This window comes from Oncorhynchus nerka, linkage group LG2 (genome assembly GCF_034236695.1).
Source record: "Oncorhynchus nerka isolate Pitt River linkage group LG2, Oner_Uvic_2.0, whole genome shotgun sequence".
Lineage (NCBI taxonomy): Eukaryota > Metazoa > Chordata > Actinopteri > Salmoniformes > Salmonidae > Oncorhynchus > Oncorhynchus nerka.
This window is the reverse complement of record NC_088397.1, coordinates 10,875,191-11,019,369: the sequence shown is the minus strand read 5'-3', so window position 1 is coordinate 11,019,369 and position 144,179 is coordinate 10,875,191. Positions and strand designations below refer to the sequence as shown.

The following is a 144,179-nucleotide window of genomic DNA, read 5'->3' as shown; positions in this document are numbered from 1 at the left end:
ACTTTCAGCTGCCAAAACAGGGGGAAAGATTCAACAATTTCCTGTCCTGTATTGTTGGGTTTAATTAAATGTTCTGCTCTAATTACAATTAGGCCACGTATTATGTATAGATAGGATCAGGGAGCAGCAGAGATGTATTATGTATAGTAAGGATCAGGGAGCAGTAGAGATGTATTATGTATAGATAGGATCAGGGAGCAGTAGAGATGTATTATGTATAGTAAGGATCAGGGAGCAGCAGAGATGTATTATGTATAGATAGGATCAGGGAGCAGTAGAGATGTATTATGTATAGTAAGGATCAGGGAGCAGCAGAGATGTATTATGTATAGATAGGATCAGGGAGCAGCAGAGATGTAATATGTATAGTTAGGATCAGGGAGCAGTAGAGATGTATTATGTATAGTTAGGATCAGGGAGCAGCAGAGATGTATTATGTATAGATAGGATCAGGGAGCAGCAGAGATGTATTATGTATAGTTAGGATCAGGGAGCAGCAGAGATGTATTATGTATAGATAGGATCAGGGAGCAGCAGAGATGTATTATGTATAGTTAGGATCAGGGAGCAGCAGAGATGTATTATGTATAGTAAGGATCAGGGAGCAGCAGAGATGTATTATGTATAGTTAGGATCAGGGAGCAGCAGAGACGTATTATGTATAGTAAGGATCAGGGAGCAGCAGAGATGTATTATGTATAGTAAGGATCAGGGAGCAGTAGAGATGTATTATGTATAGATAGGATCAGGGAGCAGCAGAGATGTATTATGTATAGTTAGGATCAGGGAGCAGCAGAGATGTATTATGTATAGATAGGATCAGGGAGCAGCAGAGATGTATTATGTATAGTTAGGATCAGGGAGCAGCAGAGATGTATTATGTATAGTAAGGATCAGGGAGCAGCAGAGATGTATTATGTATAGTTAGGATCAGGGAGCAGCAGAGATGTATTATGTATAGTAAGGATCAGGGAGCAGCAGAGATGTATTATGTATAGTAAGGATCAGGGAGCAGCAGAGATGTATTATGTATAGTAAGGATCAGGGAGCAGTAGAGATGTATTATGTATAGTAAGGATCAGGGAGCAGCAGAGATGTATTATGTATAGATAGGATCAGGGAGCAGTAGAGATGTATTATGTATAGTAAGGATCAGGGAGCAGCAGAGATGTATTATGTATAGTAAGGATCAGGGAGCAGCAGAGATGTATTATGTATAGTTAGGATCAGGGAGCAGCAGAGATGTATTATGTATAGATAGGATCAGGGAGCAGCAGAGATGTATTATGTATAGATAGGATCAGGGAGCAGCAGAGATGTATTATGTATAGTAAGGATCAGGGAGCAGCAGAGATGTATTATGTATAGATAGGATCAGGGAGCAGCAGAGATGTATTATGTATAGATAGGATCAGGGAGCAGTAGAGATGTATTATGTATAGTAAGGATCAGGGAGCAGCAGAGATGTATTATGTATAGTAAGGATCAGGGAGCAGCAGAGATGTATTATGTATAGTTAGGATCAGGGAGCAGCAGAGATGTATTATGTATAGTTAGGATCAGGGAGCAGTAGAGATGTATTATGTATAGTAAGGATCAGGGAGCAGCAGAGATGTATTATGTATAGTAAGGATCAGGGAGCAGCAGAGATGTATTATGTATAGTAAGGATCAGGGAGCAGCAGAGATGTATTATGTATAGTAAGGATCAGGGAGCAGCAGAGATGTATTATGTATAGTTAGGATCAGGGAGCAGCAGATATGTATTATGTATAGATAGGATCAGGGAGCAGTAGAGATGTATTATGTATAGTAAGGATCAGGGAGCAGTAGAGATGTATTATGTATAGTAAGGATCAGGGAGCAGTAGAGATGTATTATGTATAGTAAGGATCAGGGAGCAGCAGAGATGTATTATGTATAGTAAGGATCAGGGAGCAGTAGAGATGTATTATGTATAGTAAGGATCAGGGAGCAGCAGAGATGTATTATGTATAGATAGGATCAGGGAGCAGTAGAGATGTATTATGTATAGTAAGGATCAGGGAGCAGCAGAGATGTATTATGTATAGTAAGGATCAGGGAGCAGCAGAGATGTATTATGTATAGTTAGGATCAGGGAGCAGCAGAGATGTATTATGTATAGATAGGATCAGGGAGCAGCAGAGATGTATTATGTATAGTAAGGATCAGGGAGCAGTAGAGATGTATTATGTATAGTAAGGATCAGGGAGCAGCAGAGATGTATTATGTATAGTAAGGATCAGGGAGCAGCAGAGATGTATTATGTATAGTAAGGATCAGGGAGCAGCAGAGATGTATTATGTATAGTTAGGATCAGGGAGCAGCAGATATGTATTATGTATAGATAGGATCAGGGAGCAGTAGAGATGTATTATGTATAGTAAGGATCAGGGAGCAGTAGAGATGTATTATGTATAGTAAGGATCAGGGAGCAGTAGAGATGTATTATGTATAGTAAGGATCAGGGAGCAGCAGAGATGTATTATGTATAGTAAGGATCAGGGAGCAGTAGAGATGTATTATGTATAGTAAGGATCAGGGAGCAGCAGAGATGTATTATGTATAGATAGGATCAGGGAGCAGCAGAGATGTATTATGTATAGTAAGGATCAGGGAGCAGCAGAGATGTATTATGTATAGTAAGGATCAGGGAGCAGCAGAGATGTATTATGTATAGTAAGGATCAGGGAGCAGCAGAGATGTATTATGTATAGTATAGGATCAGGGAGCAGCAGAGATGTATTATGTATAGATAGGATCAGGGAGCAGCAGAGATGTATTATGTATAGTTAGGATCAGGGAGCAGTAGAGATGTATTATGTATAGTAAGGATCAGGGAGCAGTAGAGATGTATTATGTATAGTTAGGATCAGGGAGCAGCAGAGATGTATTATGTATAGTTAGGATCAGGGAGCAGTAGAGATGTATTATGTATAGTAAGGATCAGGGAGCAGTAGAGATGTATTATGTATAGTAAGGATCAGGGAGCAGCAGAGATGTATTATGTATAGTAAGGATCAGGGAGCAGCAGAGATACAGTTCATCAGCTAATTGAAATGTTCAACTTGGTGAGCGTTGTATTAAGAGAAGTGTGTCACACACTGTCCTGCTACTATATGTGTGTCATGAGAATTTTGTTCTCAATGTTCATAATCCAATTTAATTATATTACTCTCAGCCTCAAACCCAGAATTTGTAGGAAACTGGTTGAAATGAATCAGGCGGAGGCCCAGCAACAATAGTCAAATGTTTATTCACGGGAACGTTCCCCTTATCATTTCCTGTACATTGGTCTATATACCTCACATTTCATCATAAACGTCCCTCCTCCTCTCAGATACAATGGCAATATAGTTCACAAGTCTTCTCACATTGTCTGCCACCTGTTAAACAATCGACTACAAGCCCAAGGTCTCTCCCCTCCCTGGGTGGGGACAGAATGTCCTGCAAGGAACACAGTATTCCAGCCGGTCTGACGATAGCTCCATTCGTTTCTAACAAGGAACAGAAAGTCCTTGTTCTATTCTTGACTAAAACTACACACATCAGATTTACTGTTATGATTCTAATTAGATTCATACAATCATACAGTGACAGGGTAGTATTCTGTTTAGTTATAGTTCTTCGTTAAATGTATACATAATTTAGTCATTATTCATAAAAAATCCCATAACAACGTGTTTCACACACACACACACACACACACAAATCATTCCGCACACCCACCACACACACGCATAACGTGCCGAGGACCCACCACACACACACACACACACACACACACACACACACACACACACACACACACACACACACACACACACACACACACACACACACACACGTATATTGACCTATATTCACCACAACACACACTCTCATCAGAAAGCGCCAGGAGAGTTCATTAACAACAAGAGGGGGAGTGAATGGCAGAGTCTCCTGTTATAATGGACAGAATGTCTTGTTTACTTCACTCTCCTGTTATAATGGACAGAATGTCTTATTCTCCTCACTCTCCTGTTATAATGGACAGAATGTCTTATTCTCTGTTATAATGGACAGAATGTCACTCTCCTGTTATAATGGACAGAATGTCTTGTTTACTTCACTCTCCTGTTATAATGGACAGAATGTCTTATAATGGACAGAATGTCCTCACTCTCCTGTTATAATGGACAGAATGTCTTATTCTCCTTCACTCTCCTGTTATAATGGACAGAATGTCTTATTCTTCACTCCTGTTATAATGGACAGAACTCTCCTGTTATAATGGACAGAATGTCTTATTCTCCTCACTCTCCTGTTATAATGGACAGAATGTCTCCTGTTATAATGGACAGAATGTCTTGTTTACTTCACTCTCCTGTTATAATGGACAGAATGTCTTATTCTCCTGTTATAATCACTCTCCTGTTATAATGGACAGAATGTCTGTTATTGGACAGAATGTCTTATTCTTCACTCTCCTGTTATAATGGACAGAATGTCTTATTCTCCTCACTCTCCTGTTATAATGGACAGAATGTCTTATTCTCCTCACTCTCCTGTTATAATGGACAGAATGTCTTATTCTCCTCACTCTCCTGTTATAATGGACAGAATGTCTTATTCTCCTCACTCTCCTGTTATAATGGACAGAATGTCTTATTCTCCTCACTCTCCTGTTATAATGGACAGAATGTCTTATTTCCTCACTCTCCTGTTATAATGGACAGAATGTCTTATTCTCCTCACTCTCCTGTTATAATGGACAGAATGTCTTATTCTCCTCACTCTCCTGTTATAATGGACAGAATGTCTTGTTTACTTCACTCTCCTGTTATAATGGACAGAATGTCTTATTTACTTCACTCTCCTGTTATAATGGACAGAATGTCTTGTTTACTTCACTCTCCTGTTATAATGGACAGAATGTCTTATTCTCCTCACTCTCCTGTTATAATGGACAGAATGTCTTATTCTCCTCACTCTCCTGTTATAATGGACAGAATGTCTTGTTTACTTCACTCTCCTGTTATAATGGACAGAATGTCTTTCTCCTGTTATAATGGACAGAATGTCACTCTCCTGTTATAATGGACAGAATGTCTTATTCTCCTCACTCTCCTGTTATAATGGACAGAATGTCTTATTCTCCTCACTCTCCTGTTATAATGGACAGAATGTCTTATTCTCCTCACTCTCCTGTTATAATGGACAGAATGTCTTGTTCTCCTCACTCTCCTGTTATAATGGACAGAATGTCTTGTTTACTTCACTCTCCTGTTATAATGGACAGAATGTCTTGTTTACTTCACTCTCCTGTTATAATGGACAGAATGTCTTATTCTCCTCACTCTCCTGTTATAATGGACAGAATGTCTTATTCTCCTCACTCTCCTGTTATAATGGACAGAATGTCTTGTTTGTCTTGTTTCCTTCACTCACTCTCCTGTTATAATGGACAGAATGTCTTATTCTCCTCACTCTCCTGTTATAATGGACAGAATGTCTTATTCTCCTCACTCTCCTGTTATAATGGACAGAATGTCTTATTCTCCTCACTCTCCTGTTATAATGGACAGAATGTCTTATTCTCCTCACTCTCCTGTTATAATGGACAGAATGTCTTGTTTACTTCACTCTCCTGTTATAATGGACAGAATGTCTTGTTTACTTCACTCTCCTGTTATAATGGACAGAATGTCTTGTTTGGACAGAATGTCACTCTCCTGTTATAATGGACAGAATGTCTTATTCTCCTCACTCTCCTGTTATAATGGACAGAATGTCTTGTTTACTTCACTCTCCTGTTATAATGGACAGAATGTCTTATTTACTTCACTCTCCTGTTATAATGGACAGAATGTCTTATTCTCCTCACTCTCCTGTTATAATGGACAGAATGTCTTGTCTGTTATAATGGACAGAATGTCTTGTTTCTTCACTCTCCTGTTATAATGGACAGAATGTCTGTTATAATGGACAGAATGTTTACTTCACTCTCCTGTTATAATGGACAGAATGTCTTATTCTCCTCACTCTCCGGTTATAATGGACAGAATGTCTTATTCTCCTCACTCTCCTGTTATAATGGACAGAATGTCTTGTTCTCCTCACTCTCCTGTTATAATGGACAGAATGTCTTGTTTCTTCACTCTCCTGTTATAATGGACAGAATGTCTTGTTTCTTCACTCTCCTGTTATAATGGACAGAATGTCTTGTTTACTTCACTCTCCTGTTATAATGGACAGAATGTCTTCTTGTTTCCTGTTATAATCACTCTCCTGTTATAATGGACAGAATGTCTTATTCTCCTCACTCTCCTGTTATAATGGACAGAATGTCTTATTCTCCTCACTCTCTGTTATAATGGACTCTCCTGTTATAATGGACAGAATGTCTTATTCTCTCACTCTCCTGTTATAATGGACAGAATGTCTTATTCTCCTCACTCTCCTGTTATAATGGACAGAATGTCTTATTCTCCTCACTCTCCTGTTATAATGGACAGGACAGAATGTCTTGTTTACTTCACTCTCCTGTTATAATGGACAGAATGTCTTGTTTACTTCACTCTCCTGTTATAATGGACAGAATGACACTCTCCTGTTATAATGGACAGAATGTCTTATTCTCCTCACTCTCCTGTTATAATGGACAGAATGTCTTATTCTCCTCACTCTCACTGTTATAATGGACAGAATGTCTTGTTTCTTCACTCTCCTGTTATAATGGACAGAATGTCTTGTTTACTGGACAGAATGTCACTCTCCTGTTATAATGGACAGAATGTCTTATTTTCCTTCACTCTCCTGTTATAATGGACAGAATGTCTTGTCTGTTATAATGGACAGAATGTCCTCACTCTCCTGTTATAATGGACAGAATGTCTTATTTACTTCACTCTCCTGTTATAATGGACAGAATGTCTTATTCTCCTCACTCTCCTGTTATAATGGACAGAATGTCTTATTCTCCTCACTCTCCTGTTATAATGGACAGAATGTCTTATTCTCCTCACTCTCCTGTTATAATGGACAGAATGAATGTTATAATCAGAATGTCTTATTCTTCACTCTCCTGTTATAATGGACAGAATGTCTTGTTATTGGACAGAATGTCACTCTCCTGTTATAATGGACAGAATGTCTTATTCTCCTCACTCTCCTGTTATAATGGACAGAATGTCTTGTTTCTTCACTCTCCTGTTATAATGGACAGAATGTCTTGTCTGTTATAATGGACAGAATGTCTTATTCTCCTCACTCTCCTGTTATAATGGACAGAATGTCTTATTCTCCTCACTCTCCTGTTATAATGGACAGAATGTCTGTTATTGGACAGAATTCTCCTCACTCTCCTGTTATAATGGACAGAATGTCTGTTATAATGGACAGAATTCTCCTCACTCTCCTGTTATAATGGACAGAATGTCTTGTTTATTCTTCACTCTCCTGTTATAATGGACAGAATGTCTTGTTTACTTCACTCTCCTGTTATAATGGACAGAATGTCTTATTCTCCTCACTCTCCTGTTATAATGGACAGAATGTCTTGTTTCCTCACTCTCCTGTTATAATGGACAGAATGTCTTTATAATTTACTTCACTCTCCTGTTATAATGGACAGAATGTCTTATTCTCCTCACTCTCCTGTTATAATGGACAGAATGTCTTATTCTCCTCACTCTCCTGTTATAATGGACAGAATGTCTTGTTTACACTCTCCTGTTATAATGGACAGAATGTCTCACTCTCCTGTTATAATGGACAGAATGTCTTATTCTCCTCACTCTCCTGTTATAATGGACAGAATGTCTTATTCTTCACTCTCTGGACAGAATGTCTTATTCTCCTCACTCTCCTGTTATAATCACTCTCCTGTTATAATGGACAGAATGTCTTATTCTCCTCACTCTCCTGTTATAATGGACAGAATGTCTTATTCTCCTCACTCTCCTGTTATAATGGACAGAATGTCTTATTCTCCTCACTCTCCTGTTATAATGGACAGAATGTCTTATTCTCCTCACTCTCCTGTTATAATGGACAGAATGTCTTGTTTACTTCACTCTCCTGTTATAATGGACAGAATGTCTTGTTTTTCACTCTCCTGTTATAATGGACAGAATGTCTTGTTTACTTCACTCTCCTGTTATAATGGACAGAATGTCTTGTTTACTTCACTCTCCTGTTATAATGGACAGAATGTCTTCCTGTTATTTACTTCACTCTCCTGTTATAATGGACAGAATGTCTTGTTATAATGGACAGAATGTCACTCTCCTGTTATAATGGACAGAATGTCTTATTCTCCTCACTCTCCTGTTATAATGGACAGAATGTCTTATTCTCCTCACTCTCCTGTTATAATGGACAGAATGTCTTATTCTCCTCACTCTCCTGTTATAATGGACAGAATGTCTTGTTTACTTCACTCTCCTGTTATAATGGACAGAATGTCTCACTCTCCTGTTATAATGGACAGAATGTCTTATTCTCCTCACTCTCCTGTTATAATGGACAGAATGTCTTATTGGACAGAATGTCTTCACTCTCCTGTTATAATGGACAGAATGTCTTTGTCTTATTCTTCACTCTCCTGTTATAATGGACAGAATGTCTTGTTTCTCCTCACTCTCCTGTTATAATGGACAGAATGTCACTCTCCTGTTATAATGGACAGAATGTCTTGTTTACTTCACTCTCCTGTTATAATGGACAGAATGTCTTATTCTCCTCACTCTCCTGTTATAATGGACAGAATGTCTTGTTTACTTCACTCTCCTGTTATAATGGACAGAATGTCTTGTTTACTTCACTCTCCTGTTATAATGGACAGAATGTCTTATTCTCCTCACTCTCCTGTTATAATGGACAGAATGTCTTATTCTCCTCACTCTCCTGTTATAATGGACAGAATGTCTTATTCTCCTCACTCTCCTGTTATAATGGACAGAATGTCTTATTCTCCTCACTCTCCTGTTATAATGGACAGAATGTCTTATTCTCCTCACTCTCCTGTTATAATGGACAGAATGTCTTATTCTCCTGTTATCACTCTCCTGTTATAATGGACAGAATGTCTTGTTTCTTCACTCTCCTGTTATAATGGACAGAATGTCTTATTCACTCTCCTGTTATAATGGACAGAATGTCTTCACTCTCCTGTTATAATGGACAGAATGTCTTATTCTCCTCACTCTCCTGTTATAATGGACAGAATGTCTTGTTTACTTCACTCTCCTGTTATAATGGACAGAATGTCTTGTTTACTTCACTCTCCTGTTATAATGGACAGAATGTCTTGTTTACTTCACTCTCCTGTTATAATGGACAGAATGTCTTGTTTACTTCACTCTCCTGTTATAATGGACAGAATGTCTTATTCTCCTCACTCTCCTGTTATAATGGACAGAATGTCTTATTCTCCTCACTCTCCTGTTATAATGGACAGAATGTCTTGTTTCTTCACTCTCCTGTTATAATGGACAGAATGTCTTATTCTCCTCACTCTCCTGTTATAATGGACAGAATGTCTTATTCTACTTCACTCTCCTGTTATAATGGACAGAATGTCTTATTTATTCTCCTGTTATAATGGACAGAATGTCCTCACTCTCCTGTTATAATGGACAGAATGTCTTATTCTCCTCACTCTCCTGTTATAATGGACAGAATGTCTTATTCTCCTCACTCTCCTGTTATAATGGACAGAATGTCTTATTCTCCTCACTCTCCTGTTATAATGGACAGAATGTCTTACTCTCCTCACTCTCCTGTTATAATGGACAGAATGTCTTGTTTACTTCACTCTCCTGTTATAATGGACAGAATGTCTTATTTTACCTCACTCTCCTGTTATAATGGACAGAATGTCTTATTCTCCTCACTCTCCTGTTATAACTCTCCTGTTATAATGGACAGAATGTCTTATTCTCCTCACTCTCTGTTATAATGGACAGAATGTCTTATTCTCCTCACTCTCCTGTTATAATGGACAGAATGTCTTATTCTCCTCACTCTCCTGTTATAATGGACAGAATGTCTTGTTTACTTCACTCTCCTGTTATAATGGACAGAATGTCTTGTTTACTTCACTCTCCTGTTATAATGGACAGAATGTCTTATTCTCCTGTTATAATCACTCTCCTGTTATAATGGACAGAATGTCTTATTCTCCTCACTCTCCTGTTATAATGGACAGAATGTCTTATTCTCCTCACTCTCCTGTTATAATGGACAGAATGTCTTGTTTACTTCACTCTCCTGTTATAATGGACTGTTATAATGGACAGAATGTCTGTTATAATGGACAGAATGTCTTCTTCACTCTCCTGTTATAATGGACAGAATGTCTTGTTTACCTCACTCTCCTGTTATAATGGACAGAATGTCTTATTCTCCTCACTCTCCTGTTATAATGGACAGAATGTCTTGTTTACTTCACTCTCCTGTTATAATGGACAGAATGTCTTGTTTACTCAGAACTCTCCTGTTATAATGGACAGAATGTCTTATTCTCCTCACTCTCCTGTTATAATGGACAGAATGTCTTGTTTCTCCTCACTCTCCTGTTATAATGGACAGAATGTCACTCTCCTGTTATAATGGACAGAATGTCTTATTCTCCTCACTCTCCTGTTATAATGGACAGAATGTCTTATTCTCCTCACTCTCCTGTTATAATGGACAGAATGTCTTATTTCCTCACTCTCCTGTTATAATGGACAGAATGTCTTGTCTTCACTCTCCTGTTATAATTCTGTTATAATGGACAGAATGTCTTATTCTTCACTCTCCTGTTATAATGGACAGAATGTCTTGGACAGAATTTCTTCACTCTCCTGTTATAATGGACAGAATGTCTTATTCTCCTCACTCTCCTGTTATAATGGACAGAATGTCTTGTTTACTTCACTCTCCTGTTATAATGGACAGAATGTCTTGTTTACTTCACTCTCCTGTTATAATGGACAGAATGTCTTATTCTCCTCACTCTCCTGTTATAATGGACAGAATGTCTTATTCTCCTCACTCTCCTGTTATAATGGACAGAATGTCTTGTTATTGGACTGTCACTCTCCTGTTATAATGGACAGAATGTCTTATTCTCCTCACTCTCCTGTTATAATGGACAGAATGTCTTATTCTCCTCACTCTCCTGTTATAATGGACAGAATGTCTTATTCTCCTCACTCTCCTGTTATAATGGACAGAATGTCTTGTTCTCCTCACTCTCCTGTTATAATGGACAGAATGTCTTATTCTCCTCACTCTCCTGTTATAATGGACAGAATGTCTTATTCTCCTCACTCTCCTGTTATAATGGACAGAATGTCTTATTCTCCTCACTCTCCTGTTATAATGGACAGAATGTCTTGTTTACTTCACTCTCCTGTTATAATGGACAGAATGTCTTGTTTACTTCACTCTCCTGTTATAATGGACAGAATGTCTTGTTTACTTCACTCTCCTGTTATAATGGACAGAATGTCTTATTCTCCTCACTCTCCTGTTATAATGGACAGAATGTCTTATTCTCCTCACTCTCCTGTTATAATGGACAGAATGTCTTATTCTCCTCACTCTCCTGTTATAATGGACAGAATGTCTTATTCTCCTCACTCTCCTGTTATAATGGACAGAATGTCTTATTCTCCTGTTATAATGGACAGAATGTCACTCTCCTGTTATAATGGACAGAATGTCTTATTCTCCTCACTCTCCTGTTATAATGGACAGAATGTCTTATTCTCCTCACTCTCCTGTTATAATGGACAGAATGTCTTATTCTCCTCACTCTCCTGTTATAATGGACAGAATGTCTTGTTTACTTCACTCTCCTGTTATAATGGACAGAATGTCTTATTCTCCTCACTCTCCTGTTATAATGGACAGAATGTCTTGTTTAATGGACAGAACTTCACTCTCCTGTTATAATGGACAGAATGTCTTATTCTCCTCACTCTCCTGTTATAATGGACAGAATGTCTTATTCTCCTCACTCTCCTGTTATAATGGACAGAATGTCTTATTCTCCTCACTCTCCTGTTATAATGGACAGAATGTCTTATTCTGGACCTCACTCTCCTGTTATAATGGACAGAATGTCTTATTCTCCTCACTCTCCTGTTATAATGGACAGAATGTCTTATTTCTTCACTCTCCTGTTATAATGGACAGAATGACAGTTAATGGACAGAATGTCTTGTTTACTTCACTCTCCTGTTATAATGGACAGAATGTCTTATTCTCCTCACTCTCCTGTTATAATGGACAGAATGTCTTATTCTCCTCACTCTCCTGTTATAATGGACAGAATGTCTTATTCTCCTCACTCTCCTGTTATAATGGACAGAATGTCTTGTTTATTCTCCTCACTCTCCTGTTATAATGGACAGAATGTCTTGTTTACTTCACTCTCCTGTTATAATGGACAGAATGTCTTATTTACTTCACTCTCCTGTTATAATGGACAGAATGTCTTATTCTCCTCACTCTCCTGTTATAATGGACAGAATGTCTTGTTTACTTCACTCTCCTGTTATAATGGACAGAATGTCTTGTTTACTTCACTCTCCTGTTATAATGGACAGAATGTCTTATTCTCCTCACTCTCCTGTTATAATGGACAGAATGTCTTATTCTCCTCACTCTCCTGTTATAATGGACAGAATGTCTTATTCTCCTCACTCTCCTGTTATAATGGACAGAATGTCTTTTCTTCACTCTCCTGTTATAATGGACAGAATGTCTTATTCTCCTCACTCTCCTGTTATAATGGACAGAATGTCTTATTCTCCTCACTCTCCTGTTATAATGGACAGAATGTCTTATTTCCTCACTCTCACTCTCCTGTTATAATGGACAGAATGTCTTATTCTCCTCACTCTCCTGTTATAATGGACAGAATGTCTTATTCTCCTGTTATAATGGACAGAATGTCTTATTCTCTCCTGTTATAATGGACAGAATGTCTGTTATAATGGACAGAATGTTTTTCTTCACTCTCCTGTTATAATGGACAGAATGTCTTGTTTACTTCACTCTCCTGTTATAATGGACAGAATGTCTTATTTCTTCACTCTCCTGTTATAATGGACAGAATATGGACAGAATGTCTTCACTCTCCTGTTATAATGGACAGAATGTCTCCTGTTATAATTTACTTCACTCTCCTGTTATAATGGACAGAATGTCTTGTTTACTTCACTCTCCTGTTATAATGGACAGAATGTCTTATTCTCCTCACTCTCCTGTTATAATGGACAGAATGTCTTATTCTCCTCACTCTCCTGTTATAATGGACAGAATGTCTTATTCTCCTCACTCTCCTGTTATAATGGACAGAATGTCTTATTCTCCTCACTCTCCTGTTATAATGGACAGAATGTCTTATTCTCCTCACTCTCCTGTTATAATGGACAGAATGTCTTATTCTCCTCACTCTCCTGTTATAATGGACAGAATGTCTTGTTTACTTCACTCTCCTGTTATAATGGACAGAATGTCTTGTTTACTTCACTCTCCTGTTATAATGGACAGAATGTCTTGTTTACTTCACTCTCCTGTTATAATGGACAGAATGTCTTATTCTCCTCACTCTCCTGTTATAATGGACAGAATGTCTCCTGTTATAATGGACAGAATGTCTTATTCTCCTCACTCTCCTGTTATAATGGACAGAATGTCTTATTCTCCTCACTCTCCTGTTATAATGGACAGAATGTCTTATTTCCTCACTCTCCTGTTATAATGGACAGAATGTCTTATCACTCTCCTGTTATAATGGACAGAATGTCATTCTCCTCACTCTCCTGTTATAATGGACAGAATGTCTCCTGTTATAATGGACAGAATGTCCTCACTCTCCTGTTATAATGGACAGAATGTCTTATTTCCTCACTCTCTGTTATAATGGACAGAATGTCTCACTCTCCTGTTATAATGGACAGAATGTCTTATTCTCCTCACTCTCCTGTTATAATGGACAGAATGTCTTATTCTCCTCACTCTCCTGTTATAATGGACAGAATGTCTTGTTTACTTCACTCTCCTGTTATAATGGACAGAATGTCTTGTTTACTTCACTCTCCTGTTATAATGGACAGAATGTCTTGTTATAATGGACAGAATGTCTTGTTTCTTCACTCTCCTGTTATAATGGACAGAATGTCTTATTCTCCTCACTCTCCTGTTATAATGGACAGAATGTCTTGTTATAATGGACAGAATGTCTCACTCTCCTGTTATAATGGACAGAATGTCTTGTTTACTTCACTCTCCTGTTATAATGGACAGAATGTCTTATTCTCCTCACTCTCCTGTTATAATGGACAGAATGTCTTATTCTCCTCACTCTCCTGTTATAATGGACAGAATGTCTTATTCTCCTCACTCTCCTGTTATAATGGACAGAATGTCTTTTTCCTCACTCTCCTGTTATAATGGACAGAATGTCTTGTTTACTTCACTCTCCTGTTATAATGGACAGAATGTCTTATTCTCCTCACTCTCCTGTTATAATGGACAGAATGTCTTGTTCTCCTCACTCTCCTGTTATAATGGACAGAATGTCTTATTCTCCTCACTCTCCTGTTATAATGGACAGAATGTCTTATTCTCCTCACTCTCCTGTTATAATGGACAGAATGTCTTGTTCTTCACTCTCCTGTTCCTGATGGACAGAATGTCTTATTCTCCTCACTCTCCTGTTATAATGGACAGAATGTCTTATTCTCCTCACTCTCCTGTTATAATGGACAGAATGTCTTATTCTCCTCACTCTCCTGTTATAATGGACAGAATGTCTTATTTCTTCACTCTCCTGTTATAATGGACAGAATGTCTTATTCTCTCTCACTCTCCTGTTATAATGGACAGAATGTCTTATTCTCCTCACTCTCCTGTTATAATGGACAGAATGTCTTATTTCCTCACTCTCCTGTTATAATGGACAGAATGTCTTGTTTAATGGACTTCACTCTCCTGTTATAATGGACAGAATGTCTTATTCTCTCACTCTCCTGTTATAATGGACAGAATGTCTCTCCTGTTATAATGGACAGAATGTCTTATTTACTTCACTCTCCTGTTATAATGGACAGAATGTCTTCACTCTCCTGTTATAATGGACAGAATGTCTTGTTTACTCACTCTCCTGTTATAATGGACAGAATGTCTTGTTTACTTCACTCTCCTGTTATAATGGACAGAATGTCTTATTCTCCTCACTCTCCTGTTATAATGGACAGAATGTCTTATTCTCCTCACTCTCCTGTTATAATGGACAGAATGTCTTATTCTCTTCACTCTCCTGTTATAATGGACAGAATGTCTTATTCTCCTCACTCTCCTGTTATAATGGACAGAATGTCTTATTCTCCTCACTCTCCTGTTATAATGGACAGAATGTCTTATTCTCCTCACTCTCCTGTTATAATGGACAGAATGTCTTATTCCTGTTATAATGGACAGAATGTCTTATTTCACTCTCCTGTTATAATGGACAGAATGTCTTGTTTACTTCACTCTCCTGTTATAATGGACAGAATGTCTTGTTTACTTCACTCTCCTGTTATAATGGACAGAATGTCTTATTCTCCTCACTCTCCTGTTATAATGGACAGAATGTCTTGTTTACTTCACTCTCCTGTTATAATGGACAGAATGTCTTGTTTACTTCACTCTCCTGTTATAATGGACAGAATGTCTTATTCTCCTCACTCTCCTGTTATAATGGACAGAATGTCTTATTCTCCTCACTCTCCTGTTATAATGGACAGAATGTCTTGTTTACTTCACTCTCCTGTTATAATGGACAGAATGTCTTATTCTCCTCACTCTCCTGTTATAATGGACAGAATGTCTTATTCTCCTGTTATAATGGACTCTCCTGTTATAATGGACAGAATGTCTTATTCTCCTCACTCTCCTGTTATAATGGACAGAATGTCTTATTTCTTCACTCTCCTGTTATAATGGACAGAATGTCTTATTCTCCTCACTCTCCTGTTATAATGGACAGAAGAATGTCTCTCCTCACTCTCCTGTTATAATGGACAGAATGTCTTGTTTACTTCACTCTCCTGTTATAATGGACAGAATGTCTTGTTTACTTCACTCTCCTGTTATAATGGACAGAATGTCTTGTTTACTTCACTCTCCTGTTATAATGGACAGAATGTCTTGTTTACTTCACTCTCCTGTTATAATGGACAGAATGTCTTATTCTCCTCACTCTCCTGTTATAATGGACAGAATGTCTTATTCTGTTATAATGGACAGAATGTCCTCACTCTCCTGTTATAATGGACAGAATGTCTTGTTTACTTCACTCTCCTGTTATAATGGACAGAATGTCTTATTCTCCTCACTCTCCTGTTATAATGGACAGAATGTCTTGTTTACTTCACTCTCCTGTTATAATGGACAGAATGTCTTATTCTCCTCACTCTCCTGTTATAATGGACAGAATGTCTGTTATAATGGACAGAATGTCTTCTTCACTCTCCTGTTATAATGGACAGAATGTCTTATTCTCCTCACTCTCCTGTTATAATGGACAGAATGTCTTGTCACTCTCCTGTTATAATGGACAGAATGTCTTATTCTTCACTCTCCTGTTATAATGGACAGAATGTCTTGTTTACTTCACTCTCCTGTTATAATGGACAGAATGTCTTGTTTACTTCACTCTCCTGTTATAATGGACAGAATGTCTTATTCTCCTCACTCTCCTGTTATAATGGACAGAATGTCTTGTTCTCCTCACTCTCCTGTTATAATGGACAGAATGTCTTATTCTCCTCACTCTCCTGTTATAATGGACAGAATGTCTTATTCTCCTCACTCTCCTGTTATAATGGACAGAATGTCTTATTCTCCTCACTCTCCTGTTATAATGGACAGAATGTCTTGTTTACTTCACTCTCCTGTTATAATGGACAGAATGTCTCTCACTCTCCTGTTATAATGGACAGAATGTCTTATTTTCACTCTCCTGTTATAATGGACAGAATGTCTTATTCTCCTCACTCTCCTGTTATAATGGACAGAATGTCTTATTCTCCTCACTCTCCTGTTATAATGGACAGAATGTCTTGTCTTACTTCACTCTCCTGTTATAATGGACAGAATGTCTTATTCTTACTTCACTCTCCTGTTATAATGGACAGAATGTCTTATTTCTTCACTCTCCTGTTATAATGGACAGAATGTCTTATTTCCTCACTCTCCTGTTATAATGGACAGAATGTCTTATTCTCTTCACTCTCCTGTTATAATGGACAGAATGTCTTGAATGTCTTATTCTCCTCACTCTCCTGTTATAATGGACAGAATGTCTTATTCTCCTCACTCTCCTGTTATAATGGACAGAATGTCTTATTCTCCTCACTCTCCTGTTATAATGGACAGAATGTCTTGTTCTCCTCACTCTCCTGTTATAATGGACAGAATGTCTTATTCTCCTCACTCTCCTGTTATAATGGACAGAATGTCTTATTCTCCTCACTCTCCTGTTATAATGGACAGAATGTCTTATTCTCCTCACTCTCCTGTTATAATGGACAGAATGTCTTGTTTACTTCACTCTCCTGTTATAATGGACAGAATGTCTTATTCTCCTCACTCTCCTGTTATAATGGACAGAATGTCTTATTCTCCTCACTCTCCTGTTATAATGGACAGAATGTCTTGTTTACTTCACTCTCCTGTTATAATCAGAATGTCTTGTTTCTCCTGTTATAATGGACAGAATGTCTTGTTTCTTCACTCTCCTGTTATAATGGACAGAATGTCTTGGACAGAATGTTCTTCACTCTCCTGTTATAATGGACAGAATGTCTTGTTTACTTCACTCTCCTGTTATAATGGACAGAATGTCTCTCCTGTTATAATGGACAGAATGTCTTATTTTACTCACTCTCCTGTTATAATGGACAGAATGTCTTATTCTCCTCACTCTCCTGTTATAATGGACAGAATGTCTTATTCTCCTCACTCTCCTGTTATAATGGACAGAATGTCTTGGACAGAATGTCTTATTCTCTTCACTCTCCTGTTATAATGGACAGAATGTCTTATTCTCCTCACTCTCCTGTTATAATGGACAGAATGTCTTATTCTCCTCACTCTCCTGTTATAATGGACAGAATGTCTTATTCTCCTCACTCTCCTGTTATAATGGACAGAATGTCTTGTTTACTTCACTCTCCTGTTATAATGGACAGAATGTCTTGTTTACTTCACTCTCCTGTTATAATGGACAGAATGTCTTGTTCTTCACTCTCCTGTTATAATCACTCTCCTGTTATAATGGACAGAATGTCTTATTCTCCTCACTCTCCTGTTATAATGGACAGAATGTCTTGTTTCTCACTCTCCTGTTATAATGGACAGAATGTTTGTTTAATGGACAGAATGTCTTGTTTATTCACTCTCCTGTTATAATGGACAGAATGTCTTATTCTCTCCTGTTATAATGGACAGAATGTCTTATTCACTCTCCTGTTATAATGGACAGAATGTCTTATTCTCCTCACTCTCCTGTTATAATGGACAGAATGTCTTATTCTCCTCACTCTCCTGTTATAATGGACAGAATGTCTTATTCTCCTGTTATAATCACTCTCCTGTTATAATGGACAGAATGTCTTATTCTCCTCACTCTCCTGTTATAATGGACAGAATGTCTTATTCTCCTCACTCTCCTGTTATAATGGACAGAATGTCTTGTTATTGGACTCCTCACTCTCCTGTTATAATGGACAGAATGTCTTATTCTCTTCACTCTCCTGTTATAATGGACAGAATGTCTTATTCTCCTCACTCTCCTGTTATAATGGACAGAAGACTTCACTCTCCTGTTATAATGGACAGAATGTCTTGTTTACTTCACTCTCCTGTTATAATGGACAGAATGTCTGGACAGAATGTCTTATTCTTCACTCTCCTGTTATAATGGACAGAATGTCTTATTTACTTCACTCTCCTGTTATAATGGACAGAATGTCTTGTTTACTTCACTCTCCTGTTATAATGGACAGAATGTCTTGTTTCTTCACTCTCCTGTTATAATGGACAGAATGTCTTATTCTCCTCACTCTCCTGTTATAATGGACAGAATGTCTTATTCTCCTCACTCTCCTGTTATAATGGACAGAAATGTCTCCTGTTATAATGGACAGAATGTCACTCACTCTCCTGTTATAATGGACAGAATGTCAGAATGTCTTATTCTCCTCTCCTGTTATAATCAGAACTCTCCTGTTATAATGGACAGAATGTCTTATTCTCCTCACTCTCCTGTTATAATGGACAGAATGTCTTGTTTACTTCACTCTCCTGTTATAATGGACAGAATGTCTTGTTTACCTCACTCTCCTGTTATAATGGACAGAATGTCTTGTTTCTTCACTCTCCTGTTATAATGGACAGAATGTCTTTATTCTCCTCACTCTCCTGTTATAATGGACAGAATGTCTTGTTTACTCACTCTTGTTATAATGGACAGAATGTCACTCTCCTGTTATAATGGACAGAATGTCTTGTTTCCTTCACTCTCCTGTTATAATGGACAGAATGTCTTATTCTCCTCACTCTCCTGTTATAATGGACAGAATGTCTTATTCTCCTCACTCTCCTGTTATAATGGACAGAATGTCAGAATGTCTTATTCTCCTCACTCTCCTGTTATAATGGACAGAATGTCTTATTCTCCTCACTCTCCTGTTATAATGGACAGAATGTCTTATTCTCCTCACTCTCCTGTTATAATGGACAGAATGTCTTATTTCTTCACTCTCCTGTTATAATGGACAGAATGTCTTGTTTCTTCACTCTCCTGTTATAATCACTCTCCTGTTATAATGGACAGAATGTCTTATTCTCCTCACTCTCCTGTTATAATGGACAGAATGTCTTGTTTGGACAGAATGTCACTCTCCTGTTATAATGGACAGAATGTCTTGTTTACTTCACTCTCCTGTTATAATGGACAGAATGTCTTGTTTACTTCACTCTCCTGTTATAATGGACAGAATGTCTTGTTTCTTCACTCTCTCCAGAATGTCTTATAACTCTCCTGTTATAATGGACAGAATGTCTTGTTTATTCTCACTCTCCTGTTATAATGGACAGAATGTCTTATTCTCCTCACTCTCCTGTTATAATGGACAGAATGTCTTATTCTCCTCACTCTCCTGTTATAATGGACAGAATGTCTTGTTTATTCTCCTGTTATAATCAGAACTCTCCTGTTATAATGGACAGAATCACTCTCCTGTTATAATGGACAGAATGTCTTATTCTCCTCACTCTCCTGTTATAATGGACAGAATGTCTTATTCTCCTCACTCTCCTGTTATAATGGACAGAATGTCTTATTCTCCTCACTCTCCTGTTATAATGGACAGAATGTCTTGTTTACTTCACTCTCCTGTTATAATGGACAGAATGTCTTATTCTCCTCACTCTCCTGTTATAATGGACAGAATGTCTTGTTTACTTCACTCTCCTGTTATAATGGACAGAATGTCTTATTCTCCTCACTCTCCTGTTATAATGGACAGAATGTCTTATTCTCCTCACTCTCCTGTTATAATGGACAGAATGTCTTGTTTACTTCACTCTCCTGTTATAATGGACAGAATGTCTTCACTCTCCTGTTATAATCAGAACTCTCCTGTTATAATGGACAGAATGTCTTATTCTCCTCACTCTCCTGTTATAATGGACAGAATGTCTTATTCTCCTCACTCTCCTGTTATAATGGACAGAATGTCTTATTCTCCTCACTCTCCTGTTATAATGGACAGAATGTCTTATTCTCCTCACTCTCCTGTTTCACTCTCCTGTTATAATGGACAGAATGTCTTATTCTCCTCACTCTCCTGTTATAATGGACAGAATGTCTGTTATAATGGACAGAATGTCTTATTCTCCTCACTCTCCTGTTATAATGGACAGAATGTCTTGTTTCTTATTCTCTTCACTCTCCTGTTATAATGGACAGAATGTCTTATTCTCCTGGACAGAATGTCTTATTCTCCTCACTCTCCTGTTATAATGGACAGAATGTCTTATTTCTCACTCTCCTGTTATAATGGACAGAATGTCTTGTTTACTTCACTCTCCTGTTATAATGGACAGAATGTCACTCACTCTCCTGTTATAATGGACAGAATGGTTTACTTCACTCTCCTGTTATAATGGACAGAATGTCTTGTTTACTTCACTCTCCTGTTATAATGGACAGAATGTCTTCCTGTTATAATGGACAGAATGTCTTGTTTACTTCACTCTCCTGTTATAATGGACAGAATGTCTTATTCTCCTCACTCTCCTGTTATAATGGACAGAATGTCTTATTCTCCTCACTCTCCTGTTATAATGGACAGAATGTCTTGTTTACTTCACTCTCCTGTTATAATGGACAGAATGTCTTATTCTCCTCACTCTCCTGTTATAATGGACAGAATGTCTTATTCTCCTCACTCTCCTGTTATAATGGACAGAATGTCTTATTCTCCTCACTCTCCTGTTATAATGGACAGAATGTCTTGGACAGAATTCTTATTCTTCACTCTCCTGTTATAATGGACAGAATGTCTTGTTTACTTCACTCTCCTGTTATAATGGACAGAATGTTTACTTCACTCTTGACAGAATGTCTTGTTACTTCACTCTCCTGTTATAATGGACAGAATGTCTTGTTTCTTCACTCTCCTGTTATAATGGACAGAATGTCTTATTCTCCTCACTCTCCTGTTATAATGGACAGAATGTCTTTTTCTTCACTCTCCTGTTATAATGGACAGAATGTCTTGTTTCTTCACTCTCCTGTTATAATGGACAGAATGTCTTATTCTCCTCACTCTCCTGTTATAATGGACAGAATGTCTTGTTTCTCCTCACTCTCCTGTTATAATGGACAGAATGTCTTATTCTCCTCACTCTCCTGTTATAATGGACAGAATGTCTTATTCTCCTTCACTCTCCTGTTATAATGGACAGAATCCTGTTCTTATTCTCCTGTTATAATGGACAGAATGTCACTCACTCCTGTTATAATGGACAGAATGTCTTATTCTCCTCACTCTCCTGTTATAATGGACAGAATGTCTTGTTTCTCTCACTCTCCTGTTATAATGGACAGAATGTCTCCTCTCCTGTTATAATGGACAGAATGTCTTGTTTACTCCTCACTCTCCTGTTATAATGGACAGAATGTCTTACTCTCCTTTCACTCTCCTGTTATAATGGACAGAATGTCTCTCACTCCTGTTATAATGGACAGAATGTCTTATTCTCCTCAGAACTCTCCTGTTATAATGGACAGAATGTCTTATTTACTTCACTCTCCTGTTATAATGGACAGAATTATTCTACTCACTCTCCTGTTATAATGGACAGAATTCTTACTTCACTCTCCTGTTATAATGGACAGAATGTCTTGTTTCTTCACTCTCCTGTTATAATGGACAGAATGTCTTGTTTACTTCACTCTCCTGTTATAATGGACAGAATGTCTTATTCTCCTCACTCTCCTGTTATAATGGACAGAATGTCTTATTCTCCTCACTCTCCTGTTATAATGGACAGAATGTCTTATTCTCCTCACTCTCCTGTTATAATCAGAACTCTCCTGTTATAATGGGAATGTCAGAATGTCTTATTCTCCTCACTCTCCTGTTATAATGGACAGAATGTCTTATTCTCCTCACTCTCCTGTTATAATGGACAGAATGTCTTATTTCTTCACTCTCCTGTTATAATGGACAGAATGTCTTATTCTCCTGTTATAATCTTATTTCACTCTCCTGTTATAATGGACAGAATGTCTTATTCTCTCCTGTTATAATGGACAGAATGTCACTCACTCTCCTGTTATAATGGACAGAATGTCTTATTCTCCTCACTCTCCTGTTATAATGGACAGAATGTCTTGTTTGGACAGAATTCACTCTCCTGTTATAATGGACAGAATGTCTTGTTTACTTCACTCTCCTGTTATAATGGACAGAATGTCTTGTTTACTTCACTCTCCTGTTATAATGGACAGAATGTCTGGCTCAATACTTTATCAAGGGAGAGAACAAACAGGGTGGAGGGACACAAAGGAGGGAGGTGCTCTGTGTCTAGGGTCCTAACACACAGGGTGGAGGGACACAAAGGAGGGAGGTGCTCTGTGTCTAGGGTCCTAACACACAGGGTGGAGGGACACAAAGGAGGGAGGTGCTCTGTGTCTAGGGTCCTAACACACAGGGTGGAGGGACACAAAGGAGGGAGGGGCTCTGTGTCTAGGGTCCTAACACACAGGGACACAAAGGAGGGAGGTGCTCTATGTCTAGGGTCCTAACACACAGGGACACAAAGGAGGGAGGTGCTCTGTGTCTAGGGTCCTAACACACAGGGTGGAGGGACACAAAGGAGGGAGGGGCTCTGTGTCTAGGGTCCTAACACACAGGGTGGAGGGACACAAAGGAGGGAAGGACTCTGTGTCTAGGGTCCTAACACACAGGGACTCAAAGGAGGGAGGTGCTCTGTGTCTGGGGTCCTAACAGACAGGGAGACAAAGGAGGGAGGTGCTCTGTGTCTAGGGTCCTAACACACAGGGACACAAAGGAGGGAGGTGCTCTGTGTCTAGGGTCCTAACACACAGGGTCACAAAGGAGGGAGGTGCTCTGTGTCTAGGGTCCTAACACACAGGGACACAAAGGAGGGAGGTGCTCTGTGTCTAGGGTCCTAACACACAGGGACTCAAAGGAGGGAGGTGCTCTGTGTCTGGGGTCCTAACAGACAGGGAGACAAAGGAGGGAGGTGCTCTGTGTCTAGGGTCCTAACACACAGGGACACAAAGGAGGGAGGTGCTCTGTGTCTAGGGTCCTAACACACAGGGTCACAAAGGAGGGAGGTGCTCTGTGTCTAGGGTCCTAACACACAGGGACACAAAGGAGGGAGGTGCTCTGTGTCTAGGGTCCTAACACACAGGGTCACAAAGGAGGGAGGTGCTCTGTGTCTAGGGTCCTAACACACAGGGACACAAAGGAGGGAGGTGCTCTGTGTCTGGCGTCCTAACACACAGGGACACAAAGGAGGGAGGAGGTGTCTGGTATCCTAACCCACAGGGGAGACAAAGGAGGACGGAGGTGTCTGGGGTCCTAACCCACAGGGAGACAAAGGAGGGTGGTGTCTGGGGTCCTAACCCACAGGGAGACAATGGAGGAGGGAGGTGCTGTGTGTCTGGGGTCCTAACCCACATGGAGACAAAGGAGGGTGGTGTCTGGGGTCCTAACCCACAGGGAGACAATGGAGGAGGGAGGTGCTGTGTGTCTGGGGTCCTAACCCACATGGAGACAAAGGAGGGAGGTACTGTGAGTCTGGGGTCCTAACCCACAGGGGAGACAAAGGAGGATGAAGGTTTCTGGGGTCCTAACCCACAAGGGAGACAAAGGAGGAGGGAGTTTTCTGGTATCCCTAATCCACAGGTAGAAAAAGGAGGAGGGAGGTGTCTTTGGTTCTAACCCACAGGGAGACAAAGGAGAAGGGAGGTATTGTGTGTCTGGAGGCGCTCCGCACTGCTAAAGCTAACTCTCTCTCCCTCTGCTCTCATCCTTCTAGACCAGGGGTGTCAAACTCATTTCGCATCTGGGCCACATACGGCCTAGGGAGATGTCAAGTGGGCGCACACTGCTCCACGAAGCATTTTAAAATTAGTTAGTCTCCTAACCCACAGTGGAGACAAAGAAGGAGGGAGGTGTCTTGGATCCTAACCCACAGGGATACGAAGGAGGGAGGTGCTGTGTGTCTGGTGACGACTCATTGTGTCTGGTGACTAACATTAAACTCATTGCGAGCTCACAGAACAGGGCTCCGGGTAGTCTGGACGATTTGTTCCGGAAATGGAGGAAAACTCGCCTCCCTGCGGACCTGGCATCCTTTCACTCCCTCCTCTCTACATTTTCCTCTTCTGATAAAATCTGTCCTGCTGCTAAAGCCACTTTCTACCACTCTAAATTCCAAGCATCTGCCTCTAACCCTAGGAAGCTCTTTGCCACCTTCTCCTCCCTCCTGAATCCCCCTCCCCCTCCCCCTCCTCCTCAGGGGAAATCTGCAGATGACTCCCACAAAGTCAGCTTCAACCATTTTGTCAGAAAAGAAGGTTCAGATTGTTCGACATCCGATCCTCGTTTGCTAAGTCAAACGACACCGCTGGTTCTGCTCACACTGCCCTACCCTGTGCTCTGACCTCTTTCTCCCCTCTCTCTCCAGATGAAATCTCTTTCCGACCATGGATGCCGAAGCTGTCACTTTCAGAATGGTCTTGTGACGGCCGGCCGCCCAACAACCTGCCCGCTTGACCCTATCCCCTCCTCTCTTCTCCAGACCATTTGGCCGTTGAGACCTTCTCCCTTATGCCTTCACCTCGCTCATCAACTCATCCCTGACCGCTAATATTGGCAAAAGCTACGCTTCTCCCTTCCGTCTTCAAGAGTCAGCGAAGAGTTGCATGCCCCTTCTGAAAAAACCTACACTCACTGATCCCTCCGATGTCAACAACTACAGACCAGTATCCCTTCTTTCTTTTCTCTCCAAAACTCTTGAACGTGCCGTCCTTGGCCAGCTCTCCCGCTATCTCTCTCAGAATGACCTTCGTTTGATCCAAATCAGTCAGGTTTCAAGACTAGTCATTCAACTGAGACTGCTCTTCTCTGTATCATGGGAGGCGCTCCGCGGATAACTGCTAAAGCTAACTCTCTCTCCTCTGCTCTCATCCTTCTAGACCTATCGGCTGCCTTCGATACTGTGAACCATCAGATCCTCCTCTCCACCCTCTCCGAGTTGGGCATCTCCGGCGCGCCCACGCTTGGATTGCGTCCTACCTGACAGGTCGCTCCTACCAGGTGGCGTGGCGAGAATCCGTCTCCTCACCACGTGCTCTCACCACTGGTGTCCCCCAGGGCTCTGTTCTGGGCCCTCTCCTATTCTCGCTATACACCAAGTCACTTGGCTCTGTCATAACCTCACATGGTCTCTCCTATCATTGCTATGCAGACGACACACAATTAATCTTCTCCTTTCCCCTTCTGATGACCAGGTGGCGAATCGCATCTCTGCATGTCTGGCAGACATATCAGTGTGGATGACGGATCACCACCTCAAGCTGAACCTCGGCAAGACGGAGCTGCTCTTCCTCCCGGGAAGGACTGCCCGTTCCATGATCTCGCCATCACGGTTGACAACTCCACTGTGTCCTCCTCCCAGAGCGCTAAGAACCTTGGCGTGATCCTGGACAACACCCTGTCGTTCTCAACTAACATCAAGGCGGTGGCCCGTTCCTGTAGGTTCATGCTCTACAACATCCGCAGAATACGACCCTGCCTCACACAGGAAGCGGCGCAGGTCCTAATCCAGGCACTTGTCATCTCCCGTCTGGATTACTGCAACTCGCTGTTGGCTGGGCTCCCTGCCTGTGCCATTAAACCCCTACAACTCATCCAGAACGCCGCAGCCCGTCTGGTGTTCAACCTTCCCAAGTTCTCTCACGTCACCCCGCTCCTCCGCTCTCTCCACTGGCTTCCAGTTGAAGCTCGCATCCGCTACAAGACCATGGTGCTTGCCTACGGAGCTGTGAGGGGAACGGCACCTCAGTACCTCCAGGCTCTGATCAGGCCCTACACCCAAACAAGGGCACTGCGTTCATCCACCTCTGGCCTGCTCGCCTCCCTACCACTGAGGAAGTACAGTTCCCGCTCAGCCCAGTCAAAACTGTTCGCTGCTCTGGCCCCCCAATGGTGGAACAAACTCCCTCACGACGCCAGGACAGCGGAGTCAATCACCACCTTCCGGAGACACCTGAAACCCCACCTCTTTAAGGAATACCTAGGATAGGATAAAGTAATCCTTCTCACCCCCCTTAAAAGATTTAGATGCACTATTGTAAAGTGGCTGCTCCACTGGATGTCATAAGGTGAATGCACCAATTTGTAAGTCGCTCTGGATAAGAGCGTCTGCTAAATGACTTAAATGTAAATGTAAATGTGGTGTCCTAATACACAGGGGAGACAAAGGAGGGAGTTACTGTGAGTCTGAAGTCCTAACCCACAGGGGAGACAAAGGGGGAGGTAGGTGTCTGGGTTCCTAACCCACAGGTTGACAAAGGAGGAGGGAGGTGTCTGGTATCCTAACACACAGGGGAGACAAAGGAGCGAGGTGTCTGGGGTCCTAACCCACAGGGAGACAAAGGAGGGTGGTTTCTGGGGTCCCAACCCACAGGGAGACAAAAGAGGAGGGAGGTGTCTTGGTTCCTAACCCACAGGGAGAAAAAGGAGGAGGGAGGTGCTCTGTGTCTGGGGTCCTAACCCACAGGGGAGACAAAGGAGGGAGGTCCTGTGTTTCTGGGGTCCTAACCCACAGGGAGACAAAGGAGGAGGGAGGTGTCTGGGGTCCTAACACACAGGGGAGACAAATGAGGAGGGTGGTTTCTGGGGTCCTAACCCACAGGGAGACAAAGGAGGAGAGAGGTGTCTTGGGTCCTAACCCACGGGGAGACAAATGAGGAGGGAGTTGTCTTGGGTCCTAACCCACAGGGAGACAAAGGAGGAGGGAGGTGTCTTGGGTCCTAACACACAGTGAGACAAAGGAGGAGGGAGGTGTTGTGTGTCTGGTGTCCTAACCCACAGGGGAGGCAAAGGAGGGAGGCGCTGTGTGTCTGGGGTCCTAACCCACAGGTTGACAAAGGAGGAGGGAGGTGTCTGGTATCCTAACCCACAGGGAGACAAAGGAGCGACGTGTCTGGGGTCCTAACCCACAGGGAGACAAAGGAGGGTGGTTTCTGGGGTCCCAACCCACAGGGAGACAAAAGAGGAGGGAGGTGTCTTGGTTCCTAACCCACAGGGAGGCAAAGGAGGAGGGAGGTGTCTGGGGTCCTAACCCACAGGGGGGAAAAGGAGGAGGGAGGTGCTCTGTGTCTGGGGTCCTAACCCACAGGGGAGACAAAGGAGGGAAGTCCTGTGTTTCTGGGGTCCTAACCCACAGGGAGACAAAGGAGGATGGAGGTGTCTGGGGTCCTAACACACAGGGGAGACAAATGAGGAGGGTGGTTTCTGGGGTCCTAACCCACAGGGAGACAAAGGAGGAGGGAGTTGCCTTGGGTCCTAACCCACAGGGAGACAAAGGAGGAGGGAGGTGTCTTGGGTCCTAACACACAGGGAGACAAAGGAGGAGGGAGGTGTTGTGTGTCTGGTGTCCTAACCCACAGGGGAGGCAAAGGAGGGAGGTGCTGTGTGTCTGGGGTCCTAACCCACAGGGGAGGCAAAGGAGGGAGGTGCTGTGTGTCTGGGGTCCTAACCCACAGGGGAGGCAAAGTTCAAACAATGGGACCAGTTCTTCCTAAACATCTTTACCACATCCAAGACTCTAAACATCTTTACCACATCCAAGACTCTAAACATCTTTACCACATCCAAGACTCTAAACATCTTTACCACATCCAAGACTCTAAACATCTTTACCACATCCAAGACTCTAAACAGCTTTACCACATCCAAGACTCTAAACATCTTTACCACATCCAAGACTCTAAACATCTTTACCACACCCAAGACTCTAAACATCTTTACCACATCCAAGACTCTAAACATCTTTACCACGTCCAAGACTCAAGACTCAGATTAATCAACACTGTGTAGACACACACACACACACACCCAGTCACACACTAAGACACAGACACAGACACAGACACAGACACAGACACAGACACAGACACCGACACAGACACAGACACAGACACAGACACCGACACCGACACAGACACAGACACCGACACAGACACACGTGAACTGTCACCTCTTTCTGGCCTCCACCAGAGAACAGTTGATTACAGAGAGACAGTAAAACCTAGTAGAAACAATGCTGAAGAGAATAAAAGTTTACAGGGAAATCATTTCCCATAGTACCTTAACGGTTCCTCCTTAGACAATAACTACAGGTCATGGTCAAGGCCAGTCATGTGCTGACATATCACTTCAACATGGAGATGAATGATGGTCATTTACTGTACATTTACATTACACTTAAAAGCCTATGATTAAACAAGACAGACAGACAGACAGACAGACAGACAGACAGACAGACAGACAGACAGACAGACAGACAGACAGACAGACAGACAGACAGACAGACAGACAGACAGACAGACAGGTCGTTAGACTGGTCGTTAAACTGGTCTTTAGAGAAACCAGTAAATGAACTGATAGAAAGTGGTCATGTGATTCTGCAGAGGTGAAGGGTGAAGGCGTATGTTTTGTGAGTTGACGTTAAGCTGACGGTGTCAGAAGACACTTTATATTGTCATTGCTTTATCTGAGTAGATTAGAACAGGAATATATGAGGGGCCACAGTAGTAAAGCACAGGGGCCCTCCCAGTGGCATCAATATGTTGCTGGGGGTTTAACCATCTATACTTAAAGCTACAATCTGCAGCTTGTGTTTCAGCCAACAGCTGCTTCCCTGCCACTACTGAGATGAGGAACCGGGCTGGGACAATTCATAGAAGTAGCTAGATAAGGGGTGTCAAATTCATTTTGCCCCGCAGGCCTCATTCAGTCTTCACCGAAGTCCGTCTGGCCTCACTTTAAATAGATTATATTATAAACGGATTATATTTCCTCGCCGTCAAAATGTATTAAAAAATGGTCCTTTATACATCCCTCCCTGACTTTCCTTCTTTCGTTTGGATGACTGTTAAAAAAAGAAATAGCTGCTAGATGCAAAGACTGACAGTCCATGAGTTCGTCAGTGTTCAGGAAGGAGACCTACTTCCATAATGACAAGCATCTAGTGGAGTCACAAACCACACTGTCCTGTACAGATCAATGGTGTTCAGTAGAAAGAAGCCAAGACTCCGTCCATTGTTCATCATGTGATCAGAGGAGCTGCAAACATCAAGGCACCACAGATGCCACTTTCCCAGGATCACATCAGCAACAAGTCCTTGGATGAAGAGCACGGCTATTTCACTTCCATGGGATTTTTATGTGATGTACAAAGGATAGTAATAGACTGAGCAGTAAGCCTTATGTGGTTTTATTATGGTTTATTGGTAATCAAAGGGGAACAGATCTTTTTTGTCACCCTGCTTGTAAATAGTGAGGTCTTTTCATGTTAGTAAAAGAGAGTTGTTGTTGGTGGGGACAGAAATGGTTGTGTTCTCTCTTAATGAGCAAACCGACCACTATGCTACTGGATGATGCTTCAACAGGAAACTGTGATTCCACCCCCCTCCCAAACTTCTGACCTAGCCTCTTAGCTGACATGCCCCCTATTTGACACGTAGTGCCAGATGGACGGGGCTTACACTTTTGGGACTACTCCATTGACCCCAGTGTGCTAAATTCTTTGAAAGAAAAAAGGGTAGGCCTACTATTTTGAACCCAGGACTGCTATGCACTTAACACTGTCGCCAGTCTCTACACACTCCGTCCTTTAGAGGTTGGTACACTGGCCGGCAGACTGACGGTCTGAGCAGGGGGCAGTACTGGCCGGCAGACTGACGGTCTGAGCAGGGGGCTGTAGACAGACTGGCGGTCTGAGCAGGGGGCAGTACTGGCCGGCAGACTGACGGTCTGAGCAGGGGGCTGTAGACAGACTGACGGTCTGAGCAGGGGGCAAAACTGGCCAGCAGACTGACAGCCTGAGCAGAGGGCAGGACTGGCAGAGAGACTGACGGTCTGAGCAGGGGGCAGTAGACAGACTGACAGTCTAAGCAGGGGGCAGTAGACATACTGACAGTCTGAGCAGAGGGCAGTACTGGCAGGGAGACTGATGGTCTGAGCAGGAGGCAGTAGACAGACTGACAGTCTGAGCAGGGGGCAGTAGACAGACTGACAGTCTGAGCAGAGGGCAGCAGACAGACTGACAGTCTGAGCAGGGGGCAGTAGACAGACTGACAGTCTGAGCAGAGGGCAGTAGACAGACTGACAGTCTGAGCAGGGGGCAGCAGACAGACTGACAGTCTGAGCAGGGGGCAGTACTAGCAGACCTGTTGACAGAATCCTTAAAGCACTCCTCAGGCCTGATTCCTGAGAAATACTTCTCCCTCCTCTCCACACTCTCTCCTCCCTCTCCTCCCTCTCTCCTTCCTCTCCAAACTCTCTCCTCCCTGTCCTCCCTCTCTCCTTCCTCTCCAGACTCTCTCCTCCCTGTCCTCCCTCTCTCCTTCCTCTCCAAACTCTCTCCTCCCTGTCCTCCCTCTCTCCTTCCTCTCCAGACTCTCTTCACCCTGTCCTCCCTCTCTCCTTCCTCTCCACACTCTCTCCTCCCTCTCTCCTTCCTCTCCACACTCTCCTTCCTTTCCTCCCTCTCTCCTTCCTCTCCACACTCTTCTCCCTTTCCTCCCTCTCTCCTTCCTCTCCACACTCTCTCCTCCCTCTCCTCCCTCTACTCCCTCTCTCCTTCCTCTCCACACTCTCTCCTCCCTCTCCTCCCTCTCTCCTTCCTCTCCAGACTCTCTCCTCCCTGTCCTCCCTCACTCCTTCCTCTCCACACTCTCTCCTCCCTCTCTCCTTCCTCTCCACACTCTCTCCTTCCTCTCCACACTCTCTCCTCCCTTTCCCCTTCCTATCTCCTTCCTCTCCACACTCTCTCCTTCCTCTCCTCCTTCTCCTCCCTCTCCTCCCTCTCTGTATCCATAACCATATACCAAACCTCACATGTTCAGGTAGTATGGTGTAGATTGTAGAAGGGTGACACATTCAGGTAGTATGGTGTAGATTGTAGAAGGGTGACACATTCAGTTACTATGGTGTAGATTGTAGAAGGGTGACACATTCAGTTAGTATGGTGTAGATTGGAAAAAGGATGACACATTCAGGTAGTATGGTGTAGATTGTATAAGGATGACACATTCAGGTAGTATGGTGTAGATTGTAGAAGGGTGACACATTCAATTAGTATGGTGTAGATTGTAGAAGGGTGACACATTCAGTTAGTATGGTATAGATTGTAGAAGGGTGACACATTCAGTTAGTATGGTATAGATTGTAGAAGGGTGACACATTCAGTTAGTATGGTGTAGATTGTAGAAGGATGACACATTCAGGTAGTATGGTGTAGATTGTAGAAGGGTAACACATTCAGTTAGTATGGTGTAGATTGTAGGAGGGTGACACATTCAGTTAGTATGGTGTAGATTGTAGAAGGATGACACATTCAGTTAGTATGGTGTAGATTGTAGAAGGGTGACACATTCAAGTAGTATGGTGTAGATTGTAGAAGGGTGACACATTCAGTTAGTATGGTGTAGATTGTAGAAGGGTAACACATTCAGTTAGTATGGTGTAGATTGTAGAAGGGTGACACATTCAGGTAGTATGGTGTAGATTGTAGAAGGGTGACACATTCAGTTAGTATGGAGTAGATTGTAGAAGGGTGACACATTCAGGTAGTATGTTGTAGAAGGGTGACACATTCAGTTAGTATGGTGTAGATTGTAGAAGGGTGACACATTCAGTTAGTATGGTGTAGATTGTAGAAGGGTGACACATTCAGTTAGTATGGTGTAGATTGTAGAAGGGTGACACATTCAGGTAGTATGGTGTAGATTGTAGAAGGGTAACACATTCAGGTAGTATGGTGTAGAATGTAGAAGGGTGACACATTCAGGTAGTATGGTGTAGATTGTAGAAGGGTGACACATTCAGGTAGTATGGTGTAGATTGTAGAAGGGTGACACATTCAGTTAGTATGGTGTAGAATGTAGAAGGGTGACACATTCAGGTAGTATGGTATAGATTGTAGAAGGGTGACACATTCAATTAGTATGGTGTAGATTGTAGAAGGGTGACACATTCAGTTAGTATGGTGTAGATTGTAGAAGGATGACACATTCAGTTAGTATGGTGTAGATTGTAGAAGGGTGACACATTCAGTTAGTATGGTGTAGATTGTAGAAGGGTGACACATTCAGTTAGTATGGTGTAGATTGTAGAAGGGTGACACATTCAGGTAGTATGGTGTAGATTGTAGAAGGGTGACACATTCAGTTAGTATGGTGTAGATTGTAGAAGGGTGACACATTCAGGTAGTATGGTGTAGATTGTAGAAGGGTGACACATTCAGTTAGTATGGTGTAGATTGTAGAAGGGTGACACATTCAGTTAGTATGGTGTAGATTGTAGAAGGGTGACACATTCAGTTAGTATGGTGTAGATTGTAGAAGGGTGACACATTCAGGCAGTATGGTGTAAATTGTAGAAGGGTAACACATTCAGTTAGTATGGTGTAGATTGTAGAAGGGTGACACATTCAGTTACTATGATGTAGATTGTAGAAGGGTACAGAAGTGTTCACTCACAGTGAGTATGTAGTTCTGGTTGAGGAGAATCCAGTGCATGAAGCCTGTAGGGGGCCGCTGGCTCTGTCCTTATCCAGACTCTACTGCTCCCTGTTGGGAGACTATAGAATGGCTACTGGTTAGTGACAGTGAATACTTTAGTGACAGTTAGTGACAGTTGAATACTCCTGACCAGGGTTCAAATACTATTTGAACATTAAAGTGAAACTGACAATAATGGAAGACCTTGGCCTGTATTCACAAAGAGTCTCAGGGTAGGACGGCTGATCTAGGATCAGATGTCCTTTTAGGATCATCATTACAGAATAAGATGATATAAACAAAGGGGACCTGATCCTAGATCAGCACTGCTACTCTGAGACTCTGATCTGTGAATAAGGTCCATTGAATGTATCTGCAGAGTACACAGAGGTCACTAGATTAACTAGGAGTACTATTCACATTGACTTTGTTAAACACACAGTTCTCTGTAAGGATATGTTTGACACAGGAATATGCCTTCAACTGAAATGTCTCTTCCACATTTAACCCAACTCCTCTGAATCAGAGAGGTGCAGGGGGCTGCCTTAATCAACATCCACAGTGCCCAGGGAACAGTGGGTTAACTGCCTTGTTCAGGGGAAGAACAACTGATTTTTAACTTGTCAGCTCAGGGATTTGATCCAGCAACCTTTCAGTTACTGGCCCAAAACTCTAACCACTAGGCTAACTGTCATTTAGCCAGTATGCTGTTGAATATCTCTACTCTGTGAATATCTCTACTCTGTGAATATCTCTACTCTGTGAATATCTCTACTCTGTGAATATCTCTACTCTGTGAATATCTCTACTCTGTGAATATCTCTACTCTGTGAATATCTCTACTCTGTGAATATCTCTACTCTCTCTTTGTGGTTTGGAGTATAAACATTAAGTATACAAACTATTTCCGTTTGCATCTGGCATCCATTGGTTTAAGATAAGACATTTCTTCATAGGTCTTAAGAGAGTTTTGTTGTATAGACTCACAGGGAGAACTACTCCCCCTGTACCAGCCAGGACATTTATAACAGGAATGTCTGATGCTGCATTACAACACATTAGAAACAGGGTGGTTCGAGCCCTGAATGCTGATTTGATGACAGCCGTGGTAAATAAGACGTATACCACGGGTATGACAAAACATGTATTTTTACTGCTCTAATTACGTTCGTAACCAGTATATAATAGCAATAAGGCACCTCTGGGGTTTGTGGTATATGGCCAATATACCATGGCTAAGGGCTGTGTCCAGGCACGCGTTGCGTCTTGCCTAAGAACAGCCCCTAGCTGTGGTTTATTGGCCATATACCCCCTCCACCCCCCTCATGCCTTATTGCTTAATTATAGGACACACACACAGTCACACACACACAAACACAGTCACGCTCACACACAGTCACACACACACACACACAGTCACGCACACACACACAAACACAGTCACACCCACACACAAACATATGTACACGCACACAAACACAGTCACGCTCACACACAGTCACACACACACACACACACACAGTCACGCACACACACACAAACACAGTCACGCCCACACACAAACATATGTACACGCACACACATACTGTCACGCTCACACACAGCAAAAACTCATCCAGGTAGCCTAGCAGTTAATTAAGAACGTTGGAACAGTAACGGAAAGGTTCAAATTCCCGAGCCGACTAGGTAAAAAATCTGTAGATGTGCCCTTGAGCAAGGCACTTTTACCTAATTGTTGGTGTAAATCCCTCTGGATCAGAGTCGGCTAAATGACTAACACGTAACTGTAGGTCATCAAAGAGAGTAGGAGACCTGGTATGATAAAAGAATGGAACGATTGTGGGAAGCAGATGGAATGAGTGGTAGAGAGGATAAGAAGGACACGTGTTCTTTATTTCCTCTGTAAACATAGTGGAGGGCAGACACAATCAATGAGGAACTCCTCCTTGTAAATATGGTCCTCTGATAACCTAAACACTGTGGAAGCTTGAGGTTCTCCACACATATCAGAGGTGGTTAGTCTCAACGGGAGAAGAGGGCTGGGCAGATCTACCAATAAAGACCTGTGATTATAACATAAACACACCGGGACGGGACTAGGGAGGTCTGAAGGACTATCGTTACCTGAGCTTCCACAGACACAACAGTGTGTGTGTGTGTGTGTGTGTGTGTGTGTGTGTGTGTGTGTGTGTGCGTGCGTGCGTGCGTGCGTGCGTGCGTGCGTGCGTGCGTGTGTGTGTGTGTGTAAGGAGGGTATGCATTTTTGCAGGATGTGTTTGCCTTTGACCGTATTCTTTGAGTAAGCAGGAAAACAGGTTGCGGTAAAGGAAGACTGTAAAATACACTGAACCTTCTTTAACTTTCTAGACCAACCATCAACACTACACATTCAGCCAACAAACAATACAGGCCTATTTTTGTTTCAACTATCTTTGGCTCTAACATTCAAAAACAACCTACTGTGCCATGGAGAAAAATAACCACATGAGGACCAGAACCACACGCAAGGCCAGTAGTGGTCAATGTGCTCAACCACGCCTCTGCAAATGTTTGTCTAAACCATTCATTTCTGGTATTGTACTTTGTGAAGGAGCATATTTATTTTCCAAAGGAATGCCCCTGTCTAAAAATAGCCCAATGTGAAAGAAAGGGGAATCAGAGATTTGTAAAGTAATGACATAGTTGAGCCAAACCACTGTTTTATGGTAACTGCATGAAACATAGAATGTATGACTTTTTTTTACCTTGTCAAAAGGCTAACCTACGTGGCAATGCAGAGAGGACAGTGTTCGTTGTGATTTAGCAAGAACAGCATTTGTCAATCTGAGGACATCCTCTGAGGACCATTCAATCCATGCAGTGTCCCATCCCACTCTGTCAATCAAAACCTGTTTCTTTTTACAGACACTCGTTTTCTTCCACTCCATAAAAACACTTAATCAGGTGAAGAGTCAACATTTGGACAAACAGCACTCTCAAGATTGGCCAATCACAGATAGCGCATAGGGAACCTGTCTGACGTCTTCAGCTTTAAAGAGTTCCACAATGATACATCTGCCTCACTCCTATCCTTTTCCGTAAAAGTGTATGTCTCTGTGTGTATCAACTATCTTCCTTTCAGTGCCTGTGTTTAAGGCTCATCTTCATCTTCGTCTTTTGTCTGGCCTATCAGGAGGCTCGGTGGCACTGGGTTTGATAGGGAGGAAATGGATCTAAAGCCTCACGGGGTGAAAATCAGTCTGAGCAATCTAGCATAGCAGGACCGTGTTCAGAAATACAGACTGTGTGTGTGTGTGCGTGTGCGTGTGTGTGCGTGTGCGTGTGCGTGTGCGTGTGTGTGCGTGTGTGTGCAAGAGAGAGAGAGAGAGACAGAGAGATGTGGTTGCCGATAATGTAATTTTTTTTATACCAAGCATATAGGCCTATAAGCCTTATACATATGCAAAGTAACTAGCGCAAACTACATGTGTGACCATTCATCCAAAATGTGCACCTCTTCAGTACACTGCAATGGGGACAAAACAGAGCCTGAACAAACAAACCCCTACACAAGTCTGGCATCTGGGTAGCAACAACAACCTGGTTTCTACGTAATCCAGGCGCCCAGCTCAGTGACAGAAATGAATTGCTGTTTGTATTTGCGCCTTGGTTGAATTGATTTGCTGGGTACCCCGTCTCATAGACCAGACACCCACCATGACCTGCCACTGGAGACCGGCCAGAGACACTGGGATTGGCCTGACTGACTGACTCCTTGGGGACACCCCACACCCCCGGTCATTTGGGGCAGGGCGCCTGGTGTTGTCTTTAGGAGCATGGTCCATTCTCCTTGCTTGGCCCCCTCTTACTTACAGGAGCATTAGTCAAGACCTGGTCTTTGTTGTAAACAACCAGCTGAATGAGTAAGCTACACTTACAGAACACTGGACTCTGTTAACAACCAGCTGAATGAGTAAGCTACACTTACAGAACACTGGACTCTGTTAACAACCAGCTGAATGAGTAAGCTACACTTACAGAACACTGGACTCTGTTAACAACCAGCTGAATGAGTAAGCTACACTTACAGAACACTGGACTCTGTTAACAACCAGCTGAATGAGTAAGCTACACTTACAGAACACTGGACTCTGTTAACAACCAGCTGAATGAGTAAGCTACACTTACAGAACACTGGACTCTGTTAACAACCAGCTGATCTACCTGGTACTGTAGGATATACCCTGATCTACCTAGTACTGTAGGATATACCCTGATCTACCTAGTACTGTAGGATATACCCTGATCTACCTAGTACTGTAGGATATACCCTGATCTACCTAGTACTGTAGGATATACCCTGATCTACCTAGTACTGTAGGATATACCCTGATCTACCTAGTACTGTAGGATATACCCTGATATACCTAGTACTGTAGGATATACCCTGATCTACCTAGTACTGTAGGATATGATCTACCTAGTACCTGATCTACCTAGTACTGTAGGATATACCCTGATATACCTAGTACTGTAGGATATACCCTGATATACCTAGTACTGTAGGATATACCCTGAACTACCTAGTACTGTAGGATATACCCTGATATACCTAGTACTGTAGGATATACCCTGATATACCTAGTACTGTAGGTTATACCCTGATCTACCTAGTACTGTAGGTTATACCCTGATCTACCTAGCTATACCCTTTCCCTTGGGTGTGACAGTGACAGTGGCAGGACAGTTGGCAGGAGGGTTGTCATGTCATGTTGCATCATATCAGATTTCAGGCCTGCCAGCCTGCCAGAGTGAGGGGACAGGCAGATATATAGGATACAGACATAGGTTTAAACCAGTGTAACGGGATTCTTCCTGGGAAGGAGAGGCGGACCAAAATGCAGCGTGGTTGAAGTTCATGTTTTTTAATAAAAAAACTAAACATGAACATAATACAAAACAATAAACTTGGAAACCCCGAAACAGCCCTATCTGGTGCAACAAACACAAAGACAGGAAACAACCACCCACAAAACCCAACACAAAACAGGCTACCCAAGTATGGTTCCCAATCAGAGACAATGACTAACACCTGCCTCTGATTGAGAACCATATCAGGCCAAACATAGAAATAGACAAACTAGACACACAACATAGAATGCCCACTCAGATCACACCCTGACCAAACAAAACATAGAAACATACAAAGCAAACTATGGTCAGGGTGTGACAACCAGAGAATAACAACATGCCAAAATACAGGGAGTTCTACTGTAGAAACTAAAGTTCCCCATATAACTGAATACTGTGTAAAAACATACGCTCAGCCATGCATGTATGGATACAGGTAGTTTTCCACAGTAGATCAAAAGAATGGGCCCCTTCATATTCCGTTTCTGTTTAAAGCAAGAGATGTTCTCAGAGAAGCCTTCTGTCTAAAACCGTCTTTGTGGGATGTAAATGGGAGGGGTGCTAGATTGCTGTAATTATCAAGCAAAGCCATGTTCATTTAGCACAGTAAGACTTCGTTGGCAAATTTAAAGCGCCAATTAACTTCCAGTGGCTGTGGACAACAAGTGACTTCAGCCCCAGTTGAGAGGTCCATATTGCAGAGTAGGGAGGGCAGACAATGGGGGGATGGGGGGTTGAAATAATGAAGAAGGAACAAGGAAGAAGGGGATTCATCATGGGGCTAATTTTATGAGGCTTTCAGTGAACAGTGGGGAGCTGGTAAGTGCTGTATGACCAAGAGTGTTGATGTATGGAGGGACAAGACAAGTCTGTGAGAGAGAGAGAGAGAGAGAGAGAGAGAGAGAGAGAGAGAGAGAGAGAGAGAGAGAGAGAGAGAGAGAGAGAGGTCTTTTGAAAATCTAAATTGTACAGAGGTAGGATGTAAATGGAATGACGTTTGAACCCAACCAGCTCATCCTTAGGCAATGTCTTCTTTGTCCTCAGCTCTAGAGCATAGGCCTAGTTCAGTAGTCCAGTATAAAACACTCATTTGCCAATTCAATCCAGGAAAAAAGCAGAGACATAAAAACGGAAATTTGTCCAACCAGCATATGCGTAACAATAAAAGCCCACACAGGAGGGGAAAGTTTGGACGTGAACACTTTTCAGTATGCCGCCCCCCTCTGAGTGGTCGATGCATTACAGGTAATGGAGCAGGCGATTTGCTGCCTTGTGCTCTCTTGGTACAACTGATGCTGTATCCCTTTGTTGTGGTAAGAGAGGTTGGGGAAAAAATAAAATGCAATTTACAGACTGTCAAGACTAGAGTGATCTGACTTCAATCTGAGAGAAATTATAGCTGCACGAGGCCTATAATCAGAGACAAAGTGGCTCTTTGAGGATCAGCACAGCGTCAAGTGGCGTAGTGTGGGGCAGAGCGTCCAAATTACATGTACTAGCTTTATTAACAAAGTGCTCCGACTGCACCACCTGAATCAGCCCTGTCTTTAACGAGGCTCTTGCTACCTGCGCCGCTAATTGGCCGCCCACCCATTCTCCCCTCCACTGTCTCTCTCCGGCTAACACTACCTGGCCCAATTTGACTTAAGGACAGAAACTTTTAGTTTAGTTTGTTGATTCAACCATTAAAAAAAAACAAGCACCAATATAACTGGAAAATACACATATAACTAGAAAATCGTCAGCATTACTCCTGAACCTGTATAAGCACACATTAACAACACCTGATCTGGTGCTGTGATTATGTGCACCCCTAACACGAGGAAAGTAATCAGTTAGATATCTGGGCGCAGAACCAGAAATACTCCTGTAAATCAAACATAGCTCAATGGGACTCAGGGAGAGGCACTACAACGTCTAGGGTGGTGACTTGCTGTTATAAGTTCAGCAGGTCGGTGTTCTGTTGTTGTCACAGCTTGTTAATAGTCTAAAATACTGAAGGAGGTGCAGGGGAACTTGAAGAGTGGAACCTTTTTCTCACTCTAAAGCACACACCTGAGTTAAAAGAGGCTACATCTCAACCCTGACTGAGTTAAAAGAAGCTACATGGCTACATGTCAATCCTGACTGAGTTAAAAGAAGCTACATGGCTACATGTCAACCCTGACTGAGTTAAAAGAAGCTACATGGCTACATGTCAATCCTGACTGAGTTAAAAGAGGCTACTTGTCAACCCTGACTGAGTTAAAAGAGGCTACATGTCAACCCTGACTGAGTTAAAAGAGGCTACATGTCAAACCTGACTGAGTTAAAAGAAGCTACATGGCTACATGTCAATCCTGACTGAGTTAAAAGAGGCTACATGGCTACATGTCAAACCTGACTGAGTTAAAAGAGGCTACATGTCAACCCTGACTGATTTAAAAGAGGCTACATGTCAACCCTGACTGAGTTAAAAGAGGCTACATGTCAAACCTGACTGAGTTAAAAGAGGCTACATGTCTACATGCCAAACCTGACTGAGTTTAAAGAGGCTACTTGTCAACCCTGACTGAGTTAAAAGAGGCTACATGTTAATCCTGACTGAGTTAAAAGAGGCTACATGTCAAACCTGACTGAGTTAAAAGAGGCTACATGTTAATCCTGACTGAGTTAAAAGAGGCTACATATCAAACCTGACTGAGTTAAAAGAGGCTACATGTCAAACCTGACTGAGTAAAAGAGGCTACATGTTAAACCTGACTGAGTTTAAAGAGGCTACTTGTCATCCTGACTGAGTAAAAGAGGCTACATGTCAACCCTGACTGAGTAAAAGAGGCTACATGTCAACCCTGACTAAGTTAAAAGGGGTCTACATGGCTGACTGTAACCTGACTGTACCCCTGCACATCGACCCAGTACTGGTACCCCGTGTATACAGCCAAGTTATCATCGACCCAGTACTGGTACCCCGTGTAAACAGCGAAGTTATCATCGACCCAGTACTGGTACCCCGTGTAAACAGCCAAGTTATTGGTACTCATTGTGTATTTATTCCTTGCGTTATTATTTTTCTATTATTTTTCTCTCTGCATTGTTCGGAAATGCCCGTAAGTTAAATATTGTATTATTAGTCTACACCTGTTGTTTACAAAGCATGTGACATATACAACTGTATTTGATGGAGACTCCTTTCCGCATGCAGCCCTGTCAGGCTGAGGAGGCCATGTTTTTGCCCCAGTACTACACGCCTGATTCCACTAATCAACTCATCATCACACCTTTAAATCAGGTGTGTAAGGCTCGGGAAATACTGCCCCAGATGTACATCTGCATTAGAAGCTGAGTCTGTCAGGTACTTTGTCCCCCTGCCTAGGAGTCAGACAGACACATCCTATAGGCCTAACCCTCCCAGCGATAGGCCTGAACCTATCCTGGTGGTGGATGAAGCTGTTATGAGTCATATTGCCTGACAGAACACAGTTATCAAATCTAAACATCTCATTACATACTAGACCTACAACATGCTTTACCATTCTCTGGATTAGAAATGTCAAGCAAACCCAGTTCATGACATGTTGTAGTAGACAGGCAGGCTGTGTTTTGGCCTAACCAGCACAAATTCAGAGGGAAACATTGCCCTCTTGTGACTTGAATATTGCATAAATATTTATTCAGGCCTATATTATTCTGGAGACATATAGCCAGTATATTGCATACTGGCCATAAGACTGACCAAACCAGGAAGAATATACACTGAGTATTACCAAACATTACGAACACCTTCCTAAAATTGAGTTTGCACTCAGAACAGCCCCAATTTGTCAGGGCATGGACAAGGTGCAAGGTGTCAAAAGCGTTCCCCAGGGATGCTGGCCCATGTTGACTCCAATGCTTCCCACAGTTGTGTCACATTGGCTGGTGGACCATTCTTGATACAGACAGGAAACTGTTGAGCATGAAAAACTCAGCAGCGTTGCAGTTCTTGACACAAACCAGTGCGCCTGGCACCTACTACTATAGTCTGTTCAAGGGCACTTCAATCTTTTGTCTTGCCCATTCACCCTCTGAATGGCACACATACACAATCCATGTCTTAAAATCTTTATTTAACCTGTCTCCTCCCCTTCATCTAAACTGATTGAAGTGGATTAAACAAGTGACATCAATAAGGGATCATAGCTTTCACCAGGATTCACCTGGTCAGCCTGTGTCATGGAAACAGCAGGTGTTCCTAATGTTTTGTATACTTCGTGTTTAGCCAAGACAGAGTGTATATACTATAACTCTTTCATTGGTCTGGGCTAGAGAAGGATAAAGTAAAAGGAGGGACTGCAATAAGCAAAGCAACCCCGAGTGAGAGATATGGGGCAGGAGAGGGTGGATGGCGGTGCTCATGGCCCACAGTTCACGGTTAAACGATACCGTCCTGGTAAGTGCAGCACAGACAAGCCTGGCGACAGAGTTCTCACAGTGTCTCTTTCTTTCATGGCACTAAACCCTGTCTCTCCCAGGACCGTGGAGAAATGCACGGTTCACCCTCCAGCCTCCCTGGACCTCAATGCTCCCAGGTAGGTAAGCCGAGCACCAGCAGCGTGAACGGGTGTGACATTCTGATAGGCCAGGGAACAGGACAAAACAAGGCCGTGTTCCTCTGCTCTGACGTAGCTGACACTTAGCCAGATTTTATAACGCCGGATAGGTATTTTATGTATCAACTAACCACATCTTGTGTTTTAGCATTTTGATGCAAAACTGCACAGTTGATGACAGGGAAGGCAACCATTGGTTTATGCATGCAGCGTTTGAGCAGGGGAAAGCAACCAGTAATAGCACCTGTACGATTGTACCTTACTGCACAACAACTGCAACATATTAGGCACTAATAGCAATATTGGATGCTTGCACACAAAATCAATTCAATGCTTTCAATAGGCCTATGTAATGTAAAGACCTAGCAAAAGAATGCTGGTTGCCACAGTCTGTTTAGCTAACATTCCAGTCCTTGTACTCCAAGTCATGTGAATATGAAGTACAAGGAGTTGAACATGAGCTTTAAAAAAAAAAATGGCAACCAGGCAAGACAGAACCCGGTTGGTACAGAACCCGGTACCAACCATACAGACTCGGGCGATAGTTTTCTTTGTAGAATATTTGTGCCAAAATGTTAATAATACGATAATTACCATGTTCATTCATGTACACTTATTGTAAATTAATGTAGGAATGAACTGAAATTGTTCAATAAAAACGTTTTTCATAAAAAGGGCTTTTCTCCCGCCATCAACGTGGTCATCGGGGACTGGGAAAGTGCCATCTGGACAAGTTGAGGGCGGCAGAGCCTGGAAGAGCGGGAAATAAAACGCAATTAAACTAGCTAGCTAACCTGCGACTGCTCTAAAGTTTCCTACCTTTGGCACATGGAAACAAACTAACAATAATCTATAGATACATGTTTCTCTGGTTAAATACAACTATAACAATAGAAATGTAACCCATGTAGCCCACCTATGAATATGAGTGGTTTAGGACGAGCTCAATCTGGTAAACGCCAGATATTTTCCCTTCGTTCATACTGCAGATAGACTGGTGTTGATGACTCTGATACAGGCTCGGCTGTTCCTGGCTGTGTGCACCTCCTTGCAAGGTGTTTTAACTTGAGCTGCCATTGTCTTGCTGAATTATTTGTTTCCACTTTACTTGTTCACGACATCTAGTTAAGCACGGTGTCTACGATGGAGAACGAAATAACCGTAAGTTACCTTTCACCAGCGTACTAACTTTACTTGCCATCTTGCAAGCTAGCTAAGATGAATATGTTGTAAAAATATATATATGTATATATATTTTTTTACAACATATTTATCTTAGCTAGCTAGCTTTTTTATATATATATGTTTAGCGAAGTAGCTAAACAGATAAGTGTTGCGTTTGTGTGTCGGTATATTTGATTCATGTAACAATGGGTTGCCAATACTACAATTATATAAATTAATGTAATATAACCAGCAAGTTAAAATGTCACTCTTGAATGCTAACGATATTGTCTAGCTATCACTAATGTTAGCTTCCAGTGCATAAAGTTAGCAAGGTCTTTAGTTTAGATAGATAGCTAGATAAGTTATGTTAACTAGCGTTATTTATGTTCAGTTATATGTCGCTTGATATAGATAATGTATTCCAAACCAGATTAAGTTATGTTGTAACTCGTTTATTGGTAAATGGTGATTGATCTTGCATGTTTCTCCTGATCGAAAATGTGTTGGCTGACTCTTGTTAGCTTTTAGCTAGCTAACTAGCTAAGTTCTCTCTCCTAAACCTTAGCCTAGCATTGTGCAGTTTCTCATGCATTTCAGTGAGCCATATTATAGGCTTTAAAAAGCAAAAGGTCACTCAGGGTTGGCTAGTTATTCCCAGCTCTAGACAAAACAAAAGTGCATCTACAAAGACAACCTCTTTTCAAGCCGCAGTTGTCCCCAAGAATACAGTTGTAGAGACAGTTTGTTTTGAAAGATCAAAGGCTTACAACATACCCTTTGTCTTAAAGATATCAAACGATATTGCTTTGTAAAATAGATAATTTTTGCTACATTATCAGAATTTTTCAGCATTGGTGAGGATGGCCAATCCAGTGATGCTCTTGTTCTGTTTCAAGCTAATCTCAATCTGCACGCAGACCAGTACTCCCTCTCCTCCTCCTGACCCCAGCAACGACACCTCTCCCTCTCACCATGCCCCCCGCTTTGGCACCATCATCCCTAACCGCATCTTTGTGGGAGGCATTGATTTCAAGGTGACTTTTGTCTCTTTCTTTACTTTCATAGGGCCTCCTGGTTTTGTGTTTTGCGACCTAACTTGACCTTTTTGCTGCTGCTGCATGTTACTGGACCATGAAAAGGGTGTGTTCTTTTTGTGTGTAGACCAATGAGAGCGACCTGAGACGCTTCTTCTCCCAGCATGGAGCAGTGAAGGAGGTGAAGATAGTGATTGACCGTGCTGGGGTGTCAAAAGGGTGAGTTCAGTTAAACTGTAGATGTTCTGCCTCGCAGACTGGATGACACCTGCAATGATGTTTATTAACTAAAGTATGACAATGGAAATGTAATCCAGGGACACTGTATCATTGCCTTGTGTTTGTGTCCATCCCACAGATATGGCTTTGTTACCTTTGAGACCCAGGAGGATACAGAGAGAATCCTTCATGATGTGAGTAACTAAAAGTACATTCTTTGACAAAAGGGTTCCAAATGGGTTCTTTGGCAGTCCCCATAGGAGAACCCTTTTTGGTTCCAGGTATAATTATTTTTGGTTACATGTAGAACCCTCTGTGGAAAGGGTTCCACATGGAATCCAAAACGGTTCCCCTATGAGGATAGCCGAAGAACCCTTTTAGGTGCTAGACGGCACCTTTTTTTCTAAGAGTGTAGAGCCAATATACAGATATATATATACATATGTACAGATTAGAGGTCGACCTCTAGTACAGATATGAGATAGAGACGATACGATACAAACCTTATATCTCCTACTAGAGGACAGCAGCTCAAATACACATTAGATCTAGCTCAGTCCATCACCAGTAAAGACATGGTCATAGGTAGTAAATGTTCAGTGTAAAGTGATCTGTCTCAATCTGTACCGGATACCCCCTGTCCCTCTGCCACCACCACATCCCCAGGCTGACAGACTGTGCTTCCGGGACAAGAGGCTCAACATCGGCCAGGCCGTCCGCAAGCAGCAAGTGGGAGGTCACCGTAAGTAACAGAGCCCCTTAGAGCCGGGGTAGGCCACCCTGGTCCTGAAGCGCTTTAACCGACCTGGAAGACCAGGTGTGTTGAATTTAGGCAGTCACTGAACTGATCAATTAGCTCATTTGGTCAGGTGGTGAATTTAGGCAGTCACTGAACTGATCAATTAGCTCATTTGGTCAGGTGTGGTGCCTAGATTGAACAGAATCCTGCAGCACCTCAGGAACAGGGTTGCCTTCCCATGCTGTAGATGAGTGACAGCTGAAGCAGTAGCATTACATAGTGGTGGAAATTACTTTTTCAACACGTTTGTAATGCATCATTGAACATTTGAACTATCATACCATATATTGTCTTATCTTGATCGTGGTGGGTGGGGACTAATGTGCTCTTGCACTTGTTGGCTTTAAAATTCTGAATCATCACCTGGGATTGAGTGTCGACAACGTTTGCCTTTGTACATAACCTGGTGGTTGACTTGTGCCTCCTTCCTCCTCCACTCAGCAAACAGCTTCTCTGTGTCCAGCCATACTCCTGCCATGATACCCACCCCCTGTGGAACCATGTACCTCACCACCCCTACGGGGTACCCCTACACCTACCACAACGGAGTGGCTTACTTCCACACCCCAGAGATGAGCCCCTCCGCCCCCTACCACTGGCCTGTGAGTCCTATCCTTCACTCAGCCATGTGCTCATGCCACATCTTCCCTGGTGGTGAATGAAATGTGCATTCTACATGAAGATTTGATTTGAACACACAGCAACATGTGAGAATCATAGAGAGACTACTGATCATGTTTCATCCAGGAAACAGACACGACATACTACAGTGTTTTAGTCATTTTATACAATTAATTGCATTTGATAAAATCTTAAGTTATTGTACATTTGCTTTTTTTGGCGTAAAGATAAATGTTATTTCGTACATGGCTGGTGTCCCACATGTTACATGTGTCCTTGTAGCCCCGCTCAGTGCCTGGCTCTCCAGTCATGCTGACCCACCAGCCTCCACCCATCTACCAGCAGCCAGCCTACCATCACTACCAGGTCAGAGCAGACTGTCCTGGATCGTCTCACCAACACTATTACAGCTCAGCTGACCAGCCTGATCCCCGATCTGTTTGTATTCTATAGGCAATGTTGTCCATGACCATAGGAGTTGGCAAGACAGCACAAACAGATCTGGGACCAGGCTAACCGTAGTCACCAGTACAGCATCATAAGACATCCATTGTAAATACTGGTACCTCAGCCAATGACAGCCAAGTCAGCTGTTCAGATGTAATGGTATTGAGGTGTTATCCCAGGAGAAAGCTGGTGTACTCCTGGGTACTGATCTGTTTCCTATACTCTGTGTCCTTCAGGCCCCTACACAGTGTCACCCTAGTCACCTGCAATGGAACGTTCCTCAGGTAAGAGAAGGAGATGGGCTTCTGTGCTCTTCACCTCTATGTTTGTGAGTGGGTTTTTATCAGAGGCAAGGTGGATCCTAAATCTCAACTAATTGTGTGTGTGTTTGTCAGTCTCCAGTGCCCTCCAGCCCAGTGTTGTACATGCAGCCCTCTGAGCTCCTGTACCAGCCCATGGAGCAGCCCAGCGACGGGGGATGTGTCCAGCCTGCCATGCCCCTCATAGAGGCCCCCATCCCAGAGGTTGATAACATCCTGACCTGGGTTCTGTTCATTACGCTCAAAACTGAGAAAAAACTACCTTGGTCCAATAAGAAAGGCACATTGACTGTTTCAAAATGTTTTGCCACAGTACGACCTACTGAACACAACCATTTTGTAGTTCCCTCGGTCAGTGTACTATTTCCCATATGCTACTTCATAGCTTCAGCATTAGGTGACAGTTGATGTATAAAACCGTACTCAGTGCTTACTTGTTCTACCATAGCAGCAGTTCATCGACCACATGGTGCAACCAGCCTACAATCACACGTTATCATACTACCCACAAAGTCCAGGGGGGATGACACCTGTGATGATACAGCAAGAACCAGGAAAGGTACCAGTATAAACTTATTATGACATCATATGATAATGCATGCTAGAGAATCATCTTTATTGGTCTGTTGTGATGAAGGATTGTCATGTGTTGTGTCTGTTACGTTCCCCATCTAGGAACAGAAGTTCCACGCCATGAGGCGAGGTTACCCCTCCTCGCCGGTCAGCCTGAAGCCCAGGTACGGCCGCAACCCGCACTACGCCCACCTGCGCAAGGAGTACCGCCCAGAAATCACCACTGACCCCTCCCCTCCGCCCGCCACCGAACCACTCAAGTAGAGTATATCCACGTTTCCTTTCAGCCAATGAAACGCCCATCTCCTCAGGCAGAAAGACCCACTTCTCTATCTCTCCACCCGCTTCTCAATCTCTCCATGACCCTGTCTCCTCCAACCCTTCACACGCATCATATTATTCAGTCCAGACAACTATGTGCTCGCTGAATGTTCATCTGTTTACTATAATTTAATAGAATATTGAGAATATGAATCATTTTAGCTACTAAAAAGTACTGTAAGCACTATGATGTAAGTGCTCGTTCTATCACTTCTGGACTGAAAAGGTGCATAGCTTCCTCTGGTGTTTTCCCCACGACTCAGGGAGGGATAACTAGCTCCTGGTACTGCATTGTACTGTTGAACTGTTTCATAACTAACCCAATGCACGATTCAGCTTAAAGTTAAGCTAAACGATCTTTTGTAACAAGAATGTTCCTCCTTTGGCATTTGTGTCAAATTTTTGCCATGTAATCGTTCAGAGTATAGAAGCAAAGGGAGCTATTTCCTGATACTGCTTTATATTGGCCTATTGGCCAATCACACATTTTCTTTTTCAAATTAGCTCTTAACGCAAAGCAAAAAAAAGTATTAACGAAGATTACTGCCAATATTAGTTCTAAATAAAAGCTCTCTATCTGCCATTGGGCATGTTTTATCTCATTGGTATTAGAATAGTCAAGATTACTGTCTTTATAATGTGACTGCAATACATGTTGGGAAATGTATTTTAAAATAATTAGGCTGCTGTCACAGAGGAGTGCAAATAGATCCCTAGAGAGTTAATCGTTACATAATTCTCCAACTGGATGAAAAAATACATAACCAGGAGATTTTATACATTTTTTTTTTATACATTTAGCATTTTTATGTATCTCATGTTTTCAAGAGCTGTTTCATATAGATTTTGCTGTGATTGTGAGTCTCTAAAAACAATGTGCCCTCCAGATGAAGGGTAACATCAAAATAACTCTGTCCACTGGACTGGGACCACAAATAAAGTACAATGAACATCAGTCAAACAGATTCACATGGTCTTTCGTCGGCTTTGTGTGACGGCTGGGACATTTCAAGATTGGAAGGTCAACAAGGCAAGCTCTTTTTGCCGCTCTTTCCTGCCTGTAAATTATTCGCCTCATCTTCATCAACTTCAATCACCCTGGGTTCAGTCATGAGTCACCCTGGGTTCAGTCATGAGTCACCCTGGGTTCAGTCATGAGTCACCCTGGGTTCCCTCAGGTCTACACGGTTTGGTTACTTTTTCTCCTGCATCCTGTCTTGGTCTGCTCCCTCATTGGTTATGCATGTATTCTGTTAAAATTGTATTCTATAACTGATAAGCTATGGGTGTCAGAGTTGAGATTTAACTAAAGAATTTATGACATCACATATTTCATTGAGGCCTATTTTTTTGAATAATTATTTGAATAGCTGGATTGCATGTACTATGAGGTGTCTGGTTTTGTTTTGTGTGAACTGCGATTCACTTTCATTTCATGATCGTCCCTGTAAAAAAATATATATAATCAGGGTAGAAACATCTTGAATTTTCCACAACGGTTCATAATTGAAAAGTTATGCCGTTTTGCTCTGAAACATACTTGTTTTCTTGTTGAGAATTGATCATAGTGAAAGTCAATGCCAGAAGAAAAGAAATGACAGAATCATTTCTTAAATAAGTGCTCCCATGTTCTGTTAATTTATCATTAAAATAACTGTTTAGGTCAATTTGATTTGGACAGTTATTAATAAAACAGAATTAAAGTTTGATTTGAAATGACAATTTTAGGAAGAGTATTTTGTTGTATTCCAAGCATGCCTGTAATTTCTCAATGTTCCATTTGAATAAACAGGTTTTACTCTACATATTGTCATAGCACCACATTGTCAAGTCAATGTGTCTTGCTTTTTAAAACATACATAAATGTTGAACTATTTATTACAATGTTAGACGTTTGAAGTTCAGTTTGGGGATATTCCACCTCTACCTCCTGTAATCCCATTACTCAACCTGAGGAGCAGATCAACTATGCTTTGCTCCAAAGTACAGTCTTTTAAAAAATGTCATATTGTTTTGGAGTTAAGATATGCTCTGTTCGTCTACCCTTTTTATAAATGAGGCGAAGTTGTCTTGACCTCACAGTTAAGATTTTGTTTTAACATCAGTGCATGTATGTTTTGTATATAGTTCTGAACACTAGCTAACATTTGGATGTTTACTTTGATGTTCTTCTGCACATTACATTGTGCCTTGTTCTTTCTGAATATTGGGGGGGGAATGTTTAAGACTTGTTGTGTTCAGAAGTGGGTCGTCTTGTTGGTACGAATAAAGTTTGAACCCTTGAGAAGGATGGATACGTCCGTGTGTCATTGAGCCCAGGGAAACAACCCTTACTGATGAAATGGAAGCCCGTTTAAAAACGTGAAGACTACAGGTCACACATGTACAATAGGAACACATGGCACTTGATTGTAAATATCAGATATTTTAATAAGAAACAGTGACTGGATATCCACCAGGGACAAAATGGCAACACCGTCAAACACATCGTTGTGTTGCCTGAGTAATAGTTCATCATTTGACAAGAATATAGAAAGTGAATGAGACATAATTGTGCTTTGAAAACCTAAGGCATTTCTGAGTAGCTGTCATTAATTTTAACCAATAATGAAAACATCAAATTCCTTTATTTTAAATAAATACAGTGAGAGATTGTTGCCCTAAATGACATGAACGTAAAACACCCCCATCCCCTTCTATAGAAACCAGTTATTAGGAAAGCAGTCCTTGTGCCATGTCAAAGATGTAGGAACTCTGGCCCAGTAAACAGGATATCCTGCGGCAATGTTGCCTTTTTTTGGCTCTGGGTTGAAGCTTCCCCTAGGTATAGATCAGCTTCCCAGCCCCTAATCTTAACCTCAGCCGATCTAGGATCATCTTCCCCTCCCCTAATCTTAACCTCAGCCGATCTAGGATCAGCTTCCCCTCCCCTAATCTTAACCTCAGCCGATCTAGGATCAGCCTGCCCTCCCCTAATCTTAACCTCAGCCGATCTAGGATCAGCCTGCCCTCCCCTAATCTTAACCTCAGCCGATCTAGGATCAGCTTCCCCTCCCCTAATCTTAACCTCAGCCGATCTAGGATCATCTTCCCCTAATCTTAACCTCAGCCGATCTAGGATCATCTTCCCCTCCACTAATCCTAAACTCAGCCATTAGTGGAATAAAACCCTAAAAACCATTTTTGTTATAGTCTGCAATTAATCATGTCCTTCCACTTCCTTAATCTAGGATGGAAGACTGACATGGTTTTATATACAGTAGTCAGAAATATCAGGACTATTAAATACCTGTTATATCAACCTGTATAATGTAGCCTGTTTATTAAATACCTGTTATATTAACTTGTAGCTCTACATTAGACCAGAGTTCCTGACACCTAGAACACAACAAAGGCTGCATTTACACAGACAGCCCAATTATGATCTTTTGCCACCAATTAGTCTTTTGACCAACCAGAGCAATTATTTTGCCCATAAGAATTTGGTTGCCTGTGTAAATGCTGCCTGAGGACCAAACAGAAACACATGATAAAGTAACTAGCAAAGGGTGTCACAGTTTATCAGGTACACCACCCTGTTCACCAAAATGATTCGCTCCTACAGTGAGTCACGTGGCTGTGGCTTGCTCTATAAAGCAGGCAGACAGGCATCGAGCCATTCAGTAACTGTTTGATTGAATGCTAGAATGTGTCAAACTAGCGGCCTAAGTGACTTTGAGCGTGGTGATCGTCTGCTAGGCGCACCGGATCCAATATCTCTGAAAGAGCCGGCCTCCTGGGATTTTCACGCACGAGTGTCTAGAGTTTACTGTGAATGGTGCGACAAACAAAAACCATCCAGTCAGCGGCAGTTCTGTGGGTGAAAACAGCTCGTTGATGAGAGGTCCAAGGAGAATGGCAAGAATCGTGCAAGCTAACAGGCTGGCCACTAACGGCACAGTACAACAGTGGTGTGCAGAACAGCATTTCGAAACGCACAACTCGTTGATCCTTGTCACGGATGGGCTATTGTAGCAGACGACCACACGGGGTTCCAGTCCTATCAGCTAAAACTAAGAAGAAGCACTAGTGGGAACGCAACTACCAACACTGGACAATTGAGGAGTGGAAAAACCTTGCCTGGTCTGATGAATCCCGTTTCCAGGTTCATGCTGATGACAGTCAGGTTTTGGCGTAAGCAGCATGAGTACGTTTACCCATCCTACCTGGTGTCAACGGTACAGGCTGGTGGCGGTGGTGTACTGGTGTGGGGAACGTTTTCCTGGCACACGTTAGGTCCCTTGATACCAATTTAGCAACGATCGAACGTCACAGCGTATCTGAACATTGTTGCTGACCAAACCCACTAGAGAGAGCATCTTTGGGATGAGGTAGACCGGGCTGTTTGCAGCATCAATGTTCCTGCCGTCCAATCTGCAGCTACGGCGTGATGCCATCCCGTCTGCATGGACCCACATCCATGTGGAACGTTTCCGACACCTTGTAGAATCCATGCCCTGAAAATTTCAGGCTGTTTTGGTGGCAAAGCGGGGTTTGACCCGGTACTAGATGGGTGTACCTAATTAACTGGCCACAGTGTATATTGGTTAGTCATTTAACCACAAAATTGTCTTGTTCTCTGAAACATACAAGCTAAATTAGGATGTTCATACAATATTGAAAATATTCTACTTAAAAACTGGTGATTTTAGTGTACTTTAGTGTATTGTGTGGTTGTGGGTGGGTGTGTGAGACAGCCAGTTTGGCAGGGTGTAGCAGATCCTCTTCAGATCCCAGTCCTCAGGCGTCGCTCTCGCCCTCTGCTTCGTTAGGGTTAGTCTCATCCTCCATGATGGGTACGATCAGGTTGTCCTTGGACATCAGGTTGTACTTCATCACGAAGCGCGTGAACCGATGGCACAGGAACGTCTCGTTCTGGAGAGGGCAAGAGCATTCGCTTGAGTTTTCCTATAGAAAATCACAACGTTTCTAAACCCAATGCTAGTTAAAAGCTGTAGTCACTGATAACCAATACACCAGAGTCAAATTATATTAAGTACAATGCAACAAGTATCATCACAATCACAGCTGAATCTATGTGAAACCTGTTGGGGTAAGAGTTAGGATGGGATTCAATCTGATCAGGCATTGTAGCACAATGTAAAGGTCATTTCCCATTGTGCCGACATATTCAGCGTTAACCGGGAATGTGACCTCTACAGCCACTGGAACGTTCAACAACGCGGGATCAGATTGGATCCCAGCCTCAGGGCTTTGGGTTAGTGCTTTACAGTATGTACAGCCTTAGGGCTTTGGGTTAGTGCTTTACAGTATGTACAGCCTCAGGGCTTTGGGTTAGTGCTTTACAGTATGTACAGCCTCAGGGCTTTGGGTTAGTGCTTTACAGTATGTACAGCCTCAGGGCTTTGGGTTAGTGCTTTAAGTACAGTATGTACAGCCTCAGGGCTTTGGGTTAGTGCTTTAAGTACAGTATGTACAGCCTCAGGGCAGGGCTTTACAGCCTCAGGGCTTTAGTGCTTTTTACAGTATGTACAGCCTCAGGGCTTTGGGTTAGTGCTTTAAGTACAGTATGTACAGCCTCAGGGCTTTGGGTTAGTGCTTTAAGTACAGTATGTACAGCCTCAGGGCTTTGGGTTAGTGCTTTAAGTACAGTATGTACAGCCTCAGGGCTTTGGGTTAGTGCTTTAAGTACAGTATGTACAGCCTCAGGGCTTTGGGTTAGTGCTTTACAGTATGTACAGCCTCAGGTTAGTGCTTTACAGCCTCAGGGCTTTGGGTTAGTGCTTTAAGTACAGTATGTACAGCCTCAGGGCTTTGGGTTAGTGCTTTAAGTACAGTATGTACAGCCTCAGGGCTTTGGGTTAGTGCTTTAAGTACAGTATGTACAGCCTCAGGGCTTTGGGTTAGTGCTTTAAGTACAGTATGTACAGCCTCAGGGCTAGGTTTAGGGTTAGTGCTTTAAGTACAGTATGTACAGCCTCAGGGCTAGGTTTAGGGTTAGTGCTTTAAGTACAGTATGTACAGCCTCAGGGCTAGGTTTAGGGTTAGTGCTTTAAGTAAAGTATGTACAGCCTCAGGGCTTTGGGTTAGTGCTTTAAGTACAGTATGTACAGCCTCAGGGCTTTGGGTTAGTGCTTTACAGTATGTACATGTGTAATTACAATTCACTATTCACAGGAATAAAGACAGTCATAGAAAATGCTTACCTCATACTTGTCAAAGATCTGACGATGGTGGAAGTAAGCGTGGGAGAATATCCTGTAGATCCGCCGGCAAACTGAACCCAGTTTCCCTACTGAGGACTCTTTAATGCTCACTCTACCATAGGACAGAGACCAAATCAGGTCACTATCTATAGACAGCAACTTTATTACAACGCTTACAGCAAATGTAGGTAGCTGCATATATCAGTACAATGCGAATGATCACTTGGATAAAATGGTGTTCAATTTTTAAAAACGATTGATTTCTGTGTGAAGGGTGCTGGGGGTTAATGAGAAAGTTAAAGTCACAGGAGACATAGGAACACGGTAAACAGTTGTTACCTGCTAGGGAAGTACTTGTTACTGTTGAGGAGGCAGGCGGCTCCGTCCAGAGTGTGTCTGGTGTAGTCGATGGCTGGACACTGTGCAGGAGACAGCAAACACAACAACAGGCTTGAGTACCAGCCATGATACAATAATGACTATAATGCTGTTATTAGTTCTGGCATGGTGAATGTTCGGTGCCAGAGGACAACTATCTTGTGTGGCTCAGTTGGTAGAGCATGGTGCTTGCAACGCCAAGTGTCATGGGATCGATTCCCACTGAGGCCACCCAAGTTACAAGTTTGTCTATAAGTCGTATGTAGAGGATACAGTCCAACAAAATGCTTCAAAACAGAAAATGTATGCAAGCATGACTAAGTCACTAAGACTAAGTGGCTTTGGATAAAAGTCTAACTGGTTTATATTAGTATTCTATTCTTATACCAGGGAAAGAGGGTAGGAACTGGATGAGGGATCCACCTCTACAAATGCTGTGGGCAGAGAGGACCTTACCTCTTTGGGAGTCTTGTGTGCAGCACAGAGGAAGATCCACTGCTCTGTTGCCGTCATCTGGGTGCATGTGTCTGGGTGGCATTCTCCCTGTGAACAGACAGAGTACATGTTAGTAACAGACTTACTGGACGTTACCACTCCAACAAACACAGTGTGAGAAGAATGGATGTTCAACATGATCTTCCTGAAGAGCTATGTCACAGGCCTGGGCAACTCCAGTCCTCCAGGGCCTGATTGGTGTCACCCCTTTTCTCCTTCCCTATTAAACATAGCTGATTCATTAAATGTCATTCTAAACTGAAGATCACAATTAGGTGATTATTAGAGTCAGGTGTGTTAGCTGGGACTGGGGCAAAACTGTGACACCAATCAGGACCCGAGGACTGGAGTTGCCCAGGCCTGCTGATCCATCGTAAGTGCATACCTGTAGTTTCACAGCAAGTCCGTTCAGCTCCAAACAGAACTGCCTAAAAACAGAGGACACGAGACAAGACCAAATGTTAAAAGGAGGATGTGTTTTCAGCACCAGTAGACATTTTGGATGTCCACATGACTTTCTTCTAAGTGGTAAACGGCAGCCACTACCTGAGGTGTTCGTACTTCCAGACCCCCTCATCCTGACCCTCTGGGGGCTCCAGGATCTTGTCCATGTTGGAGCAGTCTGTACGGATGTTCTGTTGGATGTACTGAGAAGAACCACAAACAGACTTTAGAAGCAGAACAGAACTGCATTAAATACATCACCTGACTAAGCCATTCTACCTCAGCAACTCAAATGGCAGAGTAGCAGTCTGATTGTTGTCTACATTTGAAAGATGACAGTTTCTCTGATATTTTGTCTATATGCAACTGCTCATCCATACTGGAGAATGTTACAGAGAACTGCCCACACAGATCATCCCTAGCTACATAGCTAGTAGAATGCCTGATTAAACTTCTTCAATTAACCACGGTGTCATCATATGCAAATGACTCAAACAGTAAGATATTTCAAACATTAAAACAGAGACATCTGACTCCCACCTGCTGCACAGCCAGTGTGCTGTCCATCTCCTCGAACGACTCATCGGGCCAGTTGTAGAAGTCCTGTGGGCATACACAAGAAACTCAGCAGGGCAAACTAACTGCACAAAAAGACCTCGCCAGCTAGCTTATCTCTGTCTGGTAAATGAATAGGTAGCTACTAGCCCAATATTGGACTAAAGGAGCCTAACATTACTCCTTATAGTCCAAGGACCTTACATGTTCTGTTTAAAGGGTGAATTGGCTCTGGAAGCCAAATACTCCATCTAAATCCATTCTCAATTGTGGTACAGTTCTAGAACCATAAATCCCTCTACGTTCATGTCACATCCAAATGATTTCACAAATGCAAAATACAGCTTACTGTACACCAGTGAAGGCTGTTGGGAGGAGCTATAGGAGGAAGGGCTCATTGTAATGGCATTCCAATGAGGTCCTCATATAGCTCCTCCCACCAGCCTCCACTGGTTTAACCTGTTAACACAGTTGCAGTGGACAGTGTTTTTCAGTGACAACATGTTTGTGGCCTGTCTTCAGTTTACACACAGTTGTTCTGAGACGCAGAGATAGCTAATTAGCACAGGTACCTTAACAGGCGTTGTAAAATGGAAATATGCTCATGTGGTCCCCTAACTGTTTAAAGGTGTGTATCAATTTAACATGTTTGTTGTTGTTTTTACATTATTTCTCGCCGATATGAAAGGTCGTTATGTTCCAAAATCGTACTGCAAACTATCCGTGTTAATGTTCAGAACGAGTGTCGCGGCTCTTATCAAAACTCCCACATTCATCCAGTGATTTATGTGTAATCTAATGGCACTAAGAGTCATGATTAAGGGCGAGGTAGTTCGCTACTAGATAGCTACCTGTAGATTCTATTTTCAGATAACTTCAGACAATTGACAATACAAACAGGCATCGTTTGATAGCTGTGACCAACCCATATCTTATAGCTCCTGACTTTGACTGGCTAGCCAGCTGGCTGTATGTAGCCTCGCTAACTAGCAACATTAGCTAGTTAAGTAAGCTAACGTTAGCAGCTGACAAACGGGCCGTCTAGGAAAGGATACAAAATGTGCCCAAGTAAAAAAATGCAAGACATGAGTATTGAACACACTAAAATTAAACCATGTTGCTAAAATCTGGTACCTTTTCTTTAGTCCCTGGTCGATTCCTCCTCATAACAGCTGCACCCTCCGCCATGACCATCTCGACTGGAATCCGGATGTTGCCAAAGCTGGAGGAAGTGTCAGCTCGCCGTGCAAGTAGCCTATCTTCTGACAGTAAAACATTTTTTTGCGGATTTGATTGAACTTCATTGGTGTATTCATTAGTCGGATTCTGTTGGAAAAACCTTTTAGAAAAAGAAACCGTTTAAATCAAATAATATAACATCTAATTGTATTTGTCACATGGGCCGAATTACAACTGGTGTAGACTTTACCATGGAATGCTTGCTTACGAAGCCTTCCCAACGACACAGAGTTTAAAAATAAAGTAGTACAAGAGGAATAAAATAAAATACACAAGATGGAACTACAGTATATACACAGGGAGTACCAGTACCAGATCAACATGAAGAGGTACGGGGAATCTGAGGTAGATATGTACACGAAGGCAGGGTAAAGTGACTAGACATCAGGATCGATAATAAGAATAAAATAAAGAACAGAGCACCCGCAGCAAATTATGAGTGTAAAAGTTTGTGTTGTGTCGGTCTTTGTGTGTGTGTGTTAGCCTATATGTGTTAGCGTATGTAGTGTATGTGAATGTGCGTGGGAGTGTCAATGTAGTGTGTGCGTGTATATATAGTTTATCGTTTACTCTTGGAACCAAACGGAACGAAACAGGGAGGAACCTACTTGAATTTCTCCAATAGAAACTCTCGTTTTCGTTGCAAAACGTTTTCCGTTTGGAGTGAACGGTTTCCGTTGCAAAACGTTTTGCAACCGAATCCGACTAATTCATAAATCATAAATCCTCTCTTATACACATACCAGGTATATACCAGGAATGGTGTGTGTGTGTAAGAAAGGATGTATTAATGTATACTTGATTTAATTCCAGATCTCAGATCCACACGGGTGGGAGAACTGGGTGTATTCATTATTTGGATCAGTGAAAATATAAAATAAGAATAATATTTGTTTAGTTGTAGAAAGCTATTAAATTGTTTTCAACATAAATATTTTGAGGGAAAAGAGGGGGTCATTTTGACTTCAATGTATTTATATATAAGAAAACAAATGTGGTTTTCTCTGTTTATTGTATCCTTTCATTTGATTGATTAATACTGTTGAGTCTTTTTAATTTCACAGGCCACACTGCTGACCACCAGTCCTGTGACAGTATCTGATGCAGTAGAGGCTATATTATTATCATGATGTGTTGTTCCATAACAGATACTCCTATCCCCCATAGTATATTGTTCCCCTGTCAGACACTCTTGCCCCAATAATACCATAAGCCCCATAAGCCTTTTTGTGGCTGCAGTAGCCCACTGTAGGATCAGGCATTTCCACAGGATACCCTGTTTGTAAATATTCACTGATTCTCCATTAGCTTACTCTCAATGGCAATGTTCCATGTTCTATAGTCCATTCTATCATCACAATGCATTATATGTTATGATCAAGCTGTTTATACTCTGTTATAATACTGTTCTACCCTAAAACAATAACGTTGTGGTTGGACGGAATCTGAGAGTGTCTGCTCCTTCCTATGTTCCATATTCTACTCCATATAGAGAAGCTTCTCTAACAGGCCTCCATGTTATTTCTAGAATGAGTGTGTACCTGCAGATTGTCCTATACTGTAGTGTTGTGATGGTCCTATACCGTAGTGTTGTGATGGTCCTATACCGTAGTGTTGTGATGGTCCTATACCGTAGTGTTGTGATGGTTCTATACTGTAGTGTTGTGATGGTCCTATACCGTAGTGTTGTGATGGTCCTATACCGTAGTGTTGTGATGGTCCTATACTGTAGTGTTGTGATGGTCCTATACCGTAGTGTTGTGATGGTCCTATACTGTAGTGTTGTGATGGTCCTATACTGTAGTGTTGTGATGGTCCTATACCGTAGTGTTGTGATGGTCCTATACCGTAGTGTTGTGATGGTTCTATACCGTAGTGTTGTGATGGTCCTATACCGTAGTGTTGTGATGGTCCTATACTGTAGTGTTGTGATGGTCCTATACCGTAGTGTTGTGATGGTTCTATACTGTAGTGTTGTGATGGTCCTATACTGTAGTGTTGTGATGGTCCTATACTGTAGTGTTGTGATGGTCCTATACTGTAGTGTTGTGATGGTCCTATACCGTAGTGTTGTGATGGTTCTATACCGTAGTGTTGTGATGGTCCTATACCGTAGTGTTGTGATGGTTCTATACTGTAGTGTTGTGATGGTCCTATACTGTAGTGTTGTGATGGTCCTATACTGTAGTGTTGTGATGGTCCTATACTGTAGTGTTGTGATGGTCCTATACCGTAGTGTTGTGATGGTTCTATACCGTAGTGTTGTGATGGTCCTATACCGTAGTGTTGTGATGGTTCTATACCGTAGTGTTGTGATGGTCCTATACTGTAGTGTTGTGATGGTTCTATACCGTAGTGTTGTGATGGTCCTATACCGTAGTGTTGTGATGGTTCTATACCGTAGTGTTGTGATGGTCCTATACTGTAGTGTTGTGATGGTCCTATACCGTAGTGTTGTGAGTGTTGTGATGGTCCTATACCGTAGTGTTGTGATGGTCCTATACCGTAGTGTTGTGATGGTCCTATACTGTAGTGTTGTGATGGTTCTATACCGTAGTGTTGTGATGGTCCTATACGCAGTGTTGTGAGTGTGTTGTGATGGTCCTATACTGTAGTGTTGTGATGGTCCTATACCGTAGTGTTGTGATGGTCCTATACCGTAGTGTTGTGATGGTCCTATACCGTAGTGTTGTGATGGTTCTATACCGTAGTGTTGTGATGGTCCTATACCGTAGTGTTGTGATGGTCCTATACCGTAGTGTTGTGATGGTCCTATACTGTAGTGTTGTGATGGTTCTATACCGTAGTGTTGTGATGGTCCTATACCGTAGTGTTGTGATGGTCCTATACCGTAGTGTTGTGATGGTCCTATACTGTAGTGTTGTGATGGTCCTATACCGTAGTGTTGTGATGGTCCTATACTGTGGTTATACCGTAGTGTTGTGATGGTTCTATACTGTAGTGTTGTGATGGTCCTATACCGTAGTGTTGTGATGGTCCTATACCGTAGTGTTGTGATGGTTCTATACCGTAGTGTTGTGATGGTCCTATACTGTAGTGTTGTGATGGTCCTATACCGTAGTGTTGTGATGGTCCTATACCGTAGTGTTGTGAGGGTCCTATACCGTAGTGTTGTGATGGTCCTATACCGTAGTGTTGTGATGGTCCTATACTGTAGTGTTGTGATGGTCCTATACCGTAGTGTTGTGATGGTCCTATACCGTAGTGTTGTGATGGTTCTATACCGTAGTGTTGTGATGGTCCTATACTGTGGTTATACCGTAGTGTTGTGATGGTCCTATACTGTAGTGTTGTGATGGTTCTATACCGTAGTGTTGAATGAGGGCCTGCAGATACTGTAGCACTGTCCTATGACTTTAAGAGAATGAATGAGGGCCTGCTATACTGTAGCACTGGATGACTTTAAGAGAATGAATGATGGCCTGCAGATACTGTAGCACTGTTATGACTTTAAGAGAATGAATGAGGGCCTGCAGATACTGTAGCACTGTGATGACTTTAAGAGAATGAATGAGGGCCTGCAGATACTGTAGCACTGGGATGACTTTAAGAGAATGAATGAGGGCCTGCAGATACTGTAGCACTGTTATGACTTTAAGAGAATGAATGAGGGCCTGCAGATACTGTAGCACTGGGATGACTTTAAGAGAATGAATGAGGGCCTGCAGATACTGTAGCACTGTTATGACTTTAAGAGAATGAATGAGGGCCTGCATATACTGTAGCACTGGGATGACTTTAAGAGAATGAATGAGGGCCTGCAGATACTGTAGCACTGGGATGACTTTAAGAGAATGAATGAGGGCCTGCAGATACTGTAGCACTGTTATGACTTTAAGAGAATGAATGAGGGCCTGCATATACTGTAGCACTGGGATGACTTTAAGAGAATGAATGAGGGCCTGCAGATACTGTAGCACTGTTATGACTTTAAGAGAATGAATGAGGGCCTGCAGATACTGTAGCACTGGGATGACTTTAAGAGAATGAATGAGGGCCTGCAGATACTGTAGCACTGTGATGACTTTAAGAGAATGAATGAGGGCCTGCAGATACTGTAGCACTGTTATGACTTTAAGAGAATGAATGAGGGCCTGCAGATACTGTAGCACTGTGATGATGCATTCCAAACAGTAAACGTGTCCCTTTATTGTGGATTACTGGATAATAAAATGTATTTTGGTCGACGTACAGTATCAAGAGGGCCGTGGTCCACGGCACGTGGGTCAATAATGTGCAGGGCTAGGACATCTGCATTGATGAATCAGGGGTTTTATCTGTATGGACAGGATCAAGGCCTTGGCAGCATCTCAATGCCACCAAATCCCTGCTCATTAAAATAACAAAACCTCTGATCCGGCAACCTTTGATTGAGTTTTATAAAAGAGGCTCGTGGCCCTCTGTCCTGGATATTACATTGAGGAAGAGTGCTCTAACAACAGCCCAGACATGAGTAAGGTAAGGCAGACCAGTTTTTCTCTAGCTAGTTGGCACTACTGTATACAGCTCTCTGGGTCTGTGCTTGTTTTTATGGACTTTAAAGCTGATTTGGAAAGAAACTGGTTGATTGATCAACACAGTAATGTCATAGTGCTGCCATGAAAAATAATCCAGAGGTAAGTTTTATAGTGTTTGGTAATGAAAATGATCATTGATCTCTGTTTTACTGGTAGACAAGCTGTAGAATACCAACAGTGTAGTAGCCTATAACAGGAGACCTATAAACAGGAGACAAACTTACTTGTACCTAATTGTTGGTCCAGAGAAGGCAGTATATTTTGCCATTATAGAAATCATAGAAAATGTGTTTTTATATTAGGAAGTGTACTTTTATTTGAAATGCAGTAAAATGAAAGAAAAAAACCTGATGTTAACATTTCCCTCCGACCTTCGACCCTGGCTGTGTAGATCACTTTCTACGAGGATAAAAACTTCCAGGGTCGCTCCTATGAGTGCGACACGGACTGCCCCGATGTGCACCCCCATTTCAGCCGCTGCAACTCCATCAAGGTAGATAGCGGCTGCTGGGTGCTGTACGAGAGGCCCAACTATGCAGGCTACCAGTATGTACTGACCAGGGGAGAGTTCCCAGAATATCAGCGCTGGATGGGCTACAGCGACACCATTCGCTCCTGCCGTACCTTTTCTTATGTGAGTAGCCGGGAGGTGAGAGAAGATGGGTTTTGATGTGTGGTTTGTTCATGGCTCAATCTGTATTGTAGTAATGCATTGTGGTGATTTATCAGTGTATACTTGTTCACTCAACTGGTGGTTTTAGGGCAGGTTGCCTTAATACAGACGAAGCCTAGTCCTGGACTAAAAAGCACTTTCAGTGGAGATTTTCCATTGATTTTTGTCCACGACTTGGCCTCATCTGTGTCCGGGAATCCGGCCCGTAGTTTTATAAGCACAACACATGAGTCTGTGAATGGTTGGGAGATAACCAGACCACGTAAAGGTCTGAAGGTACATGTCAAATAATGTCAAATAAAGCAAAGTGACTCTACGACTCGCCTAGAGGAGGAGAGTCGATGGTTGGATGGATGGAAGCCCATAATCTTGGGTTCCTTCAAGAGACATTTCTGAGACATTCTGGACATGTCCTATACTACCTTTGTGACTGTCGTGACCCTGGCCTATGTTAGCACACTGCGACCTCCCCAATTGTGATATCCCACTTCTGACACCAAATGTGGTGTTTGACTACTTTAGCATTTTGACTTCCCTGTGTTAACCTAAGGCCCGCTGAAACATGTCACTGGTTACCTGTGATTCCCCATGTCCCCCAAGTGACCTGTGTTTTGCCAGTGTTACCTCTCCTGTACCTCTCTGTCCGAGCAGGCCAGCGGCAGTCCCTACCGCATGAGAATCTACGAGAGGCCAGACTTCCAGGGACAGATGATGGAGTTCGGCGAGGACTGTGACTCCGTCCAGGACCGTTTCCGTAGCCGTGACATCTACTCCGCCAACGTCATGGATGGCTACTGGACCCTCTACGAGCATCCCAACTACAGGGGGCGCCAGTACTTTATGAGGCCCGGCGAGTACAGGAAGTTCAGCGAATGGGGAGCTACCTGTGCCACCACAGGCTCCTTCCGTAGGATCACCGACTTTTAGGCCCAACGTCCTCTCCACTCTGACCAGTCAATAAAACAATTGTTTAAATAAGCTTGCTGTTGATATTTCCATTTCACTGTTTCTGATTAAGTGATTGATATTAATTGGTGACATTTATGATATTTGGGGTCTGTGTTTGTGCCTTTAGCTTAAATGGAGGACAAACCTCAATATATTGAGCAAGAGGCACGTTGTACATTTAGGTCTAAATTGAATGGAATATACTGCAAACAGGTCTACATAAGAGGATGTAAATATATAGTTGAAATGTTGCACATTTAACATTAAAGTGTTGAATCATATGACATTAAGCAGACCATGTTCAGGTTCAAGTTTCTATCTCACTCACTCTACATGCTTCTTTGACACAGAGTCACTGGGACACAAAGGGCCACACAGTTGAAACTTACCTCCATGTTGGCAAAGTTCCCAACCAGAGAAAGGTCCCAAAACAGAGATCCTGAAGATCTTTTCATACCTGCTAGTGTAAGCTTCCAGAAATCCTATTGGTTACTAGGCCCTGTCAGTCAAAGTATATAGAAGCAAATATTAATGTCAGTAACGTAGTAATAATATTCCAGGGACTTCAGGGTGTATAGACGAGCCTACATTGTCACTGTGGCTTTTTGTCAATAAAATTACACTTTTATTAGTCATGTTTAAGGACCACCTTAAAGTGCTATCAAAACTAGATTAAAGTGCTGTCAGAGGTTAAAATATTTTAATTATGGTGTGAATCACATTGTTACAAATAAGATTGTTCTATAATAAATGTAATATTTTCTATGTCTGGTTAGATCAGTTATGTTACAGTTATGTATACTGAAGAAAAATATAAACGCAACATCCAACAATTTTACTAAGTTACAGTTCATGTAAGGAAATTACTAAATGTAAATAAATTCATTAGGCCCTAATCTATGGATTTCACATGACTGGGCAGGGGTGCATAGGAGGGCATAGGCCCACCCACTTGGGAGCCAGGCCCACCCACTTGGCAGCCAGGCCCACCCACTTGAGAGCCAGGACCAGCCAATCAGAATAAGTTTTTCCACACAAAAGTCCTTTATTACAGACATAAATACTCCTCAGCATCTGTGGCATTGTGTTGTGTGACAAAACTGCACATTTTAAAGTGTCATTTTATTGTCTCCAGCATAAGGTGCACCTGTGTAATGATCGTGCTGTTTAATCAGCTTCTTGATGTCACACCTGGATTTTCTTGGCAAATGAGAAATGCTCACTAACAGAGATGTAAACAAATTGGTGCACAAAATTTGAGAGAAATAAAGTTTTGTGCATAAGAAACATTTCTGGGATTTTTTATTTCAGCTCATGAAACATGGGACCAACACTTTTACATGAAGCGTTTATATTTTTGTTCAGTGTATATGCATTTCTGAGTAGAAAAATATTGTACAAGCAAAACCTGTAACAATATCTGTTTGACATGACCAATCCTGATCACTCCTGGGTTTGCAGGTAGCCTAGTGGTTAGAGGATTGGGCCAGTAACTGAAAGGTTGCTGGATCAAATCCCTGAGCTGACAAGTTAAAAATCTGTTGTTCTTCCCCTGAACAAGGCAGTTAACCCACTGTTCCTAAGCTGTCATTGTAAATACGAATTTGTTCTTAACTGGCTTGGCTAGTTCAATAAAAAAAGGGTCTCCTGATTGCCTTTTTTCACACAATTAATGAATTGGTTAAATAAAATAATACATGATTTATTATTCATTTATAGGGGACAATGCACATGAATCAACATCAATGTTACAATAATGCAACATCCATGTAAATGTGCCGTGGTTAGCCAAAAGATCAATGTGCACCCGTAGTCCCAGGACAGCCAAGGACAATTACACAGTCACAATACACATACTCACTAAAACAATACAACATTCCAAAACATCACATCCAATAATATATCATTCTAACAACAACAACACTATCATCAACTGTCGTCTTACATATGAGGAACCACAGATAACTCATGTGTCGAGCTTTGGGTAGATTTGAACCATCAGTTATCCTGATGTTCCTGATGGTTTTTCCTAGATGCTTGGCTACTGCTACTGCTGTTACACAACACTGACATGATGCTGCCTCTGTGACTGACTGGCATTCGAATCCGGGTCCCCCTGCGCACCACAAAGACTCTATTAGCCCACTGAGCTAACGCCTTTAGTTTGGGGAGCTAACGCAAGTCTTCAGGTCTCCGACAAGGTTACTCATCACGTAACCGTTCACTGACCATCGGTATCACATTGATGTTTATTTTCAAATCCGGATCAGTATGAAAATGTTTTTAAAAGTATTTCCTCTCAAAGTGAATTACCATTTTTTTTACTTGCTAATGACACCATGGCAACATTGTTGTCCATTATGTATGCAAACATGATATATGATTACATACATGCATATTCATATAGTCAGATATTTTGTTCGCCCACAAAACACAGACCTTTAAGTATAGAACAGAACAATGAATGTATGGGGCCAAACAACAGTTCATCACATCATTTACAGTAACGTCAGCGTTTTCAGAGTGCATGCCTACATCTAGAAATAAGAAACATATTCTGTGGCTCATTCTCACGGATTCAATCCCAGAAAGGCATTTTATAAGCTGTTACATTTGCATAATTGTGCATAAAAGGACACAATTGAAATTGACGGTGTTTGTGAATTACAATGATATGCTAAATGTCTGGTTGAGTTGTTTTGCTGATGCTAAGCCCAGCCACGCACCGGATCTCCAGTATACACTAGTGTTTTCTGACAATAGTGATGAACGTGTGAAAACTGGCCAACAACAATAACTCATCACACAATAAGGCATGGCTATACATAAACAGATGTGTGTGCTAACTCCAGATCATTGATTTAAATGACAATACTTTATGCTGCGCAATCACACAGCTGCTTTTTATAAAAGGACAGAGGCACAGAAAGAGTGACCATTGACTGTCTATCTGCCCCTCACGCAACCATGACAATGGGAAAGGTAAGTCAGGCACCCACCTGCATTCATACTACTAGTTTTATAGTAGAACTGGAAAAATACATCAAAGTTTTGTCCACCATATAATGACCACAACATTGAAAAAAATACATCAGTTCAGTAGATGTAAGATACATTTTTTTCAGCTTCAAAATGTTTACACTCCCCTTTGCAGATCATCTTCTATGAGGACAGGAATTTCCAGGGTCGGCACCATGAGTGCATGAGCGACTGTGCCGACCTGCATTCCTACTTCAACCGCTGCAACTCCATCAAGGTGGAGAGCGGCATGTTCATGGTCTACGAGAGGCCCAGCTACACTGGCCACCAGTACTTCCTGAGGAGGGGAGAGTACAATGACAACCAGCGCATGATTGGCATCAACGACTGTATCAGGTCCTGCCGCATGATCCCCATGGTAAACCCAGTGTAGATGCCTCAAACACAGGGCTACGCTCATCACTAGACCCCATCTCACATTGCAATGTGGTTTTATAGAAGAGCACCAATTAAAACTTATTGATGTTCCTCAAGGCTCCGTTTCGGCCCCATCTATTTTGCTGTATTGTCTTGTTAATAATTGACCTCTAATTTGTAGTAATGTAAAAACCCAATATGACCTCTATTTCATCGTCCTGTAGCACCGCGGCTCCTACAGGATGAGGCTGTACGATCGCCCCGACATGAGTGGCCAGATGCAGGAGCTGAACGACGACTGTCCCAATGTCCAGGATCGCTTCCGCATGTCCGACATCAACTCCTGCAACGTGATGGACGGCCATTGGCTCATGTACGACCAGCCCAACTACAAGGGCAGACAGTACTACCTGAAGCCTGGCGAGTATCGCAGACCCAGCGACTGGGGTGGCCTGAGCCCCAGGATCGGATCCCTCAGACGGATCTCTGACTCCAACAACTAAAAGTTCTATGTTCCATGTCTGTTCTCAATAAAGCTGCATGTTCAACCAAACAGTATGTGTCTCCATACAGTATGTGTCTACAAACAGTGTGTGTCTTCAAACAGTGTGTGTCTTCAAACAGTATGTGTCTCCAAACAGTGTGTGTCTCCAAACAGTGTGTGTCTTCAAACAGTATGTGTCTCCAAACAGTATGTGTCTCCAAACAGTGTGTGCCTCCAAACAGTATGTGTCTCCAAACAGTGAACACTTGTGCAGGTGCTTCTAGAACCATCCACAGAACACAGAGGGATTTGTATTCAATATTTAGTGTTACAGTATCATGCACTTTAACTGCATTATATAACAATAAATGTACGCATATGCATGGTAGAGTATGCTGGTGGGAGGAACTATAGGAGGACGGGCTACGCTGGTGGGAGGAACTATAGGAGGACGGGCTACGCTGGTGGGAGGAACTATAGGAGGACGGGCTACGCTGGTGGGAGGAACTATAGGAGGACGGGCTACGCTGGTGGGAGGAACTATAGGAGGACGGGCTCATCATAATGGCTGGAATGGAACCAATGGAACAGCTTGAAACGCACTGTTTTCATGTGTTTGATACTATTCCAATGATTCCATTCGAGCCATTACAACATGGAAGACGGTTCAAAAATACAACGTTAACATCATCAGATGCACTTTTTCATGTTACAATGTTGCAATCAATTCATTTGCCTTTCTGTAACTCAAGTTCTTCAATCAACAGTGCTGACTATGAGTTGCCCAGACATTTCCCTATTGTATCATGAATGAAAATATTAGCAGATTCTGCTGAGTACAGATGTAGGATCTTAATTTGAGCCAGTTTGCTACAGCAGGAAAATAATCCTGCAGCAACAGGCAATGTGAATTATTATGTGGATTATAATTAATGGGATTGATACATTTTTCGTAAGGGATAACCACGTCTGAAATGTCAAAGTGGTAATGACAAACTTCAGAAGCCTTTTTTAATGCATTGCAGGAAAGTTCACCAGAAACAGGGTGATCAAATTAGGATCCTACATCTGTAACACATTACACAAATGTGAGTGCAAAGCAAAATATGTAAGGTATTCATTTCATATAATTCTCAAATTGTCATGAACAGTCTGTTCATGACAATAACCAATAAATACAAATATTTGATGTGATATTTAGGGTACACACATGGTCTATTCTAGGTCGATTCACTCCACAGTTTCACTCAGTAAACCACGGTAATATGGGAGTTAATTCATGGTAAAACCTTTTAAAAGTTCAACCAACCTAACAGATACGTTTGCATATTCATTCTTTCTCCGTGGTTTAAAATACAAAAGGCAGGAAAAAAGGCTCTGTGTGGATGGATTTATTTCAACATGATTTCCCATTGGTCATTGATTCAAGAGTCATACATTCAGCTTCTTACATATCAATACGTCTGATGGAACCCACTCTGGCGCTCATGCTTCCCCACTCGTTGTATCTCCTGTACTCTCCCGGGGTCAGCAGGTACTGGCGCCCCCTGTAGTTGGGGTGCTCATACAAAAGCCAGGAGCCCTCCATCACATTGCAAGAGTAGATGTCATTGTAATGGAAACGCTCGTAGAGGTTGGGGCAGTCGTCCGTCAACTCCGTCATCTGTCCTCCGAACTCGGAGCGCTCGAAGATTCTCATACGGTGAGATCCCTGGTGCTGTGGATACAGAGATGAATGTTATTGGGATGATACTCATGTGTAGCCAGCTCAGAAAAAGATGTGGTAGACTACGTCCAACCTCAGAGTCAGTGGAGGCTGGTGGAGGGAGAAATGGGAAGGATAATGAGCCTGTCCTCCCCATTTCTTTCTCCACCAGCCTCCACTGCTCAGAATCCAGCAGTTGATTTCCTGTAGTTTTGGGATCAAACTACAAAGGTCCAGAAGTCCCTGTAATACTTTAGAATCCCTCCAATACTTCAGAGTTAACAGGATCTCTTTAACCTCTTCCTTAATCCATCTCTTACCTGGGGGATCATGCGGCAGGACCTGACGCAGTCATTGAAGCCCATCCAACGCTGGTAGTCGGAGAACTCGCCTTCCTTCAGGAAGTACTGATAGCCCATGTAGCTGGGCCTCTCGTACACCATCCAGTTGCCGCTCTCCACCTTGATGGAGTTGCAGCGGCGGAAGTGGGCATGTAGGTCAGAGCATTCTCCACCGCACTCATAAGAGTGACCTTGGAAGTTTCTGTCTTCGTAGAAAATGATCTAAAAAACAGATCAATTGAGGTGTTTTATTGTGTAAGACCAGATCTCTTCCCCAGCAGTAAGCCCCAAGATTTAGAATTCCTTTGAAATATTGTACAGACTAAAATTCCTGATCAGAGGCACACATTACCTTTAATGAATCTCATCCCCTTTTATTAATTTCAGTAGAATAATCTATGGAGGAATGCAGAGGCACAACATATGCATAGCATAAACACCAGCCTTACCTTTCCCATTGTGAAGGTTAACTTTGGTCTCACTGGGTTGGGAGGTGCGTCCTCTCTTTATAATCCATGGATCAACGGCAGTATTGTCATGTAAATAGTTGGACTTTTAACATGTCAGCGGTTTTCCCGCCAGAATGCTGTGAACACTGCAATGTATTTTTGTTTTAGGTGGTCAACAAAGTAAGCATTTTTACTTTTCAACAAAGGCTTATTTGATTTAGGATGATTGTAATTTTAAAATGTCTTGTAGATGAGTGATCATCTCTTGACGATTACAACTATGTTGTTTTAGACTAGATTGTGTTTTGATATGAAGAAATTAAACTGGTGTAGAAATGGCAGACCAATCTGAGTAATACAAGTGTCCAGTTTTGTGTACCAACCCAGGTTAAAACATTATAGTAGTGATAATGATGTTTTCCTGTATGTACCCCATCACATTTTATAGAAAACAAAGTACACAGTACATTTGGAGGGGGTTTATTTATTTTAAAAAATTGAAACATCTCCATGTCACCAATCTTCCTCTTGGCTCTCTGAAGGGAAAACTTGATGGCATGGATTTAACATAAAAACACTGTAAAACATATAATTGAATAATTCATCCAATGTCAAGTCATTACATTTGTTTATATATTCAATGTGCCTTGAGATACTTACTCAGTTCCTCTACATTGTGATGTTTTGATAAAACCAAGAAAACGTAATACTCTAATTTAATGCTATAATTCAAGGCTGTTCAATTCTGGTCCTGGAGGGCCAAAACACTTCTGGGTTTCATCCTCTACTTCTAATCAGGGACTGATTTAGACCTGGGACACCAGGTGAGTATTAACTACCAGGTAGAAACAAAAACCAGAAGTGGTTTGGCCACACTAATTTAATATGTACAATAAGTCTGTTTCTGTAATCATCTTTTGTAATGAATCACCTGGCAATGCCCATACTATTGTCATGACGTTGGCCTGGGGGTAGGTTTATGACAGTCATAAATACCTCTTCCCCCCCTTTTCCCTCTCTCTACCCTACTGATGCTACATTTGCAAAACCCTTGGTTAACATAGAGATTCTGGGAACATCAGAAGGTGGGGGGAAATGAACTATATTCTGGTAATCCGACTAATTGAACATATGCGGTGGTACTTAATGAATATGATGTCAGTTCGGTTGTCATCTGAGACATTCTCATCAATGATAAGATGACAAACTCTACAGTGGAAAGTCTACACATCAGAGTTATCGGATTCACATGGAATTGTTGTTCAATATAAATGTTTGAATATGAAATTATTTGTGATGGGATGAAATGTGATTTTAGCTTCTAAAATGTGAGATTTGGGTTTTCATAAGGTTAGGGCCCTGCTCAATCAGTGGCCCGCCCCTGTGAAGGAACATGGGCTATAAAACTTTTCAAACACGCCCTCCTCTCCCTTCCTATATAAAGCCTTGACGACAATGTAACCTCCTGTTCCGAGGATGTGAGGACGACGGTCCGATGTCAGAATGGTTCAGATAATAACTACAGAACGAAGCCAACATCAGCGTGAGCTTTGGTTGCGAATGGTATGAACTTTGAACTCTTATTCACCACAGAAGTGATACCTCCTAGCCTTTGACTTAGCAACAGCAGCTGCAAATGCAGGTTAGGAAGGAACAGAAAGAGTATCCCGTCTACCACACAACGACGTTACTACAACGTATCCATTTTACCAGCAGAGACATTCTTCAAAGGAGAAAGGACTCGGTTGGGCAACACGGCCTTCCATCTACCACCAACCCACCGAAGCGCAGCTCAGAGTAAATATTTATTGCATTTTCCTTTTCCAAATGGGCGGTAACTTAGAATGCATAGGATACTGTATTTACGATAGCACAGCTTCGCCCTTTGTTCCTCAGTCTTCCCGCTCTTTCACTCAAACCCAGCCCCTTTTATTTTGTGTAACCAGCTGTCATATCTGCTCCGCCAGCTAGGGATCTTTTCCTTTATGACGTCATTTGTAATCAAGTTATGATTAATTATGTGTATGTGTAATTCTGTGTGATTAGTTAGGTATTTAACAAATAAATAATTAAACCCAATTTTGTATTGCTGATTCAACTTGTTAGCCAGGGTTCGTGCAGATAACCAAGAATTTACAACTTTCAGATGAGACTGAATTAAGGTGAGGATTAATATTGACTGCTATTGATGTAAAATATTACTAGGTTTTTAAGAGGTTTTTCAGAAGACAGTATAAATATAAATATTCTTTTGTGGTGCCCCGACTCTCTAGTTAATTAAATTTACATGATTAGCTCAATCAGGTGATATTAATTACGGATAAATTATTTTATAGAACAGCATGTCATATCACTTAATCCGACATAGCCAAAGACACGACACTACCCACAATTCTGCTTTAAATAGTGTCCCTGCTACGTAAAATGTTAATCTCAGCAAAATGGAGGTATCAAAATAGTTGAAGAATTTGTACATACGTGAGGAATGCCACTGCAAGGCCGGCTAGGGTAAACAGTAGCTGGTGTTGGCCAAACAACAGCCCTTGCAGATCTGGGTCAGAGAGGTAAAGTAAACAACAGCCCTTGCAGATCTGGGTCAGAGAGGTAAAGTAAACAACAGCCCTTGCAGATCTGGGTCAGAGAGGAAAAGTAAACAACAGCCCTTGCAGATCTGGGTCAGAGAGGTAAAGTAAACAACAGCCCTTGCAGATCTGGGTCAGAGAGGAAAAGTAAACAACAGCCCTTGCAGATCTGGGTCAGAGAGGAAAAGTAAACAACAGTCTTTGCAGATCTGGGTCAGAGGTCAAGTAAACATTGACCAAAACATCTTCTCTATCACTGTTTTCCCTGCAGAGATGACAACTTTGTCAGGTAAGATCAAGCTGTATGCAGAGCCAATACTTCTCTAACTATTACAATTGAACTGTTGTCTGTATCCATTATCTATCTAATCTACATGTTGTATTTAGAGTCATTACAAACCCGCTCCCGTGGGGATGTTTGTGTTCATTTAGTGTTGCAGTCGACCTTTTATACATTGCGTATTTACAGTTGATCCACCCTTCATTTCTATGGGGTCAGCATAATAAACTCTGTCTCTTTTAGCTTTTGTTGGCTTCAAATCCTCCTACTGTGAGATGTTCTATAGGCTTAATCCCTCCAAGGTTTTAATACTAGTACGTGTCTAAACAAAGACAATCAAGTGAAGCTACTAAACGATGGGGAGATACTAGTACGTGTCGAAACAAAGACAATAAAGTGAAGCTACTAAACGATGGGGAGATACTAGTACGTGTCGAAACAAAGACAGTAAAGTGAAGCTACTAAACGATGGGGAGATACTAGTCGGTGTCTAAACAAAGACAATAAAGTGAAGCTACTAAACGATGGGGAGATACTAGTACGTGTCGAAACAAAGACAATAAAGTGAAGCTACTAAACGATGGGGAGATACTGAAGCTACTAAACGATGGGGAGTGTCGGTGTCTAAACAAAGACAATAAAGTGAAGCTACTAAACGATGGGAGATACTATGGGGAGATACTAGTCGGTGTCTAAACAAAGACAATAAAGTGAAGCTACTAAACGATGGGGAGATACTAGTACGTGTCTAAACAAAGACAATAAAGTGAAGCTACTAAACGATGTGTCTAAACAAAGACAATAAAGTGAAGCTACTAAACGATGGGGAGATACTAGTCGGTGTCTAAACAAAGACAATAAAGTGAAGCTACTAAACGATGGGGAGATACTAGTACGTGTCGAAACAAAGACAATAAAGTGAAGCTACTAAACGATGGGGAGATACTAGTACGTGTCTAAACAAAGACAATAAAGTGAAGCTACTAAACGATGGGGAGATACTAGTACGTGACGAAACAAAGACAATAAAGTGAAGCTACTAAACGATGGGGAGATACTAGTCGGTGTCTAAACAAAGACAATAAAGTGAAGCTACTAAACGATGGGGAGATACTAGTACGTGTCGAAACAAAGACAGTAAAGTGAAGCTACTAAACGATGGGGAGATACTAGTACGTGTTGAAACAAAGACAGTAAAGTGAAGCTACTAAACGATGGGGAGATACTAGTCGGTGTCTAAACAAAGACAATAAAGTGAAGCTACTAAACAATGGGGAGATACTAGTACGTGTCGAAACAAAGACAGTAAAGTGAAGCTACTAAACGATGGGGAGATACTAGTCGGTGTCTAAACAAAGACAATAAAGTGAAGCTACTAAACGATGGAGAGTTACTAGTACGTGTCGAAACAAAGAAAATATAAGTAACAAACAAGTTGATGTGTTTATAGTCACAAGCAACATTCTTTATAACAAAAGGGTGGCTTTGAAGCTTTATTAGGTTCTTTAACCACTTTGTAACCTCATATAGTATAACCTCTTCAGCACCATACCGATCAGTGGATGCTCCTCAGAGGAGGAAGGGGAGGACCATCTTCCTCAGTGAATTTCATAAAAAAATATATTTTTAAACATTTAAAAAGTTATCCTTTTTAGATAAAACTATAATAAATATAATCACGTCACCAAATACTTGATTAAAACACACTCTGTCGAGGCGCAGCGGTCTAAGGCACTGCAGTGCTTGAGGAGTCACTACAGATCTGGGTTCGTTCTTGAACTGTGTCGCAGCCGGCCATGACCGGGAGACTCATGAGGCAACGCACAATTGGCCCAGCATCGTCCGGGTTAAGGGAGGGATTGGCCCGCTGGGATGGCCTTGTCCCATCGCGCATGCACGCTGACACGGTTGCACGTTGTACAGTGTTTCCTCTGACACATAGGTGTGGCTGGCTTCCGGGTTAAGCGAGCAGTGTGTCAAGAAGCAGTGGAGCTTGGCAGGGTCATGTTCGAGAGGATGGCTCTCAACCTTTGCTTCTCCCATGTCCGTACGGGAGTTGCAGCGATGGGACAAGACTATAACTATGAATTGGATCACAAAATTGGGGAGAAAAAGGGTTAAAAAATAAAATAATACAAATAAAGTAAATCAACTCAACACACTCTGTAGGGAAGCACCACGGTGTAGCCGGAGGACAGCTAGCTTCTGTCCTCCTCTGAGTACATTGACATCAATACAAAACCTATGAGTCTCATGGTCCTCACCACCTTCCATAGACTTACACAGTAATTATGACAACTTCCCGGGGGACGTCCTCCAACCTATCAACGCTCTTGCAGCATGAAATAACATGTTGTCCACCCAATCAAACGATCAGAGAATGAATCTAGTACTGAAAGCATAAGCTAGACAGCTAGATAGCACTGTAGTGCATAAAATGTGGTCCGTAGTTGACTCAAAGAGAGAGAAAGACAGTTGAACAGTTATGAACAAATTATTTTTTCCAAAATGAAGGAGAAGCAAGAGAGAGAGAAAGATGATAATTTTCTTCACTTTTAGTTCCACTTACTTAGCTAGCAAATGCAGCTAGCTACTTTATTCTACTCAAACACCCTGCTCAAACAGAAGTATGCTATGTCACTGTAGCTAGTCAAGGCAAGCTTTTGCTTTTAAGTGCTAAACTGCTTACACTGTAACGTTACTGCATGATTGTAGCGGTTTTCCCAGCATGTTACTTCTATTAGCTATGTTGAATATGATGTTACTTTAGCTAATATAGTGACAATGATGTAGGCTGTGTGTAGCGGTTATGATATGGTTTGGCTTGGAAAGTTTTTTTCACCTGGTCACATACAGCTGATGTGTTGCGCATTATAGTCCATAAGCGAAGGGAAAAGGTGAGAGGAGGAGAGCGCATAGATGCGAGAAGGAATAGAATGTGGCTGCTATGAAAGCGAACTGTGTTTACGCGTGATCAGGGGTGTATAAATTCCACCGATTCTGTTGAAAAACGGGGATAAACATACCTGAATTTGTCCAATAGAAACTCTTGTTTGCAACTGTGGGACTAATGATTACACCATATATCAGCTAGATGCAGGCGAGAGTGATGGCTTCAAAGTATGTTCGGTGTGAACATACAAAAGACATTGACTGCCAAAACTCTATTCATAGGTGCTCTTGGCAAGCAAACGTCTGACAATCTTACTGGTGTGTGGGATCAACTGGGAACTCATTTAGTTTTAATTATGACTCCTTATGACATCATAGAGTCATTTTCTTAGGACATTTTTTCCTCCATATTTTTGACTACAGAACATGTAGATATTGGTATCAGTGGCGGTCAGTGCAGTTTAAGAGGAGGCCGATATTCTTTTTCATGAGCATGGCCTTATTTCTATTACGGCATATTGGATGACTGTCATTCATATTCCGTTCTGCCAGTTCAATGTAACAGTGATAGGTTTAGGCTACTACATGATACTTACATTTTCCCTATACCCATCATGAGGTTGCTACAACGTAGCCTATGAATGAAAGTTTACAGTCTTGTTAAAATACTCCAAACTAGAAGGTAGCAGTAGTGTTGCATTCTTCAGCTTAGTTTGACAATGGTTGTCCCTATGTATTTTGTTTTGTAGGTTTCCAATGTTAGCTAACTAGCTAGCTGTGCTAATGTTGCTATTGTTGTAGAATACCCTTGGTGATCCTTGCCAGATGGCCAAAGCTAGATAACTAGCTAGCAAGATGACAAAGAAACTATTTCATTCACTCTCCATAATCCCATGCTGCCAGTGCCATTTTTTTGTTAGCTAAACCTTTAGCATGTAATTCGCTAGCCAGCACAATATATTTTTTCCTTTTTGTTGTTACTCCTCTCGGTTCCCCCACTTTGTGCTCTCTGATTGACTCAAAGTCAAGTTGTCGGCCACTGAGGAGCGTTGTGATTCTACAAGTAGAAATGGCATGTTCGTCGGTATGCAGCAGGAACGTTTTTGTTCTAGAAAGAGAAGGGACAGCCTCCTACCTATCAGCAGTCTATCAACAGTCAAATTCTCAATGTGTTTCATTCTTTAGGGGGAAGGTGTTTGCCTTCGCTCAGCGTCATCGCAAAACTCATATTTTTTCAAAATACATCTCTTGATGGACAAGTTTAATGATTTCTAAATAACAAAAGTACAAAATTAACTAACAACTGTTTATTTTGGTTGGAATATTATGGGACATTGGAGCTAACAACCACTGGCCATTTGAAAACATGCACGGCTGGAATTTAGGCCTTGGGCCAATTCAATATGAAACTGGCCTGGCTCTATGGAGGCTATTTGGGACCTGCAGACCACCGTACACTTCCATGCCAAACTATTCATGAAGAAGGGACCAACTAGTGGCGTCAACTAGTAGAGTTTTGGTTAACTCAGAAAAAGGCCCACAGACCTAGTACAAATAATTTCTAATTGTAAATAAAAAAATAAAAATAGATATGTTTTGTTGTCACATACACCAGATAGGTGCAGGAAAATTAGGTATTTTATAGGGACAGCCATAGTAGTACAGCGCCCCTGGAGCAAATTAGGGTTAAAAGCCTTACTTGTTGGCTCAGGTACTCAAACCAGCAACCATTTGGTTACCAGCCCAACGCTCTAACCACTAGGATACCAATGACCTCTGTGTAGAAGAGTTTTCAGTGTTATGAGAGGAAGATGATTTTAGAGTAACTTGAAGTATTGAATATTAAACATGTAATCTGGTTATGATTGGTATGGGCTTGTAAGTATACAGATGGTTTGAAGATACATCAATAATTTCACTCTGCTGCTGGTGATTCTCTGATCCCTCTCTACGCAGACGACACCATTCTGTATACATCTGGCCCTTCTTTGGACACTGTTAACTAACCTCCAGACGAGCTTCAATGCCATACAACTCTTCTTCCGTGGCCTCCCAACTGCTCTTAAATGCTAGTAAAACTAAATGCATGCTCTTCAACCGATCGTTGCCCGCACCAACCCACCCTTCTAGCATCACTACTCTGGATGGTTCTGACTTAGACTATGTGGACAACTACAAATACCTAGGTGTCTGGTTAGACTGTAAACTCTCCTTCCAGACTCACATTAATCATCTCCAATCCAAAATTAAATCTAGAATCGGCTTCTTATTTCACAACAAAGCATCCTTCACTCATGCTGTTAAAACCAACCCTTGTAAAACTGACTATCCTACTGATCTTTGACTTCGATGTCATTTACAAAATAGCCTCCAACACTCTACTCAACAAATTGGATGCAGTCTATCACAGTGCCATCCGTTTTGTCACCAAAGCTCCATATACTACCCACCACTGCGACCTGTATGCTCTCGTTGGCTGGCCCTCGCTTCATATCCGTAGCCAAACCCACTGGCTCCAGTTCATCGATAAGTTGTTGCTAGGTAAAGCCCGGCAGCACCCACCTGCAGCACGAGCTCCAGCAGGTATATCTCACTGGTCACCCCCAAAGCCAATTCCTCCTTCGGCCACCTTTCCTTCCAGTTATCTGCTGCCAATGACTCGAACAAACTGCAAAAATCCATGAAGCTGGAGACTCATATCTCCCTCACTAGCTTTAAGCACCAGCTGTCAGAGCAGCTCACAGATCACTGCACCTGTACATAGCCCATCTGTAAATAGCCCATCCAACTACCTCATCACTATATTGTTATTTATTTGATTTATTTTGCTCCTTTGCACCCCAGTACCGCTGCTTGCACACTCATCTTCTGCACATCTATCACTTCAGTGTTTAATTTGACATACTGTAATAATTTCGCCACTATGGCCTATTTATTGCCTCACCCCCCTTATCCTACCTCATTTGCACACACTGTATATAGACTTTCTCTATTGTATTATTGACTGTATGTTTGTTTAATCCATGTGTAACTCTGTGTTGTTGTTTGTGTCGCACTGCTTTGTTTTACCTTGGCCTGGTCACAGTTGTAAATGAGAACTTGTTCTCAACTGGCCTACCTGGTTAAATAATGTTAAATATATATATTTTTTTTTTTGTTTTTTTAAATATGAATATATAAATTATGTGTTGGAGAAAAATATACCATTACTGCTGTTTTGGAACCACAAGAAGAATCAATGATCATTTTTTTGTTATAGATTGCAAGCATATTTTCTTGGGAATAGATTGTATGTAACATTATTTTGTATTCAAATATTAAATTACCTGAAACATTGAATCAATTGAATTTGAGATGGATGTGTCATGACTGGCCTGTTCGGATCAGGACCAACTCCTACAAGAGACATCTCTCACACCCACCAGAGGGGGAGAGATCGAGAGGTATGGAGGTAGGGGGGTTTTTTTACAATGCCCATTGTAAATCTTAAGGCAGCAAACAAAGTCCCTTTGTCCTCTCAATATGGAGGAAGAGAATGTATGATGGGCCTATGGAGAACCTACCTCAGAACAGTAACTGTCACGATCGTCGTATTGAGGAGACCAAAGCGCTGCATGGTGTGAATGCATGATTTAATGAAAGACGGAAAAACACGACGTACACTAAAACAACCGTCATCACTAAATTAACTCTGTTCCAACATGCAACATCACATAGACAATAACAACCCCCCCCCCCGAAATACCCAAAGAGGGGATAAAAACTGACCTAACCAAAATATATAAAGAAAACAAAGAATACTCAGGTCAGGGTGTGACAGTAACATGCAATAAACAGACTTTTGAACAATGTGTTTCGTCAGCCAAAATGGTAGTAAGGACTATAGATGGAATATGAAAATGAATGTTGTTTTTTAAAATGTTATTATTACATTGTGTGGAAAATGCCCAGATCAAGTAAAATGTTTTTGTAAAGAGGAAATGTGAAGTTAGTTGTCTAAATTGTATTTGAGTAAAATCCAGAGCTTGCCTCGTAACTAGTTACACCCTAAAGGCGGAAAGACGATTAGTTGTAACCCCAAAACTCAACACGAGGTTGAAGAAGACAAAGGAACGTCTTAATCTACGGATGAGTAGCTGTGTCTAAGAGGGTGAATTCAAGCAGGACCACCTGGTTACCACTCTCCAAGGAATTGTGTGTCTACACTGCTTTCATTCCTACACTGGAGCCCTGAGCTACACAGCTGACCGTACTCAGAAGACCCCCTTTCAGAACAAGGGTGAGGAAACAGACCATGAAGAGAAAGGACACTGACATTGTGTGGACAATCAGAGAGTTACGCCCGGTAACAACAGAAGTGTCACCATCAGAGGAGAATTCAGAACTCGGACCCCATCGGAGACCTTCGACACATAATTACATTATTATATTCTGACCCATGAGAGCAGCAGTTTGGGTTACGATTAGAGTTAAACTAAACATAGTTTACAAATGTACCCAAGTGTGCTTTTCTCTCGTACCCTCTCTCTTTCTCTCTCTTTTGAAATCCCCATTTTGTGTAACATGTGTGATATTGTGTTGGCCCGCTAGGGACCTGTTTCATTGTACTAAGTTCTAATCAATGGCCTAGACTGTGTGTATGTGTATCTTATATTATAATTTTAGCTTGTTAGTAAATAAATGATCAACTCAATTGGTGTGGTACAGACTTATTTAGGGGGTTTGTGCAGATTCCCGGGTTATGCGACATTCAGGATGAGACTGTAGAGGAAATGAATTCATTAGCGACGGTTGTAAAAATCGATATTCTGATATTCTTTGAGTTAATTTGGGAAATAGAAACTCAATAAAACTTCAAACTTAACTGACTTAAATAATGACCTGATTCATTTAATCACGTAATTATAAACAATGAATAATTCGATGAGCAGTAGTCGTCACATTAATCAATACAACGTCACGTCACGACAGATGCTTTTATAGTAGACTTTATTGTAAACCTAATATTCACATCAAACAGTGAATTAACAAGAATCCATGACACGCCTCATAGACTGCCATCTCATGTTGCCCATGCTTCCCTCCATGTTGCTGAGGTTCCTGTACTCTCCAGGCTTCAGGTACATCTGCTTGCCTCTGTAGTTGGGCTGCTCGTACATGAGCCAGTGGCCGTCCATCACGTTGCAGGACTGGCAGTCGGACATACGGTAACGATCCATCATGTTCTCACAGTCGTCCATCATCTCGTGCATCTGGCCTCCAAAGTTTTCCCTCTCGTAGATCCTCATCCTGAACTGGCCACTGTGCTGTAATGGAAAACCACAACAACCAAAGCCATTAGAAAAATTGCTAAATGTTAACACATTTTTTATTATAAAATGTTATTCCAATTATAACTATTTTATTCAATCCAAACTACTATCAGTGATAACAGAAACATATGAATGAGTTGTTTATTTACCATGGGGATGTTACGGCAGGACCTAATGCAGTCAGACATGCCCATACGCTGGTAGTCACCATACTCTCCTCTCCTCACAAAGTACTGGTTTCCCTGGAAGTTGGAGCGGTCGTACACCATGAAGCAGCCGCTCTCCACCTTGCAGGAGTTGCACCTGCTCAGGTAGGAGGTCAACTCAGGGCAGTCTGAGCTGGTCTCATAGGAACGACCCTGGAAGTTCCTGTCCTCGTAGAAGATGATCTGGAGGTTAAAAGAAACAACAATATTGACTCCAAACAGTAATACAACAAGTTCAAAATGCAAGTTCAACTGCAATTGTGAAAGTTTCTTCAGTGGCGAGAGGCTGTAGGTTGGCCTACCTTTCCCATGCTCATGGTGACTCTTGCTTTTTAGCCTACAGATATATGGTGATACTTGGCCTGAAGATGTACAGCTTATTCTCCGTCCTTGGGTACTTTTATACCTGGCTTAACGTCAAAAGAACCCCCAGCTCCATTGTGAAAAGTCCTGAGTTGGCATAATGGCATAGGGGCCCCTTTACACAATGGTTTCCAGCTAAATCCTTTATTACTCCCCATTGTGTGCATTTGTGAGGTGGGGTCCATTTTAGGATTGTTGCTGTTTGAATGACAGAGAGAAAAAAAGAAAATTCTCTGGTCCAATTATGATCATTTACCTCAAAGGGCACCCCATCTACTGTATAATATTATTATAATAACATAACATTATGCACATCATAATGAGTGAGTGATATGAGAGAGCAAACTTCTTGTTATGAGAGGCTGGTAATGTATACTGTACATTGCCTCTCAATTTAACGCACTGACATGTCCTGTCAGAGAAATCACTGAAAACAATATTTGATCTAGATGATGTAGATGTTCAGTGATAAGTGATTGATTGACTGGGATTATGTTTTTCATTTCAAAGTGAAAAATAGGCTAAATGAACATATTTCCTGTAAATTATTACACGAGTAATGTACAGGTAGACAACGTTATGGCTGGCTTTTGTTTTCAGTGAATCTCTAGTTCCCTGAGAATCTCTAGTTCCCTGAGAATCTCTAGTTCCCTGAGTGAAATGGAAAACCAATTTGCAGTCTTGAACTTTGATTGGAAATCAGTTCAGTTGATACTTTAATTCTGAACAGAAATGTATTTATAAATACAAATTGGTCAAAAATGACCAATAGTCAAACAAAACTGAATTTGTTGCAAGAAATGAAGCTATTATATATCAGTACTTGGTGTAGTGGTCTATATAGACTTCATGCCTATTTCTGCATCAGCCCACTTCATCCTTGTTGCCAAACAGTCTGGAGTTAGTCCATTATCCATTGTCTGTTGTCATACCAATGATCAGTGTGGGTGGCCTCCTCCTGACTTAACCTCAAAACCCCTCGCAGCCATGGTCCATTCCCATTTCACATACTCTGATTTGGACTCACACGCCAACTGTTCTGTGCTCCAATTTGCATGCTCAGAGCACGGTAGTATACATATTGAGAAATACCCATTGTTGTCACTGTCACATACTGTAGTTAATCCATTTGAATCATTTGATGCTATATAAAATATAGTAAAAGGGTTATGCTACATTTGTCAAAATACCAGATGGAATGTCCTTTAACCTTACCCTTTATTTAGTGCCACATTTTTTAAAATTGTATTTAACTGGGCAAGTCATTTAAGAAGCAATTCTTATTTACAATGACGGCCTACCCCGTCCAGACCCTAACAACGCTGGGCCAATTGTGCGCCGCCCTATGGGACTCTCAATCACGACCGGTTGTGAAACAGCCTGGAATCAAACCAGGGTCTGTAGTGATTCCTCTAGCACTGAGATGCAGTGCCTTAGACTGCTGCACCACTCGGGAGTTTATGGATTACTTGTGAAGCACTTGTGTAGTGCTTATAAAGGCTATGAATGCCCTATAGAGCCTTTAGAAATTGTAGTTTGTTTAAAGTGTGTATTTCTTTTATCCAAATTTGATGTCAAGCAACAGTAAGTTAGTGTTTTAGGCAAGGTGAGCTCGTTATTCCCCTCAGGATCTACTTTCCTTCTTCCTGGACATGCCTCACTTCCTGATTATGCCAGATATGTACTACTCCTTTAGTCACAGCATTCCAGTCACCCCCATTGGTTGAAATAATTTAGATTTGATTGAGTGATCTGACTGACATTTGAAAATGTGTTTATTAAATTTTAAAAAATAGGTTATTGTTTTGGTAGCCGTCATCTGTGTAAAAACATATTTGTTCATATTTTAAATGAGGCATACATAAAAGTGCATATATAATGTCTTATAATACAAAGAGTTGTATCATACTTACTAATTGTTCATTATTAATTATCCATCCTGATAATACATATAATGCGGTATAAGCCCAGAGAGCATAAAATGCATTATATCATTGCAAGAATGTGAAAATCTAGCAAAGAACACATTACGTGCTAGCTACATATTAGCGTTATATTTAGGTCAAAGCTTAATTTGACTCAGCTAGCTTGATAATTATATGTTTAGCATCAGTCATGTCTTCAGCCTCTACCAACTTATTAGCAATCTTCACAGTTAGTGTAAGGGATTTCTTCCATTGACGGAGAGGCGGACCAAAGCGCAGCGTGGTTGTTTTGATTCATGTTTTAATAAATCACTTCACATGAACAAACTAACAAAAACAAGAAACGTGAAAACCCAAAACAGCACTATCTGGTGCAAAACACAGAGACAGGAACAATCACCCACAAACACACAGTGAAACCCAGGCTACCTAAGTATGATTCTCAATCAGAGACAACTAATGACACCTGCCTCTGATTGAGAACCATACTAGGCCGAAACATAGAAATACCCCAAAACATAGAAAAACAAACATAGAATGCCCACCCAACACACGCCCTGACCATACTAAATAATGACAAAACAAAGGAAATAAAGGTCAGAACGTGACAGTACCCCCCCCCCCCAAAGGTGCGGACTCCGGCCGCAAAACCTTAACCTATAGGGGAGGGTCTGGGTGGGCGTCTGTCCGCGGTGGCGGCTCTGGCGCGGGACGCGGACCTCACTTCACCATTGTCTTAGTCCGCTTTATTGTCCGCCTCCGTGGCTTTCTAACCATGGCCCCCCTTCTCAATGACCCCACTGGACAGAGGGGCGGAAGCTCTGGACAGAGGGGCAGAAGCTCTGGACAGAGGGGCAGAAGCTCTGGACAGAGGGGCAGAAGCTCTGGACAGAGGGGCAGAAGCTCTGGACAGAGGGGCAGGGGCTCTAGCGCCTCTGGGCTGAGGGGCTCTGGCGCCTCTGGGCTGAGGGGCTCTGGCGCCTCAGACTCCGGCAGCAGCGCCGGACAGGCGGGAGACTCCGGCAGCAGCGCCGGACAGACAGGACCACCTGCAGGGAGGAGACAGAGAGACAGCCTGGTGCATGGGGCTGCCACAGGAACCACCAGGCTGGGGAGACCTTCAGGAGGCTTGGTGTTAGGAGGAGGCACCTGAAGGACCGGGCTGTGGGGGAGCACTGGAGCTCTGGTGCGCAACCTTGGCACCACTTCCCCAGGCTGGACAACTACTCTAGCCCGGACCCTCCAGAGTGCAGGCACAGGTTGAACCGGGCTGTGGGTAAGCACGGGAGATCTAGGGAGATCTAGTGCTTACTACACGCACCTCTCCCTTAGGCTCCACTCCCACATTTGCCCGGCACGAGCGGAGCGCAGGCAGAGGACGCACTGCACCCTCCCAGCGCCCCGGAGACACAGCACGCAGAGCCGGCGCAGGATACCCTGGACCAAAACTGTGTAACGGCGATCAGACCCGCTGAGCAGGCACCATATGCCCTGGCTCGATGCCCACACTCGCATGGCACTTTCGGGGGGCTGCCCTATAGCGCACCGGGCTATGGGCACGTACTGGCGACACCGTGCGCTTAACCGCATAACACGGTGCCTGACCAGTAATGCGCTGCTTATAATAAGCACGAGGAGTGAGCTCAGGTCTGCTACCTAGCTTAGTACCACACCTTGTCTGCCCCCCCCCAAAAAAATTGGGGGGCTGCCTCTCGTACCTGTCGCACTGCCGTGCTGGCTTCGCCAACCTCATTCTCCTGTAACCTTCCTTGCACTGCTCCATCGAATCCCAGGCGGGCTCCGGCACTCTCCCTGGGTCGACCGCCCACCTGTCTATCTCCTCCCAAGTTGTGTAGTCCAGATTCTGCTCCCATGTCCCGAAATCCTGACCTCGCTGTTGCTGTTCCTTCTCCTGCTGCTGCTTTTGCTGCAGCTGCTGTTTACCACGCCGCTTGGTCCTGTTGTGGTGGGTGATTCTGTAAGGGATTTCTTCCATTGACGGAGAGGCGGACCAAAGCGCAGCGTGATTGTTTTGATTCATGTTTTAATAAATCACTTCACATGAACAAACTAACAAAAACAAGAAACGTGAAAACCCAAAACAGCCCTATCTGGTGCAAAACACAGAGACAGGAACAATCACCCACAAACACACAGTGAAACCCAGGCTACCTAAGTATGATTCTCAATCAGAGACAACTAATGACACCTGCCTCTGATTGAGAACCATACTAGGCCGAAACATAGAAATACCCCAAAACATAGATAAACAAACATAGACTGCCCACCCAACACACGCCCATACTAAATAATGACAAAACAAAGGAAATAAAGGTCAGAACGTGACAGTTAGCTGTGTTCCTAGCAAACAGTTAGCTAGCTAGCTAGGTAAGTGTCCGCATGTGCCTAGCTTTTCCAAATATTTGTTGCTAGCTAACGTTAGCTACCCAGTCCTGCTAACTTGGGTAAATACAACACAAATACAATACAAATACAACACGCTTGCAGCTCAGACATTTCTACCTTAGCCAGCTTGTTTGCTAGCTAGCTCTTAGATAATCACACAATGTTGTGCTGTTTGCAAATACCTCGTGCCACTAGAAATTTTAGCTAGCCAACATTAGCTAGCGACTCACTGTCACGGTCTGACCATCGTTCGTATGTGTTTTCCTTGTTTTAGTGTTGGTCAGGACTTGAGCTGGGTGGGCATTCTATGTTGTGTGTCTGGTTTGTCTATTTCTGTGTTTGGCCTGATATGGTTCTCAATCAGAGGCAGGTGTTAGTCATTGTCTCTGATTGGGAACCATATTTAGGTAGCCTGTTTTGTGTTGGGTTTTGTGGGTGATTGTCCTTAGTGTCCTTGTTCCTGTCTCTGTGTTAGTTTACACAAGTATAGGCTGTTTCGGTTTTCGTTACGTTCATTACGTTCTTTGTTTTTGTAGTATTTGTATTGATTCGTGTTTTACGTTTGTTTATTAAACATGGATCGCAATCTACACTCTGCATTTTGGTCCGACTCTCCTTCACCACAAGAGAACCGCTACAGAATCACCCACCACAAACGGACCAAGCAGCGTGTCAACAGGCAGGAGCAGCCCAAAGAGGAGATGCGTAAGAAGGATTTCTGGACATGGGAGGAAATCCTCGACGGGAGAGGACCCTGGGCTAAACCAGGGGAGTGTAGCCGCCCAAAGGTGCAGCAGGAGAAGAGGCAACAGGAGCAGCCCAAAGAGGAGTACAATATGGACTATACTTCTTGGGAGGAGATAGACAGGTGGGCGATCGACCCAGGGAGAGTGCCGGAGCCCGCCTGGGATTCGATGGAGCAGTGCGCGGAAGGTTACAGGAGAATGAGGTTGGCGAAGCAAGCACGGCGGCGCGGACGGAAGCCCGAGAGTCAGCCCCAAAAATGTATTGGGGGGTGGCTCACAGGGAGTAGGGCTACGCCAGGTAGGAGACCTGCGCAAACTCCCTGTGCTTACCGGGGGGCTAGAGAGACCGGGTTATGCAGTGGTGCGCACGGTGTCCCCAGTGCGGGTGCAGTATATTCCAGCTCCTCGTATCGGCCGGGCTAGAATGGGCATCGAGCCAGGTAAGGTTGGGCAGGCTCGGTGCTCAAGAGCTCCAGTGCGCCTGCACGGTCCGGTCTATTCAGTACCACCTCCACACCCCAGCCCTCCGGTGGCAGCTCCCCGCACCAGGCTTCCTGTGCGTGTCCTCGGTCCAGTACCACCAGTACCAGCACCACGCATCAGGCCTACAGTGCGCCTCGCCTCTCCAGCGCTGTCGGAGCCTTTCTCCTCTCCTGCGCTGCCGGAGTGTCCCGCCTGTTCAGCGCAGCCAGAGCCTTTCTCCTCTCCTGCGCTGCCGGAGTCTCCCGCCTGTTCAGCGCAGCCTGAGCTGCCAGCCTGCATGGAGCAGCCAGAGCTGCCAGCCTACATGGAGCAGCCAGAGCTGTCAGCCTGCATGGAGCAGCCAGAGCTGTCAGTCTGCATGAAGCAGCCAGAGCTGCCAGTCTGCATGGAGCAGCCAGAGCTGTCAGTCTGCATGAAGCAGCCAGAGCTGTCAGTCTGCATGAAGCAGCCAGAGCTGTCAGTCTGCATGGAGCAGCCAGAGCTGTCAGTCTGCAAGGAGCTGTCAGTCTGCAAGGAGTTGCCAGTCTGCAAGGAGCTGCCAGTCTGTAAGGAGCTGCCAGTCTGCAAGGAGCTGCCAGTCTGCAAGGAGCTGCCAGTCTGTAAGGAGCTGCCAGTCTGCAAGGAGCTGCCAGTCTGCACGGAGCCGCCAGAGCAGCCAGTCTGTAAGAAGCCGCCAGAGCTGTCAGCCTATATGGAGCAGCCAGAGCCGCCAGTCAGTGTGGAGCAGCCAGAGCCGCCAGTCAGCATGGAGCAGCCAGATCCGTCAGTCTGCCAGGATCCGCCAGTCAGCCAGACTCTTCCAGATCTGCCAGTCAGCCAGACTCTTCCAGATCTGCCAGTCAACCAGACCCTTCCAGATCTGCTAGTCAACCAGACTCTTCCAGATCTGCCAGTCAACCAGACTCTTCCAGATCCGCCAGTCAACCAGACTCTTCCAGATCCGCCAGTCAACCAGACTCTTCCAGATCCGCCAGTCAGCCGGGATCTGCCAGAACTGCCAGTCGGCCAGGATCTGCCAGTCAGCCAAGATCCGCCAGTCAGCCAGGATCCGCCAGTCAGCCAGGATCTGCCAGTCAGCCAGGATCTGCCAGTCAGCCAAGATCCGCCAGTCAGCCAGGATCCGCCAGTCAGCCAGGATCTGCCAGTCAACCAGACTTTTCCAGATTTGCTAGTCAACCAGTCTCTTCCAGATCTGCCAGTCAACCAGACTCTTCCAGATCCACCAGTCAACCAGACTCTTCCAGATCTGCCAGTCAACCAGACTCTTCCAGATCTGCCAGTCAACCAGACTCTTCCAGATCCGCCAGTCAACCAGACTCTTCCAGATCCGCCAGTCAACCAGACTCTTCCAGATCCGCCAGTCAGCCGGGATCTGCCAGAACTGCCAGTCGGCCAGGATCCGCCAGTCGGCCAGGATCCTCCAGTCGGCCAGGATCCGCCAGTCGGCCAGGATCCACCAGTCGGCCAGGATCTGCCAGATCCGCCAGTCAGCCAGGATCCGCCAGTCAGCCAGGATCTGCCGAAACCACCAGCCAGCCAGGATCTGGTAGATCCATCAACCTGCCTGAGCTTCCTCTCACTCCTGAGCTTCCTCTCACTCCTGAGCTTCCTCTCACTCCTGAACTTCCCCTCAGTCCCGAGCTTCCCCTCAGTCCCGAGCTACCCCTCAGTCCCGAGCTACCCCTCAGTCCCGAGCTACCCCTCAGTCCTGAGCTACCTCAGTCCGGAGCTGCCCCTCAGTCCAGTGGGGCCCGTTGTTAGTTTTCCTAGGCCAAGGTTAGCGGCGAGGGTCGCCACTCAAGGGACGCTAAGGAGGTGGACTAAGACAACTATGGAGTGGGGTCCACGTCCAGCGCCAGAGCCGCCACCGCGGACAGATGCCCACCCAGACCCTCCCCTATAGGTTTAGGTTGTGCGTTCGGAGTCCGCACCTTGGGGGGGGTTCTGTCACGGTCTGACCATCGTTCGTATGTGTTTTCCTTGTTTTAGTGTTGGTCAGGACTTGAGCTGGGTGGGCATTCTATGTTGTGTGTCTGGTTTGTCTATTTCTATGTTTGGCCTGATATGGTTCTCAATCAGAGGCAGGTGTTAGTCATTGTCTCTGATTGGGAACCATATTTAGGTAGCCTGTTTTGTGTTGGGTTTTGTGAGTGATTGTCCTTAGTGTCCTTGTTCCTGTCTCTGTGTGTCACGAATCCCGTTTCCTGAGTCTGTTTTTTGCCTGTGTTCTGTCCTGGAGTGTTTTTTCCGGTGTCCTGGAACGCACCCTGTCTAGTTGCCGGGCAATGTAGCCAGTTGGGAGTTCTGATTACCCGCACCTGTATCCCATCAGCTATCTGCACACCTGGTCCTGATCATCATCTCTCCTCTTCATAAGCCCGGACCTGACATCCATTCCCTGCCGGATCGTTAGCCATGAACATTACTCACCCGGATCATTTACCCCATTCCCGCCTGGTCGTCGGAGGATTCCGCTACCCCATTGGATCCACCTATTTACTCCCATCAACTCACCACCGCTGCCCGCTACGCCACCTGGATATATCTACCCATTCACATTCACTTGTAAATAAATACTCACCTTCTTCCTACTCTCCTTGTCCTGGTCTGCTTCTGGGTTCGATTTTGAAAGAACGTGACACTGTGTTAGTTTACACAAGTATAGGTTGTTTCGGTTTTCGTTACGTTCATTACGTTCTTTGTTTTTGTAGTATTTGTATTGATTCGTGTTTTACGTTTGTTTATTAAACATGGATCGCAATCTACACGCTGCATTTTGGTCCGACTCTCCTTCACCACAAGAGAACCGTTACACTCACTCAAATAGTCTAATCAAAGTGAATCAAAATCAAATCCAATTTTTGGTGTAGACTAACAGTGAAATGCTTACGGGTCAATTTACAACAATGCAGAGTTAAAGATGATATAAGCTGTAGCTAGATAAACTGTAGCTACTCTACTCTAGCTGCACCTTCCAAAATCCAGGGATCGAGCTAGCTAGCTAGTTTTCTTAGAGCAGCGGTAATGGCCGGTTTTAAATACCAAAAGGCTGATGCTATAAATCACGCTCAATTCAAATTATTGCTGTTAAGTATCAATCAATCAATCACACTTAACTTCTTACATCAGCTGATGTCACAACGTGCTGTACAGAAAATCAGCCAAAAACCCCAAACAGCAAGCAATGCAGGTGTAGAAGCACGGTAGCTAGGAAAAACTCCCTAGAAAGGCCAGAACCTAGGAAGAAACCTAGAGAGGAACCAGGCTATAAGGGGTGGCCAGCCCTCTTCTGGCTGTGCCGGGTGGAGATTATAACGTAACATGGCCAAGATGTTCAAGTGTTCATAGATGACCAGCAGGGTCAAATAATAATATTCACAGTGTTGTCGAGGGTGCAACAGGTCAGTGCTGGAGTAAATGTCATTAAGGCCTTTCATAGCACTGTCATAGTATCTCTACCTCTCCTGCTGTCTCTAGAGAGTTGAAAACAGCAGGTCTGTGACAGAGCATTTTAGGTAGGTCTATAATGCATGATGCTTTTTAGGCTGATAATGCATTATAGTAATGTATTGTAAGAAAGCTATAACTACTTATAATGTATCATATCTTATAGTGTGTATTATAAGGCATTATTAAGGCACTTATAAGGAGTTATGTATGCTTCCATAGAAATTATTACCACATATTCTATTTGATGAGTTTGTGTTTGTATTATGGTAATGTTACAGTTTTGGAGGATGGAAGTGGGAAGTGGTTTGATAAATATGGCCTGCCACTGTGTAGTGTGAAGGGTTGTGACAAGTTAGTCACTAGTTCTTAAGAGTTTAATTTGTGAGTGATTGATTATGTCTGAGTAAGGACACTATGATCTGTTGAGCTGAGCTTTCAAAGCTGAAGTTCCTCAAAGCTGAAGTTCCTTCCTCAAAGCTGAAGTTCATCAAAGCTGAAGTTCCTCATAGTAAACAAAACAATTGATCACTTGAGCACCTGTCTGATTTCCATGCTTCATCATTTTAGTTAATTACAGGACCTTCTTTGCCTTTAAAAAAAGTGGCGTAGTCTTATTTCTTATTTAGATCCTCATTTGGCGTAGTCGGCAGGATTCCGTTGTTAAGAGCTTATCTTGTCTAAAACACCCATACACAAGGCAGTGTCAAGTGCCTAGCATAGGCTAGAGGTTTTTTAAGACTAAATATAAGGATTATAGAATTTGGGGGAAAAGGGACATTTTTGTTTACATTGTGTTTACATACATTTCAGCTGATATTCCAGTTTATAGTGGTTGCAGTATAATCATTGCTTATAGTGGCTTTTTAGTGGTTAGAGTATTATATTGATATAATAGTAATTTACAGTGCCGTGGCTGGTGGAAATAAGGTAAGACAATCGCTGCAAAAAAATAAGCTTTAAAATGTTTATTAAAAAGTCGTTGCACTCTTTAAAGACAGCACATTTAAAAGGCAGCATCGCTGCTGATGCGCCTCATGGACTGGAACCTCATTTCATCATTTCCCATTCCCATCTCTCTCGTGTTCCTGTACTCTCCAGGCCTCAGGTAGGTCTGCATGCCTCTGAATTGGGGCTGCTCGTACATGACCCAGTGGCCGTCCATCACGTTGCAGGACTGCATCTCGGGCATATGGTAACGCTCCTGGATGGAGTCACAGTCGTCCATCACCTCGTGCATCTGGCCTCCGAAGTTCTCCTTCTCGTAGATCTTCATCCTGAACTGGCCCATGTGCTATTGGAAAGAAAATAACACATTTCACGCATCTATTAACGGAACAGGATGAGCTTGGTTGATAGGATGGCATACAATGCAATATGCCACAATCTAAAAAGAAATGAAAAGATAAGCACAATACGGTATAATTGTTATCCTTTTCATTCATTTGCGGTTGAGGCATTTAGCTGGATCTACACAACCGATGGCATTGGATGTGTTTTTATGTTGACTTTAGATTACATTTGAGGTGTGAACTTTAGACAGACTTCGATTTTGGAGTGTAAGATAGTTTTATGGCATCGATGATTGTGGTCATTGTGGTGTGGTTGTGAATAGTTGTGGTCTGTTGTGCTGTCTGCAGAAGTGCTTACCTGGGGGATCATACGACAAGACCTGATGCAGTCGTTGAAGCCTAACATGTGCTGGTACTCAGGGTACTCTCCCCTCCTCAGGAAGTACTGGTGGCCCATGTAGTTGGGCCGGTCGTACACCATGAACATGCCACTCTCCACCCTGCAGGAGTTGCACCTGTTCAGGTGGGAGGAGAGCTCGGAGCAGTCGCTGCTGCACTCATAGGAGCAGCCCTGGAAGTTCCTGTCCTCGTAGAAGATGATCTGGAGAAAGACAAAGTATGCTTGGAAAGTCTAAACATCTTGACGTGAAACCAATTGATTTTGATGTGCAAAAACTCATACATTCTATCCCCTTCAGAAATTATTCTACATAATAATTGTAATGTGTCTGACAAAATCAAACAATGCAACCATGATTATAATTACAAGTCGTTATAAGTAATCTGTAGTTATCATAGTGTTCTGAGTCTAAAAACACACACATCAAGGATATATTTCCCATTGGAAATGGGCTCTGATGCATCCTAGATTCATAGTTCCAGTGCCAGATGGCGTACAGTTCAGCACTGTGCACAGACTTTGATCACAGCCCCACATTACAGTACCTTTCCGTTCATGGTCACAGTTATTTGATTTCTGTTGTTCTCCCTACTGGCGTGCTGCCTTTTATGCTTGATGTAGCTCCAGAAGAATCTACCGCCCAATTGTATAAAACGCTGAGTCAGCCGAGCAACACTGTACTGTACTCTAAATCAACGCCACGCTCACGGCAAAGAGTTATCATTTAGTGCTCTGTAAGGTAAAAGGGTTTAGATTAGGTCTGATTCCTTTTAGACGTATTGTATAGTCTCTTTGAAATAGACTCTGAAGGCTGAATAAACTATTTATGGATTTTAATTTATCTTCAACATTTCATTTATGTAAATGATGTGCTCATAATGAACCATTTAGGGGAAACACGTATTTTATTTTAATTGTAATTTAACCTTTATTTAACTTTATAGGCTATGCTCATGCCTATTTCTTTTGCATTAGGAATAGGTTTGTGCAGTTCACACAAGAAACTTCCACTCCAAAATGATATTTTGGTATTCCACTGTTGATGACAGTCCCGAAATATGTTGCATGTCAGCAGTCAAGTTCACAAGATACTGGATCATGATGCAAACTGCGGACTATTGAACAATACCAAAACATAGTTGATTTTACCTTTAAGTGGTAGGTAAGGTGTAGGTAAAGGTGTACCTTACCATTTATATTGCATAGTATCAAATAGTATTAAAAAAAGTAGCAAAAGCAATATGGGGGTTGTTTTAATTGCTCCTTGAGTGTATCAGCAATATAATATTCTGTGTTATTTAAAAACTGCAAATGTGAAATCTTCAAGTGTTTATACAGTAGCTACATTCAATATCATTGAAAGATACTGTGATATTTAGTTTGACAGAAAACACTGTCTCAGGGGCGGCTCCAGAATCCCCCATAAGTGTTCCTGTCTCAGGGGCCGCTCCAGAATCCCCCATAAGTGTTCCTGTCTCAGGGGCCGCTCCAGAATCCCCCATAAGTGTTCCTGTCTCAGGGGCGGCTCCAGAATCCCCCATAAGTGTTCCTGTCTCAGGGGCCGCTCCAGAATCCCCCATAAGTGTTCCTGTCTCAGGGGCCGCTACAGAATCCCCCATAAGTGTTCCTGTCTCAGGGGACGCTCCAGAATCCCCCATAAGTGTTCCTGTCTCAGGGGCCGCTCCAGAATCCCCCATAAGTGTTCCTGTCTCAGGGGCCGCTCCAGAATCCCCCATAAGTGTTCCTGTCTCAGGGGCCGCTCCAGAATCCCCCATAAGTGTTCCTGTCTCAGGGGCCGCTCCAGAGTCCCCCATGGCATTTGGTTTACATTATTTTCATGTTCGTCAAACCATTCAGTGACCACTCAAGCCCTGTGGATGGGGCAATGTCAGCCTATGGGGGCATGCATAGCCATGGTAACCAAAATAATGGCCTACCCAGCATTTGTATGCACGATCCTAAGCATGATGGGAACCACACCTGTGTGGAAGCACCTGTTTCCAATACATTTTCAATTCACTTTCAATACACTTTGTATCCCTCATTTACTCAAGTGTTTCCATTATCTGTGCAGTTACCTGTACATCATCCTAATGAAAAGAAATGGTAATATTCAGAGATTACAGTCATATGTGCATACATTGTTGTATGGGTGGCCCCAGCAGGAATCAAACCTTTATAATAAGTTTATTTTATAGGGTAACACTTTATATTACGTTTATTTTATAGGGTAACACTTTATATTAATATAGGGTAACACTTTACATTAAGTTGTTCCTATAGGGTAACCCTTTACATTAAGTTGTTCCTATAGGGTAACCCTTTACATTAAGTTGGTCCTATACGGTACACTTTATATTAAGTTGTTCCTATAGGGTAACCCTTTACATTAAGTTGTTCCTATAGGGTAACCCTTTACATTAAGTTGTTCCTATAGGGTAACACTTTACATTAAGTTGGTCCTATACGGTAACACTTTATATTAAGTTGTTCCTATAGGGTAACCCTTTACATTAAGTTGTTCCTATAGGGTAACCTTTATATTAAGTTGTTCCTATAGGGTAACACTTTTATTTTATAGGGTAAAGTTGTTCCTATAGGGTAACACTTTATATTAAGTTGTTCCTATAGGGTAACACTTTATATTACATTTTATAGGGTAACACTTTATATTAAGTTGTTCCTAGGGTAACACTTTATATTAAGTTGTTCCTATAGGGTAACCCTTTACATTAAGTTGTTCCTATAGGGTAACCCTTTACATTAAGTTGTTCCTATAGGGTAACACTTTATATTAAGTTGTTCCTATAGGGTAACACTTTATATTAAGTTGTTCCTATAGGGTAACACTTTATATTAAGTTGTTCCTATAGGGTACACTTTACATTAAGTTGTTCCTATAGGGTAACACTTTACATTAAGTTGTTCCTATAGGGTAACACTTTACATTAAGTTGTTCCTATAGGGTAACACTTTATATTAAGTTGTTCCTATAGGGTAAAACTTTATATTAAGTTGTTCCTATAGGGTAACACTTTATATTAAGTTGTTCCTATAGGGTAACACTTTACATTAAGTTGTTCCTATAGGGTAACCCTTTACATTAAGTTGTTCCTATAGGGTAACACTTTATATTAAGTTGTTCCTATAGGGTAACACTTTATATTAAGTTGTTCCTATAGGGTAACACTTTATATTAAGTTGTTCCTATAGGGGTTGTAACCCTTTACATTAAGTTGTTCCTATAGGGTAACACTTTATATTAAGTTGTTCCTATAGGGTACACTTTATATTAAGTTGTTCCTATAGGGTAACCCTTTATATTAAGTTGTTCCTATAGGGTAACACTTTACATTAAGTTGTTCCTATAGGGTAACACTTTATATTAAGTTGTTCCTATAGGGTAACACTTTACATTAAGTTGTTCCTATAGGGTAACACTTTATATTAAGTTGTTCCTATAGGGTAACCCTTTACATTAAGTTGTTCCTATAGGGTAACACTTTATATTAAGTTGTTCCTATAGGGTAACACTTTATATTAAGTTGTTCCTATAGGGTAACACTTTACATTAAGTTGTTCCTATAGGGTAACCCTTTATATTAATATAGGGTAACCCTTTACATTAAGTTGTTCCTATAGGGTAACACTTTATATTAAGTTGTTCCTATAGGGTAACCCTTTACATTAAGTTGTTCCTATAGGGTAACACTTTATATTAAGTTGTTCCTATAGGGTAACCCTTTACATTAAGTTGTTCCTATAGGGTAACACTTTATATTAAGTTGTTCCTATAGGGTACACTTTATATTAAGTTGTTCCTATAGGGTAACCCTTTATATTAAGTTGTTCCTATAGGGTAACCCTTTACATTAAGTTGTTCCTATAGGGTAACACTTTATATTAAGTTGTTCCTATAGGGTAACCCTTTACATTAAGTTGTTCCTATAGGGTACACTTTATATTAAGTTGTTCCTATAGGGTAACACTTTATATTAAGTTGTTCCTATAGGGTAACACTTTATATTAAGTTGTTCCTATAGGGTAACACTTTATATTAAGTTGTTCCTATAGGGTAACACTTTATATTAAGTTGTTCCTATAGGGTAACACTTTACATTAAGTTGTTCCTATAGGGTAACACTTTATATTAAGTTGTTCCTATAGGTAACACTTTATATTACAGTTTTTTTTGATTGCTTAAGCACGATTTTCAAAACAGGGCCCGTATTTTCAAAACACTACACACAATTAGCACAACCACACACCCAATTAGCAAAACACTACAGATCCTTTGCAAAATTAAACACTCTTGTAAAAACTATACACTTCTTTTTAAAAACCACACTTTGTTACCATATGAAACACACACGTTTCACATTACTATACTCTGTTTGCACGAGTTACACTCTGCTGTGATAAACCTAAAACACTTTTAGCACTTCTACTTCCCTATGATTAGAGTAGGCTACTATCAACAAAGTGCAAATATAATGTAAATTCACCAAACACTAAACAAGACCAATGTTGCAGACTGAAGAAACTCATTTATTTCTCAACACGCCCAAAATGTTGACATGGAGATTCATAAAACTGGAACCAAACGTCACTTTACGTATTGTAAGATCAAAAAAATAGAATAATAAATAACTAGACATTGTCTCTTCGCCTAGCTGGATCTGGCCAGAGAATTTCATCAACATCGCAGGCAATGTTGTCATTAGCAAGACACCTTGGAAAGAAACGTCTTGAATGACGAATCCATCCTTGCATTGCTGCTACCTCCATCTGGTCACAGGCCTCCATGGCTTGGATGAGGGGTACCTCAGCCTGGAGACGGAGATCATATACCTTCCACCGCCATGCCGAGAAAAACTCTTCTATAGGGTTGAGGAATGGAGAGTATGGTGGAAGATATAGGACGGTGAAATGTGGATGTTGCTGAAACCAGTTCTGAACCAGAGCAGAGTGGTGGAAAGACACATTGTCCCAGACAACAATGTATTGCATATGATCGATGTGATTTGCTGCTGTTATGTTGTACAATTGGTCCAAGAATATAAGTATGAGTGCTGTGTTGTAAGGGCCCATATGGGCATGGCTTTGGAGGACCCCATTCTGTGTAATGGCTGCACAGAGTGTTATATTACCCCCACGTTGCCCTGGGACATTGACTATAGCCCTGTGGCCAATGATGTTTCTTCCCCTCCTTCGTGTTCTCGTCAGGTTGAACCCAGCCTCATCTACGTAAATGAACTCATGCTGGATCTCCTCTCCATCCATTCGTAAAACTCTCTGAAAAACAGTGTCAGGCAAAATTGTGTAGTTCAGTGTAGATCTAGTATACATATTACAGTACAGTAAAATATTATGAGACAGTATGCAAGATCACACTGCTAAAGTGAATACATACCTCTGCATAATCATGCCGCAGTCGTTTCACCCTTTCGGAATTGTGCTCGAAAGGCACTCGATAAATTTGCTTCATTTGAATATGTTTTTTTTTAGGATGCGTGCCAGTGTTGATGTTGAGACCTGATGGATATCGTTGAAAATGGCGTGGTTATTGACAATGTTAGCTTGGAGCTGCTTGAATGTTATAGCATTGTTGGCCAAAACCATGTTTACTATCTCCCTCTCTTGCTGTTCTGTGAACATAGGAGGCCTTCCCCCTTGTCGTCCCTGACCCTCAATCCTATGTAGAAAAAAAACAGTATAAAATAGTACAGTAATTTCACAGGAAAAGGTAACAGAAGTGCTGATAGTGCATAGAATACAGTACTGTAAGCAGTTACTGAAACCGTGCAGATGTTTTTGATATGATGATATTTTTACAATACCTATTTTCCAGTCTAAATGTTCTCATCACACTTGCCACTGTATATCGGCTTAGATTTGGCTGTACTCGCAGTCCAGCCTCCCTCAGTGTCAGGCCGTGGTTGACAACGTGGTCAACCAGTGTTGCGCGGATCTCATTTGTCAGATTCGGTCCTCTTTGAGCACCTTCTTGTCTTCCTCTTCCTCCTCCTCGTCCTCCTCGTCCTCCTCCTCCTCCTCTTTCTCTGACTCTTTCCATTGTGCTTGGAAGGCCGATGAACTCACCTGCTGCTTTTTATAGTGCTAATACACCTGATTGGTGTGTCTACAATTAAGCAAACGAGTGTTTGCACACCTGATGACTGTGTTGAACCAATAGGTTGGAGGGTGTGGTAATCTGACAGTCAGTGCTTTGGTATTACAAGGATGTGACTTCATGATAGATTTTTGTTGTGTGTGTAAGTGTGTGTAGAGTTTTGTAAATCACTGTGTGTAGAGTTTTGTAAATCACTGTGTGTTTTGTAAATCACTGTGTGTAGAGTTTTGTAAATCACTGTGTGTAGAGTTTTGCAACAAGTGTGAGGTTGACAATGTGCTTATAGTTGTGCAAATATGGGCTGATGTTTTGCTTCTTGAGTGTAAGGTTTTGCTAATAGTGTACTACTTTTAATTTTAGTGTGTAATCAATCAAAAAAAACTGTAAGTTGTTCCTATAGGGTAACACTTTACATTAAGTTGTTCCTATAGGGTAACACTTTACATTAAGTTGTTCCTATAGGGTAACACTTTATATTAATATAGGGTAACACTTTACATTAAGTTGTTCCTATAGGGTAACACTTTACATTAAGTTGTTCCTATAGGGTAACACTTTATATTAATATAGGGTAACACTTTACATTAAGTTGTTCCTATAGGGTAACACTTTACATTAAGTTGTTCCTATAGGGTAACACTTTATATTACGTTGTTCCTATAGGGTAACACTTTATATTAAGTTGTTCCTATAGGGTAACACTTTATATTAAGTTGTTCCTATAGGGTAACACTTTACATTAAGTTGTTCCTATAGGGTAACACTTTATATTAAGTTGTTCCTATAGGGTAACACTTTATATTACGTTGTTCCTATAGGGTAACACTTTACATTAAGTTGTTCCTATAGGGTAACACTTTATATTACGTTGTTCCTATAGGGTAACACTTTATATTAAGTTGTTCCTATAGGGTAACACTTTACATTAAGTTGTTCCTATAGGGTAACACTTTACATTAAGTTGTTCCTATAGGGTAACACTTTATATTAAGTTGTTCCTATAGGGTTGGTTTTGTGGTTGCCTTTTGGCTCTCAACGTGCAAGAGAGGGTAACTGTCTTTCATTCTGTTGTTCCTGTGTGGTGTGTGTTTGTATTGTGTTGTAGGGTGTGCGTGCGTTGCGTGCGTGCATTAAGTTGTGCGTGCGTGCGTGCGTGCGTGCGTGCGTGAGTGAGTGAGTGAGTGTTGTTCCTGTGTGTGTGTGTGTGTGTGTGTGTGTGTGTGTGTGTGTGTGCGTGTGTGTGTGCGTGCGTGTGTGTGTGTGTACCTGCGTGGGCATAAAAAAAAGCAGATGACTGTAATACATGAATTATGTAAGCAGGTAGGCGACTATACACTTTGATCTGTTCTGAAATTGAATAGCCACAATGTACTGTAAGCCTGACCCCTATCTAATACCTTACTTTTATAATACATCTATTGTGTTCAGTGAAATGGGTGGCCCCATTGTGAAGAATCCCTGACCAAGCAACATGAAGCAGCATGGAGAGGTATACCGCTGTCTGGTTGTTATGTACTGTAACGGAATACATTCGATGTCGCTACAAAAACGTATCATGCCCACAAAGAATACAGTTGAAACTATTAAAGGAGAAATGTTTCAGAAAACACACCCCAGAAAACAACAACAGAAAAAGGGATACACATCCATGCTGCACATTTGATGCTCACATACAGTCCACGTTTATGAACTACTATTATCAACGGAAATGATGTCCAACTCAAATCACAATGCAGAAGATGTTCTTCAAAGAGTTCCTCTGACAAAATATTATCAGCCACCAGAGGTCGTGGAACGTCCAATTCCTCTGACTTCTTTAAACCAGTCCACAGTCCATTGGTTATACATTACCTCTCTAATGTCTCTAACCCAGTTCATTGGTTATACATTACCTCTCTAATGTCTCTAACCCAGTTCATTGGTTATACATTACCTCTTTAACGTCTCTAAACCAGTTCATTGGTTATACATTACTTCTCTAACGTCTCTAAACCAGTTCATTGGTTATACATTACCTCTCTAACGTCTCTAACCCAGTTAATTGGTTATACATTACTTCTCTAACGTCTCTAAACCAGTTCATTGGTTATACATAACTTCTCTAACGTCTCTAAACCAGTTCATTGGTTATACATAACTTCTCTAACGTCTCTAAACCAGTTCATTGGTTATACATAACTTCTCTAACGTCTCTAAACCAGTTAATTGGTTATACATTACTTCTCTAACGTCTCTAAACCAGTTCATTGGTTATACATTACTTCTCTAACGTCTCTAAACCAGTTCATTGGTTATACATAACTTCTCTAACGTCTCTAACCCAGTTCATTGGTTATACATTACTTCTCTAAACCAATTCATTGGTTATACATTACTTCTCTAACGTCTCTAAACCAGTTAAATGGTTATACATTACTTCTCTAACATCTCTAAACCAGTTCATTGGTTATACATTACCTCTCTAACGTCTCTAAACCAGTTGAATGGTTATACATTACTTCTCAAACATCTCTAAACCAGTTCATTGGTTATACATTACCTCTCTAACGTCTCTAAACCAGTTGAATGGTTATACATTACTTCTCAAACATCTCTAAACCAGTTCATTGGTTAAGAAAGGGAGGATACCTAGTCAGTTGTACAACTGAATGCATTCAATTCCACATTTAACCCTCTGAATCAGAGAGGTGCAGGGGGCCATAATCAACATCCACGTATTTGGCACCCAGGGAACAGTGGGTTAACTGACCTGCTCAGAACAACATATTTTTACCTTGTCAGCTCGGGGATTCGATCCAGAAACCTTTTGGTTACTGTCCCATTGCTCTAACCACTAGGCTACCTGTCATTATACATCTCTTCTCTAGCTTCTCTAAACCAGTCCATTGATTATACATCCCTTCTCTAGCTTCTCTAAACCAGTCCATTGATTATACATCCCTTCTCTAGCTTCTCTAAACCAGTCCATTGATTATACATCACTTCTCTAGCTTCTCTAAACCAGTCCATTGATTATACATCACTTCTCTAGCTTCTCTAAACCAGTCCATTGATTATACATCACTTCTCTAGCTTCTCTAAACCAGTCCATTGATTATACATCACTTCTCTAGCTTCTCTAAACCAGTCCATTGATTATACATCACTTCTCTAGCTTCTCTAAACCAGTCCATTGATTATACATTTCTGAGTACAGCAGGCGTTCTGAGTACAGCAGGCGTTCTGAGTACAGCAGGCGTTCTGAGTACAGCAGGCGTTCTGAGTACAGCAGGCTTTCTGAGTACAGCAGGCGTTCTGAGTACAGCAGGCTTTCTGAGTACAGCAGGCTTTCTGAGTAGGCGTTCAGCAGGCTGAGTTTCTGAGTACAGCAGGCGTTCAGCAGGCGTTCTGAGTACAGCAGGCTTTCTGAGTACAGCAGGCGTTCTGAGTACAGCAGGCTTTCTGAGTACAGCAGGCTTTCTGAGTAATATAATTTGATGTACTGTAACATTGGTTAACTTTGAATCAATTGAGCCAGTGAGAAAATGCATATATATATATATATAGAGAGAGAGAGAGAGAGAGAGATTTTTTTTTTGCTATTGATAAATGAATGTTATGTGCACATTTGGTGTATCAAAATCAAATGATTACTTTTTTTTAAATGACTTTTTTTCTTTCAGACCATTTGAAACCCCTCTCCAGACACCTGTCAGAATAAACCAGTGTAATTTAAACACCATGGGTAGATTAGACTTGATAGAAAAAAGAAGAGAACAGGTACTTCAAAATAAGAGTTTTATTACATTCAATGAGAATTGTGCCTTTTGGATGTCAGGACAGCAGGAATCTCAGGCATCAATGCCGCTGACCCTCACAGGCATCCATGATCCTTCTGATGGAGCGAACTCTCATCATGGTGCTCATGCCCATGTCTCTGATACTCCTGTACTCTCCAGGCCTCACGTACATCATCCTGCCTCTGAAATGGGGCTGCTCGTACATGAGCCAGTGTCCGTCCATCACGTTGCAGGACTGCATCTCGGACATGCGGTAACGCTCCTGGATGGACTCGCAGTCTTCCATCAGCTCGTGCATCTGGCCTCCGAAGCTCTCCTTCTCGTACAGCCTCATTCTGAACTGTCCCCGGTGCTGTTGGGGAGGGAGAACATTGACAGTTACTACCGGGTGTGTACTCTACGCTTCCAGTATTATAAGTATCATTGCTTGTCAGATGACTTATACAGTAATAGAGGCCTGGACCACGTTCATTAGGGACAAACTGTTTTGATAATACCTAAACTTGTTCAATTAGAAGACATATTTGAGTTTTCTGTTACAAAACGTTTGGCTACGGTGTGCCCTTCTGAACACGACCCAGGTGAACAGCACGTCAAGTATCAGATGTACAGAGTCCTAGTAAGTCAAACTTCATCACCATTCACGAACATCTAGCTACTCAAAAATATAAAAATGCACTCTTTATATGAAGAGAAATAGCATGAACAACATCATAAATATAATCATGTCATCATCAAACACAAGGAGACGGTGGAACTCCAACTGTGGACGTCTTACCATTGGGATCATGCGGCAGGAACGGATGGACTCCAGCATGGTCATATCCCCCATGCCCATCACGGAGCCCATACGTTGGAAGTCGGAGTACTCTCCCCTCTTCAGGAACATCTGGTTGCCCATGAAGTTGGAGCGGTCGTAGATGACGAAGCAGCCCATTTCCACCCTGACCGACTGGCAGCGGTTTAGGTACATGTTGAGGTCGGGGCAGTCGCTGCTGGTCTCATAGCTGCGACCCTGGAAGTTCCTGTCCTCATAGAAGATGATCTGAGAGGGTGATTTGATTGAGAAAATGATTTAACCTATGACCTCTTCACCTATGTTGAGAAGATTATAAAGGCTATGATTTTAAATGTTTTACATAATTAACATTTACATTACATTTAAGTCATTTAGCAGACGCTCTTATATAGTTAATCATTATTTATTGATTGTGATTAATTTGTCATTACTATTCATAATTAAAAACATCATTATAAATTCTTAACTTTGTATATAATGCATATCAACTGCATGATCTCATATAGTAACTCTATATTATTTTAATAAAACAAAAATAGTTTAGCATTATTTAGCTGAAAAACGTTGCTTTATTCTCACAGATTGATATGATTAGGATTTTGTGGTTATAGCTGCTATGCAAGACACTATATTCATATCTCAATGGCCAGCTCTTATAGTGAATACAAATCCCCTGCCCTGTATTACCCTGGTCATGGCTACGCTGGTTTAGCTTGATGGTGAAGCTTGATTAGATGACAGGCAGAAGACACGGTGTGTTGTGTCGATCCAGTGGCACTTTTATATTGACATTGGGTCCACAGGGCACCTTGCATACCTTTGTGCTAAATAGCATGAGTCATCACAAGGCCCACGTGGGGCTTGTATACATTTTACACAGCACATCTACATGAGTTATTATTGGATGCTGAATGCAGCATGGGGGCCAGGTATTGTTCTCATCAGAAATAGAGCATGGCGTATTATTCAGTTTGGGTGATTATGCTAGATGGTACTTTACCAGGTCAAAATACAGTTACATTATATTTACTAGTGAACTTGGTCACACTTAATAAACTTTGTCCCACTAAGTGAACTTGGTCACACTTAGTAAACTTGCTCACACTTAGTGAACTTGGTCACACTAAGTGAATTTGGTCCCACTTAATGAACTTGGTCCCACTTAATGAACTTGGTCCCACTTAATGAACTTGGCCCCACTTAATGAACTTGGTCACACTTAGTGAACTTGGTCACACTTTATATTAAGTTGCACAAACACCATATAGCTAGTTACCTGACATTGTATTTATTGGGGTGATTACATATCTACACAGTATACTGAGAACAGTATTTGACCAGTTTCTATTTAATTCAATAATTGTTGATAAACCTTATCTGTTGAAATGTTTACAGTTGAAAGCTTTGGACTATAAGGTTCGATCTGCATTTTTGTCAGGCTTGAGTTATTGACATAGCCTTGTTCTTTTCAATGTTATCATCCTATGTATACTCTAATTACCCCAATTCATGTTAAGTTCAAAAGAATACAAGATAAAAATGGCTGACACCATTCAAACCAATGAGGGTTCAAAACTTTAAAGCCAATTTTCTCAGAATCATCTTTTTGTAGATAGAACCTTATAGTCCCAAGCTGTCGATTTTGGTTAGCAATATATAGTTATAGAGTTGCTGCATATCATAAATGAAAGAAATGTGAACACATTTTTAGTTCAACTCAAGCACAGCATTTCTCAGCAGGACAAAGACGATGTAGATAGAGGGTTATTTTAAAGGTGGGTGTATGACTTCATGAGGACAAGCACTGGATGAAGAAACATGACTATTTGGCAGCTTTACTGGTCTCACCACATTAATAACATAACATCAACAACGTCCTGGTTCTTCTCAAAATAATACAAAATAAGAATCAGAGGACAAAGTCATTATCAGGTCAATAATGAAATAATAAAACACTACTGATTCCCTACATTTTAGAAATACATACACTACCGGTCAAAAGTTTTAGAACACCTATTGATTCAAGGGTTTTTCTTTATTTGTACTATTTTCTACATTGTAGAATAATAGTGAAGACATCAAAATTATGAAATAAGACATATGGAATTATGTAGTAACCAAAAAATATTTAAATATATTTTATATTCTTCAAATAGCCACCCTTTGCATTGATCACAGCTTTATACACTCTTGGAATTCTCTCAACCAGCTTCATGAGGTAGTCACCTGGAATGCATTTCAATTAACAGATGTGCCCTCTTAAAAGTTAATTTGAGGAATTTCTTTCCTTCAGTTGTGTTGTGACAAGGTAGGGGGTATACAGAAGATAGCCCTAATTGGTAAAATACCATATTATAGCAAGAACAGCTCAAATAAGCAAAGAGAAATGGCAGTCCATCATTACTTTAAGACATGAAGGTCAGTCAACCCAAAACATTTCAAGAACTTTGAAAGTTTCTTCAAGTGCAGTCGCAAAAACCATCAAGCGCCATAATGAAACTGGCTCTCATGAGAACCGCCACAGGAATGGAAGACCAAAAGTTACCTCTGCTGCAGAGGATAAGTTCATTAGATTTACCATCCTCAGAAATTGCAGCCCAAATAAATGGTTTATACAGTTCAAGTAACAAACGCATCTCAACAACAACTGTTCAGAGGAGACTGTGAATTAGACCTTCATGGTCGAATTGCTGCAAAGAAACCACCACTAAAGGAAACTAAGAAGAAGAAGAGACTTGCTTGGGCCAAGAAACACGAGCAATGGACGTTAGACTGGTGGAAATGTGTCCTTTGGTCTGATGAGTCCAAATTGGAGATCTTTGGTTCCAACCACTGTATCTTTGTGAGACTCGGTGGGGGTTGAACGGATGATCTCTGCATGTGTATTTCCCACAGTAAAGCATAGAGGAGGAGGTGTTATGGTGTGGGGGTGCTTTGCTGGTGACACTGTCTATCATTTATTTAGAATTCAAGGCACACTTAACCAGCATGGCTACCACAGAATTCTGCAGCGATACGCCATCCCATCTGGTTTGGGCTTAATGGGACTATCATTTGTTTTTCAACAGGACCCAACACACCTCCAGGCTGTGTAAGGGCTACTTTACTTAGAAGGAGAGTGATGGAGTACTGCATCAGATGACCTGGCCTCCACAATCCCCTGCCCTCAACCAATTGAGATGGTTTGGGATGAGTCTGACCACAGAGTGAAGGAAAAGCAGCCAACAAGTGCTCAGGATATGTGGGAACTCTTTCAAGACTGTTGTAAAAGCATTCCAGATGAATCTGGTTGAGAGAATGCTAAGAGTGTGCAAAGCTGTCATCAATACATAGGGTTGCTATTTGCTACATAGGGTTGCTAGTTGCTATTATATTTTGATTTGTTTAACACTTTTTTGGTTACTACATTATTCCATATGTGTTATTTCATAGTTCTGATGCCTTCACTATTATTCTACAATATAGAAAATAGTACAAATAAAGAAAAACCCTTGAATAAGTAGGTGTTCTAAAACTTTTGACCGGTAGTGTACATAGTGCCATAAAAAAAACGATCCAGTAAAATAATACCTCACAATAAAATAATGCTACAATGTACATTGAATTCCATCTCAGTTCCATCTCAATTGATCTGGAATATTTGATAAAATACTAATATACTACTTCAGCTAGTATTAGGGTAGCTAGGGTTAGCTGGAAACAAACATGATCCTCTATTTTACCCCCAGTGACATAGTTATAAATGTGGCATTCAGTACGTGACACTATAGGACTGGCTTGCACAACAATATAGAATGATGACTCATGGAGTTCTAGAACAATAAATATGGAGATGTGAATGCGGTCCAAGGTATAAAAGGGACAGGAGGTTGATGGTCCAGCATTCCATCTGAAATTGGATAAGAGATTGGATCACCATCACCATGACCATGGGCAAGGTAAGTGCCACTGCAAGTCTTCCTCCATGCCCATCTCTCTGGGTCTATCCAAGCAGCCCTGCATCCAAAGAAGACTGTCGGATCGGAAACACAAGGCATTGCTAATCAAATGAGCATCAGTGCACTAATTTCAACATATCGAGCACTAACTGTGTGATTGTCTGTGTAGATCATCTTCTACGAGGACAAGAACTTCCAGGGTCGTTCCTATGAGACCAGCAACGACTGCGCTGAGGTCACCTCCTACCTGAGCAGGTGCAACTCCTGCAGGGTGGAGAGCGGCTGCTTCATGGTCTATGAGCGCCCCAACTTCATGGGTCACCAGATGATGGTTAGGAGAGGAGAGTACCCCGACAACCAGCGCCTGATGGGTATGACCATGAGCGACTGCATCAGGTCCTGTCGTAACATCCCCAGTGTAAGTAATGGAGTGTGTAGCTGCTTCTTAGCTGATGCAGATAGTTTCAACAGCAAGGGTCATGAACTCATGTCATCAACAAGATTTGACATTTAAATGTATGAGTCCACCGGTTGGATCTACAGTAGTTCCATATCTGTCTGACCTGTTGCTTTTATCAACAGTATAGGGGCCAGTTCAGAATGAGGATGTATGAGAGGGAGAACTTCGGAGGCCAGATGCACGAGCTGATGGACGACTGTGACTCCATCCAGGAGCGTTACCGCATGTCTGACTGCCAGTCCTGCAACGTGATGGAGGGCCACTGGCTCATGTACGAGCAGCCCCACTTCAAAGGCAGGCAGATGTACGTGAGGCCCGGAGAGTACAGGAACCTCAGAGAGATGGGAAACAGCTCCATGAATAGATTCATGTCGGTTAGACGTATCACTGATTCCTGTTAAAATCACAACTTTTTAGTTTAACTTAATAAAGTGTTACATTTGTAATTATTCCTGATGTGTCCTAGTTCATTAAAACAGAGCATAACAACCATCTCATCAATCAAATGGAACCATTAGTAAGACAAGTGCATAAGGTCTGGTGTCTGCCATGAGCCAATAGGCTTGGAAAGTGGACATGTCACGAAGAGGAATATGGAACCATTAGTAAGACAAGTGCATAAGGTCTGGTGTCTGCCATGAGCCAATAGGCTTGGAAAGTGGACATGTCACGAAGAGGACAATGGAACCATTAGTGAATACACCTTATCAGTTCTGGGGGTAACATTACACTTGACAGCAAAGAACGGTGAGACAGCTAACTAGCTGTAAATTAGTGAATTGTTTTGGCCTGCAGATTAGCGATGTTAGTTAGCCAGCTAGGCCAAGTTATTTACAGATCGTTAACAGACACTCCTAAACTCTTTTACTAGCTACTGTACGACTGTTGTGTCAAGAACATGCCTCCAACAATGACAAGGAGTTGTGTTTGTGTTTACATTTCAGGAGTTAAGGAGTTGCAGTTGTGTTTACATTTGACAGACTGTGATATAATCCACTTTCTAAGTGAATGGTGCTGGTTATAGTTTTAGAAGGCTACAGCACTAACCTGTAAACATGTACTGTACATGCTAAACCACTCCTTTACAAAGACCACTTCCATTTTAATCAGGCATGCTAAACCACTCCTTTACAAAGACCACTTCCATTTTAATCAGGCATGCTAATTTGACAAAGGGACATGGTGTCACCGCCATTCAAAATGTTGAGATAATCTGTAATTAGATTCAATGACAAAGAATTTAATCTGAATCCATAAATAAATTCAGTAAATATAATGCAATATGTTTAGAAAGGGGATAGATCACAAATATAAGCATTATTGCAGCCACCTTATCAGTTTTAGAGTTCTATGAGTTTTGGATGCAGCGTTATGTTAGCTAACAAAGAGCGGTGCAGGAGCTACCTAACTAAAAAAGCTTCATTGTTTCACCCCAGGTACCAAAGTTAGTTAGCTGGCTAGCAAAATGTACATACACTTAGTTAGCAACCTCTCCTTCACTCTCTTGCTGCAGTAGCTATCCTAGGAAAAATGGTAGGCTGGCCTGATTTATTAAATTCAACAAAGTTTCAACTTAGATTCCTTTGTTTGTGTAACTCATAATAATCAAGTAAATTCAAAATAAGTTAAAGGCTTAGACAACATGATGGCCAAATTATATTTTGTTAGTTCTTTTTTACAGTAGGTTGCATACTCTACCCCTCAAATGGTACTTTCAGTAGTTTGACCAGCAGATTCCATGTTGGAAGAGCTGACTTTGCCGGTTATTAGAATTACTGACCATTTGCTACTGTAAGAACGAAGGGCATTAAGTTCAATAACCCAAGATGTACGAAATTCACGATGAGCCAAATTACCCATAATCCCCAAAACATAGAGCAAGTGAATGTTGTGGCCCTGTACATAATGAAGTTGTCTGTACAATGTACCTTTTTTATTTACAAATGTTCCTTTTTAGATCAATTTACTTAATTGCATTACCTAAGTTCAACTCAAGATGATGTCACAGACACCTACCGTATATGAGTTTCTATCATTCATATGGACTATCCATTATTCTGGTGCCTGGTGGGCTTCAGAATAATGTCTAGATGTAAACATGGTAATAATCATCAGAGCTGTGTTTGAATCTGTATCAGGGTAGTAAGGTGGCAGCGTGCACCTAAGTTGGCTCTGATATAAACATATACAGTATATGCAATATTAGTTGTTTCAGAAATAAGCATGGTGTATATTTTAGGACTACAATATAAACAAGTCTCCTAAACCAAAAGCATTTTTTCATTAATTGACACTAAAGGAAATATAGTGCCTTCAGAAAGTATTCACACCCCTTCACTTTTCCACATTTTGTCATGTTACAGATTGAATTTAAAATGGATTAAATTGAGATTTTTTGGGGTCACTGGCCTACACATAATAGCCCATAATGTCAAATTGGAATTATGTTTTTCTAAATTGTTACAGATTTATTAAAAATGAAAAGCTGAAATGTCTTGAGTCAATAAGTATTCAACCCCTTTGTTATGGAAAGCCTAACAAGTCACACAATAAGTTGCATGGACTCACTGTATCCAATAATAGTGTTTAACATGATTTTTCAATGACTACCTCATCTCTGTATCTTGTAGGAGAGGAAGGAAACCGCTCAAGGATATCACCATGAGGCCAATGATGACTTTAAAACAGTTACAGAGTTTCATGGCTGTGATAGGATAAAACTGAGGATGAATCAACAACATTGTACTTACTCCACAATACTAACTAATTAACAGCCTTTACAGAATAAAAAATATACCAAAACATGCATCCTGTTTGCAACAAAGCACTTAAGTAATACAAAATTAACTTTATATCCTGAATACAAAGTGTTATGTTTGGGGCAAATCCAATACAACACATTACTGAGTACCACTCTCCATATTTTCAAGCATAGTGGTCCCTGCATCATGTTATGGGTATGCTTGTCATCGTTAAGGACTGGGGAGTTTTTCAGGATACAAAAGAAACAGAATGGAGCTAAGCACAGGTAAACTCCTAGAAGAAAACCTGGTTCAGTCTGCTTTCCACCAGACACTGGGAGATTAATTCCCCTTTCAGCAGGACAATAACCTCAAACAAGGCCAAATCTACACTGGAGTTGCTTACTAAGAAGACAATGAATGTTCCTGAGTGGTCAAGTTACAGTATTGACTTAAATCTACTTGGAAATCTATGGCAAGACCTGAAAATGGTTGTCTAGCAGTAATCAACAACCAATTTCACAGAGCTTGAAGAATTTTGAAAAGAATAATGGGCCAATGTTGCACAATCCACTTTTGGAAAGCTCTTAGAGACTTACCCAGAAGGACACACAGCTGTAATCGCTGCCAAAGGTGTTTATACAAAGTATTGAATACTTATATAAAATGGGATATTTCTGTATTTAATTTGCAATAAATGTGCAAAAATATCTAAAAACATATTTTCACTTGGTTGTTACAGGGTATTGTTTGTAGATGGGGGAGATTGTTGTTATTTTGTATTATTCAGCCTGTGACACAACAAAGTGTGGAATAAGATAAGCGGTATGAATACTTTCTGAAGGAATAAGATAAGCGGTATGAATACTTTCTGAAGGAATAAGATAAGCGGTATGAATACTTTCTGAAGGAATAAGATAAGCGGTATGAATACTTTCTGAAGGAATAAGATAAGCGGTATGAATACTTTCTGAAGGAATAAGATAAGCGGTATGAATACTTTCTGAAGGCACTAGAGACTAAATATTATCATTCACTTGTACTAGAATGATCATTCAAGTTTAGGTAAGTAATACATAGACAATGAAACATGCATTTCAATTATCCAATATTTATTTTGAATGCCAGAAAAATAAGAATCTCAGACTTCAATGATGCTGGCTCTCGCAGGAATCCAGGACACGTCTCATGGAGGTGTATCTGTTCACGGAGCTGTTGCCCATCTCTCTGAGGTTCCTGTACTCTCCAGGCCTCACGTACATCTGCCTGCCTTTGAAGTGGGGCTGCTCGTACATGAGCCAGTGGCCCTCCATCACGTTGCAGGACTGGCAGTCAGACATGCGGTAACGCTCCTGGATGGAGTCACAGTCGTCCATCATCTCGTGCATCTGACCCCCAAAGTTCTCTCTCTCATAGACCTGCATCCTGAACTGTCCTTTGTGCTGTAAAGTTAATAAGGAAACATATTTAAAGTAAGAACATGATCAAAGTAATTAAATAGGAATCTGATCAGTTTACAATCAAATACTTACATATTTTGATACATTGTATTAAGCTATATATACTATACATATGACACTATAAATGCATCATATATAAGTTGTTTTCCAATAGAGCCATCTTACCATGGGGATCATACGGCAGGAGCGAACAGAGTCAGACATGCCCATACGCTGGTAGTCACCATACTCTCCTCTCCTCACAAAGTACTGGTTTCCCTGGAAGTTGGAGCGGTCGTACACCATGAAGCAGCCGCTCTCCACCTTGCAGGAGTTGCACCTGCTCAGGTAGGAGGTCAACTCAGGGCAGTCTGAGCTGGTCTCATAGGAACGACCCTGGAAGTTCCTGTCCTCGTAGAAGATGATCTGGAGCAACCAACGAAAAGGCATCAATCACAACACAGAGAGGAAAAGGATATGCCTCAAATCAAAAGTCATTTTTAATCAACTAAATAATTAAATATTGAAATGTAAACAATTTGTTCTGTAAGAAGAACGACTGGTAATTCATTTAGTAAATCAACAATGAAATGGTCAAATGTAGAAATGAGGCCCACACAAACTCAGCCATGAAGAACAGCTGTTCAAATGTCATTGAACGTTACTGAACATAAAAAAACATCAAAACTGTAACTTAACAATTCTAAAATAAATAAATAAAATAAAGTAAATTGCTAATGTATCAGGCAGAACATCCAGCTATACAGCACTGTACCTTGGCCATGGTGTTTGTTTGCTGCGGCTCTGGGATGTTGTCCAATAGGCCATGTTCACTCAAGCTTTTATACCTTATACCATTTCAAATGGCTTTTTGTTATTCAAATTCCCCATCCTGATGAATAAGCAGGATGCTTCTTGCTGTTGATTCTGTGCAGCTGTGTCCTTGGCTGGCACAAGCAGAGAGACAGTGGGCACGAATACTGTATTAGAAATATCATGTGATCATAGGTATTTAAAACATGCAGCTGTTTTTATCATATTTTAACAAGAGTATTTACAAACACTTTTTACATGTATTGGATTGTGTTTTACAAAAGACCAACACTTTTCACCACCATTATAATTGGTTAGGAGTATGAAATATATGGTGCAATATTTTTTTCTTCATTTTTTTAGGATCTTAATGATTTGTGTATTGTATTTAACATACACATTTTAAGGGGGAGGTGAGAATGTGTCTGTCACCATCACAACTGTTTTGAGAGGTGGATGTCAACAGGCCTGGGAGCAGATGGGGTCACGAGGTCATGTTCAGTTAATCCTGCAGTGACTCAACCTATAGGGGGACAGAGGCTAGGGGAACTCAGAGTAAGGAGACCAACCCAGCAGTTTACTTATCATTATTTAACACACACACCAGTAGAAATTCACTTTTTACAGCTAAAAGATGATGGCCACAGCTTACCTACGACGTTTCACAACCATGTAAGTCATCATTTTAGTCAAAGTATGATATATTTGGCCTTGAAGTGCCAATTCGGATGTTTCCGTGAGTCTTCCGTATCTTTTCCTATTAGATGATGTGCAAATTATTTTCAGCGTACGATTCGTTTCAGGGCTGGGTTTTCTCTAAACGTTACCACCCACCAGCATGGCAATGTTTTTTTTATTCCGCTGCAAAGTTCTTCCTATTCGCAAATCGACTGAGAGCCAAACAGCTTTTCTCAATAGTCTACATGTGGGTTTCTACTAGATAAAAACAGCCAAAGTCACACTTGGCTATATCATACAAATTCATGAAAACAAAAATGTGCTTTTTGGTCTTCATTTAAGGTTAGGCTAAGGTTAGCGGTGTTGTTAAGGTTAGGATTAAAGTGAGAGTTAGGTTTAAAATCCTGTTTTGTGACTTTGTGGCTGTGTTAACTAGTGACGAATCTACACTTCACCGATTTGCCATGGAGAAATTTAAAATAAGGGGGCAAAGTAAGATTTTTACGCTTTCCCTTTTTTACCAGCTAATTATCATAATCCATTGGATCACTTATTTTTAAGATAGTCTACATAGATGATTTTATAAATGGTCAAATTGTGTGATATGATTGTATTTTAGAACACCACTACACTGATTGAGTTGGATAAAAAAAAAAAATTGTACCTTTAACTAGGCAAGTCAGTTAAGAACAAAATCTTATTTACAATTACGGCCTACAATGACGGATTTAACAAGTGACATCAATAAGGGGTCATAGCTTTCACCTGGTCAGTCTACATGGAAAGAGCAGGTGTTCTTAATGTTATGTAAAGTCATTGTATAGCTAGCTAGCTAGCTTGCTGAAATGATAGAGAGAACAAAGAATATAACTATTTGATTATGTTCTTGTGCACGTCTAAATATTAATGACGTCTGGAAGCCGACACAGTTTCAATGGAATTATCAAAAACTGAAAGAGTCAGACAAATGTCAGCCCTCAACATCTCAACAACTTGTATTGGCACAGTTTAGCTGAGACTCATCTCTTGACAGGTAGGCTGGTAGTTAGTTTCTGAAATAATTATTTTCACCTGACTTAAAGTACGCCAGTCTTAGTTTAAATTGTACTCATATAACGTTCATTAGCTAGCTAAGGTTAGCATGCTAGCTAGTTACACTGACCGCTGTCAATCAGGGTTGTTATTTCTCTGCTACGCGTGGGAATCACCACCATGTTCCCATCTCCAATTCCATAATATGTTTTAGCAGTCTAAGTCAGTCTTTGAGGTGGAATCTAAACAAGAACAAGAATTTCTGCTCTACGACATGAATTACTCTAAATACTTCCTCGGAGGTGGGCCTTTATAAGCATGCCAGTAATGCAACCAATTATGAAATGATGAATGCTTGACTTTACTGATGGTTGATAGAGGACCATTAAGGGTTTTACTTTACATTCAAAGATGTTGGCTCTGATGACTAAATATGGAAAAGCTGCATGCAGTACTTGCGGTAATGATCGGCCTACATAATTATATAGAAATGCAGCCTGGTCTCAGACTAGACCTAACATAGAAAATGTATGATAACTATTTGTTTAGTATGGTTACATAAGACAGTTTGAAATCTAAGGCAACCCAAAGGATGAAAGTTCAAATCTCATCACGGACAACTTTAGCATTTTAGCTACTTACTACTTTTTAGCTACTTTGCAACTACTTAGCATGTTAGCTAAACCATTCCCCTAACCTTAATCCTTTTAGCTAACCCACATTCCCTAAACATAACACTTCCCCTAACCTTAACCTTAATCCTTTTTAGCTAACCCTACCCATTTAACCTAACTTTTACACTTAAACCTAACCTTAAACCTAACCTTAAACCTAACCTTAAACCTAACCTAGATTTTTAAAATGTATTTGTACATTTTTTATTTAATCTGTATTTACCTAGGCAAGTCAGTTAAGAACAATGTTATTTACAATGACGGCCCACCCCACCTAGCTAATGTTAGCCACCTAGCTAATGTTAGCCACCTAGCTAATGTTAGCCACCTAGCCAGAATTTGTAACATATCATACGTTTTGTAAATTCATAACATACGGTATGTTTTGCAAATTCGTAACATATAATAGGAATTGTCATTCGTAATTTATCATACGAAATTGGTGATATACCATACGAAACCTAACATATCATACTAAATGAAGTGTCTCGAATTTACGTACAGAATAATACAAAATGCTCCGAGACCAGTTTGAGAAAGGATCCAAGATGATTGAGAAATATGCTAAGTTTAGCTGAAAGGTTGTTTTTCCAGTATTTTCATTATCAAGGTTAGAGTTTAGCTCTCATTGAGTATCCATAGTTGCTTTCAGTATACATCCACTTCAATTTCTACCAAGGAATGATTTGTCCTCAAATCAGTATCAAGTAACTGTCAGAAAATCTGTTCACAGAGAGTGGTAGCGAGGCAAATATCTTGCCAATATCAACACCTGCTTATCAACACCCCGTTTATCAATTAAAAATAGGCTACGTGTTTGTAATTTCAAAAATCACAACTGAAGTAATTATTGAAAAACATAAGATACTGTATTTCAAGGCCAAGTAGCAATTTAAATGTTTGTATCATTTGAAAATGTAGTACAATACAGCAGAAACAGTTACAGATGTAAACAAAATAAAAATGTTTTTAAGTACAAATCTCACATAAACATGCAGATCATCTTTGATATCAGACGAAGAAGAAACTTGATCAAGTCCATTTTCCTCAACAAGAGTAGTGGAATAGGAAACACACTCAGTATATCCAAGATGTAAACCCCAACAGAAAAATAAATGATCATAAAGTAGTCAGAGCAGAATTCTGTGACTTAGTCCTTTATAACATTAATTTCACTGTTCCAGCAATCGTTTGTTACAGAATCATTAGACTGGAACAAAGAGAAATGAAACATGACCAAATCATTTTTGTTGATATGCAAATCGGCCTCATTTGGATATCAAAGGCTTTCCACACTCTGCACATTTTGTTTATACATAAATACTTTGACGGTGCAGCAGCTAAGAAAGTAGTAGACAGTGCTGCAAAATGGTGAAGGTAAGGTGACGCATTAAAAAACAATCTGTATTTATCAGTAATGATTGGAACTTCAATGCATATATTTATTCCATATAAATGTTGAGCATTTGGGTTTATATATTCATTCATGTGCAGCCAACACTCTTCATATTCCTGCAAACACAAAAAGTTAACATGATAATAGTTTGAAGATATGGCTTTGCCATTTTTCTATGACTTTGAGAATGTCTGAATAAAGTGTTCATGTAATATGTGATCCTGTAGTAATATGATATTTGTTTTCATCCGTAACTCTGCTTCCCATCCTTCCTTAGATCACATTCTACGAGGAAAATCATTTCCAGGGCCGCTGCTATGAGTGCAGCACCGACTGTGCCGACCTGCACTCCTACTTCAGCCGCTGCAACTCGGCGAGGGTGGAGAGCGGGGCCTGGGTGCTTTATGAGAAACCCAACTACAAGGGCTACCAATACATCCTGAGCCCAGGGGAGTACACAGACAACCAGCAATGGATGGGATTCAACGATAGTGTCAAGTCCTGCCGCGCCATCAAAAACGTAAGATGATTCCTTGCATATCCATATTTCATATCATAATTCTCTCCTCCCTCCCTCCCTCTCTCTCTCTTTTTCCCTCCCTCCCTCCCTCTCTCTCTCTCTCCATACTCTCTCTCTCTCTCTCTTCCCTCCCTCCCTCTCTCTCTCCCCATACTCTCTCTCTCTCTCTCTTTTCCCTCCCTCCCTCCCTCTCTCTCTCCATACTCTCTCTCTCTCTTCCCTCCCTCCCTCTCTCTCTCTCTCTCTCTCTCTTCCCTCCCTCCCTCCCTCTCTCTCTCTCTCTCTCTCCCACTCTTCTGTATGCCTTAAAAAAAAAAATCTTAGTCCCATAGTTCCCAACAGTTAATGTGTCTCTCATCGCAGAAACTTGTAACGCAAACCATATGCATTTAAAATTTGCTCTGAAAAATGTGTAAAAAAAAGAAGTAAAATATAATGTTTTGATATTCTCGACTAGGAGGTAAGCTATTCCTCCCTCTTGACTAATATTGTATAAAAGTCTTATGTTACAGAATGGGACTGAGATAGTGTTTCATACAGGGTTAAGTGGACCTCAGGCCCAGAATGCACCAGGGAATAACACACTGCTCTATAATCCAGCAGACAATACAAGCAGACAAAAGCAGACATTTTTGGCAGCATTTTACCCCCACGCCCATCACTTTAAGAGGAAATATGCCAAGAAAACTTTAAAGGGGCATTTTCCGTTAATAGTTCATGCCCTTCGAACACGAAAAGAGACTAACAAATCCACGTTAAACATGCTACAACGTCATTTAAATTTGAATGAGTTGTTCTATATTTAAAATAATTTATTGACCAACATAAGTGAAGATGATATCTTACATGTAGTTTATTATATATAACATGAATGTACGGCAGCTATAGCTAATATGATATCCAACAGAATTTCAGAAGCCTCTGAAACACCCAATAAATTATATTACAGTAGATTTGGTAAAAAACAAAATCCTAACTAACCCTTCACAATGTTTGTCTTTCTCTCCCTCTGTTCCTGCCAGGTGTATGGCAACGTGTGGAAGCTGAGGCTGTACGAGAGGCCAGACTTCGGCGGTCAGATGGTGGAGTGGGCCGAGGACTGCCCTTCTGTCTACGAGGCCTTTAAGTTCCGCGAGGTGTACTCGTGCATGGTGACCCACGGCGCCTGGGCCTTCTACGAGCTGCCGAACTACAGGGGACGCCAGTACTTCCTGGAGCGCGGCGAGTACCCCCGCCACACAGACTGGAGCGCTGCCACTGCCGCCGTGGGCTCCTTCCGCAGGATCGCTGAGTTCTAGGGCCCTTTGACCTTTGAGCCTGGGATCGAGTTGTTCTCTGGTCTTATTGAGTCTGTGTGACATGATCCAATAAAAAAATTCACTATTTGCAAATGTCAAACTCGTTTTGTGATCTGTTGAGGTGAGATACAAACATGTGCAAAAGTTAACATCAATGTTCCATGAGTTTGGTGGTAGGACACTATGATCCTACCACAATGCTAAACTTTTCTGACAAGTCAATTTCATAAGCGACCTTCTGAGTATTCTGAATGTCAATTAACAAACTGCCAAGCAAACCTAGAACATTCCCAGAGCATTAGCTAACAGTCCACAGTCCCAGGTTCTAGTTAGGGTTTGAGCTAACTTTAGGATGATAACGTCCCACAAACTTTCAAAGAATGTAACATTATTATAATTGGCAAACTTAAAGATAATGGACATAATTAAACTTTATTAGGGTATTGTCAAACATACACTACATGACCAAAAGTATCTGCTCATCGAACATCTCATTTCAAAATCATGGGCATTAATATGGAGTTGGTTCCCCTCCTTTGCTGCCATTACAACCTCCACTCTTCTGGGAAGGCTTTCAACTAGATGTTGGAACATTGCTGCGGGGACTTGCTTCCATTCAGCCACAAGAACATTAGTGAGGTTGGACACTGATGTTGGCCAATTAGGCCTGGCTTGCAGTCGGCATTCCAATTAATCCCAAAGGTGTTCAATGGGGTTCAAGTCAGGGCTCTGTGCAGGTCAGTCAAGTTCTTCCACACCGATCTCGACAAACCATTTCTGTATGGACCTCAGTTTGTGCACAGGGGCATTGTCATGCTGAAATAGGAAAGGGCCTTCCCCAAACTTAACACACATTTGGAAGCACAGAATCATCTAGAATGTCATTGTATGCTGTAGCCTTAATATTTCCCTTCACTGGAACTAGGGTCTAGACTGAACCATGAAAAACAGCCCCAGACCATTATTCCTCCTCCACCAAACTTTATAGTTGGCACTATGCATTCGGGCAGGTAGCGTTCTCCTGGCATCTGCCAAACTCAGATTCGTCCGTCGGTCTGCCAGATGGTGAAATGTGATTCATCACTCCAGAGAACACGTTTTCCAGTGTCCAATGGCAGCGAGCTTTTCATCACTCCAGCCGACGCTTGGCATTGCGCATGGTGATTTTAGGCTTGCTTCCAGAAGCAGTTTTGAACTCGGTGGTGAATGTTGCAACCAAGGACAGATGATTTTGACGCGCTTCAGCACTCTGCTGTCCCGTTCTGTGAGCTACCACTTTGTGGCTGAGCCATTATTGCTCCCAGATGTTTCCACTTCACAATAACAGCACTTACAGTTGACTACAGCAGCTCTAGCAGGTCAGAAATTTGACAAACTGACTTGTTGGAAAGGTGGCATCCTATGACCGTGTCACGTTGAAAGTCACTGAGCTCTTCAGTAAGGCCATTCTACTGCCAATGTTTGTCTAAGGAGATTGCATGGCTGTGTGCTCGATTTTATACGCCTGTCGGCAACAGGTGTGGCTGAAATAGCTGATTCCACTCATTTGAAGGGGTGTCCACATACTTTTGTATATATAGTGTATGTATAGCTTTTTTAAAGGATTTAAACCTGCGATCTCCAAGCCCTGTACACTACTTAGTCTGCTGCGCCACCAGGATCCTAATGTTTCTATTGGATTTCCCTTTGTACCTCAATCCTTAAATTATGATCCATAATATGTCTTAGTAGATAGGCACACCTATGTACGGCACACCTATGTACAACCCACCGCAATCTGCCAACCAATAATAAAACATCATTTCATCATGTATGTGTATATGTATGCAAGAGTGTATGGATATATATATATTCACCCAAAAAATATGGGGGATTGGAAATGATGCAGACAATTACATTGGAAGCAACATTCTTTCTGCAATATTAAGCTGATCCACCCCTTAATTTAAAAAATAAAAAAAAATCTGAAATCAAGTTTGTAGGGAAAGTAAGTCAAAACATCCCAACCTTACATTATATAAAGAATAGGAAATAATAGAGGATACTTACTTTCTAGATGTAGTTATCCTCTCTTTACAAAGATAAAGACCCCAGCCTTGAAGTCAGAGTAAAGCTGTACACAGGTTAGTCATTACACTCAATAATATATCTATGGTTACATGCCCCCTCCCTGCATACACACAACTTGAAACAACTTGTAATAAGTGCCATTTAATGACATGTATTCAAATCATTTGACAATGTGTGTTTACAGGCAGTAGGACCTGCCATTACTCACTTTGAACTGGACTATGTGTTTACAGGCAGTAGGGCCTGTCATCATTCACTTTGAACTGGACTGTGTGTTTACAGGCAGTAGGGCCTGTCATCATTCACTTTGAACTGGACTGTGTGTTTACAGGTAGTAGGACCTGTCATCATTCACTTTGAACTGGACTGTGTGTTTACAGGCAGTAGGGCCTGTCATCATTCACTATGAACTGGACTGTGTGTTTACAGGCAGTAGGGCCTGTCATCATTCACTTTGAACTGGACTGTGTGTTTACAGGCAGTAGGGCCTGTCATCATTCACTTTGAACTGGACTGTGTGTTTACAGGTAGTAGGACCTGTCATCATTCACTTTGAACTGGACTGTGTGTTTACAGGCAGTAGGGCCTGTCATCATTCACTATGAACTGGACTGTGTGTTTACAGGCAGTAGGACCTGTCATCATTCACTATGAACTGGACTGTGTTTACAGGCAGTATGACCTGCCATCATTCACTATGAACTGGACTGTGTGTTTACAGGCAGTAGGGCCTGTCATCATTCACTATGAACTGGACTGTGTGTTTACAGGCAGTAGGGCCTGTCATCATTCACTATGAACTGGACTGTGTGTTTACAGGCAGTAGGACCTGTCATCATTCACTATGAACTGGACTGTGTTTACAGGCAGTAGGGCCTGTCATCATTCACTATGAACTGGACTGTGTGTTTACAGGCAGTAGGGCCTGTCATCATTCACTATGAACTGGACTGTGTGTTTACAGGCAGTATTGCACGCCCAATTTTTCAGTTTTTGATTTGTTAAAAAAGTTTGAAATATCCAATAAATGTCGTTCCACTTCATGATTGTGTCCCACTTGTTGTTGATTCTTCACAAAAAAATACAGTTTTATATCTTTATGTTTGAAGCCTGAAATGTGGCAAAAGGTCGCAAAGTTCAAGGGGGCCGAATACTTTCACAAGGCACTGTATATATATATATATATATATATATATATACAGGACATTTATAAAAACATTTATGGTGTGAATTTCACAACACACAATCCTACGGTTTTACCTCACCGACCTAAAGACGTGCAGAAATAAAACTGCAATTTGTGGTTGTATAAGTCAATATAAACATAAGGCTATGCACTTTTATACCTATCTAGGATGTGTAATGCTTCTACACCTGCATTGCTTGCTGTTTGGGGTTTTAGGCTGGGTTTCTGTACAGTACTTTGAGATATCAGTTGATGTACGAAGGGCTATATAAATACATTTGATTTGATGATCTGTAGAAAGACTGTATGCTGGTAGTAGGTCACAGTGCACCTACCGATTCAACAGAAAGGTAAAGCATGTCGGTATATGCTTTATAACTTGTCATAAGCATGTACTGGATATGAGCTGTTATAATGTCTTTGACAAGGCTTATAATATGTTGTGTTTCTCTATGTATCAACATTTTAGCTGACTCAAAATGACTGGTATTTGGTGAGGGTCATAATGAGATGATTAGTAAGGGATCATACATGCTCAGACAAGTCTTACAATGCATTATAACTACATCATAAGGCATTATAGCAGCTGGCTTTAGGTAAAGTGTTACAGACAGGAATTAGCAAACTGGACCTATCAGAGACTACAGTGTATTCAGACTAATAGCTTTGTTCTAGGAACTGCTGCTCACCGCTGGCAACAATTTTATTGGATAAATTAAAAAGGTTCTGGAATCAGGCGCCGTGGGATCAAAAGGTCAGCGTCGACACAACAGATCATTAAACTTGGCATGAAGCCGTGGTGTTCTAAAACAAACACAGCATCAGCTGTTGTGCCCTAGTTAATAGTGGTGCGTATTTGAATGACAATGATTCCACCGGCAATGCATTTCCATGTCATACATCTATAAAACTCCCCCAGGGCAGAGTCCTTACATTACCGTATATGTCTAGGGGGATATTTTTGATTGTGTGTAGAATAGTATTAAAAAGAATAATCCAAACATGGACCGCATGCAGGGGAAGGTACTGTAGGTGGCTGTGTGTGTGTGTGTGTGTGTGTGTGTGTGTGTGTGTGTGTGTGTGTGTGTGTGTGTGTGTGTGTGTGTGTGTGTGTGTGTGTGTGTGTGTGTGTGTGTGTGTGTGTGTGTGTGTGTGTGTGTGTGTGTGTGTGTGTGTGTGTGTGTGTGTGTGTGTGTGTGTGTGTGTGTGTGTGTGTTAGTGTGTAGTGTGTGTGTGTGTGCACCTTCCTCTTTTTTTTTAAGTAACAGTTTCTAAAAAGACAACAATCCTTTGTGCAGATCTTCTTCTACGAGGACCGGAACTTCCAGGGCCTCCACTATGAGTGCAGCGGCGACTGCCCCGAACTGAGCTCTCATTTCAGCCGCTGCAATTCCATCAGGGTGGAGAGTGGTGCCTGGGTGGTCTATGAGAGGCCCAACTACATGGGCTCTCAGTACATCCTGACCAGGGGAGAGTACCCCGACTACCAGCGCTGGATGGGCTACAACGACACTATCAGGTCCTGCCGGACTATCAGACATGTAAGTCAAGCCACTGTGAGGTGATTTGTGCGTGGTAGTGGTACATGTTGATTACTCATTCAGATCTACACAGACATGCAGGAACACACACAAACACGCATCCGTGCACGCATGCAAACCACACACACACACACACACACACACACACACACACACACACACACACACACACACACACACACACACACACACACACACACACACACACACACACACACACACACACACACAGGACCAAATGTAATTATTATAGTGCATCCATTTCCATTCTAACACCACAGTGGTGTTTTGATGTTGGTGTCCCGTATGAGGACACTGATATCCCAGGTATAATGACACAGCTGATCGATCCCTAGGGATATTGTTCAGATGAAGTTTGGAACTGTGCTCCACTGTGTTGTAGACCACTGGCATGCACAGGATCCGCGTGTACGAGCGCCCTGACTTTGCCGGTCAGATGATTGAGTTCAGTGAGGACAGCCCCAACCTGTCTGAGCGTTTCCTCCACCCCGAGGTGCACTCTGCCAATGTGCTGGACGGCGCCTGGGTCTTCTACGAGCACCCCAACTACAGGGGGCGCCAGCACCTGCTGGAGAGGGGCGAGTACAGACGCCACACCGAGTGGGGGGGCATGCAGGCCAACGTGGGCTCCCTCCGCCGCGTCCAGGACTTTTAGACCATCCGTGTCATACAGATGTAGGATCTTAATTTGAGCCAGTTTGCTACAGCAGGAAAATGATCCTGCAGCAACAGGAAATGTTCATTATTATGTGGATTATAATTTTTGTAAGGGAAAATCAAGTGGAAATTACAAACTTCAGAAGCCTTTTTTAAAACTCAAATACACTACAGGTTTTTAATTTCCTGCAACAGGGTGATCAAATAAAGACATTGTTATGCTCAACAGCCAATCAGAGGCATCTGACTTTTTACTTCCTCCCTTTTCCTCTCTACTTCCTTTTCTCTTGATATGTCTTGATTGCATGTGGGGCTCTGTAGGGCCATCAATGGTACCGGTCCATATAGATGGTACCATATAGCACACTGTAGATGGATGGTACCATATAACACACAGTAGATGGTACCATATAACAAACTGTAGATGGTACCATATAACACACTGTAGATGGATGGTACCATATAACACACTGTAGATGGATGGTACCATATAGCACACTGTAGATGGTACCATATAGCACACTGTGGATGGTACCATATAACACACTGTAGATGGTACCATATAACACACTGTAGATTGTACCATATAGCACACTGTGGATGGTACCATATAACACACTGTAGATGGTACCATATAACACACTGTAGATGGTACCATATAACACGCTGTAGATGGTACCATATAGCACACTGTAGATGGTACCATATAACACACTGTAGATGGTACCATATAGCACACTGTAGATGGTACCATATAGCACACTGTAGATGGTACCATATAACACACTGTAGATGGTACCATATAACACACTGTAGATGGATGGTACCATATAACACACTGTAGATGGTACCATATAACACACTGTAGATGGATGGTACCATATAACACACTGTAGATGGTACCATATAGCACACTGTAGATGGTACACTGTAGATGGTACCATATAGCACACTGTAGATGGTACCATATAACACACTGTAGATGGTACCATATAACACACTGTAGATGGATGGTACCATATAACACACTGTAGATGGTACCATATAACACACTGTAGATGGATGGTACCATATAACACACTGTAGATGGTACCATATAACACACTGTAGATGGTACCATATAACACACTGTAGATGGTACCATATAACACACTGTAGATGGTACCATATAACACACTGTAGATGGATGGTACCATATAGCACACTGTAGATGGTACCATATAACACACTGAAGATGGTACCATATAACACACTGTAGATGGATGGTACCATATAGCACACTGTAGATGGTACCATATAACACACTGTAGATGGTACCATATAACACACTGTAGATGGATGGTACCATATAGCACACTGTAGATGGTACCATATAACACACTGTAGATGGATGGTACCATATAACACACTGTAGATGGTACCATATAGCACACTGTAGATGGATGGTACCATATAACACACTGTAGATGGATGGTACCATATAGCACACTGTAGATGGATGGTACCATATAACACACTGTAGATGGATGGTACCATATAGCACACTGTAGATGGTACCATATAGCACACTGTAGATGGTACCATATAACACACTGTAGATGGTACCATATAACACACTGTAGATGGTACCATATAGCACACTGTAGATGGTACCATATAACACACTGTAGATGGATGGTACCATATAGCACACTGTAGATGGTACCATATAACACACTGTAGATGGATGGTACCATATAGCACACTGTAGATGGATGGTACCATATAGCACACTGTAGATGGATGGTACCATATAACACACTGTAGATGGTACCATATAACACACTGTAGACTGTAGATGGTACCATATAACACACCATAGATGGTACCATAACACACTGTAGATGGATGGTACCATATAGCACACTGTAGATGGTACCATATAACACACTGTAGATGGATGGTACCATATAACACACTGTAGATGGTACCATATAGCACACTGTAGATGGATGGTACCATATAGCACACTGTAGATGGATGGTACCATATAACACACTGTAGATGGTACCATATAACACACTGTAGATGGTACCATATAACACACTGTAGATGGTACCATATAACACACTGTAGATGGTACCATATAGCACACTGTAGATGGTACCATATAGCACACTGTAGATGGATGGTACCATATAGCACACTGTAGATGGTACCATATATGGTACCATAGCACACTGTAGATGGTACCATATAGCACACTGTAGATGGATGGTACCATATAGCACACTGTAGATGGATGGTACCATATAACACACTGTAGATGGTACCATATAGCACACTGTAGATGGATGGTACCATATAGCACACTGTAGATGGTACCATATAGCACACTGTAGATGGTACCATATAACACACTGTAGATGGTACCATATAGCACACTGTAGATGGTACCATATAGCACACTGTAGATGGTACCATATAGCACACTGTAGATGGATGGTACCATATAGCACACTGTAGATGGATGGTACCATATAACACACTGTAGATGGTACCATATAACACACTGTAGATGGTACCATATAACACACTGTAGATATAGCACACTGTAGATGGTACCATATAACACACTGTAGATGGTACCATATAGCACACTGTAGATGGTACCATATAGCACACTGTAGATGGATGGTACCATATAGCACACTGTAGATGGATGGTACCATATAACACACTGTAGATGGTACCATATAACACACTGTAGATGGTACCATATAACACACTGTAGATGGTACCATATAGCACACTGTAGATGGTACCATATAGCACACTGTAGATGGTACCATATAGCACACTGTAGATGGTACCATATAACACACTGTAGATGGATGGTACCATATAACACACTGTAGATGGTACCATATAGCACAATGTAGATGGTACCATATAGCACACTGTAGATGGATGGTACCATTTAGCACACTGTAGATGGATGGTAGACTGTAGATGGTACCATATAACACACTGTAGATGGATGGTACCATATAACACACTGTAGATGGTACCATATAGCACACTGTAGATGGATAACACACTGTAGATGGATATACACACTGTAGATGGTACACATATAGATGGTACCATATAACACTGTAGATGGGTACCATATAACACACTGTAGATGGTACCATATAGCACACTGTAGATGGTACCATATAACACACTGTAGATGGATGGTACCATTTAGCACACTGTAGATGGATGGTACCATATAACACACTGTAGATGGATGGTACCATATAACACACTGTAGATGGATGGTACCATATAACACACTGTAGATGGTACCATATAGCACACTGTAGATGGTACCATATAACACATGGATGGTACCATATAACACACTGTAGATGGATGGTACCATATAACACATGGTACCATATAACACACTGTAGATGGTACCATAACACATAGAACACACTGTAGATGGGACCATATAACACACTGTAGAAGGATGGTACCATATAACACACTGTAGATGGTACCATATAACACACTGTAGATGGTACCATATAACACACTGTAGATGGTACCATATAACACACTGTAGATGGTACCATATAGCACACTGTAGATGGTACCATATAACACACTGTAGATGGTACCATATAACACACTGTAGATGGATGGTACCATATAACACACTGTAGATGGATGGTACCATATAACACACTGTAGATGGATGGTACCATATAACACACTGTAGATGGTACCATATAACACACTGTAGATGGATGGTACCATATAACACACTGTAGATGGTACCATATAACACACTGTAGATGGATGGTACCATATAACACACTGTAGATGGATGGTACCATATAACACACTGTAGATGGTACCATATAACACACTGTAGATGGATGGTACCATATAACACACTGTAGATGGATGGTACCATATAGCACACTGTAGATGGTACCATATAACACACTGTAGATGGATGGTACCATATAACACACTGTAGATGGTACCATATAACACACTGTAGATGGTACCATATAACACACTGTAGATGGTACCATATAGCACACTGTAGATGGTACCATATAGCACACTGTAGATGGTACCATATAGCACACTGTAGATGGATGGTACCATATAACACACTGTAGATGGTACCATATAGCACACTGTAGATGGTACCATATAACACACTGTAGATGGTACCATATAACACACTGTAGATGGATGGTACCATATAACACTGTAGACTGGTAGATGGTACCATATAGCACACTGTAGATGGATGGTACCATATAACACACTGTAGATGGTACCATATAACACACTGTAGATGGATGGTACCATATAACACACTGTAGATGGATGGTACCATATAACACACCATATAACACACTGTAGATGGATGGTACCATATAACACACTGTAGATGGTACCATATAACACACTGTAGATGGATGGTACCATATAACACACTGTAGATGGTACCATATAACACACTGTAGATGGTACCATATAACACACTGTAGATGGTACCATATAACACACTGTAGATGGTACCATATAGCACACTGTAGATGGTACCATATAGCACACTGTAGATGGTACCATATAGCACACTGTAGATGGATGGTACCATATAACACACTGTAGATGGTACCATATAGCACACTGTAGATGGTACCATATAACACACTGTAGATGGTACCATATAACACACTGTAGATGGATGGTACCATATAGCACACTGTAGATGGTACCATATAACACACTGTAGATGGATGGTACCATATAACACACTGTAGATGGTACCATATAGCACACTGTAGATGGATGGTACCATATAGCACACTGTAGATGGATGGTACCATATAACACACTGTAGATGGTACCATATAACACACTGTAGATGGTACCATATAACACACTGTAGATGGTACCATATAACACACTGTAGATGGTACCATATAGCACACTGTAGATGGTACCATATAGCACACTGTAGATGGATGGTACCATATAGCACACTGTAGATGGTACCATATATCACACTGTAGATGGTACCATATAGCACACTGTAGATGGATGGTACCATTTAGCACACTGTAGATGGATGGTACCATATAACACACTGTAGATGGTACCATATAGCACACTGTAGATGGATGGTACCATATAGCACACTGTAGATGGTACCATATAGCACACTGTAGATGGTACCATATAACACACTGTAGATGGTACCATATAGCACACTGTAGATGGTACCATATAACACACTGTAGATGGTACCATATAGCACACTGTAGATGGATGGTACCATATAGCACACTGTAGATGGTACCATATAACACACTGTAGATGGATGGTACCATATAACACACTGTAGATGGTACCATATAGCACACTGTAGATGGATGGTACCATATAGCACACTGTAGATGGATGGTACCATATAGCACACAGATAGATGGTACCATATAACACACTGTAGATGGTACCATATAACACACTGTAGATGGTACCATATAACACACTGTAGATGGTACCATATAGCACACTGTAGATGGTACCATATAGCACACTGTAGATGGTACCATATAACACACTGTAGATGGATGGTACCATATAACACACTGTAGATGGTACCATATAGCACAATGTAGATGGTACCATATAGCACACTGTAGATGGATGGTACCATTTAGCACACTGTAGATGGATGGTACCATATAACACACTGTAGATGGATGGTACCATATAACACACTGTAGATGGATGGTACCATATAACACACTGTAGATGGTACCATATAGCACACTGTAGATGGATGGTACCATATAGCACACTGTAGATGGTACCATATAACACACTGTAGATGGATGGTACTGTATAACACATGTAGATGGTACCATATAACACACTGTAGATGGTACCATATAACACATAGATGGATGGTACCACACTGTAGATGGTACCATATAACACACTGTAGATGGATGATGGATGGTACCACTGTAGATGGATGGTACCATATAACACACTGTAGATGGATGGTACCATATAACACACTGTAGATGGTACCATATAACACACTGTAGATGGATGGTACCATATAGCACACTGTAGATGGTACCATATAACACACTGTAGATGGATGGTACCATATAACACACTGTAGATGGTACCATATAGCACACTGTAGATGGGACCATATAACACACTGTAGAAGGATGGTACCATATAACACACTGTTGATGGTACCATATAACACACTGTAGATGGTACCATATAACACACTGTAGATGGTACCATATAGCACACTGTAGATGGTACCATATAACACACTGTAGATGGTACCATATAACACACTGTAGATGGATGGTACCATATAACACACTGTAGATGGATGGTACCATATAACACACTGTAGATGGATGGTACCATATAACACACTGTAGATGGTACCATATACACACACTATAACACATGGATGGTACCATATAACACACTGTAGATGGTACCATATAACACACTGTAGATGGATGGTACCATATAACACACTGTAGATGGATGGTACCATATAACACACTGTAGATGGTACCATATAACACACTGTAGATGGTACCATATAACACACTGTAGATGGTACCATATAACACACTGTAGATGGTACCATATAACACACTGTAGATGGATGGTACCATATAACACACTGTAGATGGTACCATATAACACACTGTAGATAGTACCATATAACACACTGTAGATGGTACCATATAACACACTGTAGATGGTACCATATACACACACTGTAGATGGATGGTACCATATAGCACACTGTAGATGGATGGTACCTATAGATGTAGATGGTACCATATAACACACTGTAGATGGTACCATATAGCACACTGTAGATGGATGGTACCATATAGCACACTGTAGATGGATGGTACCATATAGCACACTGTACTGTAACACACTGTAGATGGTACCATATAACACACTGTAGATGGTACCATATAGCACACTGTAGATGGATGGTACCATAACACACTGTAGATGGCACACTGTAGATGGTACCATATAGCACACTGTAGATGGATGGTACCATATAGCACACTGTAGATGGTACCATATAACACACTGTAAATGGATGGTACCATATAACACACTGTAGATGGTACCATATAGCACACTGTAGATGGATGGTACCATATAGCACACTGTAGATGGATGGTACCATATAACACACTGTAGATGGTACCATATAACACACTGTAGATGGTACCATATAACACACTGTAGATGGTACCATATAGCACACTGTAGATGGTACCATATAGCACACTGTAGATGGTACCACTGTATATACACACTGTAGATGGATGGTAGACCATATAACACACTGTAGATGGATGGTACCATATAACACACTGTAGATGGTACCATATAGCACAATGTAGATGGTACCATATAGCACACTGTAGATGGATGGTACCATTTAGCACACTGTAGATGGATGGTACCATATAACACACTGTAGATGGATGGTACCATATAACACACTGTAGATGGATGGTACCATATAACACACTGTAGATGGTACCATATAGCACACTGTAGATGGATGGTACCATATAGCACACTGTAGATGGTACCATATAACACACTGTAGATGGATGGTACCATATAACACACTGTAGATGGTACCATATAGCACACTGTAGATGGTACCATATAACACACTGTAGATGGATGGTACCATTTAGCACACTGTAGATGGATGGTACCATATAACACACTGTAGATGGATGGTACCATATAACACACTGTAGATGGATGGTACCATATAACACACTGTAGATGGTACCATATAGCACACTGTAGATGGATGGTACCATATAACACACTGTAGATGGTACCATATAACACACTGTAGATGGATGGTACCATATAACACACTGTAGATGGTACCATATAGCACACTGTAGATGGGACCATATAACACACTGTAGAAGGATGGTACCATATAACACACTGTAGATGGTACCATATAACACACTGTAGATGGTACCATATAACACACTGTAGATGGTACCATATAACACACTGTAGATGGTACCATATAACACACTGTAGATGGTACCATATAACACACTGTAGAGATGGTACCATATGGTACCATAACACACTGTAGATGGATGGTACCATATAACACACTGTAGATGGATGGTACCATATAACACACTGTAGATGGTACCATATAACACACTGTAGATGGATGGTACCATATAACACACTGTAGATGGATGGTACCATATAACACACTGTAGATGGTACCATATAACACACTGTAGATGGTACCATATAACACACTGTAGATGGTACCATATAACACACTGTAGATGGTACCATATAACACACTGTAGATGGATGGTACCATATAACACACTGTAGATGGTACCATATAACACACTGTAGATAGTACCATATAACACACTGTAGATGGTACCATATAACACACTGTAGATGGTACCATATAACACACTGTAGATGGATGGTACCATATAACACACTGTAGATGGTACCATATAGCACACTGTAGATGGATGGTACCATATAGCACACTGTAGATGGTACCATATAGCACACTGTAGATGGTACCATATAACACACTGTAGATGGATATAACACACTGTAGATGGATGGTACCATATAACACACTGTAGATGGATGGTACCATATAGCACACTGTAGATGGTACCATATAACACACTGTAGATGGATGGTACCATATAACACACTGTAGATGGATGGTACCATATAGCACACTAGATGGTACCATATAGATGGTACCATATAACACACTGTAGATGGATGGTACCATATAACACACTGTAGATGGTACCATATAACACACTGTAGATGGATGGTACCATATAACACACACTGTAGAGATGGTACCATATAACACACTGTAGATGGTACCATATAACACACTGTAGATGGTACCATATAACACACTGTAGATGGTACCATATACACACTGTAGATGGTACCATATAACACACTGTAGATGGTACCATATAACACTGTAGATGGTACCATATAGCACACTGTAGATGGTACCATATAACACACTGTAGATGGATGGTACCATATAACACACTGTAGATGGATATAACACACTGTAGATGGTACCATATAACACACTGTAGATGGTACCATATAACACACTGTAGATGGTACCATATAACACACTGTAGATGGTACCATATAACACACTGTAGATGGATGGTACCATATAGCACACTGTAGATGGTACCATATAACACACTGTAGATGGATGGTACCATATAACACACTGTAGATGGTACCATATAGCACACTGTAGATGGATGGTACCATATAGCACACTGTAGATGGATGGTACCATATAACACACTGTAGATGGTACCATATAACACACTGTAGATGGTACCATATAACACACTGTAGATGGTACCATATAACACACTGTAGATGGTACCATATAGCACACTGTAGATGGATGGTACCATATAACACACTGTAGATGGTACCATATAACACACTGTAGATGGTACCATATAACACACTGTAGATGGATGGTACCATATAGCACACTGTAGATGGATGGTACCATATAACACACTGTAGATGGATGGTACCATATAGCACACTAGATAGATGGATGGTACCATATAGCACACTGTAGATGGTACCATATAGCACACTGTAGATGGTACCATATAACACACTGTAGATGGTACCATATAGCACACTGTAGAGATGGTACCATATAGCACACTGTAGATGGTACCATAGCACACTGTAGATGGATGGTACCATATAGCACACTGTAGATGGTACCATATAACACACTGTAGATGGTACCATATAACACACACTGTAGATGGATGGTACCATATAGCACACTGTAGATGGATGGTACCATATAACACACTGTAGATGGTACCATATAGCACACTGTAGATGGATGGTACCATATAGCACACTGTAGATGGATGGTACCATATAGCACACTGTAGATGGTACCATATAACACACTGTAGATGGTACCATATAGCACACTGTAGATGGTACCATATAGCACACTGTAGATGGTACCATATAGCACACTGTAGATGGATGGTACCATATAGCACACTGTAGATGGTACCATATAACACACTGTAGATGGTACCATATAACACACTGTAGATGGTACCATATAACACACTGTAAATGGATGGTACCATATAACACACTGTAGATGGTACCATATAACACACTGTAGATGGTACCATATAACTGTAGATGGATGGTACTCACACTGTAGATGGATATAGCACACTGTAGATACCATATAGCACACTGTAGATGGTACCATATATGGCACACTGTAGATGGATGGTACCATATACACACTGTAGATGGTACCATATAACACACTGTAGATGGTACCATATAACACACTGTAGATGGTACCATATAGCACACTGTAGAGATGTAGATGGTACCATATAGCACACTGTAGATGGTACCATATAGCACACTGTAGATGGTACCATATAGCACACTGTAGATGGTACCATATAGCACACTGTAGATGGTACCATATAACACACTGTAGATGGATGGTACCATATAACACACTGTAGATGGTACCATATAGCACAATGTAGATGGTACCATATAGCACACTGTAGATGGATGGTACCATTTAGCACACTGTAGATGGATGGTACCATATAACACACTGTAGATGGATGGTACCATATAACACACTGTAGATGGTACCATATAGCACACTGTAGATGGATGGTACCATATAGCACACTGTAGATGGTACCATATAACACACTGTAGATGGATGGTACCATATAACACACTGTAGATGGTACCATATAGCACACTGTAGATGGTACCATATAACACACTGTAGATGGATGGTACCATATAGCACACTGTAGATGGATGGTACCATATAGCACACTGTAGATGGATGGTACCATATAACACACTGTAGATGGATGGTACCACATAGATGGTACCATATAGCACACTGTAGATGGATGGTACCATATAGCACACTGTAGATGGTACCATATAACACACTGTAGATGGATGGTACCATATAACACACTGTAGATGGTACCATATAACACACTGTAGATGGTACCATATAACACACTGTAGATGGTACCATATAACACACTGTAGATGGTACCATATAGCACACTGTAGATGGTACCATATAACACACTGTAGATGGATGGTACCATATAGCACACTGTAGATGGTACCATATAACACACTGTAGATGGATGGTACCATATAACACACTGTAGATGGTACCATATAGCACACTGTAGATGGATGGTACCATATAGCACACTGTAGATGGATGGTACCATATAACACACTGTAGATGGTACCATATAACACACTGTAGATGGTACCATATAACACACTGTAGATGGTACCATATAGCACACTGTAGATGGTACCATATAGCACACTGTAGATGGATGGTACCATATAGCACACTGTAGATGGTACCATATATCACACTGTAGATGGTACCATATAGCACACTGTAGATGGATGGTACCATTTAGCACACTGTAGATGGATGGTACCATATAACACACTGTAGATGGTACCATATAGCACACTGTAGATGGATGGTACCATATAGCACACTGTAGATGGTACCATATAACACACTGTAGATGGTACCATATAACACACTGTAGATGGTACCATATAGCACACTGTAGATGGTACCATATAGCACACTGTAGATGGTACCATGTAGCACACTGTAGATGGATGGTACCATATAGCACACTGTAGATGGTACCATATAACACACTGTAGATGGTACCATATAGCACACTGTAGATGGATGGTACCATATAGCACACTGTAGATGGATGGTACCATATAACACACTGTAGATGGTACCATATAGCACACTGTAGATGGATGGTACCATATAGCACACTGTAGATGGTACCATATAGCACACTGTAGATGGTACCATATAACACACTGTAGATGGTACCATATAGCACACTGTAGATGGTACCATATAGCACACTGTAGATGGTACCATATAGCACACTGTAGATGGTACCATATAGCACACTGTAGATGGTACCATATAACACACTGTAGATGGTACCATATAACACACTGTAGATGGTACCATATACACACACCTATAACACACTGTAGATGGTACCATATAACACACTGTAGATGGTACCATATAACACACTGTAGATGGTACCATATAGCACACTGTAGATGGTACCATATAGCACACTGTAGATGGATGGTACCATATAGCACACTGTAGATGGATGGTACCATATAACACACTGTAGATGGTACCATATAACACACTGTAGATGGTACCATATAGCACACTGTAGATGGTACCATATAACACACTGTAGATGGTACCATATAGCACACTGTAGATGGTACCATATAGCACACTGTAGATGGTACCATATAGCACACTGTAGATGGTACCATATAACACACTGTAGATGGATGGTACCATATAACACACTGTAGATGGTACCATATAGCACAATGTAGATGGTACCATATAGCACACTGTAGATGGATGGTACCATTTAGCACACTGTAGATGGATGGTACCATATAACACACTGTAGATGGATGGTACCATATAACACACTGTAGATGGTACCATATAGCACACTGTAGATGGATGGTACCATATAACACACTGTAGATGGTACCATATAGCACACTGTAGATGGTACCATATAACACACTGTAGATGGATGGTACCATTTAGCACACTGTAGATGGATGGTACCATATAACACACTGTAGATGGATGGTACCATATAACACACTGTAGATGGATGGTACCATATAACACACTGTAGATGGTACCATATAGCACACTGTAGATGGATGGTACCATATAGCACACTGTAGATGGTACCATATAACACACTGTAGATGGATGGTACCATATAACACACTGTAGATGGTACCATATAACACACTGTAGATGGTACCATATAACACACTGTAGATGGTACCATATAGCACACTGTAGATGGTACCATATAACACACTGTAGATGGATGGTACCATATAACACACTGTAGATGGTACCATATAGCACACTGTAGATGGATGGTACCATATAGCACACTGTAGATGGATGGTACCATATAACACACTGTAGATGGTACCATATAACACACTGTAGATGGACCCACTCACTGTCACAGTCATACGCTGGACCTAGTTTTGTCCCATGGAATAAATGTTGTGGATCTTAATGTTTTTCCTCATAATCCTGGACTATCGGACCACCATTTTATTACGTTTGCAATTGCAACAAATAATCTGCTCAGACCCCAACCAAGGAACATCAAAAGTGGTACCTATAAATTCACAGACAACACAAAGATTCCTTGATGCCCTTCCAGACTCCCTCTGCCTACCCAAGGACGCCAGAGGACAAAAATACGTTAACCACCTAACTGAGTATCTGGATTTAACCATATAGCAATACCCTAGATGCAGTTGCACCCCTAAAAACTAAAAAAAAATTCTCATAAGAAACTAGCTCCCTGGTACACAGAAAATACCCGAGCTCTGAAGCAAGCTTCCAGAAAATTGGAACGGAAATGGCGCCACACCAAACTGGAAGTCTTCCGACTAGCTTGGAAGGACGGTACCGATGCAGTACCGAAGAGCCCTTACTGCTGATCGATCATCCTATTTTTCTAACTTAATTGAGGAAAATAAGAACAATCCGAAATTCCTTTTTGATACTGTCGCAAAGCTAACTAAAAAGCAGCATTCCCCTGTAAGAGAGGATGACTTTCACTTTAGCAGTGATAAATTCATGAACTTCTTTGAGGAAAAGATTATGATTATTAGAAAGCAAATTACGGACTCCTCTTTAAACCTGCGTATTCCTCCAAACCTCAGTTGTCCTGAGTCTGCACAACTCTGCCAGGACCTAGGATCAAGAGAGACGCTCAAGTCTTTTAGTACTATATCTCTTGACAAAATGATGAAAATAATCATGGCCTCTAAACCTTCAAGCTGCATACTGGACCCTATTCCAACTAAACTACTGAAAGAGCTGCTTCCTGTGCTTGGCCCTCCTATGTTGAACATAATAAACGGCTCTCTATCCACTGGATGTGTACCAAACTCACTAAAAGTGGCAGTAATAAAGCCTCTCTTGAAAAAGCCAAACCTTGACCCAGAAAATATAAAAAACTATCGGCCTATATCGAATCTTCCATTCCTCTCAAAAATTTTAGAGAAGGCTGTTGCACAGCAACTCACTGCCTTCCTGAAGACAAACAATGTATACGAAATGCTTCAGTCTGGTTTTAGACCCCATCATAGCACTGAGACGGCACTTGTGAAGGTGGTAAATGACATTTTAATGGCAACGGACCGAGGCTCTGCATCTGTCCCGTGCTCCTAGACCTTAGTGCTGCTTTTGATACCATCGATCACCACATTCTTTTGGAGAGATTGGAAACCCAAATTGGTCTACACGGACATGTTCTGGCCTGGTTTAGATCTTATCTGTCGGAAAGATATCAGTTTGTCTCTGTGAATGGTTTGTCCTCTGACAAATCAACTGTAAATTTGTGTTCCTCATAGGTTCTGTTTTAGGACCACTATTGTTTTCACTATATATTTTACCTCTGGGGATGTTATTCAAAACATAATGTAAACTTTCACTGCTATAACACACGGATGACACACAGCTGTACATTTCAATGAAACATGGTGAAGCCCCAAAATTGCCCTCGCTAGAAGCATGTGTTTCAGACATAAGGAAGTGGATGGCTGCAAACTTTCTACTATTAAATGGACAAAACAGAGATGCTTGTTCTAGGTCCCAAGAAACAAAGAGATCTTCTGTTGAATCTGACAATTAATCTTAATGGTTGTACAGTCGTCTCAAATAAAACTGTGAAGGACCTATAGCACACTGTAGATCTGGACCCTGATCTCTCTTTTGAAGAACATATCAAGACCATTTCGAGGACAGCTTTTTTCCATCTACGTAACATTGCAAAAATCAGAAACTTTCTGTCCAAAAATGATGGAGAAAAATTAATCCATGCTTTTGTCACTTCTAGGTTAGACTACTGCAATGCTCTATTTTCCGGCTACCCGGATAAAGCACTAAATAAACTTCAGTTAGTGCTGAATACACACTGCTAGAATCCTGACTAGAACCAAAAAATTTGATCATATTACTCCAGTGCTAGCCACTGTAGATGGCTTCCTGTCAAAGCAAGGGCTGATTTCACACTGGTTTTACTGCTAACCACAAAGCATTACATGGGCTTGATCCTACCTATCACTCTGATTTGGTCCTGCCGTACATACCTACACTGTACGATACGGTCACAAGACGCAGGCCTCCTAATTGTCCCTAGAATTTCTAAGCAAACAGCTGGAGGCAGGGCTTTCTCCTATAGAGCTCCATTTTTATGGAACGGTCTGCCACCCATGTCAGATGGACGCACTGTAGATGGTCTCAACCTTTAAGTCTTTACTGAAGACTCATCTCTTCAGTGGGTCATATGATTGAGTGTAGATGGCCCAGGAGTGGGAAGGTGAACGGACAGGCTCTGGAGCAACGAACCGCACTTGCTGTCTCTGCCTGGCCGATTAACCCTCTTTCCACTGGGATTCTAGATGGTACCCTGTTACTGGGGCTGAGTCACTGGCTTAGGGGCTCCTCATGCCGTCCCTGGGGATGGTCACCTGGGTGGGTTGATTCACTGTTGTGGTCGGCCTGTAGCACACTGGCGCCCCCTTGGATTGTGCCGTGGCGGAGATCTTTGTGGGCTATACTGTAGATGGTACCTTGTCTCAGGATGGTAAGTTGGTGGTTGAAGATATCCCTCTAGTGGTGTGGGGGCTGTGCTTTGGCAAAGTGGGTGGGGTTATATCCTTCCTGTTTGGCCCTGTCCTGTAGGGTGTACTATAACACACGGATGGGGCCACAGTGTCTCCTGACCCCTCCTGTCTCAGCCTCCAGTATTTATGCTGCATTAGTTTATGTGTCGGGGGGCTAGGGTCAGTTTGTTATATCTGTAGAGTACTTCTCCTGTCCTATTCGGTGTCCTGTAGATGGTGAATCTAAGTGTGCACACTGTAGATTCTCTCCTAGATCTCTCTTTCTTTCTCTCTCTCGGATGGACCTGAGCCCTAGGACCATGCCCCAGGACTACCTGACATGATGACTCCTTGATGTCCCCAGTCCACCTGGCCATGCTGCTGCTCCAGTTTCAACTGGCCTGGGCCCTAGGACCATGTCCCAGGACTACCTGACATGATGACTCCTTGCTGTCCCCAGTCCACCTGGCCATGCTGCTGCTCCAGTTTCAACTGTTCTGCCTTACTATTATTCAACCATGCTGGTCATTTATGAACATTTGAACATCTTGGCCACTGTTCTGTTATAATCTCCAGATGGCACAGCCAGAAGAGGATGGTACCACACCTGTACATATGCTACCTCTAACTCTCTTTGGTTCTCTCTCTCTCGGAGGACCTGAGCCCTAGGACCGTGCCCCAGGACTACCTGACATGATGACTCACTTGCTGTCCCCAGTCCACCTGACTGTTCTGCCTTATTATTATTATTCGACCATGCTGGTCATTTATGAACATCTTGGTCATGTTCTGTTATAATCTCTACCCGGCACAGCCAGAAGAGGACTGGCCACCCCACATAGCCTGGTTCCTCTCTAGGTTTCTTCCTAGGTTTTGGCCTTTCTAGGGAGTTTTTCCTAGCCACCGTGCTTTTACACCTGCATTGTTTGCTGTTTGGGGTTTTAGGCTGGGTTTCTGTACAGCACTTTGAGATATCAGCTGATGTACGAAGGGCTATATAAATAAATTTGATTTGATTTGATTTGATTTGTAGATGGTACCATATAACACACTGTAGATGGTACCATATAGCACACTGTAGATGGTACCATATAGCACACTGTAGATGGATGGTACCATATAGCACACTGTAGATGGTACCATATATCACACTGTAGATGGTACCATATAGCACACTGTAGATGGATGGTACCATTTAGCACACTGTAGATGGATGGTACCATATAACACACTGTAGATGGTACCATATAGCACACTGTAGATGGATGGTACCATATAGCACACTGTAGATGGTACCATATAGCACACTGTAGATGGTACCATATAACACACTGTAGATGTTACCATATAGCACACTGTAGATGGTACCATATAGCACACTGTAGATGGTACCATGTAGCACACTGTAGATGGATGGTACCATATAGCACACTGTAGATGGTACCATATAACACACTGTAGATGGTACCATATAGCACACTGTAGATGGATGGTACCATATAGCACACTGTAGATGGATGGTACCATATAACACACTGTAGATGGTACCATATAGCACACTGTAGATGGATGGTACCATATAGCACACTGTAGATGGTACCATATAGCACACTGTAGATGGTACCATATAACACACTGTAGATGGTACCATATAGCACACTGTAGATGGTACCATATAGCACACTGTAGATGGTACCATATAGCACACTGTAGATGGATGGTACCATATAGCACACTGTAGATGGTACCATATAACACACTGTAGATGGTACCATATAACACACTGTAGATGGTACCATATAACACACTGTAAATGGATGGTACCATATAACACACTGTAGATGGTACCATATAGCACACTGTAGATGGTACCATATAACACACTGTAGATGGTACCATATAGCACACTGTAGATGGTACCATATAGCACACTGTAGATGGATGGTACCATATAGCACACTGTAGATGGATGGTACCATATAACACACTGTAGATGGTACCATATAACACACTGTAGATGGTACCATATAGCACACTGTAGATGGTACCATATAACACACTGTAGATGGTACCATATAGCACACTGTAGATGGTACCATATAGCACACTGTAGATGGTACCATATAGCACACTGTAGATGGTACCATATAACACACTGTAGATGGATGGTACCATATAACACACTGTAGATGGTACCATATAGCACAATGTAGATGGTACCATATAGCACACTGTAGATGGATGGTACCATTTAGCACACTGTAGATGGATGGTACCATATAACACACTGTAGATGGATGGTACCATATAACACACTGTAGATGGTACCATATAGCACACTGTAGATGGATGGTACCATATAGCACACTGTAGATGGTACCATATAACACACTGTAGATGGATGGTACCATATAACACACTGTAGATGGTACCATATAGCACACTGTAGATGGTACCATATAACACACTGTAGATGGATGGTACCATTTAGCACACTGTAGATGGATGGTACCATATAACACACTGTAGATGGATGGTACCATATAACACACTGTAGATGGATGGTACCATATAACACACTGTAGATGGTACCATATAACACACTGTAGATGGTACCATATAACACACTGTAGATGGATGGTACCATATAGCACACTGTAGATGGTACCATATAACACACTGTAGATGGATGGTACCATATAACACACTGTAGATGGTACCATATAACACACTGTAGATGGTACCATATAACACACTGTAGATGGATGGTACCATATAACACACTGTAGATGGTACCATATAACACACTGTAGATGGTACCATATAACACACTGTAGATGGTACCATATATCACACTGTAGATGGTACCATATAACACACTGTAGATGGATGGTACCATATAACACACTGTAGATGGATGGTACCATATAACACACTGTAGATGGATGGTACCATATAACACACTGTAGATGGATGGTACCATATAACACACTGTAGATGGATGGTACCATATAGCACACTGTAGATGGTACCATATAACACACTGTAGATGGATGGTACCATATTACACACTGTAGATGGATGGTACCATATAGCACACTGTAGATGGTACCATATAACACACTGTAGATGGATGGTACCATATAACACACTGTAGATGGTACCATATAACACACTGTAGATGGTACCATATAACACACTGTAGATGGTACCATATAACACACTGTAGATGGATGGTACCATATAACACACTGTAGATGGTACCATATAACACACTGTAGATGGTACCATATAACACACTGTAGATGGATGGTACCATATAACACACTGTAGATGGTACCATATAGCACACTGTAGATGGATGGTACCATATAGCACACTGTAGATGGTACCATATAGCACACTGTAGATGGTACCATATAACACACTGTAGATGGATGGTACCATATAACACACTGTAGATGGTACCATATAACACACTGAAGATGGTACCATATAACACACTGTAGATGGATGGTACCATATAGCACACTGTAGATGGTACCATATAGCACACTGTAGATGGTACCATATAACACACTGTAGATGGTACCATATAACACACTGTAGATGGTACCATATAACACACTGTGGATGGTACCATATAACACACTGTAGATGGTACCATATAACACACTGTAGATGGTACCATATAACACACTGTAGATGGTACCATATAACACACCGTAGATACCTTTTCCCCATTGTGTGACATCATCATAGGGCTTGAGGTAAGTTCCCACAGTAGAAGAGTGTTCCAGCAAGCCTTTTGGGGACACATTGCCTGTCCCATCATATCTACTCAATAGAGTCTCAACACTTACAAACACTTACAAATCCAGCATGAATTATAAATTCAAACACCACATAAATGTGGTAAGCTGCATTGTTTAGACTAGAAGGAGTGCATCAAGACCATCGATTGGCATACCAAATGAGCTGACCCCCCATATAGCACACTGTAGATGGATGGTACCATATAGCACACTGTAGATGGTACCATATAACACACTGTAGATGGATGGTACCATATAACACACTGTAGATGGTACCATATAACACACTGTAGATGGTACCATATAACACACTGTAGATGGTACCATATATCACACTGTAGATGGTACCATATATCACACTGTAGATGGTACCATATAGCACACTGTAGATGGATGGTACCATATAGCACACTGTAGATGGTACCATATAACACACTGTAGATGGATGGTACCATATAACACACTGTAGATGGATGGTACCATATAACACACTGTAGATGGATGGTACCATATAACACACTGTAGATGGTACCATATAACACACTGTAGATGGATGGTACCATATAACACACTGTAGATGGATGGTACCATATAACACACTGTAGATGGATGGTACCATATAACACACTGTAGATGGATGGTACCATATAGCACACTGTAGATGGTACCAT

General features: G+C 41.8%; 11 protein-coding genes across 13 annotated transcripts; 5 read left to right on the top strand and 6 right to left on the bottom strand.

Moving 5' to 3' along the window:
- The first annotated feature begins 43,619 nt into the window (after positions 1-43,619).
- LOC115115179 (protein boule-like) lies at positions 43,620-50,642 on the top strand. 2 transcript variants are annotated; one of them, XM_065023184.1, is made up of 11 exons: positions 43,620-44,012; positions 44,936-45,052; positions 45,180-45,271; positions 45,411-45,465; positions 45,938-46,013; positions 46,512-46,672; positions 46,974-47,057; positions 47,375-47,422; positions 47,534-47,662; positions 47,910-48,017; positions 48,134-50,642. In XM_065023184.1, the coding sequence occupies exons 1-11, from the start codon at positions 43,995-43,997 to the stop codon at positions 48,293-48,295; spliced, it is 1,050 nt and encodes a 349-aa protein (XP_064879256.1). In that variant the 5' UTR covers positions 43,620-43,994; the 3' UTR covers positions 48,296-50,642. The 2 variants fall into 2 exon arrangements, with proteins under 2 accessions (XP_064879256.1, XP_029499529.2); XM_029643669.2 differs by having other exon boundaries at positions 44,915-45,052.
- Positions 50,643-50,761: 119 nt separating this feature from the next.
- LOC115116287 (MOB-like protein phocein) lies at positions 50,762-57,724 on the bottom strand. Its single transcript, XM_065023185.1, has 8 exons — positions 57,565-57,724; positions 56,416-56,478; positions 55,978-56,078; positions 55,817-55,859; positions 55,393-55,479; positions 54,898-54,977; positions 54,559-54,670; positions 50,762-53,266 (listed from the first exon to the last, which is right to left on the bottom strand). Exons 1-8 carry the CDS (start codon positions 57,622-57,624, stop codon positions 53,132-53,134), a joined length of 681 nt encoding a protein of 226 aa, XP_064879257.1. The 5' UTR covers positions 57,625-57,724; the 3' UTR covers positions 50,762-53,131.
- A 4,315-nt stretch (positions 57,725-62,039) lies between these two features.
- LOC115116051 (gamma-crystallin M2-like) lies at positions 62,040-63,858 on the top strand. 2 transcript variants are annotated; one of them, XM_065023191.1, is made up of 3 exons: positions 62,040-62,148; positions 62,599-62,841; positions 63,532-63,858. In XM_065023191.1, the coding sequence occupies exons 1-3, from the start codon at positions 62,140-62,142 to the stop codon at positions 63,805-63,807; spliced, it is 528 nt and encodes a 175-aa protein (XP_064879263.1). In that variant the 5' UTR covers positions 62,040-62,139; the 3' UTR covers positions 63,808-63,858. The 2 variants fall into 2 exon arrangements, with proteins under 2 accessions (XP_064879263.1, XP_064879261.1); XM_065023189.1 differs by having other exon boundaries at positions 62,599-62,856.
- A 2,844-nt stretch (positions 63,859-66,702) lies between these two features.
- LOC115116050 (gamma-crystallin M2-like) lies at positions 66,703-67,777 on the top strand. Its single transcript, XM_029644537.2, has 3 exons — positions 66,703-66,810; positions 66,983-67,225; positions 67,449-67,777. The coding sequence occupies exons 1-3, from the start codon at positions 66,796-66,798 to the stop codon at positions 67,725-67,727; spliced, it is 537 nt and encodes a 178-aa protein (XP_029500397.1). The 5' UTR covers positions 66,703-66,795; the 3' UTR covers positions 67,728-67,777.
- Positions 67,778-69,084: 1,307 nt separating this feature from the next.
- LOC115117297 (gamma-crystallin S-1-like) lies at positions 69,085-70,280 on the bottom strand. Its single transcript, XM_029645765.2, has 3 exons — positions 70,204-70,280; positions 69,734-69,976; positions 69,085-69,425 (listed from the first exon to the last, which is right to left on the bottom strand). The coding sequence occupies exons 1-3, from the start codon at positions 70,210-70,212 to the stop codon at positions 69,156-69,158; spliced, it is 522 nt and encodes a 173-aa protein (XP_029501625.1). The 5' UTR covers positions 70,213-70,280; the 3' UTR covers positions 69,085-69,155.
- Positions 70,281-80,929: 10,649 nt separating this feature from the next.
- LOC115117603 (gamma-crystallin M3-like) lies at positions 80,930-81,862 on the bottom strand. The gene is made up of 3 exons (XM_029646094.2): positions 81,778-81,862; positions 81,419-81,658; positions 80,930-81,263 (listed from the first exon to the last, which is right to left on the bottom strand). The coding sequence occupies exons 1-3, from the start codon at positions 81,790-81,792 to the stop codon at positions 80,982-80,984; spliced, it is 537 nt and encodes a 178-aa protein (XP_029501954.1). The 5' UTR covers positions 81,793-81,862; the 3' UTR covers positions 80,930-80,981.
- A 9,936-nt stretch (positions 81,863-91,798) lies between these two features.
- On the bottom strand, positions 91,799-93,174 carry LOC115116848 (gamma-crystallin M3-like). The gene is made up of 3 exons (XM_029645321.1): positions 93,083-93,174; positions 92,496-92,738; positions 91,799-92,139 (listed from the first exon to the last, which is right to left on the bottom strand). Exons 1-3 carry the CDS (start codon positions 93,092-93,094, stop codon positions 91,852-91,854), a joined length of 543 nt encoding a protein of 180 aa, XP_029501181.1. The 5' UTR covers positions 93,095-93,174; the 3' UTR covers positions 91,799-91,851.
- Positions 93,175-102,433: 9,259 nt separating this feature from the next.
- Positions 102,434-104,024, bottom strand: LOC115126935 (gamma-crystallin M3-like). Its single transcript, XM_029656567.2, has 3 exons — positions 103,936-104,024; positions 103,228-103,494; positions 102,434-102,801 (listed from the first exon to the last, which is right to left on the bottom strand). Exons 1-3 carry the CDS (start codon positions 103,942-103,944, stop codon positions 102,508-102,510), a joined length of 570 nt encoding a protein of 189 aa, XP_029512427.1. The 5' UTR covers positions 103,945-104,024; the 3' UTR covers positions 102,434-102,507.
- A 3,053-nt stretch (positions 104,025-107,077) lies between these two features.
- On the top strand, positions 107,078-118,237 carry LOC115126934 (uncharacterized). The gene is made up of 8 exons (XM_029656566.2): positions 107,078-107,186; positions 107,356-107,604; positions 107,769-108,044; positions 111,558-111,730; positions 112,762-112,793; positions 113,058-113,311; positions 116,697-116,939; positions 117,962-118,237. The coding sequence occupies exons 1-8, from the start codon at positions 107,172-107,174 to the stop codon at positions 118,235-118,237; spliced, it is 1,518 nt and encodes a 505-aa protein (XP_029512426.2). The 5' UTR covers positions 107,078-107,171.
- On the bottom strand, positions 111,479-112,707 carry LOC115126938 (gamma-crystallin M3-like). The gene is made up of 3 exons (XM_029656570.1): positions 112,602-112,707; positions 112,013-112,252; positions 111,479-111,829 (listed from the first exon to the last, which is right to left on the bottom strand). Exons 1-3 carry the CDS (start codon positions 112,608-112,610, stop codon positions 111,536-111,538), a joined length of 543 nt encoding a protein of 180 aa, XP_029512430.1. The 5' UTR covers positions 112,611-112,707; the 3' UTR covers positions 111,479-111,535.
- Positions 118,238-122,408: 4,171 nt separating the features above from the next.
- Positions 122,409-123,945, top strand: LOC135572547 (gamma-crystallin S-1-like). Its single transcript, XM_065020683.1, has 3 exons — positions 122,409-122,516; positions 122,792-123,034; positions 123,438-123,945. The coding sequence occupies exons 1-3, from the start codon at positions 122,496-122,498 to the stop codon at positions 123,708-123,710; spliced, it is 537 nt and encodes a 178-aa protein (XP_064876755.1). The 5' UTR covers positions 122,409-122,495; the 3' UTR covers positions 123,711-123,945.
- The last annotated feature ends 20,234 nt before the right edge of the window (positions 123,946-144,179 follow it).

Excerpts from the sequence above, each read along its gene's own strand:
- LOC115115179 (XM_029643669.2), top strand. Across the intron at positions 46,014-46,511 it reads GCAGCAAGTGGGAGGTCACC|CAAACAGCTTCTCTGTGTCC; the intron begins GTAAGTAACAGA and ends TCCTCCACTCAG. Across the intron at positions 48,018-48,133 it reads TACAGCAAGAACCAGGAAAG|GAACAGAAGTTCCACGCCAT; the intron begins GTACCAGTATAA and ends TTCCCCATCTAG.
- LOC115116287 (XM_065023185.1), bottom strand. The coding sequence starts at position 57,624 with ATGGTCATGGCGGAGGGTGCAGCTGTTATGAGGAGGAATCGACCAGGG. Across the intron at positions 56,479-57,564 it reads GACCAGGGACTAAAGAAAAG|GACTTCTACAACTGGCCCGA; the intron begins GTACCAGATTTT and ends GTATGCCCACAG. Across the intron at positions 54,671-54,897 it reads AACAAGTACTTCCCTAGCAG|AGTGAGCATTAAAGAGTCCT; the intron begins GTAACAACTGTT and ends GTCCTATGGTAG.
- LOC115116051 (XM_065023189.1), top strand. Across the intron at positions 62,857-63,531 it reads CTTATGTGAGTAGCCGGGAG|GCCAGCGGCAGTCCCTACCG; the intron begins GTGAGAGAAGAT and ends CTGTCCGAGCAG.
- LOC115116050 (XM_029644537.2), top strand. Across the intron at positions 67,226-67,448 it reads CCTGCCGCATGATCCCCATG|CACCGCGGCTCCTACAGGAT; the intron begins GTAAACCCAGTG and ends ATCGTCCTGTAG.
- LOC115117297 (XM_029645765.2), bottom strand. Across the intron at positions 69,426-69,733 it reads CCTGCCGCATGATCCCCCAG|CACCAGGGATCTCACCGTAT; the intron begins GTAAGAGATGGA and ends CTGTATCCACAG.
- LOC115117603 (XM_029646094.2), bottom strand. Across the intron at positions 81,264-81,418 it reads CCTGCCGTAACATCCCCATG|CACAGTGGCCAGTTCAGGAT; the intron begins GTAAATAAACAA and ends TTTCCATTACAG.
- LOC115116848 (XM_029645321.1), bottom strand. Across the intron at positions 92,140-92,495 it reads CTTGTCGTATGATCCCCCAG|CACATGGGCCAGTTCAGGAT; the intron begins GTAAGCACTTCT and ends TCTTTCCAATAG.
- LOC115126935 (XM_029656567.2), bottom strand. Across the intron at positions 102,802-103,227 it reads CCTGCCGCATGATCCCAATG|CACCGGGGACAGTTCAGAAT; the intron begins GTAAGACGTCCA and ends CCTCCCCAACAG.
- LOC115126934 (XM_029656566.2), top strand. Across the intron at positions 108,045-111,557 it reads GACGTATCACTGATTCCTGT|GAATCCAGGACACGTCTCAT; the intron begins TAAAATCACAAC and ends TGGCTCTCGCAG. Across the intron at positions 113,312-116,696 it reads CTACGACGTTTCACAACCAT|ATCACATTCTACGAGGAAAA; the intron begins GTAAGTCATCAT and ends ATCCTTCCTTAG.
- LOC115126938 (XM_029656570.1), bottom strand. Across the intron at positions 111,830-112,012 it reads CCTGCCGTATGATCCCCATG|CACAAAGGACAGTTCAGGAT; the intron begins GTAAGATGGCTC and ends TTAACTTTACAG.
- LOC135572547 (XM_065020683.1), top strand. The coding sequence starts at position 122,496 with ATGGACCGCATGCAGGGGAAG. Across the intron at positions 122,517-122,791 it reads TGGACCGCATGCAGGGGAAG|ATCTTCTTCTACGAGGACCG; the intron begins GTACTGTAGGTG and ends TCCTTTGTGCAG. Across the intron at positions 123,035-123,437 it reads CCTGCCGGACTATCAGACAT|ACCACTGGCATGCACAGGAT; the intron begins GTAAGTCAAGCC and ends ACTGTGTTGTAG.